This window comes from Cryptomeria japonica, chromosome 9 (assembly GCF_030272615.1).
Source record: "Cryptomeria japonica chromosome 9, Sugi_1.0, whole genome shotgun sequence".
Taxonomy (NCBI): Eukaryota; Viridiplantae; Streptophyta; class Pinopsida; order Cupressales; family Cupressaceae; genus Cryptomeria; species Cryptomeria japonica.
Genome location: NC_081413.1, coordinates 344,925,307 through 345,069,485, shown reverse-complemented (window position 1 = coordinate 345,069,485; position 144,179 = coordinate 344,925,307).

Genomic DNA, 144,179 nt, shown 5'->3' with positions numbered 1-144,179 from the left:
ATTGGAGTTTTTTTTTGGAATAACTACATTGATGATTTCTTAGGAGTCATCGATATAAGGTTGTATTGATGGGTTAGAGACCAAATGTTAAGCCGATAGTGTTGGTTGTTCCAATGAAGGTTGTCATTGGAGTAACATATGCCAATGTATTTTATCACCATGGATTCTGAGTATTAGGATAACTATGTTGATAAAGGTGAGCTGATAGTATGTCATTAGAGTAACTTGTTCTAATGATTTAACAAGTTTTTCCTATGCTGATGGTTATGACTACTCCGATGAACGCTCGTTTGGATTGAAGTCTTCAGTTGGGGATAGTTTATGCCGATAAGGTGTGTCAATGTGGAAAATGTGGTTTGGTATAACTTATGGCGATAAAGGAAGTCAAAGGGGAGGTTCTCATTGGAGCTACCTATACCAACGAAGAGAGGTTGACAGTATGTTTCAAAATAGCTTCCACTGTCGATTCAACATGTTTTTTCCTATGCCTATAGTTATACCTACTTTGATATGTGGTTGATTTGGCTTGAAGTTTTTCAGTTCAGATTATCTTATGTCGATAATGTATGCCATTATGGAGATTGTGCTTTGAGATATCCTATGGTGATAACATAAATCAAAGGTGAAATCTTCATTGGATTAACTCATGCTGATGAAAGGAACCAAAGGCTTCACAAGGTCATCGGGATAAGTTTTGAGGGCAGAATAGAGACAAAATGTTAATTTTGTTATTAATGGTATACCGATGAAGGTTTGAGAAACCGACTTCGGGATTCCTATGGCGATAAACATGGGGAAGAGAAATCCAATTGACAGAGCTAATCAGGATAAGTTTTTACTATCAACCTAATACATGTGATATTTCTGCATAACATGAAGGTTATCCATAGCATGAAGTTTGACTAATCAGAGAAGCCCAATTGTACACATGGATTTTGACCATTTGACTTGGACAATGAAAGTGAAGCCATGTGGCTTCCTCGAGTCACAAAACAAATTACTTTTGTAGGTGTCGATGATGGTGGATTTCAACATGTTTGTTGTCAATCTTTTCTTCAGGGTAGGTTGATAGAGAATAAAGGTGCATTAATGGTGGACTAGGTTCATGTGATTGCAGGGCTTGAGATGATCGACTAAGGAAGAAGAAAATCTGTGAGACAGATTGAGTTTTCTAAATATAACAAACTGAGTACAAAGAGTATTTGGAGAACAAAGAAGTATCATTTAATGTAGATTGGTCAATCCAAGGAAGAAAATCAAATCTTCTATGGACCACTCAAAGAGACATAATGAATCAATTTTAAATCATAGACGTGGAGGCAAAAATCTGATATGTACAGAGTTGATTGATTCTTGCAGAAGGTATTGAGATTTGATATTAGTAGGTGAAGTAGGTAGTGCAGATACATAGATGATAGTGTAGAGAAAGGATAGCTATGAGGCAACTAAGTTGTAAAAGTTGAGTGGACAAGTGGCAAAGAAGGTTGAGATGTATGATGATGTGGTGTGTGGAACTGCCATCAATAACGGCTGAGATCAAGGCATCCTAGTTGAATCCATCAGATCAATGGCTCAAGTTCAAAATTGGTGAAGGATACAGATTGGCAGTTCTTGGAACTTGAATTTCCAACTAGGTGAATTCAAACTAAATGAATGGATGATCTAAATGCTGCATAGAAACTTGTGCACACCTCGTGACATGAAAATGAGGAAAAAAAAATTGTCTGATATGTGATGAGGTATGATCAGACTGAGAGTGTGGCTAAACTACAAATAGAGAATGTATTAGAAGGGAAGAACAGAGTGTGAAGCCGATGTGGTTATAGGGTGACAACATAGAGAGGCAGGGTAGAGAAGATAGAGAGTAGAAGCAAAGGAAAAAAAGAAGAGAAGAGGAAGCAACAGAGGTTAGAGATAGAGAACAACAAATAGAGGTAGAGGAGGAGAAGTGAACTAAGGAGAATACAAAGAGTTAGCTGCAAAGAGAGAGTATATGACATAAAGCTGAGATTGGTAGAAATCTGAAAATGCAGAGAGTAGAACAGAGAGAAAGTGCATAGAGAGCAACAATGATCAAAGTGCAAAAAGTGCAGTAGAAGGAAAGCAAAATAGAACAAAGAGCAAACAATAGAGAGAAGATCGAAAGAGAAGAAGAAAAGAGAGGGAGAAGACAAAGAGTAAAGAATAGAGAAGAAGAGATTAGAAAGAGAGCAAGAGCAAAGACAGATAGAGAGCAACGAGTTGAGATTGAAGCCTAGGGATAGTCAACAGAAAAGAGACAAGTCAATCTCAAAGAGTTTATCTATAAGGTGTTGCAAAACCTTATTTGCAACAAGGTGTTTAAACTATATTCAATATATACTCATTGTAATCTCTGATTAGGTGCTCAAATTTAGGGCTTGGTGCTCCTTGGGCTAGTTCTCCTTTAGGTTGTAGCCCATAAAATTTGTAACCAGTGTTTTCATTGTGAGGCTGGATTGGAGTAGTAGACTCCAACATCATTTCTCACCGAGGTTTTTTCCCCACCATGGGTTTTCCTCATATACACTTGTGTTATGTGATGTGTCTCTTATGTGTGTGTGTACTCATGTGTTAGTATCTTTTCTCATCGTTTGTGATTTTTGATATTAAAGCTTAGATCTTTTGGGAGTAAATTTTTTTATTGATCACCACTTATTCACCCCCCTCTCAGTGGTCCATTGTGTTCCAACAATGCACCCATGGTTGATGATACTCCTATGGCTTTAGAGTTTCCAGATGAATCCATTCTGACGGTGACACATACAAAGCCTTGGCAATTATACTTTGATGGTTCATACACCTAGCATGGTGCAAGAGTTGGCATCCTCTTTATTACACCTTAAAGGGATTCCATTCCTAAATCTTATCTATTGTCATTTCCTTTCACCAATAACATAGAAAAGCATTAGGCATTGACAATAGGTTTATGAATTATGGTTCAGTGGAAGATCCAGGAGCTTCATGTTTTTGAGGAATCTCAACTTGTAATTCGTCAAGCAAATGATGGCTACCAGACAAAAGACAAAAAATTATTTCCTTATAAGAAAATGGTAGATGATTTCAAATAATACTTCATAGAGATAATCTTTGAGCAGATTCCAAGGTTAAAAAATTGAGCTGCAAATGCCATGACTACTATTGCTTCATTGATCGATCTACTGTAGAATGAAACTTTCTATGAGTTCTTGGTGGAAAACCTTTTGGTTCCCTCATATGAGATCACTGCTTCCAATATTATATGTTGTTGGTCTCGATTCTCCTTGGTATGGTGTCATTTTTACATACCTATGCAACAATAATCTCCCCCTTGACCTATCCAACAATTAGCGTCATACTTTCATCCGCCAATCTTATCGCTATGTCATTTTAGTCGATACCCTTTACCATCGAGGTCTAGATGACACTCTTCTTATATATTTAGAAAGGGAAAAAGATTAGATTGTGTTATCATAGGTTCATGAAGGTATATGTGGTGCACATTCTAGTGGTTTGACCTTAGCCAAGAAACTTATCAGGACTGGATACTACTGGCCCACTATGGAAAAAGATTCATATCAATTTGTCAAGAAATGTAAGAAATGTTAGATTCACAGAGACCTCATTTATGTGCCAACTTAAGGACTTCAACCAATCGCAACTCCTTGGCCCTTTTGTCAGTGGGGACTCGATCTCATAGGCAAGATTCACCCTCCTTCTTCCAATGGCCATAAATTCATTATCACTGTTATAGAATATTTTCCAAAATGGATTGAAGTTGTTCCTCTCACCCAAGTCACTAGAAAATAGATTACTACATTCATCCTTAACTATATTATCTTCCGCTATGGTGTTCCTCTTTCCATCATCACAGATAATAGGCGTCCCTTCAAAAATTAGGATATTCATGAACTTTGTGATTGCTTCCATATTAACCACCACTTATCCACTCCATACTACCCCCAAGGTTATGGTCAAGCTGAGGCATCTAATAAAACCATTCTCAAAATCCTCAAAAAGACAGTCGATGACGCTGGCCGAAATTGGCACATCCAACTTAATCCTGCACTTTGGGCTTATTGTACAAGTGTTTGCACACCTATTGGAGCTACCCCTTATTCACTTGTCTGTGGTGTCAAATCTATCTTTCCTATTGAGGTCAAGTTACCATCCTTACAAGTCTCTTTGCACGATATAATCAGTGATGAAGACTACAGGGTCTCTCGCTTACAGGAGCTAGAACTATTGGATGAGCAACGATAAACTTCTTTTAATTATCTTAAGGCTTATCAACATAGAATAAGTCGCAACTACAATCATAAGGTAAATTCTCACACATTTGAGGTAGGTGACTTAGTATTGAGAGAGTATCCTAAAAATTAGTAGGACCGAGAAAAGAAAGGAAATTTCGATCCTAACTGGCTTGGTCCTTATGTCATCACAACAGTCTATGCATCAGGTGCATATCAACTCTCAACACCAAATGGAGAACCTTTGGAAGATCCTATCAGCAACATGAACCTTCACTGGTTTTACACATAGCTCTTCAAAATATCCTAATTCAAAAATACAAAAAAAATTTTAAAAATATATCAAAAATACAAAAAAATCATTACTTAGTGAAAACCTGGCAAACAAGTGCCTTGTGACACAAAAAAAATTGAAAAATTTGAAAACAGTAAAAATAAATAAATTTGTCCAATGGTGAAAACCACTTCGGTGGTGCCCTGGGCAAGTACCATGGTGAAAAATAGGTTACTGGTGTCATGTGTAGAGACATTTCTCCTTCATCCTTTAGGATTCAATCTCATCCTTTCACTTTGCACACACTCACAACCTATCCATCCATAATAAATTTACCCATTCCCATCATGGCTTGTTATTGATTGTGTGTGTGAAAAAGGGTCTGTAGCTTTAAGCACAACACTTCAATTAAGTCATTACATGTATGGTTAGTAAATCAATAATCAATAAGTAATAAACCATAACAAAGCGACTAATTGCCTTCTAAAAGATGCGAGTATAAGATTGCTCTCAGATTTTTATAAGCAATACCAGTGACTAGACTACACCAAGACGAAGGATTTAATCTATATGATATTAACTATAAGGATGCAAGATGGATGAATAATTCAAGCAATAATGAATTCAAGCAATATGGATTCAAGTAATATGGATGCAAGTAATCTAAGAAAGCACAATGATCTTCAATGACTCCAGAGCAAAATTAGCGTAATAATAATCTCCAAGTGTGTTCTAAAAAATCTCTCAGGTGAATTGGAATGAGAGCTGAAGGCTGAATTTATAGAGAATTACATGAGAGATGATGAAAAAGCTCAATTTAGGATTAATTGAAAATAATTGAGAAATCGGGTTTAGTTAGCCTTGAGATAGATTCCAATTATAGTTTAATTGAAATGCATTTAGATAGGAAGTTCAAGTTGCATTGGAAATAATAATCAATTAATTCCATGCATTTGTGATAAAAATAGATAATTCTTTTATTTATTCAAGAAAAGAGTCTTTTTAATGCAACTGAATTTCTTTTTTTCTTGAAAATCTTTGAGTTCCAATTTTAATAAATAATTCAATAATTCACTTTAATTGCTTTTCTGATTTCAAGTTCTAAATTTAGAAAATGAAATAATATCTCAAGTTTGATTTCTCTCGCAATTCAGTTCTTTTTGTTTAATTTTCAATTCAACTCTTGCTTTGTGATTAATTCCTTTTTTGTAATAAATTAATTCTTTTTGCATGATTAAATGGAAAATTTATTAATTAATTAAATATGGAAGGATATTTAATAAATTAAATAGGATTATTTGATCAAAATGATATTCTTGGAAATGATTCAATTAATTAAATAAATATTTAATTAATATTGAGTAATTGATTTACCATGTGATATTTGATGATTAAAGAATTAATAATGTGCTCAAGATTGATTTAATTGCCTTTGGTTAGGACCTTGGTGATATTGTCAAGATTAGGGGCCCATGGTTTAGATGACCATTTTTAGGGTATTACATTTTCCCCTCTTTGAATTAATGTGCGAGTAGCGTGTTGGTTCAAAGAATGTGTGATGTCTAGGAGATGCCAGTTCTGAACTTGATTGATCACGAAGCAGATGAAGAGAAAGGTGTTTAGCTTGATTCGAAGCAATGAAGCTGAATGAAGTCTGATTAAAGCGATAATGATCTCGAACTTGATTGAACTTAGGAATGATAGAAAACAAAAGATACCGAACTTGAACTTGATTGATCAAGAAGCAGATCTTACTGATGTAGAACTTGATTTATCTAGACATAGTGAGCGAAGATAAAAATCAATCTTGAACTTGATTGATCAAGATACGATGAGTGAAAAATAAATTGTCCAGCTTGATTCAAAGCAATGAAATTGAACACCTGCTTAGATTTAGCATGTCATCAAAGATACTCTTTAAACTTTTGATTAAGTTTAAATGAATAATCAGCTTGATGAAAAGTGATGAAACTGATTAACGTTAAGAGACTAATTTAGATGAAGACAAATATCATCTTGATTTGAAGCGATGAAACTGATATGCCCCTAGCAATTGATTTGATTCAGATGATCAAGAGATCTCAACTTGATGTGAAGCGATGAAGCTGAGATGCCCCTCTTAGCAATAAGAATTGATTTTCTCTAGTTGAAAAGATTTTTGCTCGACATTTGATAAAGATTAAAAAAAAAAATTCTCGACATGTGAGATGTGAGGTCATAAGGTCATGAGTATGCCCCCTCGGTAATGAAATCGAAAGATAACGAGGGTACATTATAGGCAATTGTTGGTGATGATAATTTATTTGGGCACAAATTGATCCTGAGGAATTTTTGAAAATTTGGCGTTGATTGATGAGAAATTGAGCGCAAAGTTGTTGTGTAGAATTGAAATTGAGATTCAGGGTTGATTCATGAGAAAGTGAGCGCAATTTGAAGAAAGAATGAGCATTTGATGAAAAGGCACTAAGTGGTCCAAATTTTGACATTGACTAGTAAAATAATCTCGAATTTTGATTTCAATCCCGAAAATGGAATCAGAACGGGCAAATTAGCTAAGGGTACAATTTTCATGTCCATCAGAGCAAGTTGAAAAATTAGGTTTTTGGCTATATATGGGACAAAAGTGTCATTTTCAAATCATTTTAACCCTCCAAGTTTAAAAATTCAAAAAGCCTTCTGCGAAGAAAATGGTGGTCTCCACTCGTGGGCATCGATTTGAGCACCAGAGATGACATAATCGACCCCGAAACTATGAGTCATCGGTAAGTGGTCAATCTTAAGCCTCTTTATGTTTTCAATTTTGATTTTTTTTGTTCATTTTTCAAGTTTTTGACATGTTTGAAGTCGGGTTTCACGTTTTGTCATGCGAGACAAGATCCTGTCTCGTACAACAAACTGTTGAGTTATCTTTTGTTGTTTGAGACCATTAGATTTGTCGTTCGAACCCTACCTGTGTATCATAAGACATGATTGTAAAAAGACCATTTTGTCGTGTGGGGTCTTATATTTTGTTGTATGGGGATTTTTTGTCATACAAAGGTAAATCCTGACTCGTACAAGGTGTTTCCCTTTTATGTTTTGTTGTTCGAGAAACAGTGGGCATTTTTGAAGATCTAAACTTGAAAATTTGATTTTGCACTTGACTTAGTTAGATTTGTGTGATGTTTTATTTCTCTTGTAGGCTCATTTGGAATGTTTTATGATGCTTCATTGTTGGGTTTTTGCAGGTTCAATTACCTCCTGTTCTTTTCAGATGTGTTTATCCTCCCACCATGGCATTAGTACAACATTTATCAAAGGTTGATCAGGCTCATATTGATTTGTGCGGTTTGACTCATCTTCTTGGTTTACCAGATATTCGTGTGAATCACGGTATGCTCACAACATTGGTTGAGCATTTCCATTCAGAACATAACATGTTTCATTTTCCAGTGGGGGAGATGACCATCACTCTGGATGATGTATATAGGATCCTTCATATCCCTTTTGCTGGGGATAAGGTGGATTATGACGTAGCACTGTTACTTGGACTATAGGTGGTTAGACATGTACTCAGGGATCCAGACATTTTGACCCATTCCATTAGTTGGGACGTGATGATGAACAGATACAACGAGGAGTTTTCACAGGCCTATGTTCTAGCAGGATTTATCGGCTGTTTTCTAATGCCAGATAAAGGACAATAGGGTTTCCAGTGTGGATGGGGTAGGATGCTAGAGAGATTGATGGAGACCCCTCAGAGGCTTGGGTGGGGTTCTTATATATTGGTCCACATGTATCGCAAGATGCATGAGATTGTATATAGTGATGGCAGGAGCATGGTTACAGGTGTATTTATTTTACAGGTTTGGGCTTGGGAGCACCTCCTAGTTTATCAGCCTATAGTAGATGATAGTGAGAGCTTGGGAAGTCGATTATATATAGGTATGCCGGTTATGTCACACAGCCCCATCTAGGCAAGACCGATTTTTGGCGGTGGCAGCTTGATGACTTGATAGCCATAGTATGGAGATCGTATAGGGGCCTAGAGCCATGGGATGACTAACGATTGGTACGCATGGACCTTTTTTTTACTTGCCCTCTTATTGGTAGATCACAGATGATAGTGGAATGGTTTGTAGTATCATGGGTGATGAGACAGTATGGTCGGCCTCAGGGAGTATCATAGGAGTATACAACGTATGCCCGATATGTTGATGATGAGAGGCAGGGATGGTCACCGAGGTTATCCTATGCCTTGAGTATGCAAGAGCTGACTGGTCTACATCGATTGAGATGGGACTACCTAGATGATATTGTGGATGTGGGGGTATTGCCCCAATATAGAGATTGGTTCCAGCAACATCTATTTCCTAGATTCACAAATCTAGCTGAGCAGGTGCCTCTCATTGAGGAGATTGAGGATGATGCCCCCACACCAGCATAGGGCTAGGGACAAGGATAGAGAGCCAAGGCTTAGACTCAAGCAGGTGGCAATCCTAGTGCTAGCAGCAACAGGGTTCCAGCTGGGGTTGGACAATAGAGGGGTGAGGGCGGATTCCTAGCGCATGTAGGAGTGAGATTAGGCAGAGCTGAGGAGGAGCAAGCAGCTCTGAGATAGGTTCAACAATGATGTGAGGAGCAGGGTGGAGTTGGAGGTGGAGATGGGGTGGAGAGCCTGTGAGAGAGCAGGGTACTAATGCGGGATGGTCGATGAGAGCACGTCTTGTAGAGCTACAGTCATAGTTGACAATGGCTCAAACTTAGCTGGCAAAGCGAGACCAATAGCTTGCAGATCTTAGGGTTGAGCATGATCACCAAATCTTAGAGATGAGAGCAGAGACGAGAGTAGAGATAGAGGCCTTGCGACAAGAGGTCCTTCTCCAGACTAGTAGGGCAACCTACTATGTTGCAGCATATAGCGTCGCAGTACTAATTGCACAGCAGGTCATTCCCTACTCGTAGTATATGGCACAGTCAGAAGCAGCTCAGGCACCTCGTCAGGATCCCGATCATCAGGCTCCTCCTCCTCCACCAGGCAATAAGGGAGAGGCCGAGAGCTAGATATTATTTTTGTATCTCAGATATTTTTTGTAGACACACACATTTTTTTTTTAGCCTATACTATTCTTGCTCCGATGGGAGTTTGTATATGTCATTTGACATCATTTTGTACTCTTAGACTTTATATGATATATATATATACAAGATCCAATTTGACTTCATCGTACTTGTGTTGATTCATTTATGAGATGTCTTTTATATGCTTTATTCTATATGTAAGCATTTCTTTTCGATATGTAATGCAAATGATTATGGATGTCTATTTTTGTTTCTTTTCATATGCAAATAGATGAATGTGTAATGAGTAATATGAAATGCAAATTTTTATTTTTCTATGCAATAAGATGAATGAAAATGAGTGAATAATGAAATGTATGAATCTATATTAAATGTTTATGTATGTAGCTAAACATCTCAAAACACAAGTACTCGATCGAAGAAATGATGATAAATAGACCACTTAGCATAAGAAATGGTGATACTTTCACCTCTCATTCAGAAGATAAAGAGATTATTACCATACTAAAATCACTCTAAATTCACAAAAATGCAGAATGATATGCAAAATGATATGCAAAATGCAACCTAAACCTACTCATTGGATTTAAAATGCTTAAGATTCATCACCGAGCATCATAATGAACACAACAGGTAGGTTAGAGTTCCTTTCTTTTTCAATGTGCAATATTTATTATCTTGTCTGCAATGACCCTTTTTCGTTCATACCCTTGGATAGATTTTGTAGGGACCCAAATTGCATCATAAAGAAATTCCCTCAAAACAAACAAAGAAATGATGTGGACCTCCCTATAGCATACAAATAAGCGGAGTCGAGGTATGTGAGGCGATTTGACCTTGATATGAAGGCTCTTATTAGACACCCATCTAATTTAGATGTTTCCAAATCATTGGGATCATTCCTACAAGCAGAAAACAAAGAAAATAGTATGCCCCCAATCTTTGCTCCTCTTAGTCACAATAGACTTCCTTGAGTTACTAAGAGGGATAATAATCGAAAACCAATATAAAAGACAACATACAAAGAAAATTTTCATTCATAGCTCAAATTTTTTAGTGATTGTTTTCCATTATGTTGTTTTGCTTGTTTACTCAGTGATAAAACTGTTAGGTCCTGGAGACAACTGAGTGGGGGGGGTGAATCAGTGGTCAAATAAATTCAAACCAAAAATTACTAAACCAACCTTAATGCTTAATATCGGTAAACAAAACATTATGCCAGTGAACAGTTTGTCAGTTAATTACAGTACTGGTAAAGATTAATGCATGAAATAGAAAGATAATAACATCCACAACACAACACCAATATTTGTACATGGAAACCCTGTAAGGGGAAAAACCACGGTGGGAAACCTTACCCACAATCATATGATACTACTGTAGATAGTATGTGTATACAAATGGGGTCTGCACATGCAGAAAGGCCAAGCGCCTAGAGCTCACTACTCAAACACAAATAGGAGTCACACTGACTACAATTGGATGGTTAAATCCAATAATGATGTACTGCTCAAAATAGCATCTTCATATGTTGGATTTAGTACCGATGTAGTTCTAATTTGCTTTACAAAAAAATTGCTTCACCTTCAAATGATGTCTATGTGTATAGCTCTGCTTATTCTCGCATAAACCTTCTTACAATTTCTTATCCCTATCGCATATTGATCTTTACAAATAAGATCTTACATATATACCATAACCTAAGACCAATTTTAGTAGATCGGCTCTAAAAGATATTACAATAAAATAATTACAAGTAAATCAATAACCGATAAAATATCCGATTCAACATATCGGCTTAATGCATTTACAATAACAACAAAATCATCTCCAAAGTGTGTCGTGTTGATCTGGAATAGATAAGCCTGTCGGTGCTTATTCTGGACCTATTTACCGGTAACAACAAATATGCAAATACAAATATGCCAATGAACAAATCTCCAAGACAAAGTGTCCAAATGATGTCTTCAACATAACCAGATATTTTTCATGTCATTACAAGTGTCGGTGAACAATATATCCTTCCGGTGTACTAGATACCAGTGACTGTGCATAAGTCACTTGCTTGCTGGTGAACATTACTAATCCTCCAAAGTGCCAGAGTTGATAGGTGTTGACATCAATGACAAAAACATACCAAAATACCAACAATATCCCCCTTTGGCATTGATGGCAACACAAGATGGAAAAACCATCAAAGTGCCGAAACAGAAATGCCAAAAACCAAAAACCAACAATCTCCCAAAAGAGATCATAACCAGAATTCAAAATTCAGATACAGAGAGTAATCAATCTCTCGCAAAGTAACAATCTCTCCCCCTGAGAGTAACATGTGTTTTCCTTTTGTTTTTCCAACATGTGTTTTCCTTGTGTTTTTCCATATTAATCTCTCCCCCTTTGACATCAAATGCCAAAGCCAAAAAGCTAGGTTCAAATACAAAATACCAACCAATTCAGTATGCCAACTACTCCCCCTGAGAAGTAGCTCTCCTCATCAAAGCCAGAGTAAGAGATTTCTCTGTTAGTTTTGTCGGTTGATGACAAACATCAACTGTCTAAGTCTCTACCGGTGGGGGTATGACCTCGAGCTGATCTCTGAGATATTCAAAAGTTTCTTTAGGCAAAGGCTTAGTGAAAATATCTGCAATCTGCTCTTTAGTATTCACATAAACTAGTTTTACTTCTTTTGCTTCAACATTCTCTTTCAGAAAGTTCAATTTGATAAAAACATGTTTAGTTTTAGAATGTAGTACCAAATTCTTAAATATATCAATTGTTGCAGTGTTATCACAATAGATAGTTATAGGTTCCTTGCATTTTACTTTTATGTCCTTCAACATTTGCTTAAGCCATAATACATGTGTACAATTAGTTGCTGCTGCAACATATTCTGATTCGGCTGTTGATAAAGATGTGCAACTTTGTTTCTTACTCAACCAAGAAATTAATCTGCTTCCAAGAAAAAATTCTCTGTCGGTGGTGCTTTTTCTATCATCCACATCTCCTGCCCAATTTGCATATGTGTATGCACATAATTCATAGTTTTCATCTCTAGGATACCATAAGCCAAGATTTGTAGTGCCTTGTAAGTACCGAAAAATGCTTTTTACTGCTGATTCATGATTTTCTATAGGATTACTCTAAAATCTTGAAACAATACATACTACATTCATAATATCAGGTCTTGTTTGTGTCAAATACAGTAGGCCTCCTATCATAGACTTGTACCTAGTCAGATTAACAGGTGTAGATTCATCCCTTAGTGATAATTTGTCATTTTTAGTCATAAGTGTGCTTACCGGTTTAGAGTTCTCCATCCCAAATTTCTTTAGTAAATCCTTCAAGTACTTGGATTGACTTAAGAATATACCTTTATCAGTCTATGAAATCTGCAATCCTAAAAAGAATTTTATCTCTCCAATCATAGACATTTCAAATTCATGTTGCATTTCAATAGAAAAGTCTTTACATAATCCATCTTCTCCTCCAAAGATTATATCATCAACAAAACCTTCTATAACCAAAATGTCATCATTAGTCACTTTATAGTATAAGTTGTTGTCAGCATTACCTTTAGAAAAAACAATCTTCAAAAGATATTTATCCAATCTAGCATACCAAGCTCTTGGAGCTTGCTTCAACCCATACAAAGCTTTCCTTAACCTGCAAACCATATCTTTATTATCTGTCAAAGAAAATCCATCAGGTTGCTCAATGTAAACTTCTTCAAGATCTCCATTCAAAAATGTACATTTAATAACCATTTGATATACTTTGTAGTTCTTCTGTTCTACAAAAGCCAAGAATAATCTGACTGCCTCAATTCTAGCTATCGGTGCAAAGGTTTCATTATAATCAATTTGTTCTAGTTCCTCTTCAATAGCTTTAATCCAGTGTTTATCTTCACATGCCTCATTAATTGATGATGGTTCAATTTGAGAAATAAGTCATACCTCTTCATTTGCCAGTCTTCCTCTTATCTTAACTCCTTGATACTTATTTCCAATTATCTGATTTTCAGAGTGGTTCAATCTTACATACCGGGGTGTCTTCATTTGTTGTTGTTCCTCAGTTACAGTGGAATTTTCAGATGATACCGGGGTAACTGGATCTTCATTCTGTACCGGTGGATTCAATGTAGTTTCATTTGTCAGTATCTCTGCTACTGGTTCAGAGTGTATATACCTTGAAGTTCCTCTAAAATGTTAATCAATCTTCACATTTGTACCCTCAACAATTTTCTACAATCTCTTGTTAAAACATCTATATGCTTTGCTTTTAGATGAATAACCAAGAAATATTCCTTCATCACTTCTAGGATCAAATTTGCCAATATACTCATCTCTTCTAATATAGCATTTACTTCCAAATATTCTAAAATATTTAAGAGTAGGAATAATACCAAACCATACTTCGTGAGGGGTCTTACCGGTTTCTCCTTTGATGTGAACTTTGTTGAATGTATAGACTGTTGTGCTTACTGCCTCTCTCCAATATACATGGTATATTTCCTTCAGATAACATACTTTTGGTTGCATCCAAGCTAGTTTTGTTTTTCCTTTCAACAACTCCATTCTGTTGTGGTGTCTGGGGTGCTGATAACTGTCTTCTGATTCCATTCACTTCATAGAATGTATTAAATTCCTTAGATGTGAATTCACCTCCTTGATCTGATCTCAGACATTTGATTTTCTTACCAGTTTCATTTTCTACCATTGCTTTGAATAATTTGAACTTCCCAAGTGCTTCTAATTTTTCTCTAAGAAAAGTAACCCAACACATTCTAGAATAGTCATCAATGATTAGCATAAAATATCTATCACCTTGTAAGCTTTTAGTTCTAGCTAGACCACATAAATTAGTGTGAATTAAGTCAAGATCATTATTGGATTTCTCTACAATACTTTTAAAAGATGCTCTAACTTGTTTTCCAAATTGGCATTCCTTACATACCATATTGTGAGGTTTAACAATCTTAGGTAGGTCTCTAATTGCCTTAGTAGTACTGATTTTTACCATGCAATCAAAATTTACATGACAATCTCTTATGCCATAGCCAACTTTCATCAATGTGTGCAATCAAGCATGTCTTTTCATTGTTATTTAGATAAAAGATGTTTCCATTAGTTTGATTACCGGTTGCAATTTCCAAACCAGTTCTGTTCATAATTTTGCATTTACCATTCTTGAATTGTAACTGAAATCCTTTTTCAACTAATTGACCAACACTCAAAAGATTAAGCTTTAAACCTTCTACATAGTAAACATTGTCAGTATTATGCTTACCATCAAGAGATATAATACCTTTTCCTTTGATCAAACAAGCTTTATGATCTCCAAATCTTACCAAACCTCCATTATATTCTTGAAAGTTCAAGAATTTACCTTTATCACTAGTCATATGATGTGAACATCCCGAATCAATGATCCATTCATCCTTAACTTCAAATTTAGCTACCAGGGCCTGCTCTACTAGTTGAACAATAGGTGTCGGTTGATCTTATGTTATAGAAACAAAAACTCATCCATTGTCTACCAAATCTTCATCAGAATCATCAGTGACTCCTTCATCAGAAAGGTAATAAGATTTATCTTTATTCTTCTTAAATTTGTATCTCTGATATTCAGGGTTAGGCTTGTATGTTCTTCTAGGTTCTTCTTTTAGTATAGCATGTCTATCAAGGCATCTTGAAGCCATATGACCAATCTTATTATAGTTAAAACATTTAAAGGGTGCTTTACCTTCATACTTACGTCCAACTGGACCTTTAGGCATTTTCCTTGCAAATAGTGCTTCAAGTTCTTCAAGTTCTTCATTTTCTCTCCTGCTTTCCTCAAGTTCTCTTGCATAAAATGTTTTCCAATCAGATTTGTCAAAAGATGGTGCAAATGATGTTGATGCCTTAAAAGCTAAATCTATCTTTATAGTAGCAACGAGACCAAATTCCTCAATTTCAAAAGCTGAAAATTTTCCAATCAATGTATCCCTAGTTACTAAATTATTAGGCATTGTTCTCAACTCATTTACAGCAGTAACTTTCATTTTATATGTTAGTGGAAATCCTCTTAAAACTTTTGAAACAATTTCATCTTCACTTAAGGTTCCTCCATAACATTTAATACCCAAAATGATTTCATTTACTCTTTCCATAAAAGTAGAAATCATTTCATCTTCTTCCTTTTTTCAGATTTTCATACCTGACCCGGAAGCTTTCAAGTTTTGCAATTTTAACTATGGAATCTCCTTCATTCAATGTTTCCAAATGATCCCAAATAGCTTTAGCAGTAGATCTATCTGATAATCCCATGATTTTCTGATTTTTTACTGCGCTCAAAAGTGCTTCTCTTGCTTTGCAATCATTTTCTTCATCTTTTCCTAAGGTAGGTGGATTAGGCGGACTGGATGTAGGAGCAGTATAGCCATTCTTTGTAACATCCCAGATGTCCTTTCCAATGCAATTTAGATGTGTCTCCATTCTGATCTTCCATATACCATAGTTGGTTCCATCAAGTTTAGGACTGTCCTTCCTGAAATAGTTAGTAGGCATTGGATCTCCTCAAGTTATTAAACTTCTACAAAAAGAGGACTAGGCTCTGATACCAATTTTTAGGTCCCGGAGACAACTGAGAGGGGGTGGTGAATCAATTGTCAAATAAATTCAAACCAAAAACAACTTAACCAACCTTAATGATTAATACCAGTAAATAAAACTTTATGTCAGTAGACAGTTTATCAGTTAATTACAATACTGGTAAAGATTAATGCATGAAACAGAAAGATAATAACATCCACAACACATAACACCAATATTTGTACGTGGAAACCCTGTAAGGGGAAAAACCACGGTGGGAAACCTTACCCACAAATAGATGATACTACTACAGATAGTATGTGTATACAAATGGGGTCTGCACATGCAGAAAGGCCAAGAGCCTAGAGCTCACTGCTCAAACACAAATAGGAGTCACACTAACTACAATTGGATGGTTAAATCCAATAATGATGTATTGCTCAAAATAGCATCTTCATATGCTGGATTCAGTACCGATGTAGTTCTGAATTGCTTTACAAAAACCTTGCTTCACCTTCAAATGATGTCTGTGTGTATAGCTCTGCTTATTCTCGCATATACCTTCTTACAATTTCTTATCCCTATCACATATTGATCTTTACAAATAATATCTTACATATATACCATAACCTAAGACCAATTTTAGTAGGTCGGCTCTAAAAGATATTACAATAAAATAATTACAAGTAAATCAATAACCGATGCAATATCCGATTCAACATGTCGGCTTAATGCATTTACAATAACAACAAAATCATCTCGAAAGCGTGTCATGTTGATCTGGAATAGATAATCCTGTCGGTGCTTATTCTAGACCTATTTGCTGGTAACAACAAATATGCAAATACGAATATACCAATGAACAAATCTCCAAGATGAAGTGTCCAAATGATGTCTTCGACATAACCAGATGTTTTCCATGTCATTACAAGTGTCGGTGAACAATATATCCTATCGGTGTCCCAGATATCAGTGACTGTGCATAAGTCACTTGCTTATCACTGAACATTGATGATCCTCCAAAGTGCCAAAGTTGATAAGTGTTGATAGGTGTTGACCTCAACGACAAAACCATACCACCAAAAAATCTTTGGTAGTTAGGAGATAGGTGACTGACCTGGAGTGGACGACCAGGTTTCACTGACGGAAAGATGACTTGGTTGACACTGCTTAGGATATGTCATGTGCTTAGTCAGTTAACCTAAGACCAGGATGTTGATCAGTTTCAAGTCATGAAGGTTCCAATGAACCAGGATTTCACAAAAGTGACTGAAATATATGTACAAGCGAAAGCAAAGATGCATGAAAGTGGGAAATGTCAATGTTGCATTGATAGATGGAGTGCTTGAGTACAAGAGGCGCCTGTTTACTAGGTTTTCACCTGCTTGGTAGAGATTCATTCTTTTTTTTTAACCAAGGTGCTTGTTTACCAAGTTTTCACCAGGGCATTTTCTCTCTTTATATTTTTTTTTCTCTTTTTCTATTATATTTTTTTTTTTTTTTTTTTTCAGGACTTTTTTCAATTTTTAGGATTTCTTCGGGACTTTTTTCAATTCTACATGTTGATGGCATAGAGAATGCTAAGAAAAGAATTTCTTCAAGTGGATGGTGTTAATTGGTTCACGGAGCTATTCTCCTTTCAAATTTGAGAGTTGATAGGCGCCAGAGCCGAATACAGCAGTAACGATGTAAGGACCCAACCAGTAACAAGACCTTGCAAGGAAACTCTTAGAGATGGTATTTCTACTTCAATAGGTAGTACTACTTCAAACCCATACACCAAAGAAAAAGGTGTAGCCCCAGTAGGTGATCTAATACTTGTTCTGTAAGCCCATAGTGCAGGGTTGAGCTGCAGATGCCAATCCTTCCCAGATTTGTTCATTGTTATGTGTAAGATTGTCAGTAGGTTTTTGTTAGATGCCTCAGCTTGTCCATTACCTTGAGGGTAATATACTAATGACCAGTGTTGTTTTATTTTGAATTTCTCATGGAGCTCATCCAGATCATTATTCTTGAATTGTCCTCCATTATCAGTCATGATGGATGAAGGTATCCCATACGTGCAGATGATATAGTTTAGGATGAACAAGGTGACTTGTTTACCGGTTGCTTTGATGAGAAGAACCACTTCTACCCACTTGGTGAAATACTCAGTGGCAGTTATGATGAATTTATGTCCGTTGGATGATGCAGGATATATCTGACCAATGAGATCAAAGGCTCATTGTTGAAAAGGCCAATGTGTAGTGAAGGGTATAAGATCCCTTGTTGGAGCATGTATGAGATTTCCGTGTAGCTGACATTTTTCATAGGTCTTAGAAAATTTAATATCATCTTTCTCCATGTCTGGCCAGTAGTAGCCAGTCCATAATAGTTTCCAAGCTAGAGTAAGACCATTCGAATGAGATCTAGAAATACCTTCATGAAATTTTGATAACGCACGTTTAGATTCTTCAGTTTCTAGAAACCTAAGAAATGTACCATCCAAACCTCATCTAAATAGATCGTTACCAATGATAACATACCGTGAAGCATTTTGAGTTAAGTTTCTTTTCTCATTACGGGTAATATTTTTAGGGATAATTTGGTCTCGTAGATAGGAGTAGATGTGACTGTATCAGGATGAGTCATGTACAATAATAGAACAGACTATTTGGGTCTCAGGAGAATCATAGGTTGGGTAATGTAACTCTTCCACTAGGAATTCAAAGCAAAAATTGGATTCTTATAACTTAGGTATAGATGCCAAGGTGGCCATAGCATCTACTGCTCTGTTTGTGGATCTAGGAATCTGTTGGAATGATGCAAAAGAAAAATACTTCTTAAGATCATCAACCATTCTCTTATAAGGCATCAATTTCTCATCTTGAGTCTGATATGTATCATTGATTTGATTTATGATCAGCTGAGAATCTCCATAGATGTGTAATTCCACAACCTTCCATTTAATAGATAGCTTTATCACATTTACCAAAGCTTCATATTTTGCAATGCTATTTGTGCAAGGGAATATAATCTTATAAGACTTTGGGATTGAATACTCTTGAGGAGTGATAAATAGTATTCCAGCACTGGAACCATTTTGAGTAAAAGACCCATTGAAGAACATCTTCCAGGGTTGTTGAGTAAGATGCATTACTGATTCATCTGGAAACTCTCTATGCAACGGTTGAGTGTCCTCAAGTGGAGCTTCAACAAGTTGATCAAAAATTACCTGTCCTTTTATGGCTTTGTGTTCCACATATTCAATGTAATACTCTGTAAGGATCATGACTCATTTTGCCAATCTTCTTGTTAGTGTTGCTTTGTTGAGTAGATACTTGAGTGGATCAATTTTAGCCACCGGCTTGACTGAATATGCCAACATGTAGTGTCTCAATTTTTGTGATGCAAAGACTAATGCCAAGCATGCTTTTTCTATTATGGTGTAGTTCATTTCATAAGACACCAGTGTCCTACTGATGTAATAAATAGCTCACTCCTTTTTATTGTCGTCATGTTGTACCAGAAGTGCTCCCAGTGATGAACCAGTTGCTGATATGTATAAGATCAATGGTTTACCTTGAATCGGTGGCATCAATATTGGTGGATTGGATAGGAACTCTTTGATCTGCTGAAGGTGTTGTTCACATTTCTGATCCCAATTCTATATTACTCCTTTCCTCAATACTTTTGTGAAAGGTTGAGCTTTGTTTGCTAGCTGAGAAATGAAGCATCTGATAGATTGGAGATGTCCCTATAGACTTCTCATTTGACTGATGTTCTTCGGAGGTGACATTTACATTATATCTTGGACCTTCTCAGGGTCAACCTTGATTCCCTTCCTTGAAATGATGTAGCCAAGTAGTTTACTAGATGTTACTCTGAATGCACACTTCTTTGGATTTAACCGGAGTTTAAACTTTTCCATTCTGTCTAGTATAGGACCTAGCTCTTGAATATGTGTGGATCTCTTCAAGTCTTCACTAAGGTGTCATCAACATAATCTTCCATATTATTATGCATCATGTCATGAAAGATTGTTGTAACTGCTCTTTGATAGGTCACTCCTACGTTCTTTAGCCCAAATGGCATGACATTCCAGCAAAAGGTTCCCCTTGCATAGGTGAAAGTTGTCTTTTCTTGATTTCCAGGAGCTATTTCGATTTGATTATATCCAAAGAATCTGTCCATTAGTGAGTACATCTCATACCCAGTAGTCATGTCGACTATCATATCAATATTTGGTAATGGAAAGTCATCCTTCGAACAAGCTTTATTAAGATCTCTAAAGTCAGTGCAACTCTGATAGATTTGTCTGTCTTTGACACAGGTACTATGTTTGAAATCCATTCAGCATAATCTATAGCTCTAATGAATCTAGCTTTTAATCATTTTTCTAGCTCAGCCTTGACCAGCAGTGCCACATGTGGGTGCATCTTATGGAGTTTTTGCTTGACTGGTTTAACTCCTGGTGTGATAGAAAGATGGTGCATGATGAGATTAGGATCTAGGCCTGGCAGATCAGAGTACATCCATGCAAAGTTTATTTTCTTTTCTGAGAATAGATGAGTGAAATCTTTCAATTCTTCTACTGATAGTGATTGAGCTACATGAATGATGTGTGGTGTCTCTTGACTCCCAATGTTCACTGGCTAAGTTAGCTTGATCAATATGGAGGACCTTTCCTGGAAATGACTTGGCAGTACATCAATTATCTCACCTTCAGGCACCTCAGAGAGGTTTTCACCTTTAGGTATGTCCTTTATTTTCTCTTTTTTAGATTCTGACACCGCCACAATGTGGTTTTCGCCATCAAATCTTTTATTTTTGTTTTCTTGTTTTTACGACTAAGATACTTGATATCCGCTTCAGTCATGTTTTCACTCTGTTCGTTGGTGGAAGAGTACATGGGTTCAACTGCATTGACATAATAGGCTAACTTATAGTCATTGGAAAAAGTAGGTATATTCATGGGCTAGTTTTGTAGAGTAGAGTCAATTAGTTCTGGATGTAGTAAGGATAAATGTTGGACAGGTTTGAAAGCATTCACAGTATTGTCATCACAACTGCGGATCAAAAAGTTGAGTTCCAGAAGGATACCTTGTGTAAGTGTCTCAAGACTAGGAAGAGTCAGAACATGATTATTAAAGTTCACATTAATATTTAATTGACCTAATCCAATAGACATACTTATAGCATTGTTCCCTATGCTGGACTAGACATCATATCGTGGTTTGACAGTGATAAGATCAGTAGATAGATTTTCATTGTTTGTATCAGATGATTCAGAATTTGAGGCTGAGTAGATATTGTCTTGAATAAGACTATCATTAGAGTCATCGGATGAAGTTTTAGAGTCTTCTTCAAGTGATTAGTAAGTGTATGTATGGTATCAACACCAACATCTTTAATGCTGCAAGTTCCTTCATATTGTGGTTCATTTGTCATTTGTATCTGACACACCTGTTGACATGATCTTGTTGTTTCTGTGATTTGTTGTCGTCTACTCCATTTAGCTTCCTCTGGACTTATAACTGGTTCTTGTTCTGTAGCTTCTAATTCTTCTTATGTAGTGCTATACCTGATTTGTTCTATTTTAGCATAGGGGTACATAGATGAAAATATTTCTAGTACTCTTCCTTCCTTCAATCCTTGTTCATAATTTGCTTGTCTCTTTTGTCTAATTTCCTGTATTTCCTTCTCTAGTTTTATGTGCATCCGCTCTTGAGTATCATCTATGACACTGCTAGACTCTTCTCGATTTTATGTACTGGATGTATCTTAGAGGTGGTTAGGACCCCATTCATACTCGTTTGAGTCAGTCTCTGAATCATCTACTTGCTGCCTACCAATATATGTGACTGGAAATTTTAGTGGTGCAAACAATTCTCTGATTCTTTCTACTTCATCTCTTATATCCTCAGGGACCTCAACTTCTTGTATTGTTGTAGCTGACACCATCGGAGCTTGAGTGCTGACTATTTCTTCTTTCTTGACTATTGATTCCTCTTTCTCTTTTCTACACTCTGCTTTTGTTTGTTGAGCGTTTTCTTCCTGTATTGTTGAAGGCGATATCCTTTTTTGCCACTTAGACTTAGGAACATGTTTTTGGTCTGATGTCTTTTTCAGATTGTGCCCCAGTCCAGCCTTATCATTTATGGATTTTGTTTGCAGCTGAATTGGTTCAATAATACCCTCTTGATGTTTACCCAGGAGAACAATACTTGAATATCCCATGCGTTGAATCATCTTGTAGCCAGGACCATATTGGTTAGAGGAAATCTCACAATGTCATACCTCCTCGTTTTGACTATCTTCCTTAAAGAGCCAGTTAAGAACAACATCTTCTTCCATTTCATCTTTTAGGGAGGTAGAGGATTGTACAAAGAGACCATCATATATGGTATTCGGAGCTAAAGTGTGTGTTCTCATAGCCTCTAATGGCTTGCCCAACTATTTTGGTGATGGAGGGAGAGAAACCAATGAAAGTACCGATTCTATCTTGTAGCCATCCATGCCGGTATTTGTAATCTTCAATTTCTTTTCTAAGTCTTTCATCAGTGTTTCTGGATCTTCATTTGTAGAGGCTGCCCTATTATGAGGTACAAAAGTATCTGCACCTTTTGTCAATGCATTACAGATGATATTCATAACAACAGGACTACTGACTTCTGTTCCATTATAAGAAAACTTTAAGCATTGATGGTATGTTGATAGAACTGCCTTCATTTCATGAATCCATGGCCTGCCTAGTAAGATATTATATGACAAAGGAATATCAAGTACCTGGAAAAGGACATCTCTTTCTATAGGTCCCACTCTGATAGGTAATGATACCAGACCTTTAGAGGTCCTTTCTTCTTCATCATAGGCTTTTATTATTATTTTCTTGCCGAGATCAATGACATTTTTAGAGAATCCTAGTTGTGTAAGCAAACTGTAAGTATAGATATTCAACCCCATGCCTCCATCTATCAAAAAATGTTTGACTCTGTGTTTATGAATCATGGCTTCAATATGCAATTGTTGGTTATGTGGATGATTTAGCGAGTTGTCATCTTCTTCAGAGAAGGTCATATAGTGAGGTGAAGTCAGATGACCCACCATAGATTGAAACCGATCAATGTTTAAATCTTTTAAAATGTTAGTGGTGAGCAATGCTTTGTCTAGGATATCTTTGTGAGCAAATGAGAGTTTTAGCAATTCAAAAATTGAGATTTGAGCATTTGTCCTTTTCAACTGTTCAACAATGCTATATCCAGAAGATGATGATGAAGTCAACCTTTTAAATTTATCCAAGGTTGATTCTTTTTGTTTGTTTGATTGGGCTAGTGGGTTCGATGTTGCTGGGTTGGAAGAAATAGCTCCTTGGAGAGTGACTTTCTTCTGCGAATGGGTCAGAGCTCCTGCATATCATGATTCATTCGGTTTATCTTGGACTATAATCACATTTCAATATTTTGATTGGGAAGGCTCAATCATGTTAATGATGTTGTCATTGCTGGTATAAGTATAATTTACTTTAGCACCTCCTTTGGTCTTTGAGGAATCACCTTGTTCGTAAATAGGTAAAGGGTCCTTAAATGTTTTATGATCAGCATTGGTCAGATGATTCCCAGCAACAACTTTACCAGCATCTATGAGATCTTGAATCTCATGTTTTAGCTTCATGCAATTGTTTATATTATGACATTTATTCCGATGGAAATCACAGTATTCATTTTCTCTCCACCATCTTGGTTTGACTTCTAGATCATATGGTCTAGAGTTATCTGGTAGCGTTATCAAGTTGTTTTCCAATAGAGTTTTGAAAGCAGATTCATATGATTCTTTGAGAGGAGTAAAATCACACTTAGGTTTGGAAAGCCAAGGCTTTTCTTTGAACCATTCTTTTGTTTTCTTTGGTGGATTTTCCATTGTAGGCTTAGCAGCTTTAAGTGCTTTTGTACCACTAGCCAAGTTGAATATTGTGGGCTTTGAGTTATCTTTAATAGTATCTACTACTCCATCGTTAACAACATTCTTGTTGTTGTCTTTGCCAAATTTCCAATACTTGTTCTTTTCTTTAGAGCTAGATCCTGGTTGTGTTTCTTTCCAAGGTGAGATATCTCCCTTCTTTATGAGCACATCTTCCATTCGAATGGCATTATCTACCATTTTATTAAATGATGGGTTTACTTTCATTTGTATACTATACTTCATTTTGGGGACCAAGTTATTGACAAATATATCCATTTTCTCAGAGTCTGGGATAGGTCGAGAATACCTAGAGAACATCTTTCTCCAGTGTTAGAGGAAAGTAAGAAGAGGCTCCCCTATTTTCTATTTAGTATTGCAAAGCTTGATCATAGTCATAGGATGTCGAATGTTGCATGAGTATTGTTGTAAAAATAGTTGGATTAGTTATTCAAATGTTTTTATTCCTTTGGGTATACTTGAGAACCATTCCATTGCTTGACCCCCTAAACTCCTTGGGAAAATGCGCATGAGGTACGTTTGATTGTGCATGAACTCCATACAGGTGGCACAAAACTCTCTGACATGATCTTGAGGATCTGAGGTACCATCATATTTGTCAAATTTTGGGATCTCAACTCGTAAAGGAAATGGAGGCATGTATAGATTTTTGTCAAATGGAAAGGGACATATTATTTCTAGAGAATATTGTTTTGGGGACTTATCCTTATTCTTCAGTTCTGTGACCTCCATCAGTAAGGCTTGTAATTGTTTGTGTACCATGAGTATAGGTGATTCTTCCTTTTTAGTAATGAGTGTCTGAACATCATATCCAGTAGGAAGTTTAGCACCTTGTTTTGCTAGTTCTAAGAAATAGTCTTCCTTCTCTTGAGCCAGGATAGCTTTCATCATTTTTCTAAGGTCTTTGTCCTTTTGAGAGTCAAGAATATCTTTTTTTGGAGGTTTTGTGTCTTCTTCAGCTTCACTTGATGAGGAATCGTTGTCTATTTCATGAACATTACAATTGTTTTTGTTCTTGTCATTATGTTCCGTCTCATATATAGTGGGAGATTCAGGTTCATGAAAAATTGGTTTGCCTGATGATGAAGGTATGTTAGCGAGTGGATCCTCCATGTAAAATGGGTTATCTTGATAAGAAAAGGTTTGTCCTTTTCCTTTGGCCTCTTTCTTACAAGAACTCCTGGTTTGAGTAGGCATTTTTATGGATTAGTATGACCTAAAGTTGTTTATGATACAGAGGTCAAGATTAATTTCAGAGCTAGTTGTTCGGTTAATGTATTGTTTGAGAGAAACAACCGAGTTTTTTGTCTGGTTTTTAGGAAAGATCTATCCTATATAAGAAATCTATCTAAGTTGATTCTAAGAGTAGTGTAAGATTCAGTCTGGTTTCAGGAACGATCTATCCTGTGTAAGACGTTATCTAAGTGACTTAAATTTGATAGGTAGTTGATTGAACTAGCTAAAAGATGATCAACCAAATCATGCAACACAAATGGAAGAGGTACACTGTCTTGATTTGTTTATGCTAAGGATGATGATAACCAGTATTATGTTCATTGTAGATTCTTTTTAGGAAATCTTGACTGTTCTATTCTGACAAAACCAGAGACTCGTACGATAGGATTTTCTAAACCGGACGATAATTTAGCAACTATAGGACGACAATAGTTTTATTTTGTATGAGTTGTTGCTTCGTACCATACGACAGATGGGTATGTGTAGGATGACAAAAGATTCTAGTGTAGTTCTATTTCGTACGACACAGGATTTAGCTCCAGACGACAGACTTCTGGGTTTCGTATGACACAAGATACAATGCAGGACGACAAATGACAAAACTTGTAGGACACAAGATGTGATGTAGGATGATAAATAATCAGTTTCATATGACTGTTCACAGAGCAGAGACTAAAATTCTGAGTTTTTTCGATTGTTGAGTATGACTAATTCTGAGATGGACTAATTTTTTGACCAGGATATACTAGTTTTAAACAAAGTTTCGACTTAGGATGGACAAGTTCTAACACAGACATAGTTTTGACTTAGGATGGACTAGTTCTGAGATGGATAGAGTTTCGACTTAGGATAGACAAGTTCTAACACAGACAAAGTTTTTGATCACTGAGCTTGTTTCTTGTTTTCTCCAATTTTGGTATTTCAGTTTTTGTTTCAGGGATGAAAACATAGAAGACACGTCGTATAAATAGTAACTCTAATCACAACATGCAAGCCCTAAGGAATTTTGTGAGAGAAGAAAACCTTTGCTTGTAGACTTAGGTACACACCTAATAGCTAATCAGAATACGGCCACTGAGTCTCACGCAATGGATTCTCAACACCATATTATTTGACTCCAAACGCTAATGGGAGCACAAAATGACAAGTATCTTGGGAGAGTTACTATCTCTCTTGCACAAAGATTATCCTCCCTTTTGGAGGTGAACTGGGTAACTAGTAAGGGATCCATTCGGCGCGTCAAGGTATAAACTCAATTAAGAGGTCTCCCAGCCTTGAAAACCAAGGTTTAATATACTCGAAGGTACATATGAGAGCTATTCCCGAGCACTGTCGTTGACTTGATTTTCATCAAATCAAATTTATTTTATAGTGGGTTGGAGTACTTGGCATTTAGCCATTCCCACTTAGGTCGTTCCCCTCACACCGGCCGTAACGACTTTAAGAGTTTTTCAACCCCTTGGGAGGGCAGGCCTGCTCAAGATGTACAAATCTCAAACAAAGAAAAAGCCTCAAGGGTCTGGATTTCTGATTGTCTAGAAAAAGACAAGAGCATACTCTCCTACCTCTCAGAATCTTCTAAAAACATGAAAGACATATTTATTCTTTAATCAGATAGCAATTTAGGTGCCTAAAAATGAATTGAAAGAATACACGATGTTTGGTCAATTTTTCTTAAGCAACCTGAAAAGACAACGAATCAGTAGTCATATTGTCTTTGTGCTACAAACATATTCTTTGGCAAGCATTCTGCAAAAATTGATTAGGCTGTGAAAAATTCTAAGATAGACAGATAAACAACCAGGGTCAGTCGTCAGAATAATCAATTTGAACAGAAAACCAAAATCATGAAATTTTCTTCTTTTGTCTTTTTAACCAGAAAAAAATACAATAGCGCATGACAGTATATAAACTCATATGATACAAGATTCCAGCTCGTACAAGATAGGATTCTAGTTTGTACGACACCTGCAGTTTGTTGTTTCAGCCTATGGGAAATGTCGTACGAGATGTACAAACAAAAATCCAAAAAATATGAAATCTGGAAAATAACAAAAAAATAAGCAGTCAGCCTTGGAGGCCAAAAAATGTAGTCTTCAGCCCCATGGTGGGGGCCAGAGATGTGTGTGTGAAAAAAGGTCTGTAGCTATAAGCACAACACTTCAATTAAGTCATTACATGTATGGTTAGTAAATCAATAATCAATAAGTAATAAACCATAACAAAGCAAGTAATTGCCTTCTAAAAGATGCAAGTATAAGATTGCTTTTAGATTTTTATAAGCAATACCAGTGACTAGACTACACCAAGATGAAGGATTTAATCTATATGATATTAACTATATGGATGCAAGATGGATGAATAATTCAAGCAATAACGAATTCAAGCAATATAGATTCAAGCAATATGGATGCAAGTAATCTAAGAAAGCAAAATGATCTTCAATGACTCCAAAGAGAAATTAGCGTAATAATAATCTCCAAGTGTGTTCTCAAAAATCTCTAAGGTGAATTGGAATGAGAGATGAAGGCTGAATTTATAGAGAATTACACGAGAGATGATGAAAAAGCTCAATTTAGGATTAATTGAAAATAATTAAGAAATCAAGTTTAGTTAGCCTTGAGAGAGATTCCAATTATAGTTTAATTGAAATGCATTTAGATAGGAAGTTCAAGTTGCATTGGAAATAATAATAAATTAATTCCATGCATTTGTGATAAAAATAGATAATTCTTTTATTTATTCAAGAAAAGAGTCTTTTTAATGCAACTGAACTTCTTTTTTTCTAAAAAGCTTTGAGTTCCAATTTTAGAGAATAATTCAATAATTCAATTTAATTGCTTTTTTGATTTCAAGTTCTAAATTTAGAAAACAAAATAATATCTCAAGTTTGATTTCTCTCTCAATTCAATTCTTTTTGTTTAATTTTCAATTCAACTCTTTCTTTATGATTAATTCCTTTTTTGTAATAAATTAATTATTTTTGCATGATTAAATGGGAATTTATTAATTAATTAAATATGCAAGGATATTTAATAAATTAAATAGGATTATTTGATCAAAATGGTATTCTTGGAAATGATTCAATTAATTAAATAAATATTTAATTAATATTGAGTAATTGATTTGCCATGTGATATTTGATGATTAAAGAATTAATAATGTGCTCAAGATTGATTTTATTGCCTTTGGTTAGGACCTTGGTTATATTGTTGAGATTAGGGGCCCATGGTTTAGATGACCATTTTTAGGGTATTACATTAATCTACCTAAGATTGGTTAGCCATTCATAATAAACCTATCTTTTCACCCTTTCCTTCCATAATAAATCAGGTCCAATCTATAATTGGGGCAAAAATCCTAAATCTAGTGATGGAGGTGGTATCCTGAGCATCGTATGTTTTGAGGAGCATCGTCTTTTCATTCCTCCTTCTTTTCGTGCATAATCCATAATAAAATTTTATTTGCACTGCAAATCCAGAATAAATTTATGATCTTCTTCACAATAAAGTATCAGTTTCATGGATTCAGTCAGTTTCAGATGAGACACAAGCAACAATGGGCTTTCAACAAATCAAATCTTTCAGCAGACTTTGGCAACAACATCTTTTTCAACATGATCAGTCCTTTATCAGGATAACAACATTGTGACCAAATCAAACATGTTAGAATATGTGGCAAGAAACACAAATAACTTGAAGATTTCATTGTATGTTGGTGTCAAATCTTGGTTTTCTTTTAATTTTTTCTTATGGTGATGTGTCTTTTAGCTTTTTCGATATGTCTCTGACTAGAGATTATATCTCCAGGATGTCTTTGACTAGAAAGGTGAGGATGGGATATGTTCACCTATTATTTTTTTGTTCGTGGATTGTCTCTTAGTAATGTTATGGCTTGTCCAAGGATATGAGGACACTGTGAGTCTAGTGTGAATTGGGGCATTCCTTGTTTGTGACTGTCTGATCTCCATACAAATGGGTACAATGACTTTTTGGATCGAACCTATACCTCGATTGTCATAACCTATTTTCCATAATAAAGCTCAATGATGATAAAGCACAAGAAGCTCTTTCACTTTCATATCTTCTACCTTCCATCCCCCTTTCCTGATTGAGCTCCATCATCCTTCCCTAAGTCTGTGTATCCCATCATCACATGACTGAGTATAATGACACACCAAAAATATTTGCATTTCATGTAGTTTTTGTTGGAAATTGACACTCATCTAGTAGTCACCTTCTTAGGTAAATTGCATTTTGGGCTGTCATTGATGGCAACTCATCTTCAGGTTTTAGTATTTCTCATCTAGAAGCATTGCTTTAATTTTTTTATAGATTGGGCCAACCGATATACATACTTTGCTTTGCACTTGTTAATCAGTTAGTCTTGGTACCGATAAATTATATTTAGGACCCGATTAAGATATTCTTGGCCCTAGTAAAATCATTTGTGAGATTGGAGGTGGCGTGTAGGCCACCATCAAATATAATCATCGGGATAATGCATAACATACTTTGTGATCTAGAAACTGACAAGTTTATTTTTCATCTTGAGGCCAACATGATAATCAAGTTATAAGGGTATTTAAGGGAGATCATCTTAGCGATGGATTTCATGTGAGTGGTTATGCGATTTGTGATGCAAATCAGTCAGTGATTGATGGTATATGAATTGGTCTGGTAGTGTTAGCTTTTATGCGTAGTGTTGAACACAATGTACCATTGAGAGGGGGGTGAATCAGTGGTTCCTATGAAATCTTTACCTTTTAAACCAATCTTTGAGCACTGGTTAACAACCTAAGAACTAAGCAATCAAATCAGTAAGATATGACAGGATATCAAAAAAGGCAAACACACAAATGCACAACTCAAAACACCAGATATACGAGGCAAACCCAGTGTGGGAAAAATATCGGTGAGAAATGTTGTTGGAGTCTACTGCTCCAATCCATCCTCACAATAGAACAATAGATTACAATGATTTAGGGCACCAACCCAAGGAGAACCAACTACACCAAGCACCAACTTGGTGTAATACAATGAAATACAACTTGATACAATAATAACACCTTATTGCAAATGAGTTTTGAAACACTTGATCAACTAATGTTTGATGGTTACTAACCTCCTCTGTTTCACTGATTCTTTCACTGTCGGTTATCAGATTTCTCTCTGATCTCTTAACGGTTACTCTTTGCCTTTCTTCTCTTTCTTGGAACCTCACCCTATACCATACCACACTTGGATGCCTTCCTAACCATTCAATCTCTACTGGTACACTTGATTGTTAAGACTATAACAGTTTATTGGTTACTCAGTCTCTGTCGGTTATAACCTCTCACTGATTCAGCCTGCTAACACTCAAACACTCTGATTTTCAATGAGATATTTCTCAAACTGACTTCTCTCTACTTTCTTAGACACTCACTCTTCTCAACACTAGCATTCAAGCATCATCATCTTTAGTCTTGAGTTCACATATTTATATTTGAGGGTTCCTGCCAAAAGCAACATTCAGATGGTGGTGTGCTAGGGTTTTCCTCTACCAACTCAATCCATATCAAATCTGATCAGATCTTCTTTTCTATAATGATCATCTACATAATATCAATCAACACCGTCATATCCTTGTCTTCCAATGCATGTTTTCTATTTTTAGATTTCTGCAACATGTTTTTTAGCCTTTCTTTGTACATCACTGCCTTTCTCTATACATCACCATTAATGCTTCAATAGTTTCCTTCGACCAACGGCCATAAGGATCATATTGTCCTATAGAATCAGATCAATCATCTTTCCTCTTTGTCTTCCTTGAGCTGCAACATCCTGCCATCATCCCATGATTTGCGGGTTCTTCATTAATGTCGACCTACTCATCGACTACCATGTCAATGAACACTTCACCAACCTCTATGTGCTCACCACATTGTGTCCACCTGTCATTCATGTCGACATCCACCTATTCTCATACTACAAAGTTGGTTTGAAATCCTTCACCGACCAAGACTTACTACCGGTTCAACTCACCTTACCAAAATAACCTAACTTCACCGATGAACCTTCATACCTATTGACCTCTTCTTTGTCAATGGATCAACTTAGCCTTCCTTTAAACATGTTGGTCCATCCACTGAGTCCATTTACTGATTGCATTATACTTCTCTTTGTCTATAAGTGATCACATCCCTTTGTTCTTCTTTGCTTCTTTGCTTCCTTGTCGGTGGTCTTGCTTTACCGGTAACATTCATTTTCTGTCTACTTACCCACTTCATCCTCCATACCAGTTGACATCACTACTTACTTCACCCATATCAGTCACCACTACTTACTCACTGGTGACCATTCCATATCGATTAACATCAATGAAAACCTAATACTAACACGTAGTTACACATGCACAATCCCAATCGGTAGCAGAACAGAGCAGAACAGAGTATAGAAAACCGGTTCAGAGGAGGTTGTCAGAGCTTAAACTGGAACTTATCTAGCATGGTTAGATGCATTATATAAGTTCATTTCTATTTGTAATCATTGTGTAATGTTGTGTAAGTTAGTGAGACTTTTGTTTGAGCAGTGCGCTCTAGGCAGTGAGCCTGATTGCATGTGCAATCCCCTTTATGTAATATTTGTATACCTTGATCAATTATATAGATATTGTGGGTATCATCCCCACCGTGTTTTTTCCCTTTTCAGGGTTTTCCATGTAAAAATATTGGTGTTATGGTATATTTACTTTATGTGTTGATTTGTTTATGCACTTTAATTTTATATTTTGTTAACTGATTCATCAACAATAAGTTCAGAAATTCACTTATCGATAGAACATTGATTCACCTCCCCCCTCTCATTTTTCTTGGATTCCAACAATTGGTATCAGATCTTAGTTCTTTGAAATAATTCTAACAACTTGAGGAAGATCCGAAACTTGGAATCAATGGAAACCGGTTTGCAGCAACAACTTCAACTTGCTCTTGAGGATCTTGATAATGAACAGGTGGAAAACAATAAATTGAAGAATGAACTAAGGCAAGCCAAATAACACATAATTTCATTACAAGGAAAGCTATCAATTGTTCAAGCTAAGAGGAAGGAACTTTGTGATCAACTGCAAAATCAGAGTAGTAATGAAGAAGATGCTTTGAAAGATCAATGTCAAAAACTTACTCAAGAGAATACTGCCTTGAAGAATGAAATGTAAGCCCTAACTATGAGAATGTGTAAGAAGATTGAAGGCAAGAAGAAGAGTGAAGAAAACCTATCTCATGCATTGAAGGACAGATCTGATGAATGCAACAGACTGATACATGAGAATGACATGGTGAAACTTGAGTTGATTTAGTCCCGAAATAATAAACATGAACTTGAGAGATAGATCATAATCATGAGAGATGATTTAGCCACTGCAAATAAGTACAAAGACAAGTTCAAAGCCAGCTTTGCAAGACTTGATGAACTACTGAAGAGCCAAAGAGATGCTAATGACAAGAGAGGTCTTGTATATGAAGTAGGAGAGAGCTCTAGTACTACACAACAAGATCAATCATCCGGTCAAAATAAGAATCATGCCAACAACCAGAAATCACTGATAAGACAATCTAATGCTCACAAATCCAATAGTACATGATTTGTTTGTAATAAATATGGTCATATAGCGAGTCAGTGCAGAAATTGGAATAATCAAAACAATGCATCATCCACCAATCTTGGAAATGTCAGATGTCATTCATGTAGTATATTTGGACACATGGCTAACCAATGCAGATCAAAAGGAAATCAAGGAAATCAAGGGTATAACAAAGCAATTCAGAAGAACAATGTTGTTTGTTATGCATGCAATAAGATTGGACATATTGCTAAGTATTGTAGGGGTAATAATCCACTGATAATTGATGGAAATACAGATGAGAAAGGAAAGGCAAAGGTTGAAGATATCAGAAAGTAGCATCAAAGAAGATGGGCTAGGAAATTAGATACTCCACCTATAGATCAACTGGTAGAGCCAATAGGTCCTGCACTGGAAGCAGGAACTTCAACCAGTAACTAAGGCACTCTGCCTTAGGGGTAGGCAAATCATTAAAAATAATGCAAACATCATGGATTAGGTTTGTAGTTAGGAAATTCGGATTGCAGATGGTTACTCAGGTGAATTCAAGCATTTACTAGAACCTATATGCAGATTATGTGATCCGATCAGATTCTCCGGTAGCATTTATGATAGTGGAAAATTAGGGTTAATGGTGATAAAAGGGAAAATGTTAAGTCATTTCTTCACACAACAATCTAGCATTCCAAAGAGTAATTTCAAAGGTATTCAAGATTCCAAAGGCAATTGGTGTGAGCATCTAAATTTAGGAAGCATTTCATCATCCAACGAGATCTTAAGGTATTTACCGTTTGCAAAAACCCTAGATATTTATCATGGCATTGTCATTGAATGTTGATACTCCTTTGGTAGTGGAAATTAAGGACTGACCTCATCCGAAATTTAAGAAACATCCTTTCAAATCTCTTTTGGATGATCCATTGGGAGAAATTTTGAGTGTTTTCCATGGTGTTCTTCACACTGAAGACATTAGGGAATACATTCATTGCAATATCAAGGAGATAGGGACTTATGAGATGTCCTGTGTATTTACTGAGCACATGTTCACCGACAACCAACTAAAACCAAAATATGCACATCTACAAAGGAAAGGTTTTACTGAGTTCATGGATTTTCTGACTTTCAACGAAGATGAATGGGTCAGGTATATTCTCAACCACATTTATGAGGAATTCATATGGTTGGACATGCCATATTAAATCACTAAAGAAGTCATTAATAATATTACATTCCTTCATTAGGTCAAAGGTTTTCTTGGGCCTAGGTCAAAACTTTCTAACATAGATCTCTGCAAACTCATTGGTGCCACCTATGATCATTGATCGATGCGAGTTGATGACATTAGGGACATTGATGTAAAATTTGTAGTGATGGTGATTGGCTACAAAGTCTATCAGTCAAACTGGTTAAACTTTGTCTCTGGAATTGCCATTCTCATTGCATATTAGATGGTGAAGGAAGATGGGCATTATGACCTTTCCAATGTAATGCTGAAGGAATTGATGACCAATCTCCGGAAGATAAAGGAAGACAAGAAGAATACATTTTGGTATGGTTATTTTATCATATGTTTGGTATTTTACTTTCTAAACATGGTTCCTAGTTATGAGAAAATTCAATGGGATTTTGATAGACCGATTGCATCCCAAATTGCACAAATACTAGACCGACAAGGTGATAAGTAGCAAAAAGCTAACCTGTGGGCATTTTTCATAACCTTTCAAGAAATGAAAAACAAGGTTAGAATTCCTAAGGAAATTGTAGAAAAATATAAGGGTACAATTTGATTTATGGTTAATAAAGATGAATGTACGATGGAGGCAAGCCAACCTATAATAGTCTGGATCATTTTGATGGGCTATGAAGTGGATGAGGCCACACTAGATTCTTATGCCCAATATTTACTGAAAGCTCCAGTTGATGAGAAAGAAGAAAAAATTGACATTGCTCAAGAGAAGGGACTAAAAGTCCATCACAAATAGGTTGCACCCTCCATTAGAAAGAAGATGACAAAGGTTGAAGTTGAACAACTAATTAGTGAAGGGAATGATAGAGCAGAGGTAGAGAAAAAGGTCAAAAACCTTGAGGCTTGGAGAAAGGAAGAGTAGAAGCAGAAGAGGAAAGAGGAGAGAGAGGCTAAGAAGGCAGCACAAGCTACACCTAATGTTGTACCAGTTGCCACTAATACACCAAAACAACTGGTAGCACCATTTGGTGAGCCTGGTAGCCCCAAGCCCAAGGAATCAGTGAAGAGGAAGAAGAAACTGGCTAGATAGTACATGACTATTTCTTTAGAGGAGACAGAATCAGAAGAAGAAATTTGACAATCTCCAAAGAAGAAAGGTGTTGTGAGAGAGAAGAAGGATGAATAGAAGAAGGAACCTAAGAAGGAGCCTCTCAAGAAGACTCCTAAAATAACAATTGTACATAAAAGGAAGTGTAAGTTAGATGAGCCATCTAAACCAAAAGCCAAAAGGAGAACCGGTAAGCAGAAGAAATTAGATGCTCAGGATATTATTGATCAAATTATTAATGATGGGAATTTGGCTAATATTTTTGCATTCTATGATGATTTTGATGATAAGGACAAGAAGCAGTTAGAGAAAGAAATTGTTTTATATCTTGATTCTATTAGTAGGGCATTGATTGAACTAGAGAAAATTTTGCCTAAGGAGTTGTATGATAAATTAGAGGTCAGAAAACTACATGCTTAGAACTTGGACCAGCAAATAAAAGAAACATAATTAGTTGATCTTTGTCCATCAGTAACTCCACCCGAGATTGCAGATTTGATTAATAAGACCAATTCAACAGAATTTAATCCCAAACAATGGATTAATAACTTGATGCTGGAGAAATTTGAAGAAATTCGAAAGGAGACAATTGATATATGGGTCAAAATTCTTTTAAGTCTTGGGTATGAGTTAAGTCCCAGTTTTGTTCAATCATAGAATATTCAATTACATAAGAATAAGGGATCGGTAAAGACTGATGAGCAGAATGTGGATACCAATCCACCAATTAGCACTCCACTGGTTACTACTCAACTGGCTAATGAATCAAATTTTGAAGTTTAGGATACACAGAATCCTCTGGTAACCAATGTATAGGATGTAGAGGCAAATGTTGTAAAGGATATAGATACTAAGGATAAAGTTTTAGAGGATGCACGTAAACAGAGTGAGGCACCAAGTGGTGAAGCCATCGATGCACATGAGGAGAAGCCTTCAGAAGATAAGTCACCGAAAAACTCCGGCAAAAAGATAGAGTTGGTTTTCCCTTCTGGTTTGGCAATTGACACATCACTATCAAAAGCTAAAGGGAAATTACCAGAATTTAATATTAGTTTTGACAAGCCTTATCATTTGATGTCTCTGGAAGAGAAATTTTTGGCCACTATAGAACTTCAGGTACAAACAACTCATGAATTGGCATAGGAGGAGTCTAAAGATAGAGAGTTGATTCAAAATACTTTTGAAGTTTTAAACCGGCTTGTATCGGAATTCCAGGCAAAGGAGAGTGCAAGCTCATCTGGTAAATTGTAGGAGATAACTTAATACATTCCTAAGCAATATGATTCTCTAGTTAAGCTTTATGTAACTGAGGCAAAGGATAAATTTGTCGAGGCAAGGAAACAAACATTTTTGCTGATGATTGCATCTGAGAAAGCTAAACTTCTAACTTGTTTACAGTCCATTGATGTAGCATTAGCCAAACGAGGAAAGGTATATAAGACTTGTCTAGATTTTTCAAAGCTCACAACTTCTATAAACAAGAAAATTGTGGATTGTAAAAATTATTTTCTCCAGATTTCAAATTCTTATAATCCGGAAACAAATTTAACAAGTTCGATTGAAGGTCCAGTTTTGGCAATCATGGATTAGATTTTAAGGTTAGAAAAGGAAAGGGATAGAAAAATAAGTTGAGCAACAGAGCTCCATAATTTCATTGGTCCCCAGCTAGATAACATGCTATGTCACAAAATAGAGTGTATAGATAACATGCAGTGGGATAATCCCACTGAATCCCAGGAAATTGAGTATTATGCCAGTCTCTTGAATGGATTCACCTCCATTCTTTATTCTCTTAAGAAGGGTTGGGAAACATATTTTTCATTTTTGAAGACTTTGTATGCTGACATTTTGAAACATGTATAAGAACCAGTATGTATATATGTGTACAACATTTTTGGTGGGCACCCTACTTTATGATTGATGTCAAAGGGGGAGAAGCACAGTGAAAATGAATGTATATCATAGGGGAAAATACCAGATGTATATAACTGCATGGATGTGCAGTTCAGGGGGAGTAGACTCAAAGGTTATATCATTTTTCACATGAGTGTTGCGATCAATACTAAAGGGGGAGATTGTTGGTGATTGACACTCATCCAGTAGTCACCTTCTAAGGTAAATTGCATTTTGGGATGCCATTGATGGAAAAACATCTTCAGGTGTTAGTATTTCTCATCTGGAAGCATTGCTTTATCATTTTGTATAGATTAGGCCAACCTGTATACACACTTTGCTTTACACTTCTTAATCGGTTAGTCTTAGCACCAGTAACTTATATTTAGGACCCAGTTAAAATATTATTGGTCGTGGTAAAATTATCTGTGAGATTGGAGGTAGCATGTAGGCCACCATCAGATATGATCATCGAGATAATACATAACATACTTCATGATCTGGAAGCCAACAAGTTTATTTTTCATCTTGAGGCCGACATGATAATCAAGTTACAAGGGTATTTAAGAGAGATCATCTTAGCGATGGATTTCATGTGAGTGATGCGATTTGTGATGCGAACCAGTCAGTGATTGATGGTATATGAATTGGTGTGTGATTGTTAGCTTTTGTGGGCAATTACACGTGCACAATCCCAATCAGTAGTAGAACAGAGTATTAGAAAACCAGTTCAGAGGAGGTTGTAAGAGCTTAAACTAGAACTTATCCAACATGGTCAAATGCATTATATAAGATCATTTTTGTTTGTAATCATTGTGTAATGTTGTGTAAGTTAGTGAGACTTCTATTTGAGTAATGAGCTCTAGGCGGTGAGCCTGATTGCATGTGCAATTCCATTTATGTAATATTTATATACCTTGATCAAGTATATAGATATTGTGGGTATCAGCCTCATCATGGTTTTTCCCTTTGCAGGTTTTTCCACGTAAAAATATTGGTGTTATGGTATTGCTGCTTTATGTGTTGTTGTTTTTTTGCACTTTAATTTTATATTTTGTTAATCGGTTGATCAATAATAAGTTCAAAAATTCACTTATCGGTAGAACACTGATTTACCCCCCCCCTCTCAATGTTCTTGGATTCCAACAATATTCACCTACATCATCACATTTTAGCATATCTCATTTCATACATACATAAGGCTACAAAATCACTCGAAGGTGTCTACATCATCATACAAAATAATAATACAAAAATTGGATCTAAGAGAGCTATGATGAAAACCCTCCCTCAGAGCCAGCTGGCCTCGAAGGAATCTAAGCTCTCAAAGTCCCTACTCTAGGATCACCTCCTCTCCCTCCCCCTTCTGGTGGTGTAGGTGGACCCATAACTCTGCCACTGGATGCCTATCATTTGTCCCCTCCCCATGTGGTAGTCATCTTGGAAGCTCTCCTAAAGCTCCTAGCCCTTAGCTCTGGAGGAACAATTGCATAAAACAAATATCTCCAATAGGCTATCTCCTCTCCTACCTATAGGACATATGCATATCCAACCCCTATATCCTTAGGTTCTCTCCTACCTACCCTAAGTGCCTCCTCAACCTCATTGTACCTCTGGATGGCCTGATCCCTCTCTCCTTACATCTCTGCTAACTGTTGTCTCAATCGAGTCACGTCTCTCTTAAGATCCTTGATCTCATAGGCATATCCTATTGCAATCTCCCACATTTCTAGCAACTCATCCTCCTCATCATCTCCACCTTGTACATCTCTCCCTGGTGTTGGGACTCATAAAAATTTAAGGAATTTGAGAGGCCCAATTTAAAAAATTTGCACCTGCACTTTCAAAGGACCACCTAATGAGTCAACCTGATCGCCTAGTTTGAAGGTAGGTAAAATGAAGCCAACATCCTCCCCTCGTGTGCCTATAAAAAGTGAAGGCAAATGAAAGTTTCAAACAAATGCAATTGGCATAAAGCCAATCTTCCCCTGCCCTGCATGGTATGATTAATGAGAAAGGTATTAATTGAAAGCTTTCAAGCAAATGCAAGTGGCTACGTGAGAATTGGAACTATTGAAATGCCATTAAAACTTCCAGGTGAGTGCAAATACCAGAACAAACCAAGAGAATATGTAAAAGCATTTATCCCACATTGGTAGTGGGGAGGAACTTTTTAGTATTTAAATACATGACTACGCACTTCCATAGTGTCAAAGATTAAGGGCTTTTGACAAGAGCTTATTAGTGACTCAGTGGACCCCCTGCATGCATGCATATCTCAAGGAAACCAAATTTTGCAGTAGAAAGGTGAGTTAAAGGCCGAGGAAGTTGGAGGTGATCAAACGATCATCACTATATCACAATGCGAAGTTGCGCGATGGAATATTTGTCGTGACCCAATGACCAAGTGGTGGGGCCCGTGAGAAGAGAAATACTCAGGCAAGGTAAAAGTTGAGCAAGTCCAAGGAAAATTGGACGGCCGGGAGGAAGATCTGATAGTTGCCATGAGACCGCGACATAAACGTGCACGACAGTTATCTCTTGCAACCCAGCGACTAACCACTAGCGGCAAGCTCAAACAAAAGTTAAAGTGGATAGTTAGGCCAATGGTTAAGGCAAGCAGTTATGGTGAACAATAAAATGCTGGTGGTTAAGTCTTCAAAGTTTCCTAAAGATCGAGCAATATCATGTTGATCTAATGATTGCCATTAAACCGCAATGGAAAGATGCTTGAATGTTATTCTTCATGAATCAGCGACAAAGAAGAACCAAAGTCTGGTGCTAACATGGCGGGTGAGTTGGCAAATAGGTGGATTTGCTAACCCAAGTCAAAGGTGACACATGGCGGAGCAGAGGGTATAAGAGCCAAGGTCCAGTGGTGGGTCCGACGGTGATGAGATAGTAGTCAGGTGGCATGTCATCAAACTCATAAAGTGACTTATCGAACAAACCTTGGTTGTGATGGATCTCTAAAAGTATTCAATGAAAGCATCAATTCCATCAACATAAAGTACATTGAAGAAATTAGAATTGGTTCCACCGATAAAATAAAAAGTATCGATGAAACTACAAAATCGATGAGACATGTGAATAGCTTGCCGAGGGAGGAAGTTTGGCTGAAAGAATAATATCAAACAAACCAATGGAAAATTTAAGTGAAGCGGTGGATGAGGTGGCAATTCAAATGGTGGCCAACTGGATGCAGACAAATCATGAGAATCCATGTGGCCAAGGGTCTGCATATGAGTGATTGAATGATGGGCCCACTCTAAAGGTTAAAGTGGGTAATGATCGAGCAGGTTAGATGAAGATTGACGGTGGTCGTTGTACCATGATTGGAAAATGCTCATTGGTTACTCAACATGGGTCAGCAACAAAGGGTGAGTTAAAGGTCGAGCAGATCAAAGTTCATCCAATGGTGGTCACTAGGTCGTGATGGGAAACTACTCGTTAGAATATCCATCACGACCAAGTGACAAAGAAGAGCTTCATTCTGGCGGTTAGTGAGGTTGTGCTAAGGTGGCAAGGCAGGGACTCTGGAGCCAATTAGGGGGTACCACGTGGTGGAGCGCAGAAGGAGGAAAGGGAATAAATCAAGGTTAAATATATAGTTCCAACCATGTGAAAATTCAAAAACTCAAATGACTGGTTGCGTAGAAAGGCATCCAAGATTAATTCACTGGATGGGTTGTTTTTACCTAAATATACAAGTGTGATATACCATTGGAAAGCTCGTGAAATGAATGAGGAGTTCATTTCTACAGTCAGTTGTAACACTTGTCTTTGTTTTGGAGAGCAGTTTCCACGGGAATTGCAAAGAATATTTTATGTTAGGAAAAGAGGACACTCGATAATTCATGATGGAGATCTGATCTTTTTCCCTCTTCTATATATTCTGAGTTCTTCTCTTTTGTAAGGGTTCCAATTTTTGAGAAATTCTTGAAGGGAGATTTCCAAGAGAGGTTCCAGTGATGGCATTTTTCATTTTTTGCAAATGGCAGCATCTCGTATGAATTTTCAGTGTTGTCTTTGCTGCAGGTTTTGTTTCAGTTTGCAGTTTTGCACATATGCAATGTGTAGATAGGAAATGTGGAAATCATCAAAGCAAATATAAACATTATCCTAGTTCAATCACAAAAACTCAATTGCAATGATAACAATCCTAAAAAAACACTCAATAAAGACATGAAAACAAGACATCAATTCAAATGCAAACCATTGCAAACTTGAATGTCTCCTTCATGTGGCTCCATTGTCCTTCTTTCTCCTTCAAATAGCTTTGTTGTGGATCTCACCTACTAGTGTATAAGCATGATGTGAAAGCAAGTAGACAAGATGATAGTGCAAGAATACTAGAAGCGTGATTGATTCGACCAGGGATTAGGGACCTTGATTGAAGAAATTCATCCAATTTATAGACAAATTGGAGAAAAGACAAGATTAGAATGAGGAGATTTGAAAGGAAATTTCAAATCAAGAATGACAATTATGACAAATTATGACAAATTACTATGCAAGATTGATTGATTGATAATTCATGACAATTTATGACAAATTGCTATGCAAGGATTGATTGATTGTCAATTATGACAAATTATGACAAATTTGCTATGTCATTCCCATGAAATTAGGGGAAAAATAGGAGAAAATATAAAATTAGATGAATTATAAATTAGGAAATTAGAAATGAGGAAATTAGGAATTAGGAAAATTAGAAAATGAGGAAATTAGGAATTAAGTGAATTAATTAACAATTTTTCATTTATTAATTAAATTCACAAAAGAGGGAGGAATTAGTTAGCCAATTAAATGAACATTTAATTGCGATGAGAAGACTTAGGATAAATAAACTATTTAACCTAGAGGGAGAAATGACAAACAAGGTTAAATGAATAAATCATGAAACCCTAGAAGATGAATTAGAAATGCAAGGATGACAATTAGGTCTTGACAAAAGATAATTGATGTCGATTCGATCATGATTCTGATTAACAAAGGACCAATGCTGATAAGTGATTTGATTGATAAATAATTGAGATTGATTGACAAATTGACCAACATTGATAAAGAGACCAAATTGATAGGCGCCAATTGACATGATTAAAGAGGACAATGATCGATGACAAATCGATCGTAAAACGACAAGATTGACAAGTTGATAAGAGATTGACAAGATCGACCAAAATCATGACTGAAGATTGATATCGACAAGACCTAATTCGAAAGCGAGAAAAATGAGGAATGCAGAAGAAGGACTCGATGCTCGCAAATGCTAAAGACCAAGTGCGCAACATAGGAGAAATGTTAATGTGATGCAAAAACCCTAAAATAAGGCAATGCGTAAATGTTAAAGTATGACTCCGCAAGCGTTGACCATTTTTAGATGTCTACACAAGGCATATGTGAGTTTCCACCAAATTGTCTCCAAAATACCATTTAAATTTATACAATTTTATCTTATCAAGGGTAATTTGGATTTGTCTCTTTCAGTTTTCTCTGAGAGTGTAATGTTTGTCTTTTGGGTATTCTTCAAGGAAGGATTTAAATCCTGAAACCTAGCATTAATGATTTTGAATGTATATTGGATATATAAGTATGATTTTGTGATAGAGTGGAGGATTGTATTAATGTAAGGCATTAATAGATAAAAATTTAATGTCGAAAGTAGCTTGCATCTGAGATTTCTCTTTCAGTTTTATGCATGACTTTGTGGTCAGGATTAGGCACTAGTCTGTTATAATTTTGAAGGATTGTCAGAACAACATTTTAAAGAATCAAATCATAATATCTTTCTTTTATGTTTTGTGGAATTGTTCCACTTATCTCATGTTCAGACGTGTCGAGTTGTCAATGTAGATTTAGCCTATCTATAGTACCCTCCTTGTTTTTGAACCTTTAATGAGATCTATCTGCTTCTGTTGATGTTCTCTTGTGTGTCATTGGTCTAATTTTATGCATCAAAGGTACACCCACCTAGGTTTTATAGAGTCTGAAGAGTAGAAGGATTTTTATCCTTTTTATGTTGTCCCAAGCCCTGAAGTATTTCATAGATTGAAAATGGCTACTTCATAGGTAAATTGCAGGTGAACTTGGGTTTTCTCTTTTTTGAGAACAACACCTGGTACCTGTAATACATGTCCTCCTCTACCCCTTGGTGGTCTCGGTGGCCTCCCTCCCTGTGGATATTGTCTCTCCTCACCCCTCTCTCTAGCATCCCTCTATCCACCACTGCCCCTCACCACCCTCCGCACTTCTCCTCTCCTATGCCTCCTTTGTCTCCCTCCACCCCTATCCTCCTTATCCTCATCATCATCATCCTCTATTGCCGCCATAGGCTAATCTAGATCTGTCAACCTCACTACTAGATCTACTGCAAAATAGGCATCATACTTTACATTTGTACCTATGTCAACTACATCCCTCAGTATATCCCAAGACATCAAAACTATCTACTCAAATTGTGCCACTACATCATCATAGGAAAAACTGACCCCCAGTGAACCTGTTCCCACACTATCCATGCAAACTCTCTTGATCCCCAAGGCATCCTCTACTGCCGCCTAAACTACCTACAGACCCTATCAATGAGATGCTTTTCCAATATATAAGATGTTTTCCCGATCAAGTACCTTCTCCTGAAAACATAGGGTAGCTATGTAGTGTCCTCTCAATCCTCATAGTCCAGATAGGGTCTCCATATGACACTATCTATATCATCAACAACCCATCTCTAGTAGTCCACCTTCCCAATCCGTGGCTGGGAAGTGATCATACTATATAAGTATGCATATGACTATTCATGTCCTCTCCCTCTGAAGTGAATCGGTCTAGTCACTGCAATGTGGTCATATGACCACACTTGTGATAGAGTCACTCTGCAACCTAACCCGTAGCCATTGAGATACACAAAATGGTATAACTCATGATACAAATGTGCTAATACACATAGACCCCCACACATATCTAGTGTGTTGTGTCACCAGCGTCTCTAGAGTCCTCCCCTAGCCAACAAGCATACCTTGTGTTGCCATGTCTAGACAAAGGTAACCACTAATCACTCCTCCAACTACTACCGGTAGTTTGAATCTAATAGCTAGCATAACATCCCAGCTAACATGACCCGATCTCATCTCCAGCTCTGGGTCTCCAAAGATTCATCTCAGTGCATCCCTATTGCCCTCTCTATCATACAGTACTAGCTTGCCATGGATTGGTATCCTTAGAGTCCTATAAACATCCTCTAAAGTGACTAACATCTCACCAGTCAACAAATGAAACGAACAGGTCTCAGAGTGCCATCTCTCTACTAGAGCAGTCAATAATCCTTTGTCCGCCCGAATCTCGGGAAGATACATGTGTAAGATAGTTCGGATAACCGGAAGACACCTGAGAAGGGGGGGTGAATTAGTTGTCATAGATTACAGGAACCATTAGCAATTTAAACTTTAATACCGAAACCCAAAACATTAATACCAGAATAGCAGTTAAACTAATTAAGCATAAATAATCACAAAATAAAAGGCATCCACATAACACCAAGATTCGTATGTGGAAAACCCAGTAAAGGGAAAAATCATGGTGGGAAGCCTACCCACAGTCGGATAATACTTCTACAGTAAGTATATGAATTACAATGAAGGGGCCTGTACTTCGAGGAAGGCCAATAGCCTAGAGCACACTGCTCATCACAAAAGGAGCCTCACTAACTACATACGAATCCAGACTACAATCCGAAGAAGTGTTGAACTACAAAAGATAGCATCTCCTATGCCTGAGTACAATTCTGGTTAAGCTCAATACTAAAGGACTAAATCCTCTTATATAAACCCAATTCGATCTCCAATGATCAACCAAATCCTCTACCTAAATGATATTACATTATTCACACATTACATTCCTTAAGCATGACCTCTTACATTAACCATGATGATCTACAATGAGATCTTACATCTATTTATACAAACCCTTGACCATAAACAATCATGTCAGTCACCAGATAATAAACCAATTACATAATTACAAACCATGTTGGCCTTAGACCAAACAAATAATATCAACCCATAAGACATCCCAAAAATACATCAATAGGTCCTATCCACACGTTACATTAAATTTGGTCCACAACCTAGATCAACCGGGACCAAGTATAGGTCCATATGTTTCGGCAATGATCTCCAACCGCCAAGTCTTGAACACAATCATCAACAGCACCCTGAAACTCAATCAAAAGCCACACCAACGCCACTTATGCAATTCATCAAAGATCTCTATCAAAAGATATGTCGGTGAAACCCTCGTCAGAACCAGAAACCAATCTTCTAAGAAAGAAGAATAGTATCCAATCTCTACACCAAAACCAACTAACCAAATATGAGTATAATTTTCATGAACAAGACAATTCCATCATCAGATTATACCAGAGCCTACCGGATCATGTCGGATCCAAGTTAATCGAAAACCACTCAACCTACCAGGACTAGAAGGGTGTCGGTAAAGTATCCAAACAGTTAGTGTTGGCATAAATGACAAAACATCAATGCAACAAATAATCAATTCCACCAAATGGCCAACAATCTCCCCCTTTGGCATTGATGGCAACACTAGATGTGAAAAAAATCTAAGTACCAAGAAATGCCAAACAAGTTTCCCCCTATGGAAGACAACTAACAAATTCCCACATATAGCTCTGAGTATCAATATCGCTCTCATTTTCACTTTCTTTTTCAAATCAATATCACTCCCCCTTTGACATCAATGCCAGAGATCTGACAGAAATATTAAAGAAAAAGTATAAGCTTCTGAATCACAAAGCTGACTACTCCCGTAGAGAAGTAGCATACCACATCAGTGTCAGAATGAATAGTATCTCTAATAATGCATAGTGGACTGATGCCAAGCTGCATCAATCAAGTCTCTACCAGAGGGGCAGAAACTACCAATCCATCTCTCAGGTACTCAAATGATTCCTTGGACAAAGGTTTAGTGAAAATATATGCAATCTGCTCTTTAGTGTTCACATAAACCAGTCTAACTTTATTTTCTTCCACCTTTTCCTTCAAAAAGATATACTTGATAGATATGTACTTTGTTTTAGAATGAAATACTAGATTCTTTGATATATCAATAGTAGCAGAGTTATCACGATGAATAACTACCGATGCATCACAATCCACTTTTATATCCTTCAACATTTGCTTCATCCATAAAACTTGTGTACAATTAGTACCAGCAGCGACATACTCAACTTCAACAATAGATAAAGAACTACATGACTATTTCTTTCTGATCCATGAAACCAACTTCTTTCCAAGAAAGAAAGCTCCACTGGAAGCACTTTTTTGGTCATCAACATCTCATGCCCAGTCAACATCTGTATATGCACATAAAGTAGTTATCATCCTTAGGGTACCACAAACCATATTCTGATGTACCTTGCAAGTATCTTAAAATCTTTTTCACCACCGTCTCATGATTTTCTCTAGGATCACTCTAAAATCTTGAAACAATACAAAAAACATTCATAATATCAAGCCTAACATTCATAGTAATTCTCAACACATATGCAAAGGAAAAACAACTGATTATATTATATATATTTGCTAGAATAGTACAATGGTAGCCTAAGGCTATAATCTACTTCTTGTTCTAATTCTTCTCCATATTACAAAAGTTTCCCCCTTTATATGGGAGTATACATTATCACCAAGTGTTGTGGCTTTTCAACATATAACCGTTAACTAACACTTTTGTTAACAAACTAGAAGATAAACAAATTCAGCACCCCTATGTGTTTGATGTACTTGTCATCTTTATACATCACAATATCACTATTTAGCATCCTCATGTTGTTCTCCATCAGGAAATAATTGGACAGAATGTGATTCACATCATTTGTTAAGTCTTTGTCCCAATCCAGCTCTACCACTGCTCGATTCTTCACCTCAATGAAGTCCTATTTCCATTGTTCTAATGATGCCAACTCACCATCATTATAAAAAGAGGGCACCCTAGGGGTATTCCCATCATCCAAACTCTGAAACTCTTTCCTTAATTGATTCTCAAATTCATCGTGGGACTTCAAGTAAGCCTCAGCTTCAATTCTCTCACATGGGTTCATCAAATTGTTGTCATTCATCATGTCTTCCAACTGAGACCTGAGCCTTTCATGCTCTTTCAAAGCTCTGACTATTCTAGTATATGTTTTCCAATAGATTTTTGCAACTTGCATCATACTTCCGAATCTATGTACAATGATCTCAAGAATCAACTTATCCATCTTTTGTTGTACCTTTTCTACTTGTCGAGATGTCTTTTCGACCCTATTCCTCCAATATATAGCATCTGCCAAGGCATCCATGACATCTCTGTCAACCCCGTAAGTCATCCCTGTTGGACTAGTACCCATGTCAATCTGAAGCAATCTTGCTTGCACCTCTGTTTCTCTTCATCGACTTTCTCATATAGGCTTTTGTGTGCAGAGTTTTCTCTGACCAGAAACTCTACTTGATCTTGGTTTAACTTAGCCACATCCAAATTTAGTTTGGCTGTTTGGACAATGGTGACCTGGGCACACATTTGAATTTAATGGTGATGTGACCTTTCTTGAGATTCGTTTCTAATTTTCACAGCAATCAATAACCATTTTGATGATAATATATCTTTCGATCATTAATTTCTTTAGTCCATCAATCTCTTTGTTTTTATTGACAACACTTCTATTTTGAATATCACTTCGATCAAGTATTTCCTTCATTCATCAAAATACTGTATTCGGTCACTATGGTTGTCTCCTCACCGATACCTATCTGATATCCATTGGGTTTTTATGTCGAAGAAACCTTGGGCTTCAGTGACCTCCTTTATTTTTCCACTGAAATACTTCTTCCATCGATATCACTATGCCCCATCGATGAATGGATCTATTGTCTCACCGAAGCCTTTCTTTATCCTCTCTTGTCATCTTCCACCAATAACGTTGTATCGGTGAAACCACGCGTATCGGAGACATGCCTTTTAGCCTCCTCGAAACCTATTTCCTCATCGATATCTTTTATCGATGTAACTTCCTTTTGTCTGATCGACCTTATTATTTCAATGAGAATGTCTCTTTCGGTGAGTCCCTTTGCACCGATGGTATTATCTCCTCCAAGACCTTTTCCTATCGATGAAAACCATCTCCGCTTTCCTCGATATCTTTTGTTGATGGAATTACTATCTTCGATGAGTCCTTTCTGAAGTTCATCGACGTTTCCTTTCTTCAATGGCCCTTCTATATCAATGAGACATTGTTGGGTCTCATCGATATTATTTTAATCTGGATATCTTTATAGGATGCTATTATACCCACTTGATGACTTGTGGGCTATCATGGTATTAATGAAAATGATGATTTCTTCCAAAGATAGATGGCTTCTATGATTTATTTTCTCAAATCAAGATATTTTACTTAATTCAGATTTGATGCTCAATAGTGGCTCTGACTGGGGATGTATGCTCCCTGTGGGCATAGCAAGAATCTAGTTTTCTCTGGTAGAGTAGACAATTTCCAATCACCTCCCTTCTTTAGATTATGTTAAAACTGCATCTGGTGGCCCCTAGGTCCCAAAATCATGAACACTCATTTTTCCTGGATCAAAAACCTGGTTCTCATTTTGCAACAACATTCCAATTTCATCATAAAGCTTCCCAATTGTCATTTTTTCATGTTATCCATATATGTTTTAATGTCTTTTATTTTTGTCTTGATGTTCTATAAAAGAATCACAACAATCTCCTTTTGTTTTCACATGAATCAAACTTTTATAAACCATTATACTATTTGGTTTATAAAGTTTTAACTTTTGAGATTTTCTAATATTTTCAAGTATCATAGTATCTCTCATTTCTCTATGGACACATTCCAAATCATATGGGATATATTGTTTTTTACCCCTCCCTGTATTCACCACATAAGCTATAAAATATTCATGAATTATTAAGTTTTCATATTCACCAAGGTTTCCTTTCTGAAACATCCTCTTATTCACGAATACATCAATATTCATCCCTATTTTATAGGGGTGTTCCATTTTACTTGAGAGACTTTGTTTTTTTACCTCTAATGCCATCTTTAGGTAAAACCTTCTTGGTAATGTCAACATTAGAATTTGAAAAAAAATTCTCCTTTGTTATTCACTTATGTGATTCATGTAGGCCAAAAGTTAAAAATTTATATCTCGGGTTATTTTTAAGATGTACTTCATACTGAGGAGAAGGATTATTCAGAAACCCTAAATTTTTCTCATGGCACTTTTCTCTCATTTTTGAAAAAACTATATCACCAATTTTATTTGACTAAGTTTTCTTTGGAGAATGCAACTTTTCTGATCCATAACAATGCTCCCAATTATCCTCATTATTATTTATGTCATTTCTAAATAAGATTTCCTAATCATTTGGAGGTGTTTTTTCTTCTTCATATAGTGGATTCGGAAAGACATAGAGATCTCTATCAGACATCCTCTGGTAGTATATCATTTCATCATTTCTATCTTCATCATTATAAAGAGGATTTGTAAAAAATTTAAAATCATCTCCATACTCACGTGACCCTTGAGTTTGTCAGTCACCATGTGTGCCCTCACTATCGTTAATGTATTTATCAGAGAAATAGAAGGACTCGTTACATCAAGTTTTTCCCATTGTATCCTTCACATTGCAATCTTCTTCTATCACCTTGTCCCACAATAGGTTTGAAAAATTCTGGAAATTATTTTTAGGTGTGTGTGTGCATTTTGTCTATTGTTCATAATACACCCCTTTTGCCTTTTCTTCATTTCTCTGATACCTTTTATCGAGAAAGTCTTAAATTTGTTCAATATTGAGAAAACATTCTTCTTCCTCTTTGTTACTGATACAAGTTTTTGTTCCTGTCAAAATATCCTCATGGTTTTTAGGTATGGATGAATCAACCATTTGTTCCCTGTCAGACAAGTATATTTCTTCACATGGAGATAATTTTGTATCATCAACAATAATCTCCTCAAGTTCTGAATCATAGTCAAAAATATCATCCATTACTTCTTCATCTGATGGGCCTTCAAAAGGGACAAGTAGTTCTCCTATATATTCATCTTCATTTGTATCTCTTATGTTGATGTTACTCTTCTCACACAAATCATGTAGTTTTTTATTCAATTCTTCAAGAATTGAACATGTTGATTTCAAATTGTCAAGCCCACATTCTCTCATGATCAATTCCTCCAGTATAGTTGAATTAAATTGTATATTATCAGGCATTTGGAAATAAGTCACCATTATTCTGCCAATCAGTTTTTCTATAGATTCACCTTCATTTCTTCTTATGTTGTAGATTGCATTGCCACAATCATAATCCGGTTGAATTTGATTTTGGTATGGAGAGCCATTTGAAGGGCTAATGGCTGAAGTATTATCCTTGATTACACCATAGAACTCTTTCATGAACCACCATTCAAGTTCTTCCTATGATGAGATACTTTGTGGGGGTAACAAGCTGAATGACTGCTCCGCAACATCCTCTGATGTTAGCACAAACCATTTCATGATCATTTCTTCTGAATAGATTCTAAAGGTCTCAATAAACCAATAAAATGATTTTAGATGCCCAATTGGTGATTCCTTTTCATCTCCATGGAACCTTGGCATATAGATCTTCAACTCATAGGGAAATGCATATGGATACTCAGGGATGTTACCAAAATCCAATGACTTAAATCTTCTTGGAATATTCCTGTCTTTTTGTGGTTGTGGTTGCCACTGTACATATTTCTTTTCTAAAGATGATTCTTCATAAAAATATTATTTCTTTCTTCTGAGTTCTCTCCCACAGCAGAGTCTTAATAATTCTTCCCCAGCAGAGTCGCCAATCTGTTGGGTCTCAAATCAACAGATTGGATAGGTTCTAAGGAAATGCCAACTCCTATTCTCAAACCCTCCAATTGACTTGGCCACCTTATAGAGTGAACCTATTTGGTTACTAACTGTCTCACTTTAGGCTCTATAGGACCTAGGCGGGTATACCTACTCACTAGTTATTCCTTCAACTAATGCTTTCTATAGCAGATTTAGTGTCTTGATCTGACTTCCTCCTATCTCAGAATGGCATAAGCTCCTAGGATGAAGATATAGCAGATGAGTTCAATATTATTGTTGTAGAAGCTATTTGATCTTTGTGCTTAAAATATATATATATACACTATTGCTAATTTATTCTAGAATTCCTACTCAGCTACTCCTATTACTTTTAATGTGAAAGTATGAAATGTTGAGTTGTATTTTATAGATGACCAATGCCTTTCCTTGTTGTTTGGGCTACAAAGTCTTTATATCTCTTTAGGACTTATTGTGTAAACTTATGAGATAGTTTTTAAACCCACCCCTCTTGATGAGTCTGTCAGTTATTGTTTCTTATGAGCTCTACTTCAATGTATGTATTGTAAACCACCTGAATGAATTTAACTCTAACCTTAAGAGACCATCCATAGAACAATTACAATTCGAAAGTAAATATTTTTGATCCAAATCTATAATATGAAACACAGAATTTTACTGGAAGAACACAAATAATCTTATCTCCTTTAGATAATATCATAAGCAACTGCCTGCAAAAAAATATAGTAATTCGCAACACATATGCAAAGGAAAAACAACTTATTATATTATATATATTTGCTAAAATAGTACAATGGTAGCCTAAGGCTATAATCTACTTCTTGTTCTAATTCTTCTCCATATTACAAAAGTTTCCCCCTTTATATGGGAGTATACATTATCACCAAGTGTTGTGGCTTTTCAACATATAATCGTTAACTAACACTTTTGTTAACAAACTAGAAGATAAACAAATTTAGCACCCCTATGCATTCGATGTACTTGTCATCTTTATACATCACAATATCATTGTTTAGCATCCTCATGTCATTCTTTGTCAGGAAATAATTGGACAGAATGTGATTCACATCATGTGATAAGTCTTTGTCCCGATCCAACTCTACCATTGCTCGATTCTTCACCTCAATGAACTCCTGTTTCCACTATTCTAATGATGCCAATTCACCATCATTATAAAAAGAGGGTACCCTAGGGGTATTCCCATCATCCAAACTCTGAAACTCTTTCCTTAATTGATTCTCAAATTCATCTTGGGACTTCAAGTAAGCCTCAACTTCAATTCTCTCACCTGGGTTCATCAAATTGTTGTCATTCATCATGTCTTCCAACTGAGACCTGAGCCTGTCATGCTCTTTCAAAGCTCTGACTCTTCTAGTGTATGTTTTCCAATAGATTTCTGCAACTTGCATCATACTTCTGAATCTATGTTCAATAATCTCAAGAATCAACTTATCCATATTTTGTTGTACCTTTTCTACTTGTTGAGATGTCTTTTCGGCCCTGTCCCTCCAATATATAGCGTTTGTCAAGGCATCCATGGCATCACTATCAACCCCGTAAGTCATCCCTATTCGACTAGTACATATGTCAACCTAAAGCAATCTTGCTTGTAGCCTCTATTTCTCTTCATCGACTTTCTCATATAGGCTTTTGTATGCAGAGTTTTCTCTAACCAGAAACTCTACTTGATCCTGGTCTAACTTAGCCACATCCAAATTTAGCTTGGCAGTTTGGACAACGGTCACCTAGGCACACGTTTGAATTTAATGGTGATGTGACCTTGCCTACGATTCGTTTCTGATTTTCATGGCAATCAATAACCATTTCAATGAGAATATATCTTTCGATCATTAATTTCTTTAGTCCATCAATCTCTTTGTTTCTATCAACAACACTTCTATTTTGAATATCACTTCGATCAAGTGTTTCCTTCATTCATCGAAATACTATATTCGGTCACTATGGTTGTCTCCTCATCGATACCTATCTGATATCCATCGGGTTTTTAGGTCGAAGAAACCTTGGGCTTCGGTGACCTCCTTTATTTTTCCACCGAAATACTTCTTCCATCGATATCACTATGCCCCGTCGATGAATGGATCTATTATTTCACCGAAGCCTTTCTTTATCCTCTCTTGTCATCTTCCACCAATAAAGTTGTATTGGTGAAACCACGCATACTGAAGACATGCCTTTTAGCCTCCCCGAAACCTATTTCCTCATCGATATCTTTTATCGATGTAACTTCCTTTTGTCTGATCGACCTTATTCTTTCAATGAGAACATTTCTTGCAGTGAGTCCCTTTGCACCGATGGTATTATCTCCTCGAAGACCTTTTCCCGTTGATGAAAACCATCTCTGCTTTCCTCGATATATTTTGTCGCTAGAATTACTATCTTCGATGAGTCCTTTTTGAAGTTCATCAGTGTTTCCTTTCTTTGATGGCCCTTCTATATCGATGAGACATCGTTGGGTCTCATTGATATTATTTGAATTCGGATATCTTTATAGGACGTTGTTATACTCGCTTGATGACTTGTGGGCTATCATGGTATTAATGAAAATGATGATTTCTTCCAAAGATAGATGGTTTCTATGATTTAATTTCTCAAATTAAGATATTTTACTTAATTCGGATTTGATGCTCAACATGTATCTTGTAGGATTTACCGGTGTAGAAACATCTTTTCTTGTCAATTTCTCACTTGTAACCATAGGTGTACTTACTGGTTTAGAGTCTCCCATACCAAATTTCTTTAACAATTCTTTAGCATATTTAGTTTGACAGATAAAAATACCTTTGTCAGTCTGTGAAATCTACAAACCTGAGAAAAGTTTCATTTCACCAATCATAGACATCTCAAAATCTTTGTCCATATTCTTAGAAAATTCTATGCATAACTTATCTTCACCTCCAAAAATAATGTCATCAACGAATACTTCAACAATCAGTATATCATCATCAGTGATTTTATAATATAAATTATTGTCAGCGCAACCTTTAGTAAAACCAAGCTTTAAAAGATATTTATCCAACCTTGTGTACCAAGCTCTAGGTTCTTGTTTCAGTCCATATAAAGCTTTCCTTAACCTGCAAACCATATTTGTATCATCAGATAGTTAAAAACCATCAGGTTTCTCAATATAAACTTCCTCATCAAGATCCCCATTCAAGAATGCACATTTTACATCCATCTGATAAACCTTGTAGTTTTTATAAGCAACATAAGCAAGAAATAATCTCGCAACTTCAATCCTAGCTACAGGTGCAAAAGTCTCTCCATAATCAATTCCTTCCTTCTGAGAATATCCTTTACAAACCATTCTAGCCTTATTCCTTATAACTTGACCATCCTCATTCAATTTATTTCTAAAAACCCATTTAGTTCCAATAACATTTTTATGTTTAGGTTAGGGAACTAAAGTCCATGTGTTATTTTTCTCAATCTGATCTAATTCTTCTTCCATAGCTTACAACCAATGTTCATCTTTATATGCCTCAATTACTAACACCGATTCAACTTGTGAAATTAAACATGCCTCATTAGTTCCCAATCTTCTTCTTGTCATCACTCCATTGCTCTTATCCCCAACGATTTGATCTTTTGAGTGATTCAATCTCACATACCTAGGGATCTTCTGACTTTCTGTTCCTCTTCCCTTTTCTTTAGTTATTGTAGAATTCTTTGATGTTGCCAGAGTAATTGGTTCAACTCTCTATTTTGGTAAAGGTGCTACCAGTTTAGATATAATCATTTCCACTGTCGATTCCTTCTCATAAACTTTGATTTGACTTTTGTTCAACTCATCTACTTTAACATTAGCACTCCCCATAATTCTCTATAACCTCTTGCTATAACATCTATATGCTTTTCTTTCATTATAATAACCATTAAATATGCCTTCATCACATCTAGGATCAAATTTCCCAATAATATCATCTCTCATGATATAACATTTACTACCAAAAATTCTGAAATACTTAATTGTAGGTGTATTGCCAAACCATAATTCATAAGGTGTCTTACCGATTTCTCCTTTGATATGTACTCTGTTGAATGTATAAACCATTGTACTCACTGCTTCTCTCTAGTAGATATGAGGAAGACTAGCTTCCACCATCATTTCTCTAGTAGCATCCAAGATAGTTATGTTCTTCCTTTCCACAACTCTATTCTGCTGAGGTGTCCAGGGAGCAAAAAATTGTCATCTTATACCATGCTTGTCACAAAAGTTATTAAACTCACTGGATGTGAATTCACCACCATGATCTAATCTTCAATCTTGTCCCAGTTTCCACTTTAGCCTTAAAGATTTTAAACTTTCAAATGTTGATTTTTCTCTCAGAAAAGTAACCCACATCATTCTAGAATAATCATCAATGATTAGCATAAAATATCTATCACCTTGAAAACTTTTAACTCTAGTAGGGCTGCACAAATCAGTATGAATAAGATCAATAACATCATTTGATTTGTCTTGTAAAATTCTAAAAGAGGTTCTGACCTGTTTACCCATTTGACATTCTTTACATACCGGATTATAGGGCTTCAAAATCTTAGGTATATCACTAATTATCTTAGTTGAACTGATCTTGACAATGCAATCAAAATTCATATGACACGACCTTTTATCCCATAACCAACTTTCATCAATCTTTGTAATCAAACATGTCTTCTCACCGGAGTTTAAGTGAAATATATTACCTTTTGTCTATGTATCGGCTGCAATCTCCAAGCCATATCTGTTAATGATTTTGCATTTCCCATCCTTGAACTGTAATTCAAATCCCTTATCTAACAATTATCCTACACTCAAAATATTATGCCTCAAACCTTCAACATAATAAACATTGTCAGTATTGTTCTTACCATCCAATGATATAGTTCCTTTTCCTTTGATCATACATGCCTTGTCATCTCCTAATCTAACTAGACCACCATCAAGTTCTTGCAAAGACATAAACTTCCCTTTATCTCCAGTCATATGATGTGAATAACCACTGTCAATTACCCATTCATCCTTGTCTTCAATTTTAGCAGCAAGTACCTTCTCTTCAGGTACATTCTCTTCCAGTGTTGGATCATCTTCCTTGATAGCTAGGAATACCCATTCCTTCCCATTACCAGATCCACTAGCAGAGTCTTCTGTCTATTCATCATCTGAATCAGTAATGCCTTCCTCATCTTCTATGTAGAATGATTTGTCTCTATTTTTCTTGTATTTATATTTATTCTGATATCCAGGGTTATGCTTAAATGATCTTCTAACTCTTTCTTCAAATCTTGAATTCCTTTCAAGACATCTAGATGCAGAATGACCAATCTTATTACATGCAAAACATTTAAAAGGTGTTTTTCCTTCATACTTACTACCTATCGGTCCTTTAGGTACTCTTCTAGCAAATAGTATTTCAAGTTGCTCAAACTCATCATCTTCTCTCTTCATATCTTCCAATTCCTTTGCATATAAAGATTTCCACTCTTGCTTACCGGTTGTAGATGTAGATGCATGAAAAGAAGGTTCAGTCTTCACTGCTCTAGAAGGTCCAAATTCCTCAAGCTCAAAAGTAGATAGTTTCCCAACCAAAGTGTCTATGTTGATAGATGTATTAACCATTTTTCTTAACTTGTTAATAGCAATAGCCTTCATTTTTTAAGCTAGTGGTAGGGCTCTTAGGACTTTAGAAACAATTTCATCTTCGCTCAGAGTTCCACCACAACATTGAATTCCCATAACAATCTTATTTACCCTTTCCATGAATGCAGTAATCCTTTCATCTTCTTCCATCTTTAGGTTTTCATATCTCACCCAGTAACCATCAAGTTTAGGAATCTTCACTATAAGGTCATCTTCATTAAGAGTCTCCAACTTGTCCCATATAGCCTTTCCAGATGATTTGCCGGTTAATCTCATTATTTGTTGATCAGAAAGTGCACACAAGAGGGCTTCTCTTTCTCTACTATCATTCTCAAGATCCTTGTCTAGGTTTGTCGGAGGAGGATTGCGAGATCCTGGATTATATGGTGTGACACCATTCTATGTGATCTCCCAAATCTCCTTGCCAAGACTTCTCAGATGAGTCTACGTATGAATCTTTCATACTTTATATTTTGTTCCATCAAGCCTCGAAATATCCCTTCGAAAGATAGCTCCAGAAGAACTGGATGAACTTGAACTGTTAGTCACCATAGGATCTTCCTCAAATGGTTAAGCTCTCTACAGAGAGGACCAAAGTTCTAATGCCAATTGTTAGATAGTTCAGATAACCGGAAGACAACTGAGAGAGAGGGTGAATCAGTTGTCACAGATTACAGGAACCATTAACAATTTAAAATTTAATATCGGAACCCAAAACATTAATACTGGAATAGCAGTTAAACCAATTAAGCACAAACAATAATCACAAAATAAATTTCATCCACATAACACCAAGATTTGTACGTGGAAAACCCGATAAAGGGGAAAACCACGATGGGAAGCCTACCCACAGTCAAATAATACTTCTACAGTAAGTATGTGAATTACAATGAAGGGGCCTACACTTGCAGGAAGGCCAATATCCTAGAGCGCATTGCTCATCATAAAAGGAGCCTCACTAACTACATACAAATCCAGACTACAATCTGAAGAAGTGTTGATCTACAAAAGATAGCATCTCCTATGCCTGAGTACAATTTCGGTTAAGCTCAATACCAGAGGGCTAAATCCTCTTACATAAACCTAATTTGATCTCCAATGATCGACCAACTCCTCTGCCTGAATGATATTACATTATTCGCACATTACATTCCTTGACCATGACCTCTTACATTAACCATGATGATCTACAATGAGATCTTACATCTATTTATACAAACCCTCAACCATAAACAATCAGGTCGGCCACCAGATAATAAACCAATTACATTATTAAAAACCATGTTGTCCTTAGACCAAAAAAATAATATCAACACATAAGACATCCCATAAATACATCAATAGGTCCTATCCACACATTACATTAAAGTCGATCCATAACCTAGATCAACCAGGACTAAGTATAGGTCCATATGTTTCAGCAATGATCTCAAACCGCCAAGTCTCGAACATGATCATCAACAGAATCCTAAAACTCCATCAGAAGCTACACCAACACCACTTATGCAATTCATCAAAGATCTCTATCAAAAGCTTTGCCGGTGAAACCCTCACTAGAACTAGAAACCAATCTTCTAAGCAAGCAGAATAGCATCCAATCTCCAAACCAAAACTAACTAACCAAATATGAGTATAAGTGTCATGAACAAGCCAATTACATCATTAGAGTATACCAGAGCCTACTGGATCATGTCGGATCCAAGCTAATCAAAAACTAGTCAACCTACCAAGACCGAAAGGGTGCCGCTAAAGCATCTAAACAACTAATGTTGGCATCAATGACAAACATCAATGCAACACATAATCAATTCCACCAAATGGCGAATAACATGATGTGTCTCAGTCCCATACCCTCGATAGCTACCTGCTCCTCAAAGGTCAACTTTGGTTGTAACCTCTATATCGTAGGGAATCTCTCCCATGACTCTATCTGGGGCAAGTACTCTTGCATCCAAGCAAACCAATCATGTCAATCCTAGAGGTACTCATGTCTATCACATATTGCTACTTCTATCTTAGTGGTACTCATGTTCATCATATATTGCTACTTTTATCCTAGTGCTTATGTCTATCACATGACACTGCATCCTAGTGTATATGTTCATCGCATTACACTTGATCCTATTTAGAGGCCCTTCTTGAGTGTATCCTCTCAAAAAATTATCCAATTAGCAACGCATGTTCATCACAAAATTGTCAATTCTAGCCTATCTTTTAGTTTGTCTCCTTAGGGAACCTGCCTGAGTGTATCCTCTCAGGAACTTATTCAATCGATAGCGTATGTTCATCATAGAACTATTGATTTGATCCCACTTTAACACAAGCATTTTTACAATGCAAACATTGTTTTCGTCAACCCAAATGTGCTTGCTTGCCCTAGACGCGCATATACATCATAGACACGTTGTTATCCTACATAGTCACGCTTGTCTTTCACAAACGCACCTTTATGACACAAACGTACCTTCTACACATAGATGTGTCCCTATCAAACCTAGATGCGATTACATTCGTAAATGCGACCAAACCTAGCCTAGATGCACCTATCCTACCTATACGTGCCTAGCACTGGCCTAGATGAGTTTCTAGTACTAAATATTGATTTCTCATTTTTTATCACCCTAAAATGCATTAATGATAGCTATAAATACAAAAAAGTATAAAGAGGCTTCGAGGAACTTACCAACTCACCCATGTCATCTGGTCTCTGATATTGCCAAACTCAATCAAACCTGTGAACTCTATCCATCATTGTTGACTACTTTGACTGCTCTAAGCCCTCTCTTTGTACTTTGATCTCTTTGGTGTGTGGATGTTTTCCTTGTGGCCCTATGTTATAGGCTAGTTAACCCTAGTCTTTTGTGTAGTTTTTCTTCCTCGTGTCAAAATCTTCTTCCTACGTGACCTAGTCAACCTATCTTGTCAACCCTTCCTAGCCTTTCTCTTTTATGGAGATATTGTCTACAACCTCTTTCACTCTTTCCATCCAACCTCTCGAGGGGGAATATCATTGTTGGAAATTGACACTCATTCGGGCTTATGGTGGTTTCATTGATGGCAACACACATCATTTTGGGTTGGATACTTATCTGGTATTCAAGGTTTAACATTCAGCATTCAAGGAAATTGACAAGCAAGGGAAACCAACAAACTAGGAACCGATATTTTGAGGCCGATATAGAAGATTGATCAGACAAAGGTTTTAGCGGTAATGGTCTAGAAGATTAATGTTTATAGTTTTGTCTAATCTGACATGTATTTATCTTTTGTAATATGATTGTAAGCTGACATAAGGCATTCATGTTTATGTATGTAAAGGGTATATAAGTCAGTCTGGATAGGTCCTTTTGAAAAAAAGATGCAATAGGTTATGTGATATCATGCAAGCGAGATATTGATCAACATAATTTGAATGTAATGATCTGTTGTTGGTCTTGGATATTTGTCAATAGGATTGGGAAGCAAAAAAGGTTACTGGTAAGGAAGGAGACAATGATAGTCGATATAGTCTGCACTTAAACCAGAACTCATCCAACATATCTGATGCACACTCAGAGTTCATAATTTTGTTTGTAATTTAGTACTTTACATATGTAGTCAGTGAGGCTCCTTTGTGATGAGCAGTGTTCTCTAGCCAGTGTGACTTCCTACATGTGTAGGCCCCCATTTTATATAATATTTATTCAACTGCCCAGTGGATAGATATTGTGGGTCACAAATCCCACCATGGTTTTTCCTCTTTGAGGTTTTCCATGTATAAATCTATGGTGTTATGGTGTTGATCTTTGTGGTTGCTTTGTTCTCCATTATATTTTATTTATATGCATACCGACTGTTAATTGGTAAATATCTCAAGGAATTAAATCTTAATTAACTAGTAGAACACTAATTCACCCACCCCTCTCAGTGTTCTTGGATTCCAACAATTGGTATCAGAGCCTGGTGCCTCGAAATAAGTCTAACAGCTTGAGGAAGATCCTGTATCTGGAATCCATGTAGATGAGTTTGGAGAGAGAGCTTGAAGTAGCACTTGAAGACTATGATTCTGAAAGATTGAAGAACTTGAAGCTGCAAGATGAGTTGAATTTTCCAAAAGAATTCATCCTTACCCTATACGAGAGATTTCCATTTGCTCAAGCTAAAAGGAACTCTTACAAAATTAGGATGATGAAGAGAAGAATATCCTTAAGGAGCTATGTCAGAAGTTGAGTCAAGAGAATAATGTCACAATGAATGAGATGCAAGCCATAACCATGAGGATGTCTAAGGAGATTGAAGATGGGAAGAAGAATGAAGAAAATCTTGCAATATCTCTACAAGATAGATCTGAGGAATGCATTAGGTTGGCGCATGATAATGATGTGTTGAGAACTAAATTGGTGCAATCACATAACAATGAGCAAGAGTTGGAAAGAATGGTGATAGTCCTAAGAAGTGATCTGGATGCAACAAATGAGTACAAAGAAAAGTTCAGGGTCAGTTCTGCAAAGCTTGATGAATTATTGAAGGATCAAAGAGACTCTGGAGACACTAGATGTCTTGGATTTGAGCATGGAGAAAGCTCCAAAACTGCAAATCAGGAGAATCCACTATACAACCAAAATCAAAGATCACCGATAAGGCAACCTAATGCACATAAATTTAATGGTAGATGCTATGTTTGCAATAAGTTTGGTCATAGAGAAAGTCAATGCAGAAATAGAGAAAATCAGAATAATAATTCAGTTCCCAGTTAGTGTTCAAATTGTAAAAAGTATGGTCATAGGATAGCAAATTGTAGAATGAATGTGAGATCTCATGCATGTGGAAAGTTTGGACATATGGATAATCAATTTAGGTCAAGAAATAATCAAGGTTACAACAAGGCAATTCAGAAAAAACAATGTTACTTGTTATGCATGCAACAAAATAGGACATATTGCAAATTTTGCAGAAGCAAGAACCCATCAGTAGAAAATGATGAGAAGGGAAAAAAAAAGTTTGATGATATCCAGAAGGAGCATGAGAAGAAGTGGATTAGAAATTTTGAGGATCAATCGGCTAAAGCAAATACCCTGATTACTCAACCGGTAAAGCAAAATGTTCTTGCTCTGGTGGGAAACTCATCTGATAACTAAGGCATTAGCCTTAGGGGGAGGCAAATTGATGATGGATCTTGCATTACCCCTGGTAGTGGTCTGAAAGATAAAGTGATTCATTTTTCAATTACTAAGCATTCAGAGTGAAGTAGAGTGATTTTAAGGTAACCTAACGTGATTAAGAGCATTTTCAAGCGAATTTCAGTACACTTAGAGCAAATTTTCAAGGGTTTTCACCGACGAAGTCTGTGAGGTATTTTCTCAATTTTTAAGCTTTTTTTAAAAATTGCAATGGCTTCTAGATCTGCTCCTGCTCTAGCAGATGTGGTAACCCTTATTGCGATTGATATTAAGGATCTTCCATGCCCAGTTTTCAAGAAGTATCCCCAGATTTCAAAGGTTGATGATTCGGTAGGTGTGTTTCTAAGGGTTCTTGACGACGTACTCTATGTCGAGGATGTCAGAGCATATATTCACTGCACCTTGGAGGAACTAGGAACATCAGAGATCAAGACCATGTATATGACAGCTTTATTGGACAAGAATGGCATGATGAAACCGAAATTCGGGAATCTAAAGGATTAGTGTTTCACTGATATTTTGGAGATGCCTGAGTTTGAAGATGAAATAATCTGGTATGTGTTGAGCCATGTCCATGGAGAATTCATATGGCTAGAATGGCCTTACAAGATCACTAAGGAGGCTATTTGTGCAATCACCGGTTTGCCCCAGGCTGGATAAACACTGGGAAAGAAGAAAGTTTCGAATAATGAAGTCAATAAGTTAACCGGTGCCACTTTCAACAACCAATCAATGAGGATGAGCACTATCAGGGACAAGGTCATGAAATTTTCCAGTATGATCATTAGATATAAGGTAACTCAATCTAATTGGTTGAACTTTGTCTCTAGTTCTTGTATTTACTATGGACATAAGATGGTTAAGAAGAATGATAAATATGATCTCTATTAGTGGATGTGTGATGAGTTAATTTTGAATCTAGGGAAGATTAAGGGAGAAAAGAAAGTTGTATTTTGATATGGTAATCTTGTTGGTTGTTTGATTTTTTTCTTTCTTAACGAGACCCCAGGATCTAGTAAAAGGCAATGGGCCTTTGACATTCTGGTAGGGAAGCAAATCAAGGATGCCTTAAGAAGCATAGGTCAGGATAGGGATAATATTTGATGGGGTTATTTTAAGGCTTTCCAAAAGACAATGAAACAAGGGGAAATAGTGCCTAAGCACATTGTTGATAAGTACTCTACTGAGATCTGCTTTATGGTTAAGAAAGATGAAAATTTAATGGAGGTAGTGTAGCCTAGAAAGGTATGGATAACTAAGATGGGCTATGAAGTTGATGCAGAGATCTTGGATCTATATGCCAAGATGCTTATAGATGCTCTGGTAGATGAGTTGGAGAAGACTTTTAGGATAGCTAAACAGAAGGAATTGGAGGTGCGAATTGGATTCAGTAAGAAGAAGAGGGAAGGTCAAATAATGAAGGTAGGACAAGTTGTTGAGAAGATGTCTATTGAGATCAAACAGATTATTGGACTAGCGGAGTCATCTCCTCCAACAACAATTTAGGTCTCACCGGTAGCAGCAATTGGCAAAGGTGTGATGAAAAGGAAGAACCCAGAAATCTTTATTGCCCCTATTGCTTCTAGATCTGAGACTGAAGATGAACCTCCTAAGATACCCAAGATTTACATGAGAATTTAGAGGAATAAGTGTGAGGAAGGAAAGCAACAGAAAACCAAGGTCACCCCTCTAGTAGCTCACAAGCAATAGTTGAAGGAGAGGAAGCCTACAGAGAAGAGGAAACTAGTGAAAGAGATAGTTCCCACTCCCGGTAAGAAGAATAAATCTGAATTGGATATGGCTCTTGAATCTGGTAAAAGTGTTAAAGTTATCCCTCCTTTATCTGTAGATGAATTGGTAGAACAAATTACTAAGGATGGAATTTTGAGAAATTTACAATACTACTATGAAAATATGGATGATGTTGAGCAAAAGGAAATTGAGGAAGTAGTTTTGTTACACCTAGATATATATAAGAAGGCCTTACTTGAGATAGAAAAGAAAATTCTAGAAAAGTTGTATAACAAATTAGATGCTAGAAGATTATCAGCCATTCAGGAAGATCAACATATAAAAGATTCAAGAATTGTTGACTATTTGTGGTGCAATAACTGGAGAGGAGATGCAACAGTGTATTGAATTTGCAAATAAAACAATTTTTTAGAGTAAGCATAGGCATATCAGCTTAATGGTAGGAAGAGTTAATGAAATAGTTAAGGAGACACATGAGGCATGGGTACAATTCTTTGTTGATAATCCAGGATTCTTTACATCATCGGATATTCCTCCTAAGTCCAACATTCTATATTGTTGGCAATTGGAGGAATTGATTATGTGTTGCATTGATGTTTCGTCATTGATGGCAACACCGGCTATTTTGGTTGTTTATCGGCTTCCGGTAGGTTTCGATAGAGTGGTTGGTTTATGATATTGATCCGGTATGCTCTGGTACACTTTGGCTTGTGGATTTTCTTTATATCTATCATTCATACTATTCAGATGGGTATCACAACTAGTTGGTTTGGGATTTGATGACTTGGGAGCTATCATCTGTTCTAGTAAGCCTTTTGGTCACCGGTAACGGTTCTGCCAATAGAGCTTTGTTGAAGACCTTTTCATGCATGTGATAAGTGGTATTGGCATGGCTTCTAGATGGATTTTGGGATGTTGTTGGTTATTTTGTTTGTGTTCCTATTGATCAGTGGTGTTGGATTTGGGTCCAGACCTAATATTATCTTATTCGGCTAGGTTATGGACTAGTTTATGTAACGTGTTGGTGGATGATCCCAATGCATTGCCGGTTGGGTTTGTTTATTGGATTATGTTATTTCAGTCTCAGGCCGACTTGGTTGATCATTATATTGTGGGTTTAAGTTATGAATTTATTGTATTGTCTTTTAGGTGGCTGACCTAATTATTTAGGTTCCAGATTGATATAAATATGATGTAAGATCTCTTTGTAGATCATGGGGATTCATGGGATTAATGTGGTTATAGATTATCTGTGTGTGAATAAAGTTGTAATCATATATAGAGGATTTGGTCGATCATAGGTGATCGAATTGGGTTGGTGAAAGAGGTTTAAGAACTCCAGTACGGAGCTTAACCGAAATTGTACTCAGGCATAGGAGATGTTATTCTTGCAGTTCACTCTTCTTCTGGATTGTAGTTAGGATTTATTTTGTAGTCAGTGAGGCTCCTTTTGTGATGATCAGTGTGCTCTAGGTTGTTGGCCTTCCTGCATGTGTAGGCCCCTCTTATTGTAATCACATACTTACTACAGAAGTATTATCTGACTGTGGGTAGGATTCCCACCGTGGTTTTTCCCTTTATTGGGTTTTCCACGTACAAATATTGGTGTTATATTTTATGGATGGTTAGTAAATGTTGTTTGGTTTATATATGTGCTTAACTATTATATCTCGGTAAAAGGTTTTAATGCTTAAAGTTCTATAATCTACTGACAATTGTTTCACCCCCCCTCTTAGTTTTCCTTGAGTTATCTGAGTTGTCTAACAATTGGTATCAAAGTGTGGTCCTCTTTGCAAAATCATAACCGCTTGAGGAAGATCCTATGGCATCTAATAGTCCAAGTTCATCTACTATTATTTTCGAGATAGAAATTCCTAGGCTTGATGGAACAAATTACAAAGTATGGCAGATTCTGATGGAGACTCATCTAAGATGTCTTGGCAAGGAGATTTGGCAGATCAATGAGAATGGCTATACACCTCATAATCTAGAATCTGGAAATCCTCCTCCGTCGGGCTTGGATAAGGACATTGAAAATGATTGTAGAGCTAGGGAAGCCCTTTTGTGTGCACTTTCTAACCAAAAACTTATGGGACTATCTAACAAATCAACTACGAAGGCTATATGGAATAAATTGGAGACTCTGAATGAAGGTGGCCCTAGTATTAAAATTGCTAAACTTGATGGTTACCGAGTGAGATATGAGAACCTAAAGATGGAAGAAGATGAAAGGATTACTTTTTTTATGGAGAGAGTTAATGAGATTGTCATGGGAATTCGGTGTTATGGTGGATCTCTGAGCGAAGATGAAATAGTTTCTAAAGTATTGATAGCTTTGCCACCAGCTTATAAGATGAAGGCTACTACAATTAATGAGTTGATAACTATGGCAAAAACCTGTATTAATAGGGATACCTTGGTTGGGAAGTTATCTGCTTTTGAGCTTGAGGAATTTGGTCCTTCTGGAGTTGCAAAATCTGAGCCTTCTTTCCATGCATCTACATCATCTATCGGCAAGAGTGATAGGAAAGCTTTATATGCTAAGAAACTAGAGGAAATGAAGAAAAAAGATGAAGAGTTTGAGCAACTTGAAGCCCTATTTGCTAGAAAAGTACCTAAAGGTCCTATAGGAAGTAAGTATGAAGGAAAATCACCTTTTAAATATATTTCATGTAATAAGATAGGTCATTTTACATCTAGACGTCCTGAAAGGAATTAAAGATTTGAGGAAAGAGTTAGAAGATCTCTTAGGCCTAACCATGATTATCATAACAAGAATAAGTACATGAGAAACAAAGACAAATCATGCTACTATGTTGATGATGAAGGTGTGACTAATTATGATGATGAACCGACATAAGATTCAGCTAGTGGATCCGGCAATGGAAAGGAATGGGTATTTTTGGCTATCAAGGAAGATGATCTGGTACCTAAAGAAAAGGCCCTTACTGTTAAAATTGAAGACAAGGATGAATGGGTGATAGACAGTTGATGTTCACATCATATGACTAGAGATAAAAGAAAGTTTTTATCTTTGCAAGAATTTGATGGCGGTCTAGTTAGATTTGGAGATGACAAAGCATGCATGATCAAGGGAAAAGGAACCATATCACTAGATGGTAAGCATGATAATGATAATGTTTATTATGTTGAAGGTTTAAGTCATAATCTTTTGAGTGTAGGATAGTTGGTGGATAAGGAATTTCAGTTATAGTTCAAGGATGGAAAATGCAAGATTATCAACAGATCTGAATTGGAGATTGCAACCGGTACTCGGAATAAAAGTAACATCTTTCATTTCAACTCCGGTGAGAAGACATGTTTGATTGCACAAATTGATGAAAGTTGGTTATGGAATAAGAGGTTTTGTCATGTGAATTTTGATTGCATTTTAAAGGTCAACTTACTAAGGCAGTTAGAGATATACCTAAGATTATGAAGCCCTATAATCTGGTATGTAAAGAATGTCAAATGGGAAAGCAAGTTAGAACTTCTTTTAAGAGTATACAAGACAAATCTAATGTTCTTGATCTTATTCATATTGATTTGTGTGGTCCTGCTAGAATCAAAAGTTTTCAGGGTGATAGATATTTTATGCTAATCATTGATGACTATTCTAGAATGATATGGGTTACTTTTCTAAGGGAGAAATCTGAAGCATTTGAAAAGTTTAAAATCTTTAAAGCTAAGGTTGAGATAGAGACAGGATTGAAGATTAAATTCTTAAGGTCTGATCACGGTGGAGAATTTATATCCAGTGAATTTAACAGTTATTATGAAAAGAATGAAATAAGGAGACAATTATCTGCACCCCAGACACCTCGGCATAATGGAGTTATGGAAAGGAAGAACATAACTATCTTGGATGTAGCTAGAACTATGATGATGGAAGCTAATCTGCATCATATCTACTGGAGAGAAGTTGTGAGCACGACGGTATACACATTCAATAGAGTTCGTATCAAGGGAGACATTGGTAAGACACCTTATGAGTTATTGTTTGGTCACACACCTATAGTTAAGTATTTCAAAATCTTTGTTAGTAAATGCTAAATCAAAAGAGATGATTCCATTGGAAAGTTTGATCCTAGATGTGATAAAGGGATATTTCTCAGTTATTCTAATGAAAGAAAAGTATATAGATGTTATAACAAAAGATTGCAAAGAATTGTGGAGAGCACGAATGTCAAGGTGGATGAGCAAATCCGAAATCAAATCAAAACTTATGAGAGAGAACCGGTAGTGGAGATGATCATAACTGAACCGGTAGCACCTACATCAGAATAGAATGTTGAACCAATTACTCTAGCAGTATAAAAAAATTCTATAGTAACTGAAGATCAGAGCAAAGGAATAGAAAGTCAGAAGACTCCTCAATATGTAAGATTGAATCATTCAGAAGATCAGATCATTGGAAACAAGAACAAAGGAGTGATGACAAGAAGAAGGTTGGCAATTGATGAGGTATGTTTAATTTCTCAAATTGAACTAGCATCAGTAATTGAAGCATGTTAAGATGAAAGTTGGATGAAATCTATGGAAGAGGAATTAGATCAGATAGAAAAGAATAACACGTGGACTTTAGTTCCCTAGCCTAAAAATGAGAATGTTATTGGAACTAAATGGGTTTTTAGGAATAAATTGAATGAAGATGGACAAGTTCCGAGGAATAAATCTAGATTGACTTCTAAAGGATATTCTCAAAAGAAAGGAATTGACTATGATGAAACTTTTGCTCTGGTAGCTAGGATTGAAGTTGTGAGATTATTTCTTGCTTATGTTGCCCATAAGAACTACAAGGTTTATCAGATGGACTTTAAGTGTGCATTTTGAAATGGAGATCTTGAAGAGGAAGTTTACATTGAGAAACTTGATGGATTTTTACTTTCAAATGATAAAAACATGGTTTGCAGGTTAAGGAAAGCTTTATATGGATTGAAACAAGCTCCCAGAGCTTGGTATGCAAGATTGGATAAATATCTTTTGAAGCTTGGTTTCACTAAAGGTAATGCTAATAGTAATTTATACTATTTAAGATCACTGATGATGACATATTGATTGTTGAAGTCTTTGTTGATGATATCATTTTTGGAGGTGAGGATAATTTATACATGGGATTCTCTAAAAAACATGAAGAATGAATTTGAGATGTCTATGATTGGGTAGATGGAATTTTTCTTACATTTGCAGATTACTCAGATTGATAAAGGTATTTTCATCTATCAAACTAAGTATGCTTGTTGAAGAAATTTGGTATGGAAGATTCTAAACTGGTTGGTACACCTATGGTTACAAGTGAGAAGTTGACTAAGAAAGATGCATTAGCACCGGTAAATCCTACAAGGTACAAATCTACGAAAAAAGATTTGTTATATCCGATTTAGACTAGACCGTATATAATGAATGCAGTTTGCATTGTATCAAGATATCATAGTGATCCTATAGAGAATCATGAGAGTGCGGTGAAAATGATTTTTTAGGTATTTGCACGGAACAACTAAATTTGGTTTGTGGTATCCTAAAAATGATGACTTTACACTATCTGCATATACAGATGCTGATTGGGCAGGAGATGTTGATGATCCAAAGACCACATCTGGTGGAGCTTTCTTTCTTGCAAAGAAACTTGTTTCTTGGGTCAGCAAGAAGCAATCATGTACATCTTGTTGAACACAATGTACCACTGAGGGGTGAATCAGTGGTTCCTAGATTATTTTCCCTTTTAAAGCAATCTCAGAATACCAGTTGCTATCCTAAGAACTAAACAATAAAACTAGTGAGACAAATGAGAATACCAAAAGAGACAATCACACAAATGCAACCCACAACACCATATGTACAAGGAAAACCCAATATGGGAAAAACCTCATTGAGAAATGTTGTTAGAGACTACTGCTCCAATCTAGCCTCACAAGTGAAACACTGAACTAAAAAGATTTAGCACACCAACCCAAGGAGCACCAACCCTTTCTGATTTAGGCACCAACCCAAAGAGAACCAACCCCTGCACCAAGCTCCAACTTGGTGGTGTACATTGAAATACAATTTTGATATAGTTATAGCTTCTTGTTCCAAATGAGTTCTACAACTCTTGATCAAATAGATCTCTACTGGATCTCACACTACCAGTTATGAGATTACTCTCTCTAATTCTTGGCCTCTCTTCTCTCTATTCATAGCCTCACAACACATTGTGTCACACTTGGATGCCTTATTGATCAATCACACCTTACCAGTTAGCTCAACTATTAGACATGCTACAGTTATACCGGTAATCTATCATTGTTGGTTAGGCCCTCTCACTGGTTTGCCTACTCACTCACTCTACAAATTTCTTACAATAAATTATAAGGAGGATGATCTTTCTCTATGCTCAAACTCACTTGACTCTCCCTATTCACATCAAGAATCATACTTTTTTGTCTCCAGCTCATCTATTTATAATCTTGGATTCCTGCCTAAAACTGCATTCAATAATGTCGTGTTAGGTTTTGCCTTCTCCAACTCAAACCCAATCAAATTTGATTAGATCTTCTTTTCCAAGGATATGATCTTCATGACATCGATCAAAACCAACAAAGCTTCACATTTCAATGTGCATTTTCTAAATCTAGAGGTCTGCATCATGCTTTTCTTCTTTTCTCTATCATACGCCATTAATGGCTATATCATTTCCTTCATCAAGCAAGTACAAAAATCAAATATTCTTGCAAGATTAGCTCACTTGCTTTGCTAGCTTACCTTCCTCGAGCCGCAATCCTCTGGAATCCTCCATGACTTGCGGGTTCTTCATAAAAGTCGGCCTGGTTGCTGATTTGTTACGTCGATGCACACTCCACCAACATATACAATACCTCCACTGGCATCCATATATCATTCTTGGAAACATCCACCTCTACTTGGATTCCTATGTCAGTTTGACATTCTTTGTCGACCAAGGTAGACAACTAGCTTAGTTCACTTTACCGATAGACTTCCTTCTGTCTGCTTACTCATATGTGCATTTTCCATCATATGTCTTGCTCTTCTTATACCGGTCACCACCTATTACTTACTGGTGACTTTTCCAAACCAGTTTGAAATCAATGATGACTTAATGTCAATAATGATAACAATCTCCCCCTTTGGCATTGATGTCAACTTAATGCAAGACACTTCTTATTAGAAAATTTCTCCCCCTTTGACATAATAACAAAGGGTATTGTCCACTCCCTCTTCGATCCATATCAAGCTCCCCCTTACACTACTACTAGTGATTGCAGCCAATACTGAGATGTGGTTCAAGAGTTATAGATGTTGCTATGAACTCCCCCTGAACCATATAAATCCTTCCTTTCTTAAGTGCATAAGGCAGTTGACATAACTCCCAACTTGTGTCTTTGGAACTCAAAAGTGCTTACCAGTAATGGTTCGGTGAAAATGTTTGCTACTTGTTCTCTAGTAGGGACATAATCCATCCTTACTTCCTGTCCTTCAACCTTCTCTCTAAGAAAATGGTACTTGATAGCAATGTACTTTGTCCTATAATGCATCACCAAATTCTTTGATTTTTTGATGGCACTCGAATTATCACACCAGATGAGAATAGGATCAGTAATGTCCACCTATATATCTTTGAGGGTCTGCTTCATCCAAAGCACCTGACAGAAGCATGTAGCAATAGTAATGTATTTTTTTCAGCAGTTGATAGAGAGACCGAATCCTACTTCTTGCTATGCCATGAGACCAACCGGTCACCTAGGAAGAATGCACCACCACTTGTACTCTTCCAGTCATCAATGCAACTTGCCCAATCAACATCAATGTATTCTTCCAAGATGAATTTCCTTTGTTTAGGGTACCACAATCCATAGCTAAGTGTTCCTTGGAGGTATCTAAATATTTTGCTTACAACATTCATATGGGACTACTTAGGTGTAGCTTGAAATCTGGCCACCATGCACACTGCTTGTACTATATTTAGTCTAGAAGCAGTTAGATACAATAGACTGCCTATCATGGATATATACAATGTTTGATCCACCAACGGTGATTCATCATTCTTGCTTAATTTTCTTCTGGTCACCATGGGGGTACTTACCAGTTTGCAATCCTCCATTTGAAATTTCTTCAACATATCCTTTGCATACTTGGTTTGTGAGATAAAGATTCCCTTATCTTGCTGTAATATCTGCAAACCAAGGAAGTATGTCAATTCACCAAGCATTGATATCTCAAATTATGTCTACATCTAATCAGAAAATTCTTTGCACAGGGTGTCCTTATTGCCTCCAAAAATAATGTCATCTACATACACAACCACAATGATCATGTGGTTTCCATCTTTCTTTATGTATAAATTGTTGTCAGCACTCCCCTTTTTGAATCCTTTCTCCTTCAGGTATTGATCTAATCTTGAATACCATGCTCTAAGATTTTGCATTAAGCCATACAAAGCCTTCTTTAGCCGGCACACAAAGGTTTCATCATCATGTTGTAGAAACCCTTCTGATTGCTCCATGTGCACTTCTTCTTCTTCCACATTTCCATTTAGGAAGGTGGATTTTACATCCATCTGATATACTTTATAACCCTTGTAGGCAGAAAAGGCTAGAAATATCCTAATTGCTTCTAATCTAGCTACCAGTGCAAATGTTTCTTCAAAGTCAATTCCCTCTACCTGAGAGTATCCTTTGCACACCAGTATATCTTTATGCCTAACAATTTTACCTTCTTCATTCATCTTATTCTGATAGACACATTTAGTGCCAATGATGTTCTTATCTTTTGGTCTAGGGACTAATTCCCAAGTCTTATTCTTCTCAATCTATTGCAGTTCTTCTTCCATGGAATCCATCCAATCTTGTCTTTTGATGACCTCATTGAATGTTTTAGGTTCTACTTCAGTCATGAGCCAGAAGTTGACTTGTTCATCATTTCGAGCAAGTCTTCTTCTAGTCTGCACACCATCACTCTTATTTCCTAGAATCTTCTCTTTCGCTTGATTCAACTGCACATACCGATTGGGAGCCTTCTTGGATGCTTCTTTTGGTTCGTTGTCGGACTGAGATTCCTCACTTTCATCAATGGAATCATCATACCGGTTTACCTGTGATGGACTTCCTTTGTTCATATCCTCATCAACTTTTACATGCACACTCTCAATGACTCTTCTTAGTCTTTTGTTGTAGCATTTGTAGGCCTTCTTATTAGATGAGTAACCAAGGAAGATTCCTTCATCACTCTTGGAGTCAAAACGACCTAGACCATCCATGTCTCTCTTGATAAAACACTTGCTTCCAAATGCTTTGAAGTATTTGACTGATGGCTTCAGGTCATACCACAACTCATAAGATGTCATTCTATTGTTTGTTCTTAGTTGAACCCGATTCAAGGTATATGCAGTAGTATGATCAACTTCCTTCCAATATGTGTTTGGCAGACTGGCCTCATTTAACATGGTTCTGGCCATCTCCTTGATTGTCTTGTTCTTCCTTTCTACCACACCATTTTGTTGTGGTGTCCTAGGAGCTTAGTATTGCCTTCTAATTCCATATTTTTCATAATAATCTTTAAACTCATTTGATGTGAACTCTCCACTCCGGTCTGATCTTAGATATTTTAGCTTGCACCTACTTTCCTTCTCACCATCTTCCTAAAGATCTTGAATCTATCAAATGCTTGTGACTTATCTTGCAAGAAAGTGACCCATGTCATTATTGAATAATCATCAATAAAGAGCATAAAATATCTTTCACTGGCAAGAGGTCTTGTCCTAGTTGGACCACACATATCTGTATGCACAATTTCAAGTGGTCTTGAGGTGTTGTTCTCTTTTGTCCTAAATCTCACCTTAGTTTGCTTCTCTTTTACACATTCATCAAAAAATGTGCTTAATAGTTTGATGATGAGTGGAAAATTCCTCACACACCCCTTTTTGCTTATTGCAACTAAGTTATCAAAGTTTATGTGGCCTAATCTTTGGTGCCACAGTCAAGTTTCATCAACCTGTCCTATCATGCATTAGGGCTCATAGCATTCCTTCAAATTGTAAATATTGTCATATGTTCTCTTTCCTTCTGCCACAACATGACCGATATTCTCTTTCTTTATCTAGAAACTAGTTGAGTCAAAGGTGAATTTATAATCTTTGTCACACATCTGAATCACACTCAGTAGATTGTGCTTTAGGCCTTCCACATAATATACATCATGTGCCTTCAATTTTGCATCAATATTTAGAGTACCTTTTCCTTTTATTTTGATGGATGAGTTGTCTTTGAATCTTACTGAACCACCATTCCAGTTTTCAAGTTTGATAAATTTCTTTTTATCATTGGTCATGTGGTTGGAACAGCCATTATCTACAACCCATAGATTTTTCCTTTCAACATATAAAGAAGTCTGCACTATCAGACTTGATTCTGCCTTGTCCTTTTCTTTCTCAACCCATACCGGTTTGGTTTCCTTCTTCTTGTCAGCTGCTATTTTGTGCCCCAATTCAACTACCGGTTCTTGATCAATATTTGTCTTCTACTTGATCTTCATGTTTTTACAAAACTTTTCTATATGTCCAAACTCTTGATAGCTATAGCATTTCACATTTTCATTTAAAGATGAATCCTTAAAATTATTGTAGGGCACCGGTTTATTCTTCCTACATTCAAAATTCCTTTGACCATATCCATTGCACTGATAACAGACAACATTCATATCCTGAGTACATTAAAAGGATTTCTACTTTCATAACTCATATAGGGCTTATTGATTAATCTACAGTCAGCTATTCTATGCCCAAATTTGTTACACCAGTAATAATAACCATGAAAGTTTGAAACATATCGGTTAGGTTGCCTTGGTCCTACAAACGACTGCCTCATCAGGTCTTCCCTTCATGTTGTTGACTCTAGTGAATCCTTCATGGTCAAATCTTGCATTTCCCCTTGGATTTGCATGTCGGTACAATGAGTGTGGCCTCTAGTTCATTGCTTGTGTATACTGGTTTGTGTGGCGATTTCTAACAACATTTGCATATGTCTTCTTCCTGGTATCTTTACTGACTGTGAACGTCTTCTTCTCTTTACCTTCATTGGAAGAAGTGAATTTTATCTCCTTACCAGATGTGTCTCTGTTGTTTGAACTTTAACCTTCTTCAAATCCTAATGAGTGTGGCCTCTAGTTCATTGCTTGTGTATACTGGTTTGTGTGGTGATTTCTAACAACATCTACATATGTCTTCTTCCTGGTATCTTTACTAACTGTGAACGTCTTCTTCTCTTTACCTTCATTGGAAGAAGTGAATTGTATCTCCTTACCAGATGTGTCTCTATTGTTTGAAATTTAACCTTCTTCAAATCCTAAGCCACCAGTATCTTTGGATTGCTTTTGTTTTCTCAACATCTTGTCTAAGGCTTCGGTGCTTCCTTCATATTTTCTTCTCACTTTTATTTTTTCCTTACTTTCTTCAAGTTCCTTTCTAAGCTTCACTATCTCTGCTTCCATATCTTGATGCTCATTTTCCTTCTTCATCAGATCAGAGGATGTAACTTCACATATCCTCTTGGCTTCTTCTCATTGTAGTTGCAAGTCAGATATAACTTGATTAGACTCATCCAGGGATTGCTTCAAGAGACCTCGTTCATCTACTACAACAAGATTGAATTTATTGAGTTCTCTTCTTTGTTTTACTCAGTTCCTCTAGAGCACTTATAAGCTTAACTTCTAGATCCACTTCAGCCTCAATATCTTATTCTTCCTCATCTTCACCAATCAGTTCATCAAGTGTCATAAAGAGATTAACTTTTCTGTCATTCCTAGGGTATTCATCTTCTGATGCACTTTCTTCATCTATGACATCATCCTCAATAGTGTATAGGTTGTTCTGCTTCTAGTAGCCTCTTCTTCCTTGTCGGTATACATTTCTTTCTTTATCTTTACCAGCAGATTTGCTAAAACCTCTTGACTCATCTCCATCGATATCATTATAAGGACATTTTGCAGCAAAGTGTCCAACTTTACCACAATTAAAACATATGAGTGGTAGCTTTCCTTTATACTTGTCAGATCCTCTTTTGATTTTTCTGATAAAGTTTGCTACCTCTGCATCAGAGTCTTCACTGGATCCTTTATGAGAAGCTACTTATTTTCCCTTCTGGGTGGTGTTGAGTATTGCCTCTTTCCTTAAGGATGCATCATTGGTTGTTCTCATTTCATAGGTTGTTAGTGAGCCAAATAGCTCATCCATTATAAAGATCTTAAGATCCTTGGCTTCTTCTATGGAAGAAACCTTTGTATCATACTTAGGTGTGAGAGACCTACTTACTTTCTTGACAAAAATCACATCTGCAATTTGTTCTCCAAGTTCTTTGATGGTATTCATAGTTTCATCAAATCTGTGAAGGTAGTGTTGGGACTCATTAATTTTGAGTCAAAGTTCAGAGGCCTATTTCAAAATTTTGCTCTGCATGTCAAAAAAGTACCTAAATGAGTCAGTTTGAAGGGCTTAAATTGTGAGAGGTTAAAATGGAGCCGGTTGATTTTCAGAGGGTAAGGCTCGGGATTCATGTCCCACACCTTTCATTTGGCCTATTCAGTGATGTGAAACTTTTAGAATTCAATTTGGATAAGTTTATGAGGTACCCAGTTTAAGGGGTGAGCTGAAAGTGCATTTTAGGCACAAATGCATATTTTATTGAGTAGCCTACTTTGAGTGATTACATCTTTTGCCTTGTTGATCATCATGGAGAATTTCAAAATGAATTCAATTTTATGCATAAATGTGAGTTGGCCTGAAAAATTTCAAGTCTTGATGAATCCATTTGCTCAGTTTACCAAGTCAAATCCATTCGCAGTTTGTGTGGTTTGACTGGTCCTTGTTTCGACAGCTAGTCGGAACCCTGTTTCGCATAAGTATAAAAGTTGCCTCAGTAAGCGTCACATAATAATGTTTGTTCTGGGTTAATTCTGATATAAATTATGAGCTACGTTTCAAATTTCAAGCCTCAGTCAATCTATTTGATCGGTTTTCAAAAGGGTTCAATTAGCCATCATTTTCAGTCTTCCGTACTTTCAGTGTCGTATCGGTTAATGTAGCCATTTTTGTGAGTGTACCATTTGCATCCTGTCAGTCTTGTGATCAAACTGAGATTTCCAAGTTTTAATATGTACTTCAAGGTACCTAAGTTTCAAATTTGAGGGCCTACGGAGGTTGTTTGGTATTTTTGAGAAAGGCGTCATGTGTTGCCAGAACATTGACTTCATCAGGTCCGCAGTGTTGACAAAGCTAGTTTGTCATTTTCGTTGATTAATATCTCTTCGCTCGGGACTCATCTTGAGAAACCGTTTGGTAGAAGTCATCCTTGTATATCAGAGTACACACCAGTCTGATGGCCAGATCCAGAAAGGTGTTTTGATAGGTTTGAAAATTACGTCTTCGCGATTAAATGCGAAAATGTGACGTAAGTGCATGAAAGTTGTCAATTTCAGTCTGATGATCCGAAAATGATGCCGATCATTTCCAGAGGTATGGGTAAGGTCCATGAAGCATTCCAGAGGTTACTTGCAAGAAAACGAAAAAAATTAGTCAAACCCACTTTGGGGCCCGACCTGGCTCATGCTCGCGCGTTATTTTTATTGGTGACGTGATTCTGCTAAGAGGTGTAATTGCATGGGTCATTGTGAAATCGATATTTGGTTTTCTTAATGCTTGTTACTATGATGTCAAAGAGAGTATCAGGTTTAAAGCGTGGTAGTCATCAAATCCTCCAATAGCAATTTCAATTGGCAGGCATAAGGCCCATAATAATTTTATTTTGTCTTCATTGTTGTGGTGTGAAAAGGGCATTAAACTGCAGAAAGAAAATGTCAGTGCCTCCTCCTGTGTGGTTTATGGGAACCATTGAAACTTCAAACAAGTGTATGTTGGCAATTCAGAACCAGCCTCTTCCCCCAACGTGGTAGTTGAATAGGAAGCTTAAAAGCTTTTTAGCAAAATGAAATGGCAGTCTTATGTGCAGTGTTTGGAGAAGGGAATTAAAACTCTAACAATACCATTGATAGCTGAAGAGCCTCCTTCCTTCTCCCACATGTTGGCAGCCCTCAAAAGATTTCAACAATGGCTGGGGAGTGCAAGTTAAAACCTTTAGCAATCTAAAATTTTAAGCAAATGCAATTGGCTGGTATAAAGCCATAAACCCCTCTTTCACGTGGAGCATGGTTTGGCAAATATATTTCGGGGTTTTTTAATTTATGCAAACACAAATTTCCAATTACCCGTCCAGAAATTGATGGTGCCTCCTTCACTCTCTCTATGCATGGTGGATGGAGAAGGCATTGAAGACAACAAGTGCAATATGTTAGATTACGTAGAGGCTGTTTGGAGGCCATGTAAAACTCAAAACCAAGCAAACAGCAGCCCTCCAATCTCACGTAGCAAATGCTGCAGAGAGATTAAGGTAATGTGGCATTGGCAGCAGAAGTTTTTTTTTAAAAAGAAAATGCAATATCTTCTCTCTCTGTTGTGGTTGGTGAGGAAGGTTGTTGAAATTCTTAAAACATTTGCACAGCGAAGTCAAAAAGGCAGCAATGCCTCTCTCTACATGGTAGATGGGAATGGCCAATTGGAATTGAATTAAATGCAAAAGGGGCAAGTTTAGTGCCCAATTCCTCCCCTTTGATGTGCAAATGAAAAACATTTTAGAAGTCTTCAGCATATGTATTAACAGGTGTATGCCAAATTCAAACCTTTTGTGTGGTTGAAAGGCCAAGAGGAAGTTTCCAATTAAAATGTGATTGATAGATGTAAATGCTAGCTTTCTCCCTCCACATGAGTAGTAGAGGGGCATTAAGAAGCCTTTCAGCAAATGAAACCTCCAGAGGATGTTCAAGCAAGATCCATTAAAACTCAAGGGGAAAAGCTTAAAAGATGCAGCTACAAGCAAAACCACAATATCCCACATTCACTGGGAAGTGGTATTTTTTAATGTTTATAACCAAATCCACACACATCTTATATGTCAAAGCCTCTAGGCTTTTGACGGATGGTGCCTATGGGCGCCCAAGGTGGGCCCATGCGTGGGTGCGGATCTTGAGGCAACGGAGGAGGTGACTGAGCAGCGACCAAGTGGACCCCACGCAGGCACGCTTTCAGAGGCAAACAGGAGAATTTTATAGAGAAAGATCGGCTTAACCACTGAGCAAGTCTAAGATGATCCGACGAAGCGCGAGATTTCACAGGCCGAAGATGCACGCGAGTTACACCCTACGAAATGGCGAAAAAGATAAAGATTGTGCATGTTTCGGGAGATCGGACGATCCACACGGTTTAGCGAAGGAAAGTTGATCGCGAGTTAAGGTCCGCGAAACAGCGAAATGTGAAATGGCGAAAATGCAGCATGGTATAGGTCGAGCAAGTTTGGAGTAGATCGACGGCTCGCGCAATTTCATGGAGTGGAGATGCACGCCAGATAAAAGCCGCGAAATGGTGAAAGCCAGGTGGCGCACAAGTGGCAGGTCCAGTCAGCGGCCAAGCAGGCGGGTCCCATTGAGGTGGCGATGACGTGGCACCCAGGTGGACGATGAGCAAGGGAACACGTGGTGGAGTGACGAGGTGTCATCCCAAGTCGTGCCTAGTAGACCCCATCGACCAATCAGATCCCGCCACGTGGCAAGGCATCAGAGCACAATTAGAGCAAAAAATCAAAATTAAAATCAGTAAAAGATATAGTTTCAACTATATTAAAATTCAAAAAATTTAAATGATGTGCACATGTTGAGGATTAAATCGCTCAAGGTCTCATTTTTGGTCAAAATATGAAGTGTTATATATCATTGGAAAGCTCTCAGAATGAGGAATCCAGTCAGGTAGCTACTTTTAACAAATGTAGGATATTTTGGGAGCAGTTTCCACGGGAGTGAAATTTAGTTAGAGAGGAGATACTTGGCAAATTTCAGTTGCAAATTTGATTTTCTTCCCTCTCCTTCTTATTCCCAATTCTTCTCATTTTGTAAGGGTTCCAGTTTTGGAGAGATTTTCTCCAAGGGAGAAATCCGAAATTGCAGGTTCCAGTGATGGCATCTTTTTATCAATGCAAATAACAGTGTGTTCTTCTATGTTTTCAGTGTTGTCTTTACTGTAGGTTTAGTTTCAGTTTGTAGGTTCACACATATGCAAGGCATGTGTGAGTTTCCATGAAATTGTCTCCAAAATGTACTTAGATTCATATAATTTCATATTATCAAGGATAATTTGAGTTGTCTCTTTTAGATTCCTCTAAGAGTGTAATGTTGTCTTTTGGGTATTCTTCAAAGAAGGATTTCAATCCTAAAACCCAGCATTAATGATTTTGAATGCATATTGGATATATATATAAGTATGGTTTTGTGATAGAGCAGAGGATTGTATTAATGTCAGGCATTGATACATGAAAATTTAATGTTGAAAAGAACTTGCATCTGAGATTTCTCTTCCAGTTTTATGCATGACTTTGTGGCCTAGATAAGGCATTGGTCTCTTGTAATATTGAAAGGTTGTCAGAACACCATTTAAAAATCCAAAATCAGAATATATTTTTATATTTTATTTTATGTGGAAGTGTCCCTCCATCTCATGATTCAAAAAATGTTGAGTTGCAAGTGTGGATCTAGCCCATCTGCAGTTACCTCTTAGTTTTTGAACCTTTTGAGATCCATCTGCTTTTGATTGATGCAGTATTGTGTGTAAAAGATCTGATTAAATGCATCAAAGGTATACCCACCTAGGTTTTGCAAAGCCTGAAGAGTAGAAGGATTCATATCCTTGTCATGTTGTCCAGGCCCTGATGTGTTTCATAGACTAAAATTGGCTATTTCATAGAAGGATTGCAGGTATACTTGGGTTATCACTTTTGGTGAACAAAAAAAATAGCGACTCTGCTGGGGAACAAATGAACTGTCAAGAGCCTCTGGTTAAGAAAGGTTTAATTCATATAAGGTTGAGATTATCCCATCTGAGTCACCACAAAAAAAATGGTGACTCTGCTGGGGAAATGAGAATGGAAATTGCCTAAATTCATCCAGTTAGTTTGTCCATTGTGTATGCAGAGAGTGTGAAAGTGAATTTATGAGTTAGAAAATGCTCCTTGTTCTAGATCTGTAGAATGATATGTGTTTCATATCATATTTTATGAAGGAGTAACAATGAATGCATGGTTGAAAGTTGTAAGAAGTTCTTTCAGCTGTATGCAAATTTTTCCCCAACTCCTTATTGGGTGGCGACTCTGTGGTTCATAACAGTGTTAAATAGCCTGGAAGAGTGTTGATTGCAACAAAATTGGAAGAGAAACAGAGAATTAAATAAGTGTTGGATGGCATTCTGCTGTTCAAAATATCATCTATGCAAGAGGCGGCGACTCTGATGTAAAAGATAGTGCTAAAGTGTGAAGTAAATCTCCAGATCTACAAGTCTTACAGCTGCAAATCTCCAGGTATTTTCAGAGGTTGCAAATGCAAAGATGTTTGTTCTGAAATTCTGAATGTGTAATGTAGTTTTCCCATTAAGTGAATAGCACTAATAAAGAGGGAAAGAGAGGATTTCAAATTAGTTTGCATATCTATTCTGCTGAAATATCCAGAGTATATGCTCTTCTGTTATAGTATGCAAATTTAGGAAAGATTTGTGTCAAGAAGTGTTATGAATAGATCAGTATGAGGATATGTGCTTGAAGTTTTTTATTCCAGATTGTATAATCATTTGTGGGAGTAGCAAGAAATGAGTTGTGAAGTTTTTCAACCCCAATCTTATCCACATATGACCATGCCTAGTAAACCAAAACAACCATGTAATAGGAAGAGTTTCATTATGAAGTATTATGCTCCTCTAAATTTTAGAGATATTTTGGGTTACCCAAATCCCATACCCACAGAAATTAGAAAGTATTTGCCAATTTTCAGTGGAAAGAAATCAAAATCAGCATGTCAACATGTTAAAAGATTTTCAAATTTGGTAGGAGAATTCGAAATTTGTCAGGAAGATGTATGCATGAAATTGTTTATTCAGTCATTGAAAGAGGATGCAAGAGATTGGTTCTCTTTTTTGCCAGTGAATCCTATTACATCATGGGAAGAATTGGTTTCAGATTTCGTGGATCAATTCGATGAGAAGGTGAGTGATTATGACTTGCTGAAAGAATTCACTTATATACAAATCAGGGAAGATGAATTGGTACCAACATTTAATATCAGATTTTCACAAGCTTTGTCTAAAGTTTCCAGAAAGTATAAACTTGATGATAAAGTATGTCTGCATGTTTATATGAGTGCATTTGATGAAAAGATGGGCTTCTTATTGAGAAACAAAGAACCCAAAACCTTGTATGAAGCCTTTAACACAGCTAGGGATATGGAAAATAATTTGAAATTTGGGATAGCTAAGAGGTTTGTGTCTGTTGTGGTTTCTTATCAAAGTACCTTCAATGGTGAAATACCATGTGAAGCTGAGCAAATCATTCCTTGTCTAGGTGCATCAAGCTCTGCAGTTTTGAAAAGTTTTGTTGATGCATGTGTTTTAGATTTAAATGAGAGTCAAGAACCTTTGCTGTTAATGCTGGTTGTCTCTCGCAGTAATGATGGAATGATCAGTGGGAAGTGTTGTGAAAATGTTGATATAGAGATAGATATATACAAGGGATATGTACCATTTGATTTGTATGTCGGTTATGCTGATTATGTGGTTGTCAATTACCAAGTGAATCATGCATCTCTCCAGAATAATATTAATGAAAATAATGATGGTGATGACCATCAATCTTTACATGTTGCTGATGTATTTGATGTTGAAATACCAAATACAAAGGGATTACTAAGTGTTGTTGTTGGTGCAAGCGAAAATGTGCAATATGATGAAAATCAGAATTGTTTAGTGCAAACAATAGTTGATCCTCATTTAGATATTGATAATCTCAATTGTGTTGAGGATGAAGTAAATCTATTTTCAGATTTCACTTCTTGTAATCATGATGATGATCTTTCTATTTTGAAAGTTATGCACAAAGTTAATTCAGAAAATTGTAATGGTACACATGATTGCAATGAAGATATAGCACACACGGATGGACAAATTTTTACGGAATCTCACATGGAATAGCAAAGTGCAATGCAAGTCCAGAAGATTGCAGAACTTAAGAAAGCTCTTGAAGTTGTGGACAAGAAGGTTCAAATGTTGGAGAGCCTTCGAGCTGTTGATTAAGACCTTCTGAAATATAGTGAAGAGGATTCTTCAGAAAAGGATTGTGAATTGAATGCTTGTACACTTGATGAACATGCTGATCTGATAGATGGTTTTATGACAGAAAATTTTAGTGAACATGCTGAAAACTCATCTGATGAAGTAAATGTCAGTGATGTTCATTTTCATTCTTTGGCTGATGACGAGTGTTCTATTGGTGAAGAAGATCAATTGTGGCAAGATAAGTATGATTATCTTAATTTTTAGAATGATGGTCATAGGATAAAATCTTATGGATGTGAAACATGGAACACTGAGGATTGTTCCAGCCAAGTTTCAATTTCTTCTTTGCCTGATGAAGATGATTATGATGATCGGATGGATGGTGTCTTTAGCAATTTTACTAATGCTTTATTCAATGTTGATATAGATACAGACCAGCCACTTCAGTGTCATAATGTTCATAAGGGGATTCTTCATTTTGTTTCTAACCCTTTGTATGAAGAAACAATTGATCAGCCAAATGTTGTAAATGATGAACCAGTCCATAATACTAATGAAATTTTGAACAACAATAGCATGGGTTGTAAAAATTTATTTCATGATGAAGGTAAGAGGCATGGGTTGTGTGGTGATCATTTAAAACCACAAATGAAAGTGTTTTAGGCGGATGTAAGCCTGAAAGAGAAAGAGTTAGCTGAGAATTTGCTTTAGCCAGAGGTATGCATTCTTTTCCATGAATGGGATGTTGAGAATGCGAAGGTTTTGAGTTTGATAAACAAGGATAGTATGGGGTGTGATCAGCATAGTGAAGTGTCACATCCAGATTGTAACATGTATGTTCCTTGTTTGCATCAGTTGATTAGTAATGCCCCTCATTCTATAAATTTAAATGGTAATAAGGCATGTGCTGATAGGAATTGCAGTGTTGAAAATGAGTGTTTTATTTTTCAAGTTCAACATGATGATATCCTTGCAAATGATAGAGTTGAGTGGGATAGTGAAGTGTATGGTATCTTGTGGGAAGGCCTCTATGGTGAGTTGGCTCATGTTTTTACTTGTGTTGAAGTAATGTGTGGTTACAAAGCTCAAAATCAAATAAATGGCATGCACACCAGCTGTTTCAGCAGTATGATGGTAAGGTTTGATTATAATGATTATGCTCAATAGTTACTGGAAGGTGCCTTTGTTTCGATCATGATATCAAGAGATGAGAATCAGATTTTTGACAGAGGTAAATGTTTATAAGTGGAGCAGTTATAATCAGTTGTGAGTTTGTCTGTATCTATTGTATAGTTGTTTTGATTCAATTGTGTGGTTTTCAATAAAGTGCCTTGTTGTCCGGGTAGAATAAGGAAGCCTTGTTTTTTAGAAGAGAAGAATGATCCGTTTTTGGGTGGTCTGCTTAACCATTGATTCTATGTTCTTGTGTTGATCTTGCAATCAACTATCCCCAGTCAGAGCCACTATTGGGACTCATTAATTTTGAGTCAAATTTTAGAGGCCTATTTCAAAATTTTGCTTTGCATGTCAGAAAAGTAACTAAATGAGTCAGTTTGAAGGGCTTAGTTTGTGAGAGGTCAAAATGGAGCCGGTTGATTTTCAAAGGGTAAGGCTCGGGATTCATGTCCCACACCTTTCATTTGGCCTATTCAGTGATGTGCAACTTTCAGAATTCAATTTGGATAAGTTTATGAGGTACCCAGTTTGAGGGGTGAGCTGAAAGTGCATTTTAGGCACAAATGCAGATTTTATTGAGTAGCCTAATTTGAGCGATTACATCTTTTGCCCTGTTGATCATCATGGAGAATCTCAAAATGGATTCAATTCTATGCATAAATGTGAGTTATCCTGCAAAATTTCAAGTCTTGACGAATCCATTTGCTCAGTTTACCAAGTCAAATCGGTTTGTAGTTTGTGTGGTTTGACTAGTCCCTGTTTCGACAACTAGTCGGAACCCTATTTCGCATAAGTATAAAAGTTGCCTCAGTAAGCATCACATCATAATGTTTGCTTCGGGTTAATGCTGATATAAGTGATGAGCTACATTTCAAATTTCAAGCCTCAATCAATCTGTTTGATCGGTTTTCAAAAGGGTTCAATTAGCCATCATTTTCAGTCTTCCATACTTTCAGTGCCGTATCAGTTAATGTAGCCATTTTTGTGAGTGTACCATTTGCATCCTGTCAGTCTTGTGATCAAACTGGGATTTCCAAGTTTTAATATCTACTTCAAGGTACCTATGTTTCAAATTTGAGGGCCTAAGGAGGTCGTCTGGTATTTTTGAGAAAGGCGTCATGTGTTGCCAGAACATTGACTTCATCAGGTCCGCAGTGTCGACAAAGCCAGTTTGTCATTTCCGCTGATTAATATCTCTTCGCTCAGGACTCATCTTGAGAAACCGTTTGGTAGAAGTCGTCCTTTTATATCAGAGTACACGCGTGTCAGATGGTGAGATCCAGAAAGGTGTTTTGACAGGTTTGAAAATTACGTCTTCGCGATTAAATGTGAAAATGTGACGTAAGTGCATGAAAGTTGTAAATTTCAGTCTGATGATCCGGAAACGGTGCCGATCATTTCCAGAGGTATGGGTAAGGTCCGTGAAGCATTCTAGAGGTTAGTTGCACGAAAAAGAAAAAAATTTAGTCCGACCCACTTTGGGGCCCGACTTGCCTCATGCTCGCATGTTATTTTTATTAGCGACGTGATTCTGCTAAGAGGTGTTATTGCATGGGTCATTATGAAATCAAGATTTGGTTTTCTTAATGCTTGTTACTATGATGTCAAAGAGAGTATCAGGTGTAAACCATGGTAGTCATCAAAACCTCCAATAGCAATTTCAATTGGCAGGCATAAGGCCCATCATAATTTTATTTTGTCCTCATTGTTGTGGTGTGAAAAGGGCATTAAACTGCAGAAAGAAAATGTCAATGCCTCCTCCTGTGTGGTTTATGGGAACCATTGAAACTTCAAACAAGTGTATGTTGGCAATTCCGAACTAGCCTCTTCCCCCAACGTGGCAGTTGAACAGGAAGCTTAAAAGCCTTTTAGCAAAATGAAATGGTAGTCTTATGTGCAGTGTTTGGAGAAGGGAATTAAAACTCCAACAATACCATTGATAGGCAAAGAGCCTCCTTCTTTCTCCCATGTGTTGGCAGCCCTCAAAAGATTTCAACAATGGCTGGGGAGTGCAAGTTAAAACCTTCAGCAATCTAAACTTTTAAGCAAATGCAATTGGCTGGTATAAAGCCACAAGCCCCTCTTTCACGTGGAGCATGGTTTGGCAAATATATTTGGGGGTTTTTAGATTTATGCAAACACAAATTGCCAATTACCCCTCCAGAAATTGATTGTGCCTCCTTCACTCTCTCTATGCGTGGTGGATGGAGAAGGCATTGAAGACAACAAGTGCAATATGGCAGATTACGTAGAGGCTGTTTGGAGGCCATGTAAAACTCAGAACCAAGAAAACAGTAGCCCTCCAATCTCACGTAGCAAATGTTGCAGAGAGATTAAGGTAACGTGGCATTGGCAGCAGAAGTTTTTTTTTTAAAAGAAAATGCAATCTCTTCCCTCTCTGTTGTGGTTGGTGAGGAAGGCTGTTGAAATTCTTAAAACATTTGCATAGCGAAGTCAAAATGGTAGCAATGCCTCTCTCTGTATGGTAGATGGGAATGGCCAATTGGAATTGAATTAAATGCAAAAGGGGCAAGTTTAATGCCCAATTCCTCCCCTTTGATGTGCAAATGAAAAACATTTTAGAAGTCTTCAGCATATGTATTAATAGGTGTATGCCAGATACAAACCTTCTGCATGGTTGAAAGGCCAAGAGGAAGTTTCCCATTAAAATGTGATTGATAGATGTAAATGCTAGCTTTCTCCCTCCACATGAGCGGTAGAGGGGCATTAAGAAGCCTTTCAGCAAATGAAACCTCTAGAGGATGTTCAAGCAAGCTCCATTAAAACTCAAGGGGAAATGCTTAAAAGATGCAACTATAGGCAAAACCACAATATCCCACATTCACTGGGAAGTGGTATTTTTTAATGCTTATAACCAAATCCACACACATCTTATATGTCAAAGCCTTTGGGCTTTTAACGAACGGTTCCTATGGGTGCCTAAGGTTGGCCCAGGCACGGGTGCAGATCCCGAGGTGACGGAGGAGTGATTGAGCGGCGACCAGGTGGACCCCATGCATGCACGCTTCTCGAGGCAAATGGGCAAATTTTGCAAAGAAAGGTTGGCTTAACCGGTGAGTAGGTCCAAGATGATCCGACGAAGAGCGTGATTTCGCAGGCCGAAGCTGCACACGAGTTACACCCTGCGAAATGGCGAAAAGGGTAAAGATCGTGCATGTTTCGGGAGATCGGACGATCCGCGTAGTTTCGCGAAGGAAAGTTGCTCGCGAGTTAAGGTCCGCAAAACAGCGAAATGCAAAATGGTGAAAATGCAGCATGGTACAGGTCGAGCAAGTTTGGAGCAGATCGACAGCTTGCACGATTTCGTGGAGTGGAGATGCATGCCAGATAAAGGCCGCGAAATGGCAAAAGCCAGGTGGTGCACAAGTGGCAGGTCCAGTCGGCGGCCCAGTAGGTGGGTCTCGGTGAGGTGGCGATGATGTGGCACCTAGGTGCATGACATGCAAGCGAACACATGGCGGAGTGATGAGGTGTCATCCCAGGTGGCGCCTAGTAGACCCCATCGACCAATCAGATCCCGCCACATGGCAAGGCGTCAGAGCACAATCAGAGCAAAAAATCAAAATTAAAATCAGTAAAAGATATAGTTTCAACTATATTAAAATTCAAAAAATTTAAATGATGTTCACATGTTGAGGATTAATTCGCTCAAGGTCTCATTTTTGGTCAAAATATGAAGTGTTATATATCATCGGAAAGCTTTCAGAATGAGGAATCCATTTAGGTAGTTAATTTTGACAAATGTGGGATATTTTGGGAGTAGTTTCCACGGGAGTGAAATTTAGTTAGAGAGGAGATACTTGGCAAATTTCAGTTGCAGATTTGATTTTCTTCCCTCTCCTTCTTATTCCCAATTCTTCTCATTTTGTAAGGGTTCCAGTTTTGGAGAGATTTTCTCCAAAGGAGAAATCCAAAATTGCAGGTTCCAGTGATGGCATCTTTTTATCAATGCAAATGACAATGTGTTCTTCTATGTTTTTAGTGTTGTCTTTTCTGTAGGTTTAGTTTCAGTTTGCAGGTTCACACATATGCAAGGCATGTGTGAGTTTCCATGAAATTGTCTCCAAAATGTACTCAGATTCATATAATTTCATATTATCAAGGATAATTTGAGTTTTCTCTTTTAGATTCCTCTAAGAGTGTAATGTTGTCTTTTGGGTATTCTTCAAGGAAGGATTTAAATCCTAAAACCCAGCATTAATGATTTTGAATGCATATTGGATATATATATATAAGTATGGTTTTGTGACAGAACAGAGGATTGTATTAATTTCAAGCATTGATACATGAAAATTTAATGTTGAAAAGAACTTGCATCTGAGATTTCTCTTCCAGTTTTATGCATGATTCTGTGGCCTGGATAAGGCATTGGTCTCTTGTAATATTGAAAGGTTGTCAGAACACCATTTAAAAATCCAAAATCAGAATATCTTTTTATATTTTATGTTATGTGGAAGTGTCCCTCCATCTCATGATTCAAAAAATGTTGAGTTGCAAGTGTGGATCTAGCCCATCTGTGGTTACCTCTTAGTTTTTTAACCTTTTGAGATCCATCTACTTTTGATTGATGCAGTATTGTGTGTAATAGATCTGATTAAATGCATCAAAGGTATACCAGCCTAGGTTTTGCAGAGCCTGAAGAGTAGAAGGATTCATATCCTTGTCATGCTGTCCAAGCCTTGATGTGTTTCATAGACTAAAATTGGCCATTTCATAGAAGGATTGCAGGTATACTTGGGTTATCACTTTTGGTGAACAACAGGTAGTCTACAATATTTTCATCATCCTTCATCTTGATGCCTTCAATTTGGCCCCTTAGTGGTTGAAACTTGGCCTCTTTGACTTTTGCATCTCCTTCAAATAGCCTCTACATTTTATCCTAGGTCTCCTCTGTAGATGCATAGTGCATGACCTTGACAAACTCATTATCAGACAACCCACTCAAGATAGCATATTTGGCCTTTGTATTGTTCTCATACTCCTTCTTGGCATCCAGGTCAGTGGAAGGAACACTAGGGAAAACATACCCATTCTTGACAAACATCCACACATCAAAACCAAGGGAGGAAATATAGGTCTCCATTCTTCTACTCCAAAAGGCATAGTTGGATCCATCAAACATGGGGGCTTTTGAGGAAGAAGACTCATTTATTGCCATTGTGTTCTAAGTCCAGAGTCTACCCAAGGTTTTTAAACAACCAGGAACCTAGGCTCTGATACCAATTGTTGAACACAATGTACCACTGAGAGGGGGGTGAATCAGTGGTTCCTAAATTATTTTCCATTTTAAAGAAACCTCAGAATATCGGTTGTTATCCTAAGCACTAAACAATCAAACTAGTAAGAAAAATGACAATACCAAAAGAGAAAATCACACAAATGTAACCCACGACACCAAATGTATGAGGAAAACCCAATATGGGAAAAACCTCGGTAATAAATGTTCCTGGAGACTACTGCTCCAATCTAGCCTCACAAGTGAAACACTAAATTATAAAGATTTACGGCACCAACCCCTACACCAAGCTCCAACTTGGTGATGTATATTGAAATACAATTTTGATACAGTTATAGCTTCTTGTTGCAAATGATTTTTGTAACTCTTGATCTCTGTCAGTTAACAGTCTTCTTTTCTTTACTGGATCTCACACTACCTAGTTATGAGATTACTCTCTCTGATTCTTGGCCTCTCTTCTCTCTCACACACATAGCCTCACAACACATGATGTCACACTTGGATGCCTTCTTGATCAATCACACCTCACTGGCTAGCTCAACTGTTAGACCTGCTACAGTTATACCGGTACTTTATCATTGTCGGTTAAACCCTCTCACCGGTTTACCTGCTCACTCAATCTGTAATTGTCTTAGATTAAATTCTATAGAGGATGATCTTTATGTGCACTCAAACTCACTTGACTCTCCTTCTTCACATCAAGCATCATACTTTTTTGTCTTGAGATAATCTATTTATAATCTTGGATTCCCACCTAAAACCGCATTCAACAATGTTGTGTTAGGTTTTGCCTTCTCCAACTCGAACCCAATCAGATTTAATTAGATCTTCTTTTCCAAGGATATGATCTTCATGACATCAATCAACACCAACAAAGGTTCACATTTCAATGTGTGTTTTCTAAATCTGGAGGTCTGTACCATTCTTTTATGCTTTTCTCTGTCATATGCCATTAATGGCTTTGTTTTTTCCTTCATCAAGCGAGTACAAAAATAAAATATTCTTGCAAGATCAGTTTGGTTGCTTTGCCATCTTGCCTTCCTTGAGCCTCAATCCTCTAGCATCCTCCATGACTTGTGGGTTCTTCATAAAATCCAAACTTCTTGCTGATTTGTTACGTTGATGCACACTCCACCGACCTGTGCAATACCTCCACCTAGCATCCATCTGTCATGCTTGGCAACATCCACCTATGCTTGGATTCCTTGTCGGTTTGACATTCTTTGTTGACCAAGGTAGACTACCATCTTAGTTCACCTTACAGGTATGACCATCAAACATCATCTGTACTGGTAGCACATCCTCCTTATTTTGTTCATCGGGTGTTGTGCCTTCATAACAAACAAACAACCTTCATCTTGGTAAGCTTGATAACCGGTAGATGATACAACTCATGTGTACCAGTAGACTTCCTTTTGTCTACTTACTCATATGTGCATTTGCCATCATATGTCTTGGTCTTCTTATATCGGTCACCACTTATTACTTGCCAGTGACTTTGCCAAACTAGTTTGACATCAATGACAACTTAATGCCAATAATGCCAACACATCTTTGTCTACTGCTGAAGCTAAGTATGTTACTACTGCTACTAACTGTACACAAGTTCTATGGATGAAGCAAATGTTGAAGGATAAAAGGGTGGATTTTAATGAACTAGTAATTATTCATTGTGATAACTCTACTACTATTGATATATCAAAGAATCTGGTATTTCATTCTAAGATAAAGCACATATCTATCAAGTAAAACTTTTTGAAGGAGAAGGTGGTAGCAAATGAAGTCAGACTGGTTTATGTGAACACTAAAGAGTATATTGCAAATATCCTCACTAAACCTTTGCCTAAGGAATCATTTAAGTACTTCAGAGATAGATTGGGGGTTTCTACCATTCAGAAGAGACCTGAATGATGCTAATTGGCATCAATCCAACATGCACTTACAGAGATACTATTCATGTTGAATTGATGTGTTGGTGCTACTACTCAAGGGGAGTAGTCAATTGTGTGGTTCAATGGATTTATGATTTTTCTTTGATGTTCATGTCAGATTTATAGCATTGATGTCAAAAGGAGAGAGATATATGTGAAAAATAGACTTCAATAGAATATCAGTCAATGGGAGAGATCAGAGCTTAATAGAGATATCATTCACAGGGGGAGTTTGTTACTTCATTGTTATATCATCTTTTGGGAGATTGTTGACTGTCTTCCTTTGGGGGAGACTTGTTTGGCATTTCTTGGCACTTGGATGTTTTTCACATCTAGTGTTGCCATCAATGCCAAAGGGGGAGATTGTTGGCAATTGGAGAAATTGCTTATGTGTTGCATCAATTTTTTGTCATTGATGGTAACACTGACTGTGTTGGTTGTTTACTGGCTTCCGGTAGGTTACAGTAGAGTGGTTGGTTTATGATATTGATATGGTATTCTTTGGTACACTTTGTCTTGTGGATTTGGTTTAGATCTATTATAGTAAGCCTTTTGGTCACCGATAAGGGTTCTGCTTACAAAGCTTTGTTGAAGACCTTTTGATGCACGTGATAAGTGGTGTCGGTGCGGCTTCTACATGGCTTCTGGGATGTTGTTGGTTATCTTGTTCATGTTCTTGTTGATCGGTGGTGTTGCATTTGGGTCCGGACCTAATGCAATCTTATTCAGCTAGGTTATGGACCGGTTTATGTAACATGTTGGTGGATGGTCCGGATGCATTACTAGTTGGGTTTGTTGATTAGACTTTGTTGTTTCGGTCTTAGACCAACTTGGTTTATCATTATATTGTGGGTTTAAGTTATGAATTTATTGTATTATCTTTTAGGTGGCTGACCTAATTGTTTAGGTCCTAGGTTGATATAAATATGATGTAAGATCTCTTTGTATATCATGGGGATTCATGGGATTAATGTGGTTACAGATTATCTATGTGCGAATAAAGTTGTAATCGTATGTAGAGGATTTGGTCAATCATAGGTGATCGAATTAGGTTGGTGAAAGAGGTTTGAGACCTCTAGTATTGATCTTAACTGAAACTGTACTCAGGCAAAGGAGATGCTATTCTTGCAGTTCATTCTTCTTCTGAATTGTAGTTAGGATTTATTTTATAGTCAGTGAGGCTCCTTTTGTTGGCATTATGTCAACTGGTATGAGGACATAATGATATTGTATGTTGTCATTGATGTCAATATGTGATACGAAGAGAGAACCGACATATGTGAGAACTAGTATATATGCCAAAGTAAAGTGGTATATTTGTTCAAGGTGAACCGGCATGTCAAGGTGAACTGGCATGTAGTCATGGGAACTGGTACATGGAAGCATTGTATGACTACCGGTTGGTAGGTAGTTTCCACTTCAGGATTTCCAGTTGGAGTACCTCAAGCCTGCGTGACTCAATTGGTGATCTTTATGTGATAAAGTTAGCATGATAACGAAGAACAGATAGTATTGCCACATAAGCCTTGTGTGCATGAAGAATCTTGCATAAAGAAGAGTGTTCCTATCTACCTTGGGAATGTGTGAAGTCTATAAATAGTGATAACATGTGATGGGTTATCAGCCACCATGAAATTAGTGGAAAATGAACAATGGAGAATGTCTTGAGATTGGATCAAGACTGTTGCATTCAATATGGTATGATCAACGGTCAGGATTGAACAGTTTGAATTCCTTAACCTAACAGGTCTAGGGTTTAGGGTTTATGCTACTGACCTGTCTGCTGTCCTATAAGGTCGATGTTGTGATTCTTTCAAAGGTTGTTGGCAAAAATTGTGTGTGTGTATCTAAGAGAAGAGATACGTGATTCTTGCCAGACCAGAGGAGAGAAGTCATATCTGCAGAGTGTAAGTGTACAAGGTGAAGAGGAGCTTAAGTGGATCTGCATTGGTATTGAGTGCTATTATCAGGTCATTGATATACCTATTGATCTTTAACCACTTCAACAATTGTGAAATCCCCTAACAGGGTAGCCTTAACCAGCTTGTTGAAAATCCTTTAACAGGGTAACTCGAAGCTATTGAGTCATTGATATCCTTTAGCTATTGAGTTCTTGAAATCCTCTAACAAGGTACCCTTAATAGGGTTTAATCCTTAACCGAGTATTGTAGCCATCCCTTAACCGGGTGATCCCTAACAGAACCTATTGTATCTGTCTTTAACCAGACAAGGCTTCTAATAGAGCGGACTTCTAAAGAGTTCAAAACATCTTGTGGGTATTCATCCCCATCGTGGTTTTTCCCAGTTGGGTTTCCATGTGAAAAATGTGTGTGTCATGTGTGATGCTTTCTTCATGTGATGTTATGATTGTTTTCTGATTAAGTGGTGATGCATGTTGATCTTTTTGTAATATGTACATCTTTGATGGTAGATTGCCTATTCATGCATTAGAGTGAAATGGGAATGAAGAGTTAGATTATATGAGAAGATAAGTGGCAACCGGTCTTTACTTGTCTCAGTTATATTGGGTTTTGCCAGTTGAACTCTGTTGAAGGACCGGTGCTGTTGTTTGTCTATTAGTGCATAAGTGTTAGTTGACAAACCAGTTTAAGGTTGTGTTTTTGCCTGTACTGATTCACCCCCCCTCTCAATACTAGTTTGGTATTATTCATTCATCATTAAGTTATCAATTGGTATCAGAGCATCCTCCAGGTCCTCTATGTTGTAAGCTTAACCGCTTGAGGAAAAGATCCTATTGTAATGATGAAGAGGGAAGGTCCAAAGTTTAACAAAGAAAATTTTAGTATATGGAAAGATAGAATGAAGATATACATCGAAAGCATGGGTGCTAAACACTGGAGCTATGTTGAGAATCCTTATGTTTCCCCTACCAGTACTCTCACCGATGATCAAAAGAGAGAGATACACTAAAATGGGAAAGTCATGGAAGCCCTAATCAGTAGTTTATTGGATATTGAGTTCAATGATGTCCAAGATAAGGTAAATCCCAAAGAGGTATGGGATGCTCTTGAAAATATATATGGACGTGATGAGCATGTAAAACAAGCTAAGAAAGAAAGCCTTAGAGGAAAGTTTACATGCGAATGGTTGAAGGTGAAACCATTCAACAGTATGGTATTAGAATCAAAAATTTTGTCAGAGATATCAAGAGTGCAGGTGGTAAAATGGAAGATTCCACTGTGGTAAGCAAAGTCATGAGATCCCTATTTCTGGTCTATGCAATAAGGGTTGTTGCTATTCAGGAGCTGAGATCAATAGACAAGACTAAGGTATCCTTGGACTCCATCATATCCAAGTTGACAGCCTATGAGCTAAATAGTTTTGATGGCAGTGTTCAAAAGACTGAATCAGCTTTTAGAGCTTCTGTTGTACCATCCAGGAAAGGAAAAGAAGCAAGGACTAGTGGTGAACCAAGACAGCATAGAGTAATGGATGATGAGGAGTTTCTAATGGAATTTGAAGCTCTTCTTGCTAGGAAACTTCCAAAAGGAGCTGGTAAATACAGAGGTAAGCTCCCTTTGAAATGTTTTTCATGTAACCGGATAGGACATATTGCTATGAACTATCCTAATAGTGACAACAAGGATAAATCGGAAAGATTCAGGAAATTCAAAGGAGGAAACCAGAGAAACTATTTTGTTGCAGTTGATGAAGGTGTCATAGATGAGGAATTAGAAGATGAAGAGAATGAAGACATTGTGTTTGTTGCTGTAAAGGAAGATGTGTCAGACAAGAAGGCTCTTGTCTCCCGCTTTGATAATTCCAATGAGTGGATTATTGACATTGGTTGCTCTCACCATATGACTGGTGACCGAAGCAAGTTTCTATCCTTGGAAGAGTATGATGGTGGTGTGGTTCGTTTTGGCAATGATGCACCATGTATGGTTAAAGGAAAAGGGTCCACCTCTCTGAATGGAAAGAGTAGTGCTAACAATGTGTGTTGGGTTGATGGTCTCAAACACAACCTTCTGAGCGTTGCCCAGGTGAATGACAGTGGTCTCACTCTGGAGTTCAAGAATGGAGTGTGTAGAATCAAAGGAAAGAATGGTGAAATTGTGGCTACTGGTATGCAGACCAAAGGTAACCTATTTTAGCTGAATGCAAATATAAGTACATGTCTTATGGCTAAATTTGATGATAGCTAGATATGGCATAGGAGACTCTGCCATGTAAACTTGGATAACATTGTGAAGGCTAGTAAGATCAAGGCAGTTAGAGGGTTGTCGGTGCTAAGAAAACCGGATAATACCTTATGTAGAGAGTGTCAATTGGGGAAAATGTCTTCCTCAACCTTTAAAGGTAAATCTTTCACTGCTGACAACTTGCTTGATCTTGTGCATATTGATTTGTGTGGTCCTATGAAAACTAGAAGTGTGCAGGGTGATAGGTACTTCATGATTCTCACTGATGACTGCTCAAGAATTATGTGGGTCGTATTCTTGAAAGACAAGTCTAAAGCCTTTTTTAAGTTCAAAGCTTTCAGAGCATTAGTGGAGAAGGAAAGCGGTAAAAGGATCAAGTGCCTCAGAACCGATCAAGGAGGGGAATTCACTTCCGGTGAATTCAACAAGTATTGTGAAGAATTTGGCATCAAGAGGCAACTGTTTGCCCCCCGGACTCCACAGCAAAATGGCCTAGTAGAGAGGAATAATTGGATTGTGGTTGAAGCAGCTAGAACCATGTTGATTCAAGGAAAGGTAGCTCACACCTTTTGGAGAGAAGCGGTAAGCACTGCAGTCTACACAATGAACCGGGTACTCATCAAGAAAGGTAAGGATAAAACTTATTTGTATTGGGCTGGTAAGACACCTGTGGTTAGCTACTTTAGGGTATTTGGTAGAAAATGTTACATCAAGAGGAGTAAACATTAGGGCAAGTTTGAAGCTAAATGTGATGAGGGAATATTCCTAGGATATTCCACCAAGAGTAAAGTTCTCAAGTGTTTGAACAATAGGACTTAGAGAATTATGGAAAGTATCAATGTGAGAGTTGATGAAACCTCTGAAAAACTGGAGGAAACTGGTAGTGAGCAAGTTTTAAATGAATCGGTTGCAACCTTCTGGGAACTGGTTGTCAGTCAACCAAGTACCAGTAACAGTGTTCCTGAATCGGTGAATGTTGATACTGATGAAGATGAGGATGAAGAGGAAAAGCAAGAAGAACTAGTCAAGACTATTCCTCGGTATGTCAAGCTGAATCATGATCCTAAACAGATCATAGGAGATAAGGATGCAAGAATCCTTACAAGAAGAAAGATCAGAGAAAACTCATGTATGATCTCTGAATTTGAGCCTAAATCATTCAAAGAGGCTCATAAAGATGAAGACTGGATCAAGGCAATGGAAGAGGAGCTTGACCAGATAGAGAAAAATGGTACATGGTCCTTGGTACCCAGATCGGAGCATAAAAATGTCATTGGTACCAAATGGGTGTTTAGAAACAAGTTGAATGAGGATGGCACAGTGATTAGGAATAAAGCCAAATTGGTGTTCAAAGGATATGCTCAAGAAGAAGGAGAAGACTATGGAGAAACCTTTTCTCCTGTAGCCAGATTGGAAGGAGTTCGTATGCTTCTTGCATATGCAACTTTTAAGGGATTCAAGGTATATCAAATGGATGTAAAATCTACACTTCTAAATGGTGTACTTGAAGAGGAGGTGTATATAGAGCAACCAGATGGGTTTTCCCTATCTGAAGACAGTGATATGGTGTGCAGGCTACATAAATCCTTATATGGTCTAAAGCAGGCACCTAGAGCATGGTATGAATGTCTACATTCCCATCTTGTGAAGATAGCAATATCTACTTGAAATCTGAAGGAGATCAGATCCTAATCTGTGAAGTTTATGTTGATGACATTATCTTTGGTGGAGATGACAAGATGAGTCATGAGTTTGCTGATGAGATGAAGGAAGACTTTGAGATGTCACTCATAGGGGAGATTAAGTTCTTCATTGGACTGCAGATCCAGCAGATGAAAGATGGAATCTTTATCACTCAGTCCAAATATGTCAAAGAGGTGTTGAAGACCTTTGGCATGGAAGATAGCAAACTGGTTGGTACACCGATAGTGACCGGTTGTAAATTATCAAAAGAGGATGATTCCACATTGGTTGATGAGAAGGAATACCGATCAATGATTGATAAGTTGCATTATGTAGTGCATAGCAGACCAGATATTGCACATGTAGTTGGCATTACTACAAGGTTCCAGAAAATTCCAAGAGAATCCCACTTGGTTGCAGTCAAGTGGATTCTTAGGTATCTGAAGGGAACAGTTGACTATGGATTGTGGTACCCATACAACAATGATTTCAACCTGAAAGTATTCACAGATGCTGATTGGGCAGGTAATGTGGATGATCGAAAAAGCACAACTGGTGGTACATTCTTTCTCGGTGGTAGATTGGTCTCATGGATGAGTAAGAAGTGAAGCTGTATCTCTCAGTCTATAGCAGAAACAAAGTATGTTGCAGCTTTCATGAACTGCACTCAGACAATATAGATGAAGCATGTATTAGATGGCTTCAAAATCCCTGTATCTGAACCGGTAAGTATATTCTGTGATAACACAAGTGCTATCAATATTTCAAAGAATCCGGTTTTACATTCTAGAACCAAGCATTTTGAGCTTTAGTATCATTTCTTGAGGGAAAAGGTTCAAAATAAAGAGATTGCACTGGAACATGTTTCCAGTAAGAAGCAGTTAGCAGGCATATTCACCAAGCCTCTCCCAAAGACTACATTTATGTATTTAAGAGGTGAATTGGGGGTACTACCCCTTCAGGATGCTACTCCTCAGGGGGAGCAGCATAATGGAACAGGGATGTTTGTGCCTCCACTTTGGCATTGTTGTCAAAGGGGGAGAAGAAGTGTAGTGGAGAAGATATCTACAGAAATTGGGGAGAAGATGAGTTGGCAGAGAGATACCTTTGTATATTGCCATCAATGCCAAAGAGGGAGATTGTTGGCATTATGTGAACCGGTATGAGGACATAATGATATTGTATGTTGCCATTGATGTCAATATGTGATATGAAGAGAGAACCGACATATGTGAGAACTGGTATATATGCCAAAGTAAAGCAGTATATTTGTTCAAGGTGAACCGACATGTAGTCATGGGAACTAGCACATGGAAGCATTGTATGACTACCGGTTGGTAGGTAGTTTCCACTTCAGGATTTCTCATTAGAGTACCTCAAGCCTATGTGACTCAATCAGTGAGCTTTATATGATGAAGTTAGCATGATAATGAAGAATAGATAGTGTTGCCACGTAATACTTGTGCACGTGAAGGATCTTGCATAAAGAAGAGTATTCCTATCTACCTCGGGAATGTGCAATGTCTGTAAACGGTGATAACGTGTGATGGGTTATCAACCGCCATGAAATCAGTGGAAAATGAATGATGGAGAATGTCTTGAGATTGGATCAAGACTATTGCATTCAATACAGTATGATCAATGGTCAGGATTGAACCATTTGAATTTCTTAACCTAACAGGTCTAGGGTTTAGGGTTTATGCTACTGACCTGTCTGTTGTCCTATAAGGTCAATGTTGTGATTCTTTCAGAGGTTGTTGGCCAAAGTTGTGTGTGTGTATCTAAGAGAAGAGATATGTGATTCTCGCCAGACCAGAGGAGAGAAGTCATATCTATAGAGTGTAAGTGTAGAAGGTGAAGAGGAGCTTAAGTGGATCTACATTAGCATTGAGTGCTATTATCAGGTCATTGATATACCTATTGATCTTTAACCACTTCAACAGTTGTGAAATCCCCTAACAGGGTAGCCTTAACCGGCTTGTTGAAAATCCTTTAATAGGGTAACTCGAAGCTACTGAGTCATTGATATCCTTTAGCTATTGAGTTCTTGAAATCCTCTAACAAGGTACCCTTAATAGGGTTTAACCCTTAACTGGGTGATCCATAACAAGATCGATTCCTAATAGAACCTATTGTATCTATCTTTAACCGGACAAGGCTTCTAACAGAACCGACTTCTAAAGAGTTCAAAAATAGCTTATGGGTATTCATCGCCACTGTGGTTTTTCCCAATTGGGTTTCCACGTGAAAAATGTGTGTGTCATGTGTGATGCTTTCTTCATGTGATGTTATGATTGTTTTCTAATTAAGTGGTGATTCATGTTGATCTTGTTGTAATATGTACATCTTTGATGGTAGATTGCCTGTTCATGCATTAGAGTGAAATGGGAATGAAGAGTTAGATTATATGAGAAGATAAGTGTCAACCAGTCTTTGCTTGTCTCATTTATATTGGGTTTTGCCGATGGAAGTCTGTTGAAGGACCAGTGCTGTTGTTTGTCTATCAGTGCATAAGTGTTAGTTGACAAACTGGTTTAAGGTTGTGTTTTTGCTTGTACTGATTTGGTACTATTCGTTCATCATTAAGTTATCCCCTTTTGTGATGAGCAATGTGCTCTAGGCTGTTGGACTTCCTACATGTGCAAGCCCCTCTTATTGTAATCACATACTTACAACATAAGTATTATCTGATTGTGGGTAGGCTTCCCATCGTTGTTTTTCCCTTTATCGGGTTTTGCACATAAAAATCTTGGTGTTATCTTTTATGGATGGCAGGTAAATGTTTTGTGGTTTATATTTGTGCTTAACTATTATATCTTATATTCCGATAATAAGGTTTCAATGCTTAAATTTATATAGTCTGATGACAAATGATTCACCCCCCCCCCTCTTAGCCATCCTATGGTTATCTGAGTTTTCTAACACATACATCTCGGTTGATGCTAGAGGGAAAGGTATATTAGGTGAAGATCCACCATTTTTGTTTAAGAAAATAACTGAGGATATTCCTCCGGCAGTCACAGATGTACAGGATATAGAGGAAAATAAACCGGCAGATATTGAGAACAATTTTCCTCCAATTATTGATGTAGTGGCAAAAGATTTATCTGCACCAAGTGGCAAAGCCACTAGTGTTGAGGAGAAGGTACAAGGTAAAGAGGATTAAAAGGTACATGAGAAGATGAAAGGATAAGAACAGATTGAAGTTAGGGTACCGACACCCTCACCGGTTGTTGGTCCCTCATTGTTGGTACTTGACACATCCGGTCAAGTAGATTTTAGGCATTTTGGAGAGCGATAGACATTAGTTCAATCAATGCTTTACTATACACATTAAGATATTCTGCAGTAGCCTCTTCTAGAGTTCTTTTACCAAAGTCATCAAAATTGTCATACCACTCAAATAGTGGTTTCAAATTATTGTTCTTAACAATTTCATTCATAATTTTCTCTAATGTCAAAGGAGGAACAATAGTAAATTTTCCTTGCTTCAAAGCCTCATCAAACTCAGATGCCTTAGATTTCTTACCAGATCTTTTTTCTCAGTAGACTTCTCCTTGGAGATCTTGGTAACTTTTGGATTTTGGGCCTTCACTTCCTTCACAACTTCATCAGATTTTGTCTCTTCTTCATCCACAGTCACAAATATAACTATATTCCTCTTCTTCTCACCATCAGATGGCTTGATTGAAGATTTAGGTTGGCTTGCTGACTTTGTAGGACCGAAGGAGGGAATTGTGCTTTTGACTTGCCTTGGCTTAGGCTTAGATACTTCCAGTTTTTCTTCCTTCTTCACATACTACTCCTCAGAGAGAATGTTTACTTTTGTAGCTTTCCGGATAGCTTCCTTAGTTATTCCCATACTCTTTGCAAAAGCTTCTACTTCTTTCTGAACCTTCTTCTGAATTATCAGTTTCTTAAACTAATGATGAAGTTTTAAACTTTTCTCCTTCTATGTCCTGAATATTTCCTCATTAGGGTCCATTGGTTTGCTCAACATATGTTGTGCATATAGTTCAAAAATTTATTCTTCGACCTCATAGCCCATAGGCATGATCCATATGGTACGGGTCTTTATAGGTTCCATCAAACATTGATCATTATCTACCATGAAGTAGATGGTATATTGATATTTCTATACAATAGAATTAGGTATCCTTTCCATATCATGCATTTCCTTATGAAAGTTCTTGAAATAACCCCATATTCTTTCTTTGAACCTTGGAGTCACTAGAATTGTATAGGTGCTCTCGGATCTAAACTCCTAAAGGTGTATTAAATGCCCATTCCACGGGACCAACACCTGGAACCTCCTTCATAAAGTATAAAAATAGACATAGAAGCAATGTTCCAATTCTGAAAGGATGTTTCTTATTTTATTTGATCTTCTGAATATTTTTGATAAGCTCACTCTAGATAAATTCACAGAGATCATATTTCGTGTTCTCTCTCATCATCTCATATGCAATATAAATAAAAGTATTGAAAACATAATTTTCTTTGCTAGAAAAGTAGATATTATACCCAATGACCATTGATACAAACCTGATATCATGTTCTAGAATATCATTAATCATCATCACCCATTTATCAAATTTAGATCTAGTTGCATTGATCACAATTTCATTCTTCACTGCTTTCAAGGATGGCAGCTCACTGATTGCACATAATATAGTTACGTCCTGAATGACTGACTCGGTCATTTTGTAGGGCTTATCTAACTAGACAAACTCATCATGAAATGGGCTCAAGATGTACCATATCCATTCTTGTTCATAAAACATTAGAAATCTGATGAACTACGCAAAACCCTTGTTCTCCAAATCTTGAAATTCGGGTTTTAGTAACGAACTCTTGTCTACCAGCTGATTGTTGTATAGATTTAGCATTTGTGTTCTACCCAATTCCTCAATGGAGCAATATGCATATACCCTAATATCTTCAATATGAAAAACGTAAGGCACAGATGAAAATGCGCTCACAAGATCATCTTCCAACGAAATGAATGGATGATTCTTGAAGTTCATGTTAGACAGATCTTATACCGGGAGAAAGCTGAGAGGGGGGGTGAATCACTTTTCTAACATAAATCAAAACTATTGCAGATTAAAACTTTTATACCAGAGCACAAGGAAACCAACACAATGAAAGATAAAAGCATGAAAGCATAGCACACACAACACCAATATTTTTGACGTGGAAAACCCAGTAATGGGAAAAACCATGGTGGGAAACCCTACCCATAATCAGATAATACTTCTACAACAGTATGTGAAATAATTACAATGGGGATTGCACTTGCAATTAGGCCAACTGCCTAGAGGTCACTGCTCATCACAAAAGAGAAGTCTCACTAACTTACAAAAGCATTGGACTACAATCCAGAAAGAATGAACTATGAAAGTAGCATCTCCTAATGCTTGATACAGTTCTAGTTAAGAACAGATGTCTACCCTGCACAACCAAAAACCCTCTGCCTAATGATATATCACTTGTTTGCAAATAAACCTTTCTCTGATAATGCAAACATAAAATCAATACCATATCATACCATCGATATCCAAATTACATGAATAAGTCACCTATAAATACAGATCATCAACCTTATGTTAAGGTCAGCTAAACCCTAAACCCATAAACCCATAATTATAAAAATTATATCACACGATATCACCCATTACATAGCATGGACCTAAAACAAATTCCCAAACAATTATATCCACTGGAAATCATGCTAAGACCAATCTCCAGCACGTTTCACCAATCGATAGAAACCCTCAATCCAATAACACATAATATCTAACCGGATCCAAATAGGACCATCATATCAGCACACCAGCCAATGCGAAGCTAGCAAACAATTGGGACATGATCAAGAAACACCTTCATCAAGTTAGAAACCATTTCTATAAGCCGGACCAAAATCACTAAATCATAACATCAAATATCACTAACCGGTAAAGCTAACTGGTACCAAGAAATACCAACTGAGAATATAAGCAATAGCTTCCAGAGCATAAAATAATGAACCAACTAAATATGACAAGCATATAACCATCCTAAATAATCATCCAAAACTAAAACTAGGGATCTTATCATACCGGATCAAAATCATAGCCAAAATGAAAAATAAACACCAAGTCTAACCAAGATAGGTCCAATCAGGATAGCATAACCATATCCAATCGAGATATAGTGTTGACATCAATGACAACACTTAACCAAATCTAGCATATTGCCAACAACTCCCCCTTTGGAATTGATGGCAACACTGAATGTGAAAAACATTCAAGTGCCAAGGAATGCCAACAATCTCCCAAAGACTGATCTGAAATATATCTCCCCCTAAGATTAACACGAATACCATCTCCTCCAAAGATTAACTATTTTTCACATAAGCACCATCTCCCCCTTTGACATCAATGACAAATGATGGATACCAAGCCAAAAAGAAAAGTGAACCAAACGGCTGACTACTCCCCCTAAGCAATAGCAGCATCTCATCAACTCAGATCAAAAAGTATGTCTAATAAGCTCATCGGAGAGATGCATTCCTATATCTCTAAGTCTCTTCTGGAGGGGTGGTGACCCCCAACTGATCTCTGAGATATTCAAAAAATTCTTTAGGCAATGGTTTTGTTAGAATATATGCAATTTGTTCCTTAGTGGGCACATAAACCAATTTGACTTCCTTTGCTTCAACCTTTTTCCTTAAAAAAATTATACCTTATAGAAATGTGTTTTGATTTGGAATGAAATACCGGATTATTTGACATATCAATAGTAGTAGTATTATCACAATGAAAAATAATAGGCTCATCATAACTTACCCTTATATCTTTCAACATATGTTTCATCCATAAAATTTGAGTGTAGTTGGTTGCAACAACTACATTTTCAACTTCAGCAGTAGATAATGAAGTGCATTATTGTTTCTTGCTAATCCACGAAACCAATTTCTTTCCAAGAAATAATGCACCACCTGTAGTGCTCTTCTGATCATCCACGTCTCTTGCCCAATCAAAGTCTGCATATACACATAGTCTAAAATCATCATCTTTTGGATACCATAACCCATAGTCTGTTGTACCTTCTAAATATCTAAATATTCTTTTGACAACAATATCACGAGTTTCTTTAGGATCTAATTAAAATCTAGAGGCAATACAAATAGCATTCATTATATAAGGTCTAGTCTAATTTAAGTACATCAATCCACCAATCATTTATTTGTATGTGCTTGGATTAAATCTAGGAGATTCATCATCCTTTGACAATTTGCAACCAGTTATCATAGGAGTACCGATAGGTTTGGAGTTCTCAAGTCCAAAATTCTTAAACAATTCCTTCACAAATTAAAATACCTTTATCAGTCTAAGTAATCTGCAAACCTAATAAAAAAATCATCTCACCAATCATAGACATTTCAACTTCATTCTTCATATCATCAGCAAATTTTATGCATAAACTTTCTTCTCCACCAAAAATGATATCATCCACAAAGACTTCAATTATCAGTATATCATCATGCTCAATATTATAATATAAGTTACTATTAGCATTACCTTTTCTAAAACCAAGCTTTGAAAGATATTTATCTAATGTAGCATACCATGCTCTAAGGGCTTGTTTTAAACCATCTAAAGCTTTCTTCAATTTGCAAACCATGTCCTTATCCTCTGATAAAGAAAATCCATCGGGCTACTCAATTTAGACTTCCTCTTCAAGATCTCCTTTTAGAAATGCACATTTGACATCCATCTGATATACCTTGTAGTTCTTGTGTGCAGCATAGGCAAGAAAATAGTCTTACCGCTTCAATTCTTGCAACCGAAGCATAAGATTCATCATAATCAACTCCTTCTTCCTGTAAATAACCTTTGCAAACCAATCTAGCTTTATTTCTCACAAGTTTTCCTTCCTAATTTAATTTATTCCTGAAAACCCATTTAGTTCCAATAATATTCTTATCTTTAGGTCTAGGAACCAATTCCCGACTCTTATTACTTTCTATCTTATCTAATTCCTCTTCCATTTCTTTCAACCAATTCTCATCTTTACTTACTTCAATAAAAGATGTCAGTTCAGTTTGAGAAATTAGACATACCTATTCAATATCTAACCTTCTTCTAGTCATCACACCTTTCCTTTTATCTCCAATGATCTGATCTTAAGAATGATTCAGCTTCACATACCTGGAGGGGGCTGGGGTAGGGAAACCATCTATGAATTTCTTGACTTTCTACTTCTTTTTTCCCTTCATCAGTCACTGTGGAATTTTGTGATGTTACCGGAGCAATTGGATCTATGCTCTGAACTGATTCTTGCACTATGGGTTCTGATCTAACAAATTCATCTTTCGTTCCATAGTCATATGATCTGATCTAATTGTTATCCTTCTCATCCACCTTGATATTTATGCTTTCCATTATCCTATTCAATCTTTCATTATAACATATATATGCTTTGAACTTAGTGGAATAACCCAAAAATATACCTTCATCACTTCTAGGATCAAATTTTCCTAGTGCATCATCTCTTCTAATATAGCATTTACTTCCAAACATTCTAAAATGTCTAACAGTGGGAGTATGATCGAACCATAATTCATAAGGATTTTTACCAGTATCACCTATTATGTGTACTCTGTTGAAAATGTATACAATGGTATTGATGACTTCTTGCCAATAGATATTAGGAAATTTGGATTCCATCATCAGTGTCCTTGCAGCATCTAAGATAGTTTTGTTCTTCCTTTCCACCATTCCATTTTGTTGTGGGGTTATAGGTGCGGAAAATTGTATTCTGATTCCATGCTTCTCACAAAAGTTGTTGAACTCACCAGATGTAAACTCATCGCCTTGATTTGATCTTAAACATTTTAGATTCAATCATGTTTTTGTATCAACCATAGCTTTGAAAATTTTGAATTTATCAAAAGCTTCAGATTTTTCTTTCAAAAATGCAACCCACATCATTCTAGAATAGTCATCAAGAAGCAACATAAAATATCCATCACCTTGAAAACTTTTAGTCCTTGCTGCTCCACACAGATTAGTATGAATAAGATCAATAATTTCATTAGATCTATCATGTATGATTCTGAAATATGTTCTACTTGCTTACCCATTTGACATTCTCTACATACTGGATTATGAGGTTTAACAATCCTGGGCAAATATTTGACAACTTGTGTTGAACTAATCTTGACTATGCAATCAAAGTTTACATGACACATCCTCTTATGCCATAACCAGCTTTCATCAACCTGAGTAATCAAGCAAGCTTTCTCACCAGAGTTCAAATGAAATATGTTTCCTTTGGTATGAGTTCCAGATCTATTGATAATCTGTCCTTTTCCATCCTTAAATTGTAAATTAAATCCTCTATCCACCATCTAACCTACACTCAAAATATTATTCTTCAATCCTTCAACATAATAAACATTATCCATATTAGTCTTACCATCCAAGGATATTGTTCCTTTGCCTTTGATCCTACATGCCTTGTTGTCTCCAAATCTGACTAGTCCACCATCAAATTCTTGCAGAGATAAGAACTTCCTCTTGTCACTGGTCATGTGATGTGAGCATCCATTATCTCTAACCCATTCATCATTTTCTTCAATTTTAACAGCTAAAGCCTTCTCCTTAGTATGAGTTGTTTTAATGACAGATTCTGAAGAATCATTCTTGATAGCAATAAAGACCCAATCTTTATTGGAGCTTCCATTATCAGATCCACTTACAGATTCATCATCATCATCACCATCATCATCAGTAATACCAAGATCATCATCACCAGTATAATAACATGATTTATCCTTATTCCTTATAAATCTTGTTTTTTTTCTGATATTCTGGATTGGGATTATAATTCCTCATAAATCTTTCTTGATTCCTAGTAGCTCTCTCGGGACATCTAGAAGAAAAATGACCAATCTTATTGCATGAAAAACATTTAAAAGGTACTTTTCCTTCATAATTACTTACAGTCAGTCCTTTAGGGATTCTTCTAGCAATTAGGGCTTCCAACTCTTCAATCTCTCTGTCTTCTCTCTCAATGTCTTCCAAATCTTTAGCATATAACTCCTTCCAATCTATCTTCTGCTTACCAGAGGCAAATGCTTTAAATGCAATATCTATTTTAGTAGCACTTTGATCGCCAAGTACCTCAAGCTCAAAAGCAATCAATTTCCCAAGTAATATATCTCTGGTAATAGGGGTAGTTGACATTGTCAGAAGTTCATTAATTGCAATAGCCTTCATCTTGTACACCAGAGGTAGAACTCTTAGAATCTTTGACACAACCTCATCCTCACTAATTGATCTATCGTAGCATTTGATTCCCATGACAATCTCATTCACTCTATCCATGAAAGAACTTATCTTCTCATCTTCTTCCATCTTCAAAGTTTCATATCTGACCCGGAAACCTTCAAGTTTTGCAATCTTTACTGCTTGGTCACCTTCATAAAGAGTTTCAAGCTTAGTCTAGATCTGCTTTGCATTCTCCAACTCTATGACACTCAATAACTTTTCATTAGATAGGGAACTTGGCAATGCTTCCTTCGCTCTAACATCATTTTCAGATCTCTTATGTTCATTAGTAGGTGTGAGTGTAATTATCCTAATTCTGGAACACTCACACCTGCTAATGAACATAAGAGATCTAAAAATGATGTGAGAGCAAAGGAAGCATTGCCAAGTTCCCTATTAGATCTCCTCAAGAGGTTAAGCTTCTGCAAATAGGACCACACTTTGATACCATTTGTTAGACAAATCTGATACCGGGAGGAAACTGAGAGGAGGGGGGTGAATCAGTTTTCTAATAGAAATCAGAACTATTGCAAATTAAAACCTTTACACTGGAGCACAAGGAAACCAACACAATGAAAGATAAAAGCATGAAAGCACAGCACACATAACACCAATATTTTTGACGTAGAAAACCCAGTAAAGGGAAAAACCACGATGGGAAACCCTACCCACAATCAGATAATACTTCTATAGTAGTATGTGAAATAATTATAATGGGGATTGCACTTACAATCAGGCCAACCGCCTAGAGGTCACTGCTCATCACAAAAGAGAAGTCTCACTAACTTACAAAATCATCGGACTACAATACGGAAAGAATGAACTATGAAAGTAGCATCTCCTAATGCTTGATACAATTCTGGTTAAGCACAGATGTCTACCCTACAACACCAAAGACCTTCTGTCTAATGATATATCACTTGTTCACACATAAACCTTCCTCTAATAATGTAGACATAACATTGATACCATATCATACCATCGATCTCCAAATTACATGAATAAGTCACCTATGAATACAGATCATCAACCTTATGTTAAGGTCAGGTAAACCCTAAACCCATAAACCCATAATTAGAAAAAAAATATCACATGATATCATCGGACCAATATTATGATTTACATTACATAGCATGGACCTAAAACAAATTCTTGAACAATTATATCCACTGGAAATCACACTAAGACCAATCTCCACACAGGTTTCACCAACCCATAGAAACCCTCAATCCAATAACACAGAATATCTAATCGGATCCAAATAGGACCACCATATCAGCACACCAGCCAATGCGAAGCCACCAAACAATTGGGACACAATCAAGAAACACCTTAAGCATGTTAGAAACTATTTCCATAAGCCAAACCAAAATCACTAAACCATAACATCAAATATTGCTAACCGGTAAAGCTAACTATTACTGGGAAATACCAACCAGGAATATAAGCGATAGCTTCCAGAGCACCAAATCATGAACCAACTAGATATGACAAGCATATAACCATCTTGAATAATCATCCAAAACCAAAACCAGGGATTTGATCATATCGGATCAGAATCATAGCCAAAAGCAAGATAAACAACAAGTATAACTGGGATATAGTGTTGACAACAATGACAACACTTAACCAAATCCATCATATTGCCAACAGTTTGGACACACACGCTCAGTGATTTCAACAACCAGAGGAGTTGCAGTGCCAGATGCGGCCATCTTAACAAATTCAAATTTCAAACTTCAACCAGAAAAGGGGTTTCACTGTTAAATACCTTTCAACTGGACTCAAGATTTCACACCAAATCTAAATATCGCTTCAGAATCTATACAAATTCTCCTCCACTATTCTCTGCTACTCTTTTGCTTCGGATGGAAGGTGAAAAATGAATGATTAACTCACCTTTTATCCTTCGCATACCTAATTTTTCACTGCAATAAATATACTTAACCCTAATACTTCCAAATACCCTTTGTTTCACAAAGATCTTTTGCAAACCTTCAGATTCTTCTAGAAATTCATCATAGATATCTACAATCATCATATATACCTTTGTGTCTTGTCAAAATTAGGCACAAATCTCAGACAAGGGGTTTAAAATATATTCATGAAAACTTCACCCAAGGCCGGATGCCTTAGCTTGTTGGCACTTGCATGAAGATTGCATTGATGAACTTTTATGTTATCATTGATGTCAATTATAATCAGTAATGATGTTGTAATAATGTTGTTTTGCAACTGGTAGGAGAGCTTGTGAAGGAAACTAGTATTACCAAAGAATAAGTGAGATCAACCAGTAAACCCTACCTGCTGATATGCTAAACTCTAACCAATGGAGCTTGGTGAATCAGTTGTATTGGTTTATGATCAAATGATAAGCGGTAATGAGTATGCCATGTATGCATGTTTTATGAGAAGAGTTTCAAATGGTTTTTGGTGCGTAGAGATAATGGTTTTATCTTGGGAATGTGCAAGGTCATTGCATGTAATGGAAACCGAGTGATGAGTTACAAAGTTCGATGAAGCGGTGATCAAGGAGTGGTTGAGGTTGTCTTGAATGATGTGCAAAGATTGCTATGTAATCCAATGATCATACTTGAACAAATTTATTTCTAATCTCTATGAGATCTTAGGTTTGTGTTGTGTTACCGACCTATTGTTTTGTTTATAAGGTCGATGAATTGTTTTGTCGCAGTGGAAATTTTGGTTGAATGTAAGAGTGATTGGTTTCCAAACCAGATGATGTATCTATAGTATGTGTAAAGGCAGATAAGAGCATGGAAAGGATCTGATCAAGCAGAGTAGTGCTATTCACCATATCAGAAAACCCCTATTGTTCTCTAATAATTACATTAGTCAAATCCCTTAACTAGGTAAGCTCTAACAAACTTAGTTTTATCTAAATCCTCTAACCAAGTGATCCATTAGCTTGGATTTCAAATCCTCTACCAAGGTTACTCCTAATAGGGTATTGCTTCTAATAGGGCATTATAGTCAATCCCTTAACTGGGTGGTCCCTAACAGGATTTGTTCTTAACAGGACTTAGTGGAAAGCTTTAACAGGCTTGGCTCCTAACAGGGCAAACTTCAAAAGAGTTCAGAATACTTGTGGGTATTCATCCCCACCATAGTTTTTCCCATTTGGGTTTCCATGTCAAAATCATTGTGTCAAGTGGTGAATATTTTGTGGTTATGTTTGATATGGTTAATTTTCTTAACATCTAAATCCACTTAGATATGATATGATGACTAGCAGCAATCTGAAATGTGCTTTTACTTTTTTCAGTAAAGTATTTGGATGTTTTGGTTAAAAGGTTTGTGAGTTTTAGAGTTGTTTTACAGTTATTTTGTTATGACGGTTAGCCGGTTTACTTGATAGTGATATTGCAATTTGTAGTTCAGTGTTTGAACCAGACAGTTCTAAGTTTGTCTTGAGAGGTTGTTTCTATTTGGTGAAAAGTTTATGTTAATTTTCTATCTACTGATTCACCCCCCCACCCCTCAATAGTTGCAGGATCCTTATTGATTCATTGTACCATCAATTGGTATCTGGTATTTTCAGGTCCTCTAAGTTCTAAGCCTAACAGCTTGAGGTAAAGATCTTGAAGAACATGATGAAGAAAGAAGGTCCAAAGTTTAATAGGGAAAACTACAGAATATGGAGTGATAGAATAAAAATCTATATCAAGAGTCTAGGAAGTCAATACTGGGAACATGTTGGTACTCAATATGTTGCACCTAGTGGGACTATGTCTGATGATCAAAAGAAAGAGCAACAAGAAAATAATCAAGCATTGGAGGCCATTATTAGTTCTTTATCTGATTCAGAGTATGTTGATGTCCATGGTCTGGAAACTACTTATGAGGTGTGGAAGAAACTTGAATAAATCTATAGCGGTGATGAGCATGTGAAGATTGCCAAAGAAGAGAGTTTGAGAGGTAAATTTGATGACATGTAGATGGCTGAAGGTGAGAAAATACAACAGTATGGTCAGAGTATCAAAGAGATAGTTGGTGAGATCAAGAGTGTTGGTGGTAAAGTGGAGGATGCCATAGTGGTTAGTAAAGTGTTGAGAACCCTTCTACGGGTCTACACTATCTGATTTGCATCCATTCAAGAGCTAAAGTCTATTGATAAAACTAAGGTAACTCTTGACTCCATCATTGGTAAGCTTACTACATTTGAATTAAATGGTTATGATGGTACTTCTCAGAGATCTAAATCTGCATTTAGAGCTTCAATTTCTAACCCTTCTATGAGGAAAAGAAGAGATGTTAGTCATAGTTATGAATCTAGATCCAGTAGAGAAGTTGATGATGAAGATGGTTTGATTGACCTTGAAGCATTGTTGGCCAAGCGGTTGCCCAGAGATACCGATAAGTATAGAGGTAAATTACCTTTGAAATGTTTTGCATGCAACAAGATTAGACACATTGTTGCTAATTGTCTTAATGGTGACAATGAGCATAAGCGTGAGAAGTACAAGAATTACCAAGGAAAAGGAGAAAGAGATTGTCTAATTGTAGTTGATGTAGTATCACTAATGAGGAATCTGAGGGAGATGCTAATGAAGACATTGTCTTTGTAGCCATTAAAGAAGATTTATTTGATCAAAAGGCATTAGTTTCTTGCATAGATAGTTCTGATGATTGGATCATTGATAGTTTTTGTTCACACCACATGACCGGCGACTAGATTAAATTTCTTACTTTGAAGGAATTTGATGGAGGAGTTGTGAGATTTGGAAATCACTCACCCTGCATGGTAAAAGAAAAGGGAACCATTTCTCTTAATGGAAAGGGAGGTGCAGATGATGTCTACTGGGTTGAAGGATTAAAGCACAATCTTCTAAGTGTTTCCCAACTCAATCACAAAGGTTATCCATTGGAATTCAAGAATGGAATGTGCAAAATCTATGGGAGAAAAGTGAACTAATTGCAACTGGCAAGAAGACAAAAGGTAACCTATTTCACCTGAATCCTAAAGTCAACAACTGTTTAATTGCTAAAGTAGATGATAGTTGGCTTTGGCATTGGAGATTTTGTCATATAAATTTTGATAATATTGTTAAGGTCAATAAGTCCAAGTCGGTAAGAGGTTCACCTCAGTTGGAAAAATGGGTAAATGCTTTGTGTAAGGAATGTCAATTAGGAAAGACGACATCCTCAAATTTTAAGAGCAAATCTTTTTCAAAATAACATTTGTTAGATTTGGTTCATACAGACCTTTGTGGACCAATAAGGACTACAAATATTCAAGGTGATAGATATTTTATGATCTTCACTGATGATTGCTCAAGAATGATGTGGGTCACATTCTTGAAGGACAAAATAGAAGCCTTTAGTAAGTTCAAGGCATTCAGGGCCTTAGCTGAAAAGGAAAGTCGTAAGAAGATAAAGTGTTTGAGGACTGATCAAGGTGGTGAATTTACTTCAGAGGAATTCACTAGATATTGTGAGGACAATGGAATCAAGAGGCATCTTTTTGCACCGAGGACACCATAGAAGAATGGTATTGCAAAGAGGAAAAACCGGTTAGTTGTTGAAGCTGCTAGAATGATGCTTATACAAGGGGGAGTAGCAAAAACTTTCTAGAAAGAAGCTATTAGCACAACTGTCTACACTATGAACTGGATATTGGTAAAGAGAGGTAAGGATAAAACTCCTTATGAATACTGGTATGGTAGATCACCTAATGTCAGTTATTTTAAGATTTTTGGCAATAAATGTTTTATCAAGATAGAGTTGACTATGTCAGTAAGTTTGAGGCTAAAAGTGATGAGGGCATATTTCTTGGTTACTCCACCAAGAGTAAGGCCTACAAATGTTATAAAAACTGGACATAAAGAATCATTAAGAGTTGTGATGTTCAAGTGGATGAGTATCCTGAAGTCTCAGGAGAAACCAATGAGGAGAAAAAGGATGAAGAACCTTTCATTCTGATTTTGGAACCAGAACCGGTGAAGCCAGAAGCTGGTGAACTGAATGTTGTTGAACCAGTTCAACTGGAATAGCTAGATTCAGAAGAAGAGGATGAAAGTGAAGAAGAATAACCTGAAGATAATGATCATGTCATTCCTAGGTATGTGAGACTCAATCATAATCTTGACCAGATTATTGGAGATAAATATGTTGGAGTATTAACCAGAAGAAGAATCAGAGAGAATTATTGCATGATCTCCACTATTGAGCCTATAACTACTAAGGAAGCAATTGGAAATGATCATTGGATTAAAGCTATGGAGGAGGAGCTTAACCAAATTGAGAAGAACAATACATGGACCCTAGTACCTAGACCGGTGAATAGAAATGTAATAGGTACTAAATGGGTATTCAGGAATAAACTGAATGAAGATGTAGTAGTAGTCAGAAACAAAGCTAGACCGGTATGCAAAGGTTATGCATAGGATGAAGGTGAAGACTATGGTGAGACATTTGCACTAGTTGCTAGATTGGAAGGTGTTAGGACTCTACTTGCATTTGCAGCATATAAGGGATTGAAAGTATATCAAATGGATGTGAAGTCAACATTTTTAAATGGAATATTGGAAGAAGTATACATTCAGCAATCGGATAGTTATGCTTTGACTGATGCAAAGGATATGGTGTGTAAATTGTACAAGGCACTATATGGTTTAAATCAAGCACCAAGAGCATGGTATGAAAGACTACATTTACACCTAATGAAGATAGATTTTCATAGAACTAGTGAAGACAACAATATATATCTCAAAATTTGAAGGAGATAAGATACTGGTTAGTGAAGTGTTTGTGGATGATATCATATTTGGAGGCAATGATGACATGAGTAATGACTTTACAAATGAGATGAAAAGTGAATTTGAAATTCTTCATAGGTTTGCAAATTCAGCAGATGAATAGTGGTATTTTCATCACACAGTCTAAATATGTGAAAGAGGTATTGAAGACATTTGGAATGAGTGACTGTAAACTAGTTGGGACACCAATGGTTACAGGTTGTAAACTGTCTAAGGAGGATGAAGCTGCATCTATTGATGAAAATGAGTATAGGTCAATGATAGGGAAATTGCATTATGTTATTCACAACAGACCAAATATTGCTCATGCAGTTGGTTTAGTTGCCAGATTTTAGAAGAATCCAAAGGAGACACATTTGATAGCAACCAAGAGGATATTCAAATATTTGAAAGGTACTATTGAATATGGATTATGGTATCCATATGTAGGTAACTTTGATTTGAAGGTTTATACAGATGTAGATTGGGAAGGTAATGTTGATGATAGTAAGAGCACAATCGGTGATGCATTCTTTCTTCGAGGAATACTTGTTTCATGGAGCATCAAGAAGCAGAGTTGTACATCACAGTCCACTACTAAAGCTGAGTATGTTGCAGCGTATATGAATTGTACCCAAGCAATCTAGATGAAACACATTCTGGAAGGATTCAACTTGAAGATTACAGAACCTATAAAGATTTTATGTGACAACACCAGTGCAATAAATATTTCAAAGAACCCGGTGTTGCATGATAGCACCAAGCATATTGAGCTGAAATATCATTTCTTGAGAGAGAAAGTGCAGAGTAAAGATGTGTTATTAAAGCATGTATCTACCAAGGAGCAGCTAGCAGATATCTTTACTAAACCTCTGTCTAAGACTACTTTTGAGTATCTTAGAGGTTAGCTAGGGGTTGTGCCCCTACATGAGGTCAATTAAGCATGATGTGGAATACATCAGCCTCAGAGCTAATTGAAGAATCTTGAAGCGAGATTGGTGTAGAGTGGAGTTTTTCCACAGGGGGAGCATCAAGTTGTAGGTTGATGTTGTAGAACAATGAAGTATGACATTGCATGTTTTACTTTCACTTTGGCATTGTTGTCAAAGGGGGAGAAGAACTATATAATTATGGGGAGAAGAATTGTATGATTGATAGAGAGAAGATCTATAGCCAGTTACCAACTAAAGATATGGAGACTCAATTGAAGGAGACTACATGGTAAAATGTAAACCAAGATTCCTATTCACAATCATAGCAATCAAGGGTATTGATACTTGTATTTCCATCAATACCAAAGGGGGAGATTGTTGGCACTTGCATGAAGATTGTATTGATGAAATTTTATGTTGTCATTGATGTCAATTATAACCGATAATGATGTTGTAATAATGTTGTTTTACAATCAGTAGGAGAGCTTGTGAAGGAAACCAGTATTACTAGAGAAGAAGTGAGATCAACCGGTAAACCCTACCTGTTGATATGTTAAACCCTAACCGATGGAGCTTGGTGAATCGGTTGTATTAGTTTATGATCAAATTATGAGCGGTAATGATTATACCACATATGCATGTTGTATGGGAAGAGTTTCAAATGGTTTTTGGCATGTAGAGATAAGAGTTTTATCTTGGGAATGTGCAAGTTCATTACATGTAATGGAAACCGCGTGATGAGTTACAGATTTCGATAAAGCGATGATCAAGGAGCAGTCCAGGTTGTCTTGAATGATGTGCAATGATTTCTATGTAATCCAATGGTCATAATTGAACTAATTTGTTTGTAATCTCTATGAGATCTTAGGTTTGTGATGTGTTACCAACCTATTGTTTTGTTTATAAGGTCGATGAATTATTTTGTTGTAATGTTGGAAATTTTGGTTGATTGTAAGAGTGATTGGTTGCCAAACTAGATGATGTATTTTCAATATGTGTAAAGGTAGATAGGAGCATGAAAAGGATATGATCAAGCAAAGTAGTGCTATTCACCAGATCAGCAAACCCCTATTGTTCTCTAACAATTACAATAGTCAAATCCCTTAACTGGGTAAGCTCTAACAAGCTTAGTGTTATCTAAATCCTCTAACCAGGTGATCCATTAGCTTGGATTTCAAATCCTCTATCGAGGTTACTCCTAACAAGGTATTGCTTCTAATAAGGTATTATAGTCGATCCCTTAACCGGGTGGTCCCTAACAGGATTTGTTCTTAATAGGACTTATTGGAAAGCTTTAACAGGCTTTGCTCCTAACAGGGAGAAATTCAAAAGAGTTCAGAATACTTGTGGGTATTCATCCCCACCATGGTTTTTCTCATTTGGGTTTCCACATCAAAATCATTGTGTCAAGTGGTGAATATTTTTGTGGTTATGTTTGATATGGTTAATTTGCTTAACAGCTAAATCCACTTAGATATGATATGATGACTGACAGCGATCCGAAATATGCTTTTACTTTTGTCAGTAAAGTATTTGGATGTTTTGGTTAAAAGGTTTGTGATTTTCAAATTTGTTTTACTGTTATTCTATTATGACAGTCAACCGGTTTACTTGACAATGATATTGCAATTTGTAGTTCAGTGTATGAACTAGTCAGTTCTGAGTTTGTCTTGAGAGGTTGTTTTTGTTTGGTTAAAAGTTTATGTCAATTTTCTATCTATTGATTCACCCCCCACATCTCTATAGTTGACCAGATCCTTATTGATTCATCATACCATCATAGCTTAGTTGGCGAATAAGATTCCAACACCAGAATCATGTGCAGACCCATCTCTTGTCTTTGAGTCACTCTTCTTGATCCATTTCTTCTTGTCCTTCTCTCTGATTTCTTTAACTTTTGTTTTCCCCTTATCATCATATTTTTGTTGTTTGTCGGAGCATTCTTCACATTATTACTTCTATAGTATTTTGCAATGTGACCAGATTTGTTGCAAGCATAGCAAGTAATGTTGTTTCTCTGATTAGGTCTAAAATTACTTTGATTTCCCTCTGATCTGCATTGGTTAGCAATATGTACATATCTTCCACAAGCATAGCATCTTATATTTCTTCTATTTACCATACTTGTACATTCAACTGATTTATGATCATACTTATTGCAATTGAAACATTGATCGATGAATGATGAATTATTCTAGTTTGCTCTATTTCTACATTGACTTTCCATATGACCAAATTTATTGCAAACAAAACATTTACCATTGAATCTATAAGCATTAGGTTTTCTTATCGGAGGCCTTTTTTTCTGTTGATTGCTTTGACTAGATCCAGAGCTTTCTCCCTTCTCCAATCCAATTCCTCCCATATCACCTTTATTCTTCTGACTTTGTAGCATTTCAACCAACTTGGCTGAGCTAGCATTGAGTTTTTCTTTGTACTCATTAGAAGTGGTAAGTTCATCTCTCAGTAATATGATCTATCTTTCAAGATCTTGCTCATTATTTTTGGATTGCATTAAGTCAAGCTTCAAGAGGTCATTTTCATAGTTTAGTCTGCAACACTCATCAGATCTATCCTTTAGTGGCTACATCATTCTTTCTTCATTCTTCTTTCAATTTTCAATATCCTTTGTCAATTTTATCACAATGGCTTCCATCTCATTCTTTTGAAGTGCATTAACTCTTGCAAGTATGTCACATTCTTCATGTGTGTGTGAAAAAGTGAACCTGTAACTGCAAGCACAACACTTCAATTAAGTCATTATATGCATGGTTAGTAATCAATAATCAATAAGTAATAAACCATAGCAAAGCGACCAATTGCCTTCCAAAAGATGCGAGTATAAGATTGCTCTCAGGTTTTTATAAGCAATACCAGTGACTAGACTACACCAAGATGAAGGATTTAATATATATGATATTAAGCTATATGGATGTGTAAGGCCTTCCCCAAACCAAGCTTTGATTAACTTAGTTGACCATGTTTGACCCTATTAATAAATGCTTTATAATTCAATAGAATGGACTGTGTTAGACAGATAGATTGGTGAGAAAAGTAATTGAACCAAGTTATAGAGTTATTGCACCTTGTGGTGTACATTTTGATGTGTTATGAATTTGAAATCCTAAAAGATCCATTGATTGGATAATCTTGATTTAACGTATGTCAGCTATGTCTGGGTGTAGAGCTTATATGATTCCATGATTGGATAACATTGATGAATGTTGATGCTTCATTTATATGCTTTATGATATAGAACTCTATATGATTCTAGAATAGGATAAATTGGAGATGATGTACGTCATTATTGGACTTGCAGGACTTTATTATGATGATAGAATTAAGATGTATGTAATATGCGTGGACCAAAATTATGAGAATTATGATAATTGCTTATGTGGATTTATTTGGATATAAGATATATTGAATTGTTCAAATGTAAATTGTATGTGAAGTGTTTGATGTGTATTCTAATTCATGTGTTTAATATTATACGAGGTTATTGGAAATTACTAATGTGTATTTGAGTGGTGCAGGAAAAGATATCCATGTGACCATGGAAATATTATGGAGAACCAAACCTAGACCTATGTATGTTTGTAAAACCAGGGTTTGTCTATTTGGAGAGACAACACCCCGTTTGTGTCTTATTTTATTTGTAATAGTAGATGATGCATGTGTGTTAAATCTTATTTATTTGATTTATTTAAATCCAACAAGAGACAAGGTTTCATGTGCAATTTTGTAAAAGTATTTTCTTTATGTCACTTGACACGTGTTGATTTATGTTTGAGTTTTTAAATTTGTCTCTTGGAGGGAATTGTTTAACTTTAGCTTTTCAATTAAATTTAATGTGATTCCATAATTGCCTTAGGTAGAGAATCTTTGGGGAAGTCAACTTAGGTTTGACCCGAAAATTAACTTGAAAGGGGTTTAAAAAGGGTTAAATGGACTCCTAGGGGTAGTTTATTAGTGTTTCCTAAAGCCCATAAGGTATACCTAAGGGTTAGGGGTAATTTTAGGCAAGTTTCTACTCCCATGTGACCTCTTTGACACCCAAAAAAGTGACTTTTCTAAGTTGTGCGAAAATTGAAATTAGAAGGCTTGAACTAAGTTGTGAACCTTCCTTTTTGAATGAGAATTCTCTTTTCCATTTTACCTTACTTTCCTTTTCAGTGTTAGAAACTTGAGAGAACTCTCACTAGTGTCTTCTTAAGCAAGAATGAGAGATTTTGGGGGTAATCACCCACTCTCCATTTTTGGACACAAAAGAATTTTGAAAAGAAAAAAGATAGATATGGGATATAGCATTTGGCTAAGTGTAGAGAGAAAAGACTTGTGGAACTGGTTGCTCATCCTCAACAAAACTAGCATACCTTTGGGCAGTTTAAGGTTGGTTCTACCTTTCTTGTAATGATTTCTTATTGCATATTGGATTGAAATAATTACTTGTGTTAAAAGCTAGTTTGCCTTGCATGTATTCCTTGGAAATTTATTTGGTGTTTTGTGATTATGCAATTTATGTGTTTTGGGAGTAATCAAGACCTCCTACTCTTGGGAGAGAGGATGTTCTTGTGGGTGGTAGAAGTGATAGCCCTCAAGTGAGAGGCTCTCATTATGAGAGTGATCACAAGAGATTTTATGTGACCCTTGCTGCATGGCTTGTTTATGCATTGGGGGTCATAAGGAGGGAAATAAGGCATGAATGCCTTGAGGGGCATAAGGAATGTGGGGTTGTTATACTTGATGTATTTGGTTTGCCATGAGGTGGATATATGTTTTGGTTGGCCATGAGGTGGCTATATGTTTTACCATACTTGTAGTCTCCTCAGGGTACTTGGTCCACTACCACCCTTGAAAAGACATCACAAATGTGTGGTGCAGTGAAGCTGGGTTGGGATTGTGTTTGAGATTGTGTTTCCCTTGTCTTTTGTGTTTGCATGTGTGTTACCCATCTAGGGCTTGGTTCTCCGAGCTTAGGGGTGGCTATCAACTAGCCTAGGCTGGGAGGTGAGCACTCCATGGTCATAGCTTTGATTAAATTGCAGGTTGTTGGAAGAAAGAATAGGACAAGTGGAAGTTTGCTGGAGTTATTTGTTGCAGAAAAATATTTGTAAATGTATTTATTATTTTGAAAGTCCTCATTTATTTGAAATGAGAGACCTATTTGTAAAGTGACAATAGTGTCTTTGAAATATGTTTTAAAAGAAATGTAATAATTATTTGTGCTAGATTGCAGAAAAGAAATAAGTATTTTTTAGTTTTAATTTTCTATGGTTCTAAAAAAAAAAATAACATTTGTTGTGTATAGAATACCTTGGAAAGTAAGAAAATTGTTTATTTCCTTTATGCATTAAAACAGATTATTAGAAAGGAAATGGAATTAGATTTGCATGCATATAGTAGGCTGGTAATAAAACATTTCGATCTATACATGGAAATATAAAATTTAGTTTATTTAAAACTGTTATTTAAATTATTTGCAGTAAATAAAATAAAATAAAATATTATATCCATCTCTAAGGTTTTATTTAATAAATTATAGGTTATTCTAGTTGCAGTTCAATTTAGTAAATTTTGTCATTTAAACAGTTGTTGTTAGATTTATCAAATTTTGTCATTTGTCTATTGCAGAAGTAAATTCTATAGTTAATCAGATTTATTGAAATAAATAATTTCTTAAGATGTTGTTCTAAGTATATTTAATACTGTTAATTACTTTATTTTTTGCAGAAAGGAAAGCCATATTTAGATAGCCTAACTATTTCTTTTGGCAACTAGGATGTTAAATAAAGGAAATATTTAAAATGATTAAAATTGAAGAAATTATCTATTTTGTATTATATGTTTCAGAATAAAAAAATACCTGCATATATTTACATAGAAAAAATAATTGCCTAGATACAATATGATTATATTTATATATATATCTAAATATATATATATATATATGTAAATATATAATCATAAACAAAATTTATATGCATATACAAAATGATAAACTTAGAAATGAATTCATCCCTTAAAATTAAACTAAATGATAAACCTATCTGATTAATATAAATATATTTTATCATTTACAATGAACAACAAAAATAAATATATTATTAAAATCTTTATAAAAAAAAAATACAGGGCAGTGCTTAGAGTTTGGACCGAACCCACTGTGCGAAGCACAGTGGTCGGCGAGGAAGCCAAACCACTGTGGTCTGCACAGTGGTCGGTGTGGCCTAAGCTACCACTGTGGGCATCCACAGTGGATGGCGCCACTATGGCATCCCACAGTGGACAGCCCAAGAGCTGCCACTGTGGGCGGCCACAATGGACGTCGCCACTGTGGAAACCCACAATGAGCGGCACCCCTAGGAATGCCACCACCACTGCCTCAAGAAACCCTCGCCTTGCTGCCATGGCCACCATGGGTGAGCCCGTCCCTGCAACACAAGGATAAAACCCTAGCCCGGTTAGGGCTAGGGTAGAAGAAAGATTGGAAGATAATAAGGAAATATGAATGAATAAAAAAAAAGGGCTCTATTAATATATAAATAAAATTAGGGTTTCACGGATTTTCTTTAATAGAAAAATATGAATTGTATTTTTATATAATTATATATATATATATATATATAGAGAGAGAGAGAGAGAGAGAGAGAGAGAGAGAGCTATAATATGAGCAAAGTTGGGTAATGTGTCAATAATTCTGGTTAAGGAAAATATATACAATATATTTAATTATATATATTTAAGAGTTTTATAATTTAATATTCATATTAATGTTATTTTAATTTAAAAATATTTATTAATAATGTTGCTTAAGGGCAAGTGGTAGATCTAATATTTTATTAGTGATTTAATTTTGTTATAATTATGTTTTCTTATAAACGTAAGGTTACATTAAAATTAAAAAAAAGGGTTTTAGATTTTATTATTATTTTGGAGTTAACCTAAATATAGATTTTAGAGATTAAACTTATGAGACAAATTCCATTATGTATTTAATTGACATTTATAAACTAAGTGTCAGAGCTAATTTAATTAGTCCCTAAAATAAATTAATGACTATTGGAGATTAATTATAACTTCGTCTAATATTTTAGAGAATTTTGATTTAATCAATCTAATGACTAAATTTGATGAGATAATAAATTAACTTATTTAGTATTCCACATTTAAATTAAATTATTAAGAAAGGATGTATTAACAGGATGATGGGAACTTGATATTTATTAAATAAATGGTATCAGACCAAGCAATTTTATTAATGTCTATTTAGAGGAAATGGATCTAATTAAGTACTAATAGATGCAACTGAAATGATAAGGACTTTTTAGTGAAATTATTATTACTCTTATAACATTTATTTGTTCTGCTTGTTAATAGGAATTATCATGATAGTATTTAATATCATTCAAGAATTCGCTTGGAACAACTTGTTAAGATGTCTCAACTAGTTAAGCAATGGTTGCAAGTAACTTTAGTGTTTTAAAAATTTAGTGTAAAAAAAATAAAATTGTTGGTTGTGTTTTGCCCTCAAAGTTTGGGCATGACAGGATGCAAGATGGATGAATAATTCAAGCAAATAATCAATTCAAGCAACAATGGATGCAAGCAATAATGAATGGAAAATGGATGCAAACAATCTAAAAAGCACAATAATCTTCAATGACTCCAGAGCAAAATTAGCGTGATAATAATCTCCAAGCGTGTTCTCAAAAATCTCTGGGGTGAATTGGAATGAGAGATGAAAACTGAATTTATAGAGAATCACAAGAGAGATGATGAAAAAGCTTAATTTAGGATGAATTGAAATAATTGAGAAATCATGTTCAGTTAACCTTGAGATAGATTCCAATTATAGTTTAATTGAAATACACTCAAATTAAAAGTCCAAGTTGCATTGGAAAATAATAATAAATTAATTCCATGCATATCTGATAAAAATAGATAATTCTTTAATTTATTCAAGAAAAAGGTCTTTTCAATGCAACTGAACTTCTTTTTCTGAAAAGCTTTGAGTTCTAATTTTTAGAGAATAATTCAATAATTCAATTAAATTGCTTTTCTGATTTCAAGTTCTAAATTTAGAAAAGAAATAATATCTCAAGTTTGATTTCTCTCTCAATTCAATTCTTTTTGTTTTATTTTCAATTCAACTCTTTGTTATAAATTAATCCTTTTGTAATAAATTAATCCTTTTTGCATGATTGAATGGCAAATTTATTAATTAATTAAATATGCAAGGATATTTAATAAATTAAAATGGGATAATTGATCAAAATGATATTATTGGAAATGATTTGATTAATTAAATAAATATTTAATTAATATTGAGTATTTGATTTGCCATGTGATATTTGATGATTAAAGAATTAATAATGTGCTCAAGATTGATTTAATTGTCTTTGGTTAGGACCTTGGTGATGTTGTCGAGATTAGGGGCCCATGGTTTAGATGACCAATTTTAAGGTATTACATTTTCCCCTCTTTGAATTAATGTGCGAGCAGCATGTTGGTTCAAAGAATGTGTGATGTCTAGAAGATGTCAGTTCTGAACTTGATTGATCACAAACTAGATGAAAAGCAAGGTGTTTAGCTTGATTCGAAGAGACAAAGCTGAATGAAGTCTGATTAAAGTGATACCGATCCAGAACTTGATTGAACTGAGGAATGATAGAAAACAAAGATACCGAACTTGAACTTGATTGATCAAGAAGTGGATCTTACTGATCTAGAACTTGATTGAACTTAGATACAGTGAGTGATGATAAAAATTGATCTTGAACTTGATTGATCAAGACATGATGAGCGAAGAATGAACCATTCAGCTTGATCAAGAAACGAGTACTGAACACCTGCTTAGATTTAGTGTGATCAAAGATACTCTTAAAACTTTTGATTGAGTTTAAATGAATAATCAACTTGATTTGAAGTGATGAAAGTGATTAACGTTAAGAGATTAATTCAGATGAAAGATAAATATCAGCTTGATTTGAAGTGATGAAACTGATATGCCCCTAGCAATTGATTCGATTCAGATGATTGAGAGATCTCAACTTAATGTGAAGCGATGAAGCTGAGATGCCCCTTAGCAATAAGAATTGATTTTCTTTAATTGAAAAGATTTTGTTCGACTTTTGATGAAGATTTAAAAAAATTTCTCGACTTGTGAGATGTGAAGTCATAAAGTCGTGAGTATGCCCCCTTGAGAGTGAAATCGAAAGATAGCGAGGGATTGATTATAGCCAATTGTTTGGCGAAAATAAGTTATTTGAGCACAAATTGATTCTGAGGATTTTTTGAAAAATTTCGGTGATGATTGATGAGAAATTGAGCATAGAGTTGATTGTAATGTTGATGTGTAGAATGAAATTGAATTAAGATTCAGCATTGAAATTTGAGCACAATTTGAAGAAAGAATGAGCATTTGTTGAAAAGAGCACTAAGTGGTCAAAATTATGAAATTAACTAGCAAAATGATCTTGAATTTTGATTTCGATTCCGAAAATGGAATCAGAGCAAGCAAATTAGCTAAGGGTGCAATTTTCATAACCATCAGAGCAAGTTGAAAAATTAAGTTTTAGGCTATATATGGGACAAAAGTGTCATTTTCAAATCATTTTAACCCTCCAAGTTTGACAAATCAAAAAGCCCTCTGCGAAGAAAATGGTGTTCCCTACTTGTCAACATCGATTTGAGCACTAGAGAAGACATAATCAACCCCGAAACTATGAGCCAGCGGTAAGTGATCAATCTTAAGCCTCTTTATGTTTCCAATTTTGAATTTTTTTATGCTTTTTTGAAGTTTTTCACGGGTTTTGGGTTGGGTGTCTCGGTTTATCGTGCGAGACAGGATCCTGTTTCGTATGAGAAACTGGTAAAAAATATTTTTTCATTTGAGCCTACTACTTTTGTCGTACGAGGTCCACCCTCATGTCATACGACAGGTCTATTAAAAGACCATTTTGTCATGCGATGTGTAAAAGTTTATCATTCGAGGCTGTTTTCTCATACGAGAGCCATTCCTGACTCGTACGAGATGCTGCTTGACTGTGTTTTGTTGTTCGAAAGATAGTGATCATTTTTGAAAGTGTAAACATGAAATTTTGGTTTTGCATTTGACTTATTTGGATTTGCGTGATGTTTAACTTCTCTTGTAGGCTCATTTGGAATGATTTCTGATGATCATTGTTGGTTTTTTGTAGGTTCGATTACCTCTTGTGCTCTTCAGATGTGTATATCCACCTACGATGGCATTAGTTCATCATTTATCTAAGGTTGAGCAGGCTCATGTTGATTTATGCGGCTTGACTCATCTATTGCGATTACCTGATATCCGTGTGAACCATGGAATGCTCATGTCATTGGTTGAACGTTTTCATTCGGAGCGGAATACATTTCATTTGCCAGTTGGGGAGTTGACTATCACTCTCGAGGATGTGTACAGGATCCTTTGTATCCCTTTTGTTGGGGATAAGGTGGATTATGATACCGCATTGTTACCGGGACTACAGGCTCTTAGGAACATATTCAAGGACCCAGACATTTTGACTCGTTCCATGAGTTGGGATGTACTTATGAGTAGGTATAGTGAGGAGTATCCCCTGGCATATGTTCTAGCAGGGTTCATTGGTTGCTTCTTGATGCTAGATAGAGGGCAGCAGGGTTTCCAGAGTGGATGGGGCCAGATGCTAGAGAGGTTGATAGAAACCCCTCACAGACTTGGTTGGGGCTCTTGTTTATTGGCCCATGTGTATCAGAAGATGCATGAGATTGTTTACAGAGATGGGTAGAGCATGGCTATGGGTGTATACATTTTACAAGCATGGGCTTGGGAGCACCTTCCCATTTGTCGGTCGATTGTAGATGATAGTAGAGAGCTCGGGCAGCCGATCATTTACAGGTATGTTGGATATATCACACAGCCCCATCTAGGCAAGACAAATTTTTTGCGACAATAGCTCGACAACCTTATAGCAATTGTCTAGAGACCATACAGAGGATTGGAGCTATGGGATGACTGGCAGAGAGTTCACAAGGACCTTTTGTGACACGCCCACTAATCAGAAGATCACAGACTATTGTGGAGCAATTCATCATTTCATGAGTGATGAGGTAGTATGGCCGGCCTTAAGGGATCTCGCAGGAGTATATAGCGTATGCTTGCTATGCTGATGAGGAGAGGCAGGGATGGTCTCCACGATTGTCATATGCTTTGGCTATGCAAGAGTTGATAGGTTTACATCACCTTAGATGGGATTACCTGGAGGACATAGCGGATGCGGGGGTATTGCCCCAGTATAGGGATTACTTTCAGTAGCATCTGTTCCCTTTATTTATAGATCTGAGAGAGCAGGCTCCTCATATTGAGGATGTGGAGGATGATGCCCCCGCACCGGCACAGGGACAGGGCCAGAGGCAGGGACAGGCACAGAGATCAGAGGCTCCATGACGGACTGGTGGTGATCCTCGTGCTAGCAGCAGTAGGGTGCCAGCTGATGTTGGACAGCAGAGGGGTGAGGGTGGATCCCTTCGGAGAGTAGGTGTGAGTTTGGGTGGCGGAGAGGAAGAGCAAGCAGCTCTGAGGTAGGTCTAACAGTGGCATGATGAGTAGGGTGGAGCCATAGGTGGAGATGGCGGTGGAGATGGTGGCAGAGAGCCTGGGAGAGAGTAGGTGTTGACACGGGATGGTCGATGAGAGCACATCTTGCAGAGAAGCAGTCACAGTTGACAGTGGCTTAGACTCAGCTGGCCGGAGTGAGACCGACAGCTGGTCGAGCGTGATTTCTAGATCACAGTATTGAGAGCAGAGTCGAGAGCAGAGATAGAGCCTCTACGATAGGAGGTTCTTCTCTAGAGCAGTAAGGCAGCATATTATGTGGCGGCATATAGTATCGTAGTTCCTATTGCACAGCAGGTTCAACCCTATTTGCAGTATATGGCTAGATCAGAAGGGGCACGAGCACCTAGACAGGATCCTGGACATTAGGCTCCTCCTCCTCCACCAGGCAATGAGGGAGAGGGCACCAGCTAGATGATTCATTTATAGTTCAGATATTTTATTTTTTTTGTAGACACACCCTTTTTTTGTAGCCTATACAATTCTTGCTCCGATGGGAGTTTGTATATGTCATTGGACATCATTTTGTACTCTTATACTTAACATTATATATATACAAGATCTGATTTGACTTCATCATACTTGTGTTGATTCATTTATGAGATGTCTCTTATATGCTTTATTCTATATGTATGCATTTATTTTCCTTATGAATGTATGTAATACAAATAATTATGAATGTATATTTTTGATTCTTTGATATGCAAATAAATGATAATGCAAATGAGTAATAATGAAATGTATGAAGCTATATGAAATGTTATGTATGCAACTAAACATCTCAAAACACAAGTACTCTATCGAAGAAATAATGATAAATAGACCACTTAGCGTAAGAAATGATGATGCTTTCAGCTCTCCTTTAGAAGATAAAGAAATTATTGCCATACCGAAATCACTCTAGATTCACAAAAATGCAGAATGAAATGCAAAATGATATGCAAAATGATGTACAAAATGCAACCTAAACCTAGTCACTAGATTTAAAATACTTAAGATTCATCACTGAGCATAACAAACACAACAGGCAGGTTAGAGTTCCTTTCTTTTTCAATGTGTAATATTAATTATCTTGTCTGCAATGACCCTTTTTTTGTTCATATCCTTGGACAGATTTTGCAAGGACCCGAATTGCATCATAAAGAAATTCCCTCAAAACAAACAAAGAAATGATATGGACCTCCCTGTAGCATACAAATAAGCAAAGTCGAGGTATGTGAGGTGATTTTACCTTGATGTGAAGGCTCATATCATAGACACCTAGCTAATTTATATATTTCCAGATCATCAAGATCATTCCTACAAGTAGAAAACAAAGAAAATATTATGCCCCCAATCTTTGCTCCTCTTAGTCACAATAGACTTCCTCGAGTTACTCAGAGGGACAATAATCGAAAATCAATATAAAAGACAACATACAAAGAAAATTTTCATTCATAGCTCAAACTATTTAGTGATTGTTTTCCGTTATGTTGTTTTGCTTGTGAACTCAATGATAAACTCTTTGGTAGTTAGGTGACAGGTGATTGACTCAGAATGGATGACCAGGTTTCACTGATGAAAAATGACTTGGTTGACACTGCTTAGGATATGTAATGTGCTATGTCGAGTAACCTAAGACTAAGACATTGATCAGTTTCAAGTCATGAGGGTTCCAACGAACCAGGATGTCACAAAAGTGACTGAAAATATGTACAAGCGAAAGCAAAAGATGCATGAAAGCGGGAAATGCCAACGGTGCGTTGATAGATGGAGCGCTTGAGTACAAGAGGTGCCTGTTTGCTAGGTTTTCACCTGCTTGGCAGAGATTCATTTTCCTTTTTACCAAGGTGCCTATTTACCAGGTTTTCACCAGGGCAATTTCTCTCTTTATATTATTTTTTTTCTTTTTTTTTCTTTGGATTTCTTCAGGACTTTTTCTGATTTTTAGGATTTTTTTCAAGACTTTTTTCAGCTGTACATGTTTGCTAGAGCAGAGAATGCTAAGTGAAGAATTTCTTCAAGTGGATGGTGTTAATCGGTTCACGGAGCTATTCTCCTTCCGAGTTTGAGAGTTGATAGGTACCAGAGTTGTATGCTGCAATAACAATGTAGGGACCCAGCTAGTTGGGTTCAAACTTCCCTTTATTGTCATGAAACTGTTGATTTTTTGGATTTTATCTCAAAACTAGGTCACCAACTTGAAATTCTCTTTGTCGAACCTTCTTGTTATATCCTCTGGACATTCTCTTCTAATACACTCTGAGATGATCAAACACCACTTGCCGACGCTCATCCAGCAATTTGAGTTCTTGCAATCTAGATATTCTATGATCTTCATCAGTAACAAGACCTTGCAATGAAACTCTTAGAGATGGTATTTCTACTTCAATAGGTAATACTACTTTGGACCCATACACCAAAGAGAAAGATGTAGCCCCAGTAGGTGTTCTGATACTTGTTCTATAAGCCCATAGTGTAGGATTGAGCTATAGATGCCAATCCTTCCCAGACTTGTTCACTGTTCTGTGCAAGATAGTCAGTAGGTTTTTGTTAGATGCCAAAGCTTGTCCATTACCTTGAGGGTAATATATTGATGACCAGTGTTACTTTATTTTGAATTTCTCAAAAAGCTCGTCGAGATCTTTATTCTTGAATTGTCCTCCATTATCAGTCATGATGGATGAAGGTATCCCATACCTGCAAATGATATAGTGTAGGATGAATAAGGCGACTTGTTTACCAGTTGCTTTGATAAGAGAAACTTCCTCTACCCACTTGGTGAAATACTCAGTGGCGGTTATGATGAATTTATGTTCATTGGATGAAGCTGGATATATTTGACCAATGCGATCAAAGGCCCATTACTGAAAAGGCCAGTGTGTTATAAATGGTATGAGGTCCCTTGCCGAGGCATGTATGAGATTTCCATGAAGCTGACATTTCTCACAAGTCTTAGCAAATTTAATGGCATCTTTTTCCATGTCTGGCCAATAGTAGCCAGCCCGTAATAGTTTCCGAGCTAAAGTAAAACCATTTGAATGAGATCCACAAATACCTTCATGGACTTCTGATAGTGCAAGTTTACATTCTTCAGTTTCTAGACATCTAAGCAATGTACCGTCCAAACCTCATCTAAATAAATCATTAGCTATGATAACATACCATGAAGCATTTCGAGTTAGGTTTCTTTTCTCATTACGAGTAAGGTTTTTCAAGGATAATTTCATCGCATAGATAGGAATAGATGTGGCTGTATCGGGATGAGTCATGTCCAATAATAGAATAGACTATTTGGGTCTTAGGAGAATCATAAGCGAGGTAATATAACTCTTCCACTAGGAAATCAAAGCAAAAATTGGACTCTTGTAGCTTAGGTATAGATGTCAAGGTGGCCATAGCATCTGCTACTCTGTTCGCTAATCTAGGAATCTATTGGAATGATACAAAAGGAAAGTACTTCTTGAGATCATCAACCATCCTCTTGTAAGGCATCAATTTCTTATCTCAAGTCTGATATGTATCGTTGATCTCATTGATAACCAACTGAGAATCTCCATAGATATGTAATTCAACAACCTTCCATTCAATGGCTAGTTTTATCCCATTCACCAAAGCTTCATATTCTGCAATGTTGTTTGTGCAGGGAAACATAATTTTGTAAGACTTTGGGATTGAATACTTCTGAGGAGTAATAAATAATATGCCATCACTTGAACCATTTTCAGTAAAGGAACCATCAAAGAACATCTTCTAGGGTTGTTGAGTAAGATGCATTATTGATTCATCTAGGAACTCGATGTGTAGTGGTTGAGTATCCTCAAGTGGAGCTTCAGCAAGTTGATCAGCAATTACCTGTCCTTTTATGGCTTTGTGTTCCACATATTCAATGTCAAACTCTGTAAGGATCATAACCCATTTCGCCAATCTTCCAATGAGTGTTTCTTTATTAAGAAGATACTTGAGTGGATCGATTTTGGCCACCAACTTGACTGAATGTGCTAGCATATAGTGCCTCAGTTTCTGTGATGCAAAGACTAATGCCAAGCATGCTTTTTCTATTATATTGTATTTCATTAGACACCAATGTCCTATTGATGTAATAAATAGCTCTTTCCTTTTTATTGTCATCTTGTCTCACCAAAAGTGCCCCCAATGATGAATCAGTTGCTAATATATATAAGATGAGTGGTTTACCCTGAATAGGTGGCATCAATATCAGTGGATTAGACAGGTACTCTTTTATCTGATGAAGATGTTGTTCACACTGCTGATCCCATTTGTATATTATTCCTTTTCTCAATACTTTTGTAAAAGGTTGAGCTTTGTCTGCTAGCTGAGAAATGAATCTTCTAATGGATTGGAGACGTCCCTGTAGACTTCTCATTTGACTGATGTTCTTTGGAGGCGGCATTTCCATTATAGCTTGGACCTTCTCAGGATCAACCTCGATTCCTTTCTTTGAAATGATGTAGCCAAGTAGTTTACCAGATGTCACTCTGAATGCACACTTCTTTGGATTTAATCGGAGCTTGAACTTTTCCATTCTGTCAAGTATAGGACCTAACTCTTGAATATGCGTTGATCTTTTCATAGTCTTCACTAAGGTGTCATCAACATAATCTTCCATATTCTTATGCATCATGTCATGAAAGATAGTTGTAACTACTCTTTGATAGGTCACCCCTGCGTTCTTTAACCCAAATGGCATAATGTTCTAGCAAAAGGTTCCCCATGCACAGGTGAAAGTTGTCTTTTCTTGATCTCCAAGAGCGATTTTAATCTGATTGTAGCCAAAAAATCTATCCATTAGTGAGTAAATTTCATACCTAGCTATCATGTCGACTATCATATCAATATTTGGCAATGAAAAGTCATCTTTTGGACATGCTTTGTTGAGATCTCTAAAATCTATACAAACTCTACTAGATTTATCTACCTTCGACATAGGCACTATGTTGGAAATCCATTCAGCATAATCTATTTCTCTGATAAATCCAGCTTTGAGCAATTTCTCTAGTTCAGCTTTGACCAATAACACTACATGTGGGTGCATCTTACGGAGTTTTTGTTTAACTGGTTTTACTCCTGGCGTGATTGAGAGATGGTGCATAATGAGATCAGGATCCAAGCCTGGCATATCAGAGTATGTCCATGCAAATTTTATTTCTTTTCTAAGAATAGCTGAGTGAACTCCTTCAATTCTTCTATTGATAGTGATTGAGCTATGTGAATGATTTGTGGTGTCTCTTGATTCCTGATATTCACTGGCTGAGTTGGCTCAATCAATATGGAAGACCTCTCCTGGAAATGATTGGGTAGTATACCAAGTATCTCACCTTCAGGCGCCTCAAAGAGGTTTTCACCTTTAGGTGCGTCCTTTATTTTCTCTTTTTTAGATTCTGACACCGCCACAATATGGTTTTTGCCATCAGATCTTTTATTTTTATTTTTCTTGTCTTTGCAACTAAGATACTTGATATCCGCTTCAGTCATATTTTCACTTTGTTCACTAGTGGAAGAGTTTATAGGTTCGACTGCATTGAGATAATAGGATAATGTATAGTCATTGGAAAAAGTAGGTATATCCATGGGTTGGTTCTGTAAAGTATAGTCAATCAATTCGGGATGTACTAAGGACAAATTTTGGATAGGTTCAAGAGCGTTCACGATATTGTTATCATAGCTGCAGATCGAAAAGTCGAGTTCCAGAATGATACCTTGCATAAGTGTCTCGAGACCAGGAAGAGTCAGATCATGATTATTAAAGTTCATGTTAATATTTAATCGATCTAATCAAATAGACATACTCATAACGTCGTTTACTACGCCAGACTGGACGTCATGTCGTGGTTTAACAGCAATAAGACTAGTAGGCAACTTTTCATTGTTTGTATTAGATGATTTAGAATTTGAGGTTGAGTGGATATCATCATGAATAGGACTGTCATCAAAGTCATCAGAGTCATTGGATGAAGTTTCCAAGGCTCTTTTAGGTGATTTAGTAAGCATATGTATGGTATCAATACCAACATCTTTAATGCTACAAGTTCCTTCATGTTGTGGTTCATTTGTCATTTGTATCTGACACACCTATTGACATGATCTCATTATTTCTATGATTTGTTGTCATCTACTCCATTCAGCTTCTTCTAGACTAATGACCGGTTCTTGTTTTGTAGCTTCTAACTCTTCCTGTATAGTGCTATAACTGATTTGTTCTGTTTTAGGATAAGAGCACATAGATGAGAAGCCTTCTGGTATTCTTCCTTCTTTCAATCCTTGTTCATAATTTGCTTTCCTCTTTTGTCTAATCTCTTGTATTTCATTCTCTATTTTTATGTGCATCAGTTCTTGAGTATCATCTATGACACCACTAGATTCTTCTGGAGTTTATGTAGTGGATGTGTCTGAAAGATAGTCAGGACCCCATTCATACTCATTTGAATCAGTCTCTGAATCATCTACTTGTTGGCTGCCAGTATATGTGACTAGAACTTTTAATGGTGCAAACAATTCTCAGATTCTTACCATTTCATCTCTTATATCCTTAGGAAACTCACCTTCTTGTATTATCGTAGTTGATACCATCGAAGCTTGATCACTGGCTATTTCTTCTTTCTTGACTGTTGATTCTTCTCTCTCTTTTATACACTCTACTTTTGTTTGTTTATGATCTGCTTCATGTAATGTTAAAGGTGATATCCTTTTCAGGCACTTCGAATTAGAAACATGTTTTTGGTCTGATGTCTTTTTTGGATTGTATCCCAGACCAGCCTTATCATGTGTGGATTTGGTTTGTAGCTGAATTGGTTCAGTAATACCTTCGTTTTGTTTGCCCAGAGGACCAATACTTGAGTATCCCATATGTTGAATTATTTTATAACCATGACCATATTGGTTTGAGGAAATCTCACAATATCGTACCTCCTCATTTGGACTATCTTCCTTAAAGAGCCAGTTAAGCACAACATCCTCTTCTATTGCATCTGCCATGGAGGTAGAAGACTGTATAAAGAGACCATCATGTATAGTATTTGGAGTTGAAGTTTGTGTTCTCATAGCCTCTTATGGTTTGCCCAACTATTTTTGTGATGGAGGGAGAGAAACTAATGATAGTACCAATTCTATCTTGTAGACATTAATGCTAGTATCTGTAATCTTTAATCTCTTTTCTAAGTCTTTCATCAATGTTTCTAGATCTTCATTTGGAGAGGTTTCCCTATTATGAGGCACAAAAGTATCTGCACCTTTTGTCAATGCATTATAGATGACATTTGTATCAGCATGAATACTGACTTCAGCTCCGTTATAAGGAAACTTTAAGCATTGGTGATACGTTGATGGTATTGCCTTCATTTCATGAATCCATGGCCTACCCAGTAATATATTGTATGACAATGGAATATCGAGAATCTGGAAAAGGACATCTCTCTCTACTGGTCCCACTCTGATTGGTCTTCCTCATCATAGGCTTTAATTATTATTTTCTTGCCTGGATCAATGACATTTTCAGAGAATCCTAGTTGTGTAAGCAGATGATAAGTACAGATATTCAACCCTGCGCCTCCATCTATCAAAACACGTTTAACTTTGTGTTTTTGGACCATGGCTTCAATATGCAATGGCTTTTTATGTGCATTATTTAATGAATTGTCATCTTCTTCAGAGAAGGTCAAATAGTGAGGTGAAGTCAGATGACCCACCATAGAATGAAATCGATCAATGTCTAAATCTTTTGGAACATTGGTAGTGAGAAATGCTTTGTCTAGGATTTCCTTGTGAGCAGATGAGAGTTGTAGCAATTCAAAAATTGAAATTTGAGCATTTTTCCTTTTTAATTGTTCAACTACGCTCTATCCAGAGGATGATGATGAAGTTAACCTTTTAAATTTATCCAAGGTTGATTCCTTTTGTTTGTTTGGCAAGGCTGTTGGATTTGATGTTTCTTGAGCCGGAGTGGAAGAACTAGCTCCTTGGAGAGTCACTTTCTTTTGAGATCAGGTCAGAGCTCTTGCATATCATGATTCATTTGGTTTATCTTGAACTATAAACACATTGCAATATTCTGAGTGTGAAGGCTCAATCATGTTGATAACGTTGTCCTGGCTGGCATAAGTATAATTTACCTTGGCACCTCCTTTGGTCTTTGAAGAATCACCTTGTTCATAAGCAGACAAAGGGTCTTTAAATGCTTTATGATCAGCACTGGTTGGATGATTCCCAACAACAACTTTACCAGCGTCTATGAGATCTTTAATCTCATGTTTTAACTTCATGCAATTGTTTATGTTATGACCCTTATTCCGATGGAAGTCACAGTATTCATTTTCTCTCCACCATTTTGGTTTGACATCTAGATCATATGGTCTGGAGTTATCTGGTAGTGTTATCAAGTTGTTTGCCAATAGAGTTTTGAAAGCGAATTCATATGATTCTTCAAGAGGAGTAAAATCACGCTTAGGTTTGGAAAGCCAAGGCTTTTCTTTGAACCATTCCTTTGTTTTCTTTGGTGGATTCTCTGTTGCAATCTCAGCAGCTTTAAGTGCTTGTGTACCACTAGCCAAGTTAAATATTGTGGATTTTGAGTTGGTTTTGATAGTGTCTACTACTCCATCATTAACAACATTCTTGTTGTTGTCTTTGGCAAATTTCCAATACTTGTTCTTCTCCTTAGAGCTAGATCTTGTTTGTGTTTCTTTCCAAGGTGTGATATCCCCCTTTTTTATGAGCACATCTTCCATTCGAATGGCATTATCTACCATTTTGTTAAATGATAGGTGTACTTGCATTTGTATGCTATATTTCAGTTCGGGGACCAAGTTATTGACAAATATATCCATTTTCTTAGAGTCTAGAATAGGTTGTGGGTACCTAGAGAACATCTTTCTCCAGCGTTGGAGAAAATCAAGAATAGGTTCCCCTATTTTCTGTTGAGTATTACAAAGATCGATCATAGTCACAAGATGTCGAATGTTGTATGAGTATTGTTGTAAAAATAGATGGATTAGTTCTTCAAATGTTTTTATTCCTTTGAGTAGACTTGAGAACCATTCCATTGCTTGACCCCCTAAACTCCTTGGGAAGAGATGCATGAGGTACGTTTGATCATGCATGAACTCCATACAAGTAGCACTAAATTCCCTAACATGATCTTGAGGATCTAAGGTACCATCATATTTGTCAAATTTTGGGATTTCCACTCGTGGAGGAAATGGAGGCATGTGTAGATTCTTGTCAAATGGAAAGGGACATATTGTTTCCAGAGAATATTATTTTGGGGACTTGTCCTTATTCTTCAGTTCTGTGACCTCCATCCGCAAAGCTAGTAACTGTTTGTGTACCATGAGTATAGGTGAGTCTTCCCTTTTATTAACAAGTGTTTGGACATCATATCCAATAGGAAGTTTGGCACCTTGTTTTGCTAGTTCTAAAAAAAAGTCTTCCTTCCCTCGGGTCATGATAGTTTTCATCATTTTTCTAAAGTCTTTGTCTTTCTGACAGCTAAGGATTTCTTTTTCTGGAGGTTTAGTGTCTTTTTCAATCTCACTTGATGATGTAGAGTCATTATGATTTTGAGGAATACTACGATCGTTTTTGTTTCCATCATTGTATTTTGTCTCATGTATAGTGCGAGATTTTGGTTCATCAAAAATTGGTCCACCTGATGACGACGGCATGTTAGTGAGTGGATCCTTCACGTAGAATGGATTATCTTGATAGGTGAAGGTTTGTTCTTTGTCTTTGGCTTGTTTCTTATGAGAACTCCTGGTTTGAATAGGCATCTTTATGGATTTGTGTGACCTAGAGTTGTTTGTGATGTAGAGTTGAAGATCAATTTTAGAGCTAGTTGTTCTATTTAGAATATTGTTTAGGAGAAACAACTGAGATTTAGTCTAATTTTAGGAACAATCTATCCTATCTAAGATGTTATCTAAGTTGATTCTAAGTGTAGTGTAAGATTCAGTCTGGTTTCAAGAATGATCTATCCTGTATAAGATGTTATCTGAGTGATGAAAATTTGATCGGTAGTTGATTGAACTAGCTGAAAGGTGATCGACCAAATCGTGCAATGCAAATGGCAGAGGTACACTGTCTTGGTCTGTTTATGCTCAGGAAAATGATAACCAGTATTATGTTTTCTATAAGCTATTTTTAGGCAAGTTTGACTATTCTGTTCTGACAAAACCAGAGACTTGTACGATAGTATTTTTTGGACCAGATGACAATTTAACAGCTACAGGATGACAATACTTCTATTTCATACAATTTGCTACCTCGTACCGTATGACAAAAGACTGAGGGCAATTTTGTCTCATACGAGACAGGATATAGTGTTGGCCGATAGATGACTCAAAATCATATGACAGATAATATGATATAGGATGAAAAACTAGTAGACTCGTATGATATAGGACCTGGTGCAGCATGATGGATTATCAGACTCGTATGACTGTTCACAGGATAGAGCCTAGAAATTTTGAGTTTTTCTGATTGCTGAGTATGATAACTGAGTAGGACTAATTCTGAGATGGACTAATTTTTGACCAGGATAAACTATTTTCTGACACAGACAGATTCCCAACTTAAAATGGACTAGTTTCTGACACAAACAGAGTTTTGACTTAGGATGGACTAGTTTCTGACACGGACAGAGTTTTGACTTAGGATGGACTAGTTTCTAACATGGACAGAGTTTTGACTTAGGATGGACTAGTTTCTAACATGGACAGAGTTTTGACTTAGCATGGACTAGTTTCTGACATGGATAGAGTTTTGACTCACTAAGTTTGTTTCTGGTCTTCACCAATTTTTGGTATTTCAGTTTTTGTTTCAGGGATGAAAACACAAAAAATAAGTAGTATGTATAGTGACTCCAATCACAGCATGCAAACCCTAAGGAATTTGGTGAGGAAAGAAAACCTTTTCTTGTAAACTCAGGTACACACCCAATAGCTAATCAGAATACGGCTGCTAAGTCTCACGCAATGGATTCTCAATGTCGTATTATCCAACTCCAAACGCTAATGGGGGCACAAAATGACAAGTATCTTGGGAGAGTTACTATCTCTCTTGCACAAATATTATCCCCCTTTTGGAGGTGAACCGGGTAGCTTCTAATTATAAATTGGATTTAGTCAGGGATCCATTTGGTGCATCGAGGTATAAACTCAATTAAGAGGTCTCCTAGCATTGAAAACCAAGGTCTAATATACCCAAAGGTACGGAGGAGAGTTATTCCCGATCACTGATGTTGACTTGATTTTCATCAAAATCATGTTTATTTTATAGTGGGTTGGAGTACTTGGCGTCTAGCCGTTCCCACTTAGGTCATTCCCCTCACACCGGCCGTAACAGCTTTAAGAGTTTTTCAACCCCTCGGGAGGGCAGGCCTGCTAACGATGTACAAATCTCAAACAAAGAAAAAGCTTCAAGGGTCTGGATTTTTGATTGTCTAGAAAAAGACAAGAGCATACTCTCCTACCTCTCAGAATCTTCTAAGAGCATGAAAGACAAATTTGTTCTTTAATCAAATAGCAAGTTAGGTTCCTAAAAATGAATTTAAAGAATACACGATGTTTAGTCGACTCTCCTTAGGCAACCTGCAAAGACAACGAATCAGTAGTCATATTGTCTTTGTGCGACAAGCATATTCTTCGACAAGCATTCTGCAAAAACTAGTTAGGCTGTGAAAAATTATGAGATAGACAGATAAACAGTCAGGGTCAGTCGTCAAAATAATTAATCAGAAATGAGAAAATTATGAAATTTGCCTCTTTTACCAGAAAATACAGAATCGTACGATAGATACTTGACTCGTACGAGATAGGATGCAGTATCATACGAAAGAAGATTGCTGATGATGTCTGCTCGTACGATAGAGGATTTTCTCGTACGATAGGATATTCGCAATTCGTGCGATACCTGCAGTTTGTCATTTCAGCCTGTAAAAATTGTCGTACAAGATGTATGGACAAAAAATCGAAAAATCTGAAATCGGGAAAATACCAAAAAAAAGTGGTCAGTCTTGGAGGCCGAAAAAGTGTAGTCTTTGGGCCCCTTTTTGCATGATTGAATGGCAAATTTATTAATTAATTAAATATGCAAGGATATTTAATAAATTAAAATGGGATAATTGATCAAAATGATATTATTGGAAATGATTTGATTAATTAAATAAATATTTAATTAATATTGAGTAGTTGATTTGCCATGTGATATTTGATGATTAAAGAATTAATAATGTGCTCAAGATTGATTTAATTGCCTTTGGTTAGGACCTTGGTGATGTTGTTGATATTAGGGGCCCATGGTTTAGATGACCAATTTTAGGGTATTACACTTCTATCTTTTCTTACAGGGCTTCTTCATCGATTCATTGGCTTTCTTTCTCCTGAAGCTGATCAACAAGCTCTTTTATCTTTTTCTTGGACTTATTCAGTTGCTCCTTCAATGTCTAAATGAAATTTTCAACATCCTTGAGATTTGTTTTCAATTCCTAGACTTTGGCCTTGGACTGATCAAGATCATTAAGTGCAACAAATAGACGTTGTTTCAAACCACTGGAATCCATTGAGACACCTTCCTGGATCTCCCTCAAGCTGTTAGGCTCCTTTCGAGGAAATTGGTTCTGATACCAATTGTTGGAATCAAGGGAACACTGATAGGGGGATGAATCAGTGTTCAACAGGATTGACTTCAATAACCTGATCATACAACCACATTATGCAAATGAAGTAAAGTAAATGCAAATACACAAAGCCAAGATCATCAACACCATGACACCAATATTTTTACATGGAAACCTGGTTAAGAGAAAAACCACGGTGGTATTGAGATGCACAATATTATAATATTGTGATTGGGAGTATAATAATATTACAGACAAGAATGCACATGAATTCAGGCATGCTGCCTAGAGCTCACTGCTCAAACACAAAGAAAGGGCTACAATCTCAAAGGAAGGCTCACTACCTTACAAGAGATTAAAAATGACAATCGATTGAATGAGCTAATGGATAGCATCTACAAATGCCAAAATGCAGTTGTGGTTAAGTACAAATGGTCTTTTGCACCTATTCTGAGACTCTGCTTTGTTCTACTCTGCTCTATCACATACTGGAGCACAAATAGTTCAACCACGCAAGTGAAACTGTACAAAATCACTCATACATGCTTCCTACATCATCATCCACACACCAAATGATCATATAAATTAGACTAATATATTTAGATCTTCAAATTAGATCAATTTCATGGTGGCCTACAAACCGCATAACACGCAACATGAAACGTGTTACCCAAGTCGGCTCAATCCGATCCAAAAACAACTAAGAGAACCAAAACAAGATGTCCACACACTTCCCATATGTCATCTCATCAACCTCAAACATGCAAACAACCATCAAAGTTACCTTGCACAGCCCGCACAACAAATCTTTACACGTTACTACACCAAAAGACTGTTATACCAAAAACATTGTCTACCAGATCTTCCAACCAATACAAACCTTAACGCCAAAGGCCACAATCCTAAAATAAGTTAAATTTCATATCCACAATACTGTTGGTATTTCATGAAGATTGCATTGATGAACTATTGTGCTGTCATTGATGTCAATTGTAATAGGTAGTGGAGCAGTAATGCAACCAGTAGTTGAGCTAGTGAAGGAAATCGGTATTACTATTCTAGAAGTGAGATCAAACGGTAACCCTACCTGTTGATATGCCAAATCCTAACCGATGGAGCTTGGTGAATTGTTTGTGTTGATCTATGATCAAATGGTGATCGGAGATGATTATGCCATGTATGCATGGTGCACGCGATGAGTTTCAAAGTGGTTTTGGCACATAGAGATAACTGTTTTATCTTGGGAATGAGCGAATACATTGCATGAAGTGGAAACCATGTGATGAGTTACAGGATCCAATGTGCGGTGATCCAAGAGCAGTTGAGGTTGTCTTATACAATATGCACATGATTGCTATTTAATCCAATGGTCATGTTTGAACCTATTTGTTTGTAATCTCTATGAGATCTTAGGTTTTGTGATGTGTTACCGACCTATTGTTTTGCTTATAAGGTCGATGAGTTGTTTAGTACTGTTGTTGGAAATTTCGGTTAAGTGTTAGTGTGACTGATTCTCTAACTAGAAGGAGTATCTGTAGTATATTTGAAGGCAGATAGGAGCATGAAAAGGATCTGATCAAGCATAGTAGTGCTATTACCAAATCAACAAGACCCTGTTGTTCTCTAACAATTACAACAATTAAATCCCTTAACCGGGTAAGCTTTAACAAGCTTACTGTTCTCTAAATCCTCTAGCCAGGTGATCCATTAGCTTGGATTTCAAATCCTCTATCGAGGTTACTCCTAACAGGGTATTTCCTTTAACAGGGTATTGTAGTCAATCCCTTAATCGGGTGGTCCTTAACCAGATCTATTCCTAACAAGACATTTTTGTAAAGCTTCTAACAAGGCTTGGCTCCTAATAGGGAGAACTTCAGAAGAGTTTAGAATACTTGTGGGTATTCATCCCCACCCTGGTTTTTCCCATATGGGTTTCCACGTCAAAAATCATTGTGTCAAGTGGTGAATAGTTTTTGTGGTTATGTTTTGATATGGTTAATTTGTTTAACTGGTAAACTAACTTAGATATGTTAAGATGATCGGAAGTGATCTGAAATATGCTTTTACTAACGTTAGTAAAATATTTTGATGTTTTGGTTAAATGGTTTGAGAGTTTCACATTTGTTACATTGTTATTTTGTTATGTCAGTCAACCGGTAAACTTGACAGTGTTGTTGCAGTTTGTAGTTCAGTGATTGATATATGAGTTGGGTTTTAAGTTTGCTGAAAGTTTATTTTGTTTTCTATCTACTGATTCACCCCCCCCTCTCTCATTAGTTTTCTAGATCATTATTGATGCATTATATCATCAATTGGTATTTGAGCATTTCGAGTCCTCTAGTGTCTAATCCTAACAGCTTGAGGTAAAGATCTAGAAAAACATGATGAAGAAAGAAGGTCTGAAGTTCAATAGCAAAAACTACAGAATATGGAGTGATAAGATGAAGATCTATATCAAAATCTTAGGGAGTCAATATTGGGAACATGTTGTTACCAAATATACCTTGCCTAGTGGGATTCTTTTATATGATCAAAAGGAGCAACAAGAGAATAATCAAGCATTGGAGGTCATTATCAGTTCCTTGTGTGATTTAGAGTATGTTGATGTCCATGGTTTGGAGACTGCTTATCATGTGTGGAAGAAAATTGAGGATATCTATAGTGGTGATGAGAATGTGAATATTGCCAAAGAGGATTGTCTGAGAGATAAATTTGATGACATGTGGATGGTTGAAGGTGAGAATATTCAACAGTATGGTCAGAGGATCAAGGAGATAGATGGTAAGATCAAAAGTGTTGGTGGTAAAGTGGAGGATACCACAGTGGTTAGCAAGGTTTTGATAACCCTTCTACCGGTCTACGCTATCCTAGTTGTAGCCATTCAGGAACTCAAGTCTATTGATAAAACAAAGTAACTCTTTATTCCATCATTGGTAAACTAACTACATTTGAATTAAATAGTTTTGATGAAAGTGTTCAAAAATTGGAATCTACATTTAGAGCTTTAGTTTCTAATCCACCGGTAAGGAAAAGCAGAGAAGCTAGTCACAGTCATGAGTCAAGATCTAGCAGAGAAGTTGATGATGAAGATATTCTGATTGAGCTTGAAGCATTGTTGGACAAGAGGTTACCTAGAGGTACTGGTAAGTAATGAGATAAATTACCTTTGAAGTGCTTTGCATGTAACTGGATTGGACATATTGCAGCTAACTGTCCAAATGGAGACAATGAGCATAAATGAGAAAAGTATAAGAAGTACAAAGGAAAAGGTAAAAGAGATTGCCTCATTGCAGTTAATGGAGGAATCTGAGGGAGATGCAAATGAAGATATTGTCTTTGTTGCCATTAAAGAGGAGACATAAAATCAGAAGGCATTAGTCTCTCGCATGGATAGTTCAGATGATTGAATTATAGACAGTGGTTGTTCACACCATATGACTAGTGATCAGAGTAAGTTTCTTACTTTGAAGGAATTTGATGGAGGTTTTGTGAGATTTGGAAATGAATCACCCTACATGGTAAAAGGAAAGGGAACCATTTCTCTTAATGGAAAGAGCAGTGCAGATGATGTCTACTAGGTTGAAGGACTGAGACATAATCTTTTGAGTGTTGCTCAACTCAATGATAGAGGCTATCCACTAGAATTTAAGAATGGAATGATCAAAATCTATGGAAGCAAAGGTGAATTTATTGCAACCGGCAAATAGACAAAAGGTAACTTGTTTCACCTAAATCCTTAAGTCAACAATTTTTTAATTGCTAAAGTAAAAGATAGTTGGCTTTGGCATAGAAGATTTTGTCATGTAAATTTTGATAATATTGTCAAAGTCAGTAAGTCCAAGTTGGTAAGAGGTTCGCCTTAGTTGGACAAACTGGTGAATGCTTTGTGTAAGGAATGTCAGTTAGGGAAGATGACATCCTCAACTTTTAAGAGCAAATTTTTCTCAGCAAAACATTTGCTAGATTTGGTTCATACAGACCTCTATGGACCAATAAGGACTAGAAGTATTCAAGGTGATCGATATTTTATGATCTTCACTGATGATTGATCAAGAATGATGTGGGTCACATTTTTGAAGGACAAAACAGAAGCCTTTAGCAAGTTTAAGGCATTCAGGGCCTTAACTAAAAAGGAAAGTGGAAAGAAGATAAAGTGCTTAAGAACTAATCAAGGTGGTGAATTTACATTAGAGGAATTCACTAGATATTGTGAAGACAATGGAATTAAGAGGCGGCTTTTTGCACCTAGGACACCACAATAGAATGGTATTGTAGAGAGGAACAACCGGTCAGTTGTTGAAGCTGCCAGAACTATGCTAATACAAGGAGGTGTAGCTAAGAATTTTTGGACAGAATCTGTCAGCACAGCTATCTACACTATGAACCAGATATTGGTTAAAAGAGGTAAGGATAAAACTCCTTATGAATACTAGTATGGTAGATCACCTAATGCTAGTTACTTTAAGGTTTTTGGCAGTAAATGTTTTATCAAGAGAGGTGACTATGTTGGTAAGTTTGATGATAAGAGTGATAAAGGCATATATCTTGGTAACTCCACCAAAAGAAAAGCTTACAAATGTTACAACAACTGAACAAAGAAGATCATTGAAAGTGTTGATGTCCAAGTGGATGAGTGTCCTGAAGATTCAAGAGAAACCAATGAGGAGAAGAAGGAAGATGAACCTTACATTTTGATTTTGGAACCAAAACCGGTGAAATGAGAAGTTGGTGAAATGAATGTTGCAGCACTAGTTTAACCAGAACAAGTAGATTCTGCAGAAGATGAAGATAGTGAGGAAGAAGAAGCTGAAGATAATGATCATGTTCTTCCAAGGTATGTAAGACTCAATCATAATCTTAATCAGATTATTGGAGATAAAGATGCTGGTGTGTTAACCAGAAGAAGAATTAGAGAGAATTATTGCATGATCTCTACTATTGAGCCTATAACT